Genomic DNA, 144,179 nt, shown 5'->3' with positions numbered 1-144,179 from the left:
GCAAATGGTTTTTATAGGTTTGATCATGTTATTAACTTTTGAATATGACACAATAGACTTTATTGGTGAAGCAAGTCCATCAAGCAAGTCCATCTCCACCATCCATCTCAGTTCATTCACGCAGGGGTAGTGTTCGCTGAGATACGCTGCACTGATATGAGCAACAAGGGCCAACAGCAGCCCTTACAAGCTCTTTCAAACTGATTAAATCCATTTGTATGTTTTTATTCATGCTGAGGGTTCCCAAATCTCTTTCAGATGGGACTTGACATGCTCAAAGTCCAAACTGCTTCAAACCAGTGTTATTAGAAATGGCAGGTTTTTCCCAACCGGTCACCACAATAAAGTCACAGCCTCTCTCGCTCTAAAGGCAGATGGAATCAAAGAATTTTCTGTCACACATGGGCCCACGGATAGATTTCAGCTATAGGGGCAGGGGATGTGGAAGAGAAGACAAGTGCTCTACAGCTTTAAACACCGCTCCACATTTGATCTAGTCGATAATTACACCCTCTTTCCAGTTTTTCTGCTCCAGTGCTACACAAAACCGAAAGCAATAAAACCACAGCAAATCAGAAGTTATTCGAAGTTGAATTTTCACTATGTGGGACGTGTTGCTAGACCAATGAGATTTCACAATGGGCATGATTACTCTGCTCAGAGAAACCAAGCAACCAACAAAATGCCGCAGTTGTGAAGAACATAAATGGAAATTTAAGAAAAACATGGGGAAGAAACACCAGAAATGTAAACATAAAATAGGGAGACCAGGAGGGAGGAGGACCGGAGGAGGTTCAGGGGGAGGGACGGAGGGCCAGACTAACTGAGGGGAACAGGCAGAAACATAACAAAAAACCAAAAACACAAAACAGAAGTCCATGAAGGACATAATGTGGCGCCCACCAGGGCGGAGCCGAAGACTACCACAGCCATGTGGTCGAAGCCAGAGCCCTCCAGGGCGGAGCAGAAGACCACCACGTCCTCGTGGTCGCCGCCAGAGTCCCCCAGGGCAGAGCGGATGACCACCACATCTTTGTGGTCAAGGCCAGAGTCCACAAGGGCAGAGCGGAAGACCACCACAGCCACGTGGTCGGGGCGAGGGCCCCCCAGGTCAAAGCAGAAGACCTCCACAGCCATGTGGTCAGGACGAGAGCCCCCCAAGGCGGAGCTGACCTCTGTGCGGCCGGACCAACGGGACTACGAACTCCGGTAATCCCCTGGTGTCTTTAATGGACTCCAGAAGATCGGTGACTTGACCTGACTCTGGAGGGTCAGTGGTGACTAGCCCTCACTCTGGAGGGTCAGCGGAACCTGACTCGTCTCCGGAGAGTCCACCGGAACCTGACTCGACTCCGGAGAGTCCACTGGAACCTGACTCGACTCCGGAGAGTCCACCGGAACCTGACTCGACTCCGGAGAGTCCACCGGTACCGGACTCAAATCTGGAGAGTTCGCAGGAACATGACTCGACTCTGAACTGTCTGTGAAAACCTGAGGCGCCTCAGCTTCGGGTACTGCCTCTGGAACGGCCTCGGGCACTGCCTCGGTAACAGCCTCGGGTACCGCCTCGGCATCAGGCCCCACCTCGGCCTCCGGAACAGTATCAGGCGCTGCCTCGGCCTCTGGAACAGCATTGGGCACCACCTCGGCCTCTGGAACAGCATCAGGCACGACCTCGGGCACCACCTCGGTCACGGCATCGGGCACTGCCTCGGCATCGGCCACCACCTCGGCCTCTGGATCAGCATCGGGCACCGCTTCGACCTCTGGAACAGCCTCGGTCACTGCATCGGGAACGACCTCGGGCACCGCCCGGGAACGTTCTCCAGGCTTTGAGGAACAGTAGAAGCCTGTCTCCCCGTCCTCCGCCCTCTACGATGGCGAGTCAGTGGCACCTTGACTTGCGACTCAGACGTTGAGTCGGCCATCTTGTGCTGTGGCTCTAAGCTGGCGACCATCTTGTGCTCTGGTGCTAGGCTGGCGGCCATCTTGGGCTGTGGCGCTGGACTGGCGGCCATCTTGTACTGTGGTGCTGGACCGGTGGCCAATTTGGGCATTGCCGCTGGATTAGCGGCCCTCTTGTGCTGTGGCGCTGGGCTGACAGTTATCTTGTGCTGTGGTGCTGGATTGGCGGCCATCTTGGGTTGTGGGGCTGGCTCAGCAGCTTTGACGTGAACAGTCTTGGGATCTTCTAGGATCAGTGACAGCATGGAGAAATAGTCTAAAAATGAGTCAGCGGCCATCTTGAGTGTCGGTGCTGAGCTGGTGGCCATCTGGTACTGTGGTGTGAGGCTGGCTTCCTTCCTGCCTCGTGGTGCGGGGTTGGTGGCCATGCACCGAAGCGGCGCTGGGTTGGCGGCCATCTTGTGCTGTGGCACTGGGCTGGTGGCCATTTTGCTTCGTGGTGCTGGGTTGGTGGCCATGCACCGCAGCGGTGCTGGGTTGGCGGCCAACTTGGGTTGTGGCGCTGTGCTGGCGTCCATCCTGCCTCTTGGCGCTGATCTAGCGGCCATCATGGGCAGTGGGGCCACCATGGTGGGCGTGCGCTTCTTCTCACCTCTCCGTCCGCCATGGTGAGCCGGTGGCTCTAATCCATCCCACACGAGCCCCGGGTCTAAGGGTGGTCCTGCTTGAGAGCGATACGGAGTATCCTCTCGACCACTTCCTCCTCGGCGACCTCCTCTGGTTCCCCGGAAAACCATCAGGCGAGTTCCTTCAAATCCATTCCTCTCCCGCACGTGGCTGGGGAGGAGACATAAGTCGACATACCACTGGCTCTTGCAGTGACGGAGTCCTTCTGTCACGATACATGATGCAAGAAACACGGCGAGAGAACCAATTGCGGGTAAGTCGTTTATTTAGGGATAATCCAAAGGGGTAAACAGTCCAGGCAGGGGTCAAAACCAAACATAATCCGAATCCAACATAAACAAGACACGAAGGCAAGGTAAGGCAAGAGTTGACGGACCTGAATAATACACGACATTAAACAAGGACTCCGTAACACAGACTAAGACAGACTGGGTATAAATAGACAGAAGGATAATGAGGGAACAAGAGAAGGATGGGGGGCAATCAATTACATAACAAGGAGGAAGGTGACCAAATAAGGGAACAGGAAGTGATCTGGTGACAGACACCATGAGAAAGGAGGACATCTAGTGGAACCCCAGGGAACAACAACCCAGACACTGTGACAATAACGTATTAATTCTGAAACAGCTGTTACGAAAGAGACCAAAATGTAAGTTTAAACGATTTACTGGTGGTCACCAATTACTCTCATTAGGGATGCACTAATATTAAAATTCAGGCTGATGTGGAAACCGTTATGTTATGACAGATAACCGACTTTGTTTAAATAAATTCAAAATTATAATAGTAAAAAAAATTACAAGTCATCACGTTATTATGAAAGATGGATGAAAATTGATATTCATTTTGAGATTTGCAAAAGATGACATTCAACAGTAATTAAAAATAAATAAATCAAGAATGAGAACAAAGGTAAATTAGATGTAAAAACAGGAAAATAAGCACATTTAAAAATAAAATGTCAACTTATACCAATAAAAATATATATATATTTAAATTAATAATCTAATAGCAGCTGAAGACTAATATTGTACAAATATATTGTGCTTCTCTTCCAAAAAAATGCACCATGAGGATCGGACCGAAATTTTGGTTATTCACTTTCTTGATTGCCATGGTCACTTTCAGTATGTGGAGAAAAAAAAATAAAAAAAGCTTAGAAATTTTAATTTTAAATTTTAAAACTAGAAATTTTATTATAAATAATTTCCTTTTTCCTTTTTTGTCATATATGGTGAGTAAATAATGACAGATAATTTATTTTTGGGTGAACTCAAACTCAACTCTTTCATATTTTGTTATGTTGCACCATGTTAGGACACTGAATAGTCTCACTTATGACTCTTTGAAATTGTTTGTTTTTTTCATGTGTGTATTAGTACACCTGGGAAGTAGAAGATATCCTCCCCTTTGTAAATGTGTGTGTTCCGTTCCTGTGTTAAACTATAACAGCCTCTATATATGGACGTCACAGAGCTAAAAAGTGAGACCAAACTAGTGTTTGCCTCTGTGTGGGGAGAAAGAATGCAAAGGAGGGATTCCTACCAGAAAAAGATGACAGAAGCATGAGCTATCCTCCCCTCTCCCACACGTTATCATTTCCCCCTCTCCCCGAATTCATAAATTCAGGGATGCTCACCGGGACATTAAACAGATACCCTGCCTGCCGTCTCTGACCCCAAGGCTGCCTGGACTACCACACCACTGACGTAGCCCTGCAGGTGCAGGACACACTATCACTTCGTATCTCCCTCACACACACACATACATACACAGACACACACACACACACGCACACACTGTCCTGCTTGCTTACCAACCACACTGATTCACAAATACACAGAAGGGAAGCCACTAAATCAGTGCATAAACACCAAACAGGGATGTAGGTCCCTACTGGATATCAAAAAATAAAACTTGCCACTCAGAATAAGAGTCTCCTTCTGGTTTAGTCTGTGAATGTTGCATTAAACTATAGGTTTTTTGGTGTCATTGATATATTATTGTAATTTTTAATTATGTATTTTTTTTGTAGTTTTTGCATTTCATTATATTTCAGTTAAAGTTTATTTTACGTATTTAAATAAGTAACAAAAGCATTTTTAATGGTTTTAGTTAACTATAGTAACCCTGCATTAAACTGAACATTTTGGAGTTTGCTCTTTAATAGAAAATACCTATTGACAGATTTTCTATTGACAGCAGCATTTACTAGCATTAAAGTGAAGACAAAAACAGCAATCGAGTTAAAACAGGTTAAGAAGACCTGCCCTAAGAAAGGCTTTAGCAAGTTCTGGAATTCGTTCATGCAGACAGTGTGTGGAGCTGTCTTTAACTCATTAGCTCCAACATGCCATGAAGCTGATCCAGTCTGCAGAGAGAGAGGAACAAGTGAAAATGTTTATCGACTTTGGCAAACATGCAGACACAAGAGTGACTATAGCCAGATATCCTGACAGACTGCCCTCCGAGGGTTGTTTCAATCTATTCAAAAGGTATTGTAATCCAGGATAAAAGGCAGTAACCCTTACTGTTAGTTGTCAACCTCAGGAGGTGGAAAAGTTTGGATGGATGAGGAACATTCTAAGAAGCAAAAGAGAACACCAAAACAGGTATTTTTAATATAACAGTCAGTTCAACTCAATTAGCCAAGTAAATGCACCATGCTATTCAAACAAACAAGGGAAGCATGACTGCACAATGTACCTCAATCTCAAATGGAAACCAACATACTGACTAAAAATGGAAAGGAAAGAGGAATCTCTGTAAGATTATTAGGAATGATCAAACAATGTGATACTGTGGGGTATTGGATGCAGCTGGTGGGACAAGCAGAGTGCTTTGCACAGCAGGTTCCAGTAAATCAAAACCATCTGGATATCTATCCCTGACCCATCGAACATCTCTGTACTTTAAATAGGACTCATCATAAGCAATTTTACTTCTTTTAAAAAGATAAAGGGTAATACATAAAATATCCCTCTCGTATTTATTCGTCGTTACATATTCTCCAAGGTCACACAAGATCACCATTAATCTATTCTGTTTTAGCTGTAAACATGGCAATTTGCTATCGAAAGTGGAAGATTTAGATAAAAACACTTTTATATAGATAAAATATAAATAACATGTAGGTAACGGTTTCCCTCAGAAAATTGGTATAAAAGCTCTCTAAAAGCAAGATTTCAAGTAGGCAGTTCCTTGTAAACTGATTAATTTCAGTGCTGTACTATTAACAAGTTATTTGATCTCCCACTATGAAGCTTTCAAAATAGGAAACAACATGACACACAAGCTGAGCAGGGGACATACAAAATCAGCAAACCTGCTGCCATCCAGTGGTTTATTCAGTTAACACGGTTAGTGTGCTCCATGAACTGAGCTGATTTAGCATGTATCACACACATATCATGTCAGTTTGCGTGTGTCTAACAGTACTCAAATTTAACTTTTTTGGGAGATATATGCCTCAGTTACATGAAAAAGACAATGAACAATCGGAAATTTTGAACAGAACTAACTATTAATGAGTAAAAATAATTTAAAAATCCAGATCTTCCAAAATTCACGTATGATTTTCTTTTCTTAAACCATGCAATAAAAAGGTTCAGTTTGTTATCATTTACACTACGATGGTGTACTAAGACTACATAATGTTGAAAAGAAGTCTTCTGATGACAAATCAGAATTTGTTTCCTTCTAGTCGGTGTGATCCTTTCAATAATACAACACCCTCATTTTTACAGAACAAACCCATTAAAACAGTAGCACCTGTGCTGGCCCTGATAGATATAAGAGCCAAGGGAGCCTCTGGTAGACTGTATAGATTATTGCCGTTATCTCTGGAGAAAAGGGCACAGGTTCTACAATAACAGTGGCAGTGTATGGGCTCTCCGTTTCCCATAAAGAGTCTATTGAGCACAATGCTCAGTGACATTCAGAGCCTGGTGAAAAGTGGCCCTCTTTAAGGTCATCACCTGGACTGTGTTCTCTCTGCAGGACATCTGTAGTTGGGGTATCTCGCTTTTTTTTTTTTTTTTTTTTTATCGTTTATGTCAGAAAATACAAAAAGTGCTATATGTACACTGAAATAAATTAACAGAAAGAAAGGATTGATTCTACTTTTATTCAGCAAGGACACATTCGACTGATAAAAATTGACACTTAAGACATTTCAAATGTTAAAATAAATGCTCTTTTGAACTAAGAACTTCGAAGAATACAGAAAAAAGTTTCACAGTTTCTACAAAAGTTATTTTAAATAGTTATTTTAAATTGTTATAATATTTCACACTATCAATGTTTTTTTGATAATTTTTAATCTTTTGATGATGAGCATAAGAGACAAAAAAAAACAAAAAAAAAAACTCGTACCAACCCCAAACCTTTAAACGGTAATTTAAATTGTTCAAGAATAAGAAAAAAAGAGACATTGTCTCCTTTCTATTTTTGGAGATGGATAAAGGAAGAGGAACTTGGAGATGAGATTTCATAAGTCTGAAATTTGGTGACAACATAAAGCCCCTCACTGACAGCCAAACTTGAACAAATGATGGCTGCCTGGACATGATGCCTTTCAGGAAAACAAAGTTGTCCTGGTAGGGAACATTTAAAAATGTAGGGAACATTAATTTTCTGTAATTTTCCTTCATTTAATTTCAAACCTGTATAACTTTCTTTCTTTCATGGAACACAAAAGAATATGTTTTGAATAATTTTACTTTCCATGGGATCACAATGAATGGGACTCGACATTTCAAGCTTCAAAAAAAGACCAAAAATCATCATAAAATTGGTTCACATGACGTGTACTTTACTCCAACAGATTCGTATTGATGGAAATTTGTTCTTTTTTGAGGCAGAGTTTTTTAGCTCACAAAATGGGCCAAATTTGTTCATGAATAGGATGTTGCACTCATGAACTGATCTCTAATAAATTATCCAAGGCCATTTTCAGTTAAATTTATTTCAATTACAATTCCTTTTTTATCTTTTTGTACGTAGCTCACACACATCAAATTGCTACAGAAGACTTGAAATATATATTTTTAGATATATACTGACCTATTTTTGATGCTTTAAAATGCTTTTATTAACCCTGTAAGTTCATGCATGAATGATCAGTAGATTTTTCAAAATATTTTCTTGTGTGTTCCACAGAAAAGAAGTCATACAAGTTGAAATGACATGTTGGTGGGAAATTATTTTTATAAATACACTTTTATACAATTTTGGTGAACTGATCGTGATCTCAAATGACAGAAACTAAAAGGTACAAATAAGAAAGTGTTTTTAGTGTTTAACATTTGCTCCTGTGGCTACACAGCTTTTCCATGAAGTCAGTGTGTTAGCAGCTGCTGTCAGGGGAAAAGTGGTGGCCCATAGAGACATTTTCCAATGGGGTTTTCCTCTTGATGCAGGGCCAAGTGTTAAAAAGGTAGACTCCCAACTTCACTGAACTTTTCTTCATATCCCCTGCATCTGTTGGACTGTGTTATGTCCAATGCTTCAGATAGCTGTGACGCACTCACCCACCTGTGTACCAATCACCGCTACACAAATTTGGCTAGTTCCAATAGTTATGTTTATTTATGCCTTGGCAACCAAAACCTAACACAGCTCAGTCTATGATATTCATTTTGTCTCAGGACAGGTTTATTTGGTGCTTGATCTTAATTATGGAAGTGAAGTCATAGGCTTTGAAGCTGAGCAAAACTTAAAAAGATTTAAAGTTCATGCAAACATTGTCTGACATTCAAAATGTAACTTTCAAAAACAATATATATATAAACTGCAAAATAAAAAATAAAACAGGCTATGTACATAGCAGTGCCAATGTTATTCATTTATATGGCCTATCCTCAAATGAGGATGAGAATAGAATAGAAAAGAATAGAATAGATTTTGCCATTTTATTTTATATAATATAAAACTTTGAGGATTTTATGTGATCTCACTATTTTAATGTGAATTTTTGGCATTGTTGAGTCCTTGAGTTGATATGTTGAATTGTTGAGTCAGAAAGTCAAGTCCTAGACTAGCATTTACTAACTAAGAGGAGCTAAGAGGAAAATATATTCAAACAATAATAATTTTTCATATATTTTATTTTGCTTAATGTTTTTTTAAATTCCAAACAAAGCCAGAGCAGAACTGTTTTTGAATGCAATCAAAATGTGCCAGTGATTTAATGTCCAATCATAAAGACAATCACTTGCTTAGATCTGAGTGAATCAGCCGTTTGTATAAACAAGCTGAATGACTGAATGACTTGCTCATTTAGACAGTGACTTGCCACCACATACTGGCAGTTTTAGTTTCATATTTAGAGTATTTTTTACACTCACCGGCCACTTTATTTAATTACACCTGTTCAATTGCTTGATAACATAAATTGCTTATCAGCCAAACACATGGCAGCAAATGTGGTGATATGGTTGTTGGTGCCAGATGGGCTGGTCTGAGTATTTCAAAAACTTTTGATCTACTGGGATTTTCACACACAACCATCTCTAGGGTTTACAGAGAATGGTCAGAAAAATAGAAAATATCCAGTGAGTGTCAGTTGTGTGAATGAAAATGCCTTGTTGATGTCAGAGGTCAGAGGAGAATGGGAAGACGGAGATGATAGAAAGGCAACAGTAACTCATTCATTCATTACAACCAAGGTATGCAGAATACCATCTCTGAATGCACAACACATCAAACCCTGAAGCAGATGTGCTACAACAGCAGAAGACCACACCGGGTGCCGCTCCTGTCAGCTAAGAACAGGAAACAGAGTCTACAATTTGCACAGGCTCATCAAAATTGGACAATAAAAGATTGGAAAAAACATTGTCTGATATGATGATTCTCAATTACTGCTGCAACATTCAGATGGTAGGGTCAGAATTTACCATAAAGAGCATGAAAGCATGGATCCATCCTGCCTTGTCTCGACAGTTCAGGCTGCTGGTGGTGGTGTTATGGTGTGGTGTGATATTTTCTTGGCACACTTTGGGCCCCTTAGTACCACTTGAACATCATTTAAATGCCACGGCCTACCTGAGTATTGTTGCTGACCATGTCCATCCCTTTATCATTACAGTGTATCCATCTTCTGATTTCTACTTCCAACAGGAAAATGCACCATGTCACAAAGCTCAAATAATTTTAGAGTGGTTTCTTGAACATGAAAATGAGATGCTATCATCTCAATATGAACCAAAATCCAACACAAAGAATTAAGGCAGTTTTTAAGGCAAAAGGGGGTCCAACCCGGTACTAGCACGGTGTACCTAATAAAGTGGCCACTGAGTGTATGTATGTGTCTCAATTATTAAATTAAATTGATGCTTAATTAATCTCACAGCATTATTTATGCAATTCTAATAACAGTGTAAAATGCATTTATGACACAGGGTAAATATACCTAAATGCCACTTCAGATCCAGCTTCTGAAAACAACATTATGGCCACAATGTAGCCTTAAAGTTTGTGTGTAATAAATTATTTGGTGAATAAATATGTGTCTTTCTAAAGCTAAGTTTTTGTAATGTCCAATCAATACATTTCTCATTTAATACAACAATTAGACTACTTTAAAAACAAATGGTAGGGGGTAATTAATTAATTAAATATTGTATATTTAGACTTCTTGGCAGGTGGAAGGGTTTGGTCTCTACCTCACGATTAATTCACATTACAAGAAACAGTAACAAACAGGTGTTTCAGTATATTAAGGGTAAAACTTAATGTATAGTGTTTTCACTGAACAGATTACATGTTTTGAACCATAACCTCAAATCTCTCTGATTTATTAAGTAAAACGTAACCCCATTCAACATTAATTTTACCCATGAGTGATATTTCATTGATTGTTGTTTACAACAGATTTGCCATGGGGGTCCTCATTACACACTCCAATAATAGTTTGTATCATCGGCACAACTATGTACCCCATTGCCTGCATTAGGTCATCTGTGTATGCGTGAGAAAGAGAGAGCACAAAATGTAGATTTCCTTTAATTTTAGGGCTGGGGGAGTAAAGAAAACAAAAGATAAGAAAAAAAAGGATGATAGCATTTCCTACTTTGATAGGAGACAGGACATTTTTAGGGCTGGACAACTGGGAATGTTGTCCCAGGCCTTATGAGAAAGTGGGTCTGCTAAATACATCTTTACACTGCTTTAATTATGAATTCATGCAACAGCCCGATCACTTATGCCACTGTCATGACATTGTATTACAAACACTCACTTTGACCTCCCAGAACTGGTCAGCTTCAGCAGATGTCCTGAATCACCGCTCTGATGTGAGGACTCATATCTGCGGGTCACAACGGCCGCACACACAGCAGTGCTTTATAAATACATTTACCTTTGTATATCAAATGGAATTTTTATCTAAATGCACGCTGTGAGCTTTCAGAAAGATGGATGCATAGTAACAGACTAACTGCCATCTGATGCATGCCTATCCAATTAGTCTCAACTGCAACTGTTTTAAATATCAGTCTTAACACATCATGAGTTCCACATTGATATCTGGACATAATCCATTCTCGTACAGAAATATGTTAAATCTGATTTCCTGCCTCTGCTGTAACAGCCAGTAATATGTCAGCACTAAATCCAAGCAAAGCACAGAAGTCTCCAACACTGGCTTACGCAGTAATCTCAATATTCTTTCAACACACTAGCACAGAATCATGAGTCAATCACTGAAAGAAATGAACTGATTAAAACAGGTAAAAAATAAAGTATTGGGAGCCAAACAGAGGAACAAAAGTTCCACACACTTTTCATTAGAGCAAGAGTAGTTTCAGGAAAGAGCATGCAATATGACATTATACCAGTTAAATTGTAGCTGTGTTTTCTCATGTTGGACAGATACTGTGACAAAGGCTTAGATGCAGATTTGTCATACAGAATCAGGTGTCCTGTGAGTTCTCACCTGAAAGCAAACCCATATGTAATTAACAACCAGATCGATGTTTGATGTTTTAGATCCCATACTGCAAGTGCACATTGAAGCATACTGAGACAGTGTCACCTGGCAACATCATTTAAAATCTGGAAAGTATAAATCATACTCACTCTAATAAACTGTTACTTTGACAAAAAATATACATTTTGCGATGAATGAAGTGGGTTTTGGGGTATTTATTGCTAAAATAATGTTTAGTCATGAAGATGGTTGCAGAAACAAATATTAAACATTAATAAAGAGCAGACAGAAAGCTGCCCATTTAGCTATCTAACAGTGAAATAATGGTAAATAATGTGAATGAATGCTTGTTCAAAGTTATTCAATTTACTAACAAGTAAGCAAAGCCATGTCAAATGTTGTTTCTCACAAGCACACACTTTTATGTCCGTTGCATTCTCACAAAAATGAGAGCATTTTACAAATTAAAATTTCAAAATTTTTTTTTTTTAGCACCAACACTGCAATATTCTATAAAAATATAAGAATTGTTGAATTTTATTTAATGGTGACTTTAACCCAGGGTTTACAAATGTAAATATATGTGTGAAAAGCCCTTGTGAATTTTAAACAGGAGGAAATACGCTTAAGTTGAATATTTTGTGGTGTTACGATTGTCTAATGACCTTTGACCCACACATGCAGTATTTGGTCCCATCCATTCTCAAACATATGCTTATGGCCTTGCTCTAAAGAGCATTGCTCATAAACATACTATTATGCCTGCTGCGAGTATGCCAAGTATTCCATGCTTCTGACCTGCCATTCTCACATCTCAATCAAATCAATAATAATGATATTTTACTGGAAACACATGTAACATTTAACCACACACACAGTCAAACACATTTTCACTGAGCTGTTTAGAGACAAAAGGGAACACTTAGAGCACCTGTGAAAACAGAGTATCAAAATATTGGTAGAGAGATGTGTTGTTTAAATGTGAAAAAAGAGAGATTATAATGTTAAGTATTTCCTGAATATATCTTGATGCATGACAATGTGAATATCATTCATTCATTAATAAATATATCAAAACACAGCTGTTTTTCTTGGTACATTCCCTTTTTTTTCCTTTTTAAACAAGAGAATTAATCAAAAGTTTCACAATATTTTTTTTTTTTTCAGTTTAGATGTGAGTACAAGTGAGTACAAGAAATGAGCTATATGAGTTCTTGATCATTAATTAATATTAATTCATAAACAAACACTGCAGACACACAGAGAGGAATGTCAGAAATGAATGCAATTTCTAGATCCTATTGTAAATGTGATTTTTATCTGAACAAACTTTGAATGTGAAGAAATAGCTTTATTTTTTAATCAAAGGCCAATGCAATAACACTGATTTGTTTTGCAAATAAATATTAGCAAATAAATATTAGCATAAAAGGCTGTTCATATTTAATTTGAAGGTTAATCAAATGATTTCAGGATAGAAGAGGGATTGTAAAGACAAATGAAGGAAGTGAAAAGAAAAATATATATTATAACAATAACCACTTTGACTGAAAGGATTTAAAATTGCTTTGTTTCAAAGCAGCTTCCACACATCTGACACAAATGCCTGGAAATGTATCAAAAATCCAAGTGCCACACAGAAAAGATTCACTCTGCAGTCATATCTATAATATGTTGCTCAGTCAGTGGCCAGCTGTTGTTTTATGCTCCAGCTTGGTTGTAAATCGTCACAAGATTTAGAGAGACACTTTGAAACCTGCTGGAGTGATTTACATGTATGACAGACCCAACAGGTTGAGGTACATTATCTGAGCTCTCAAGGGGGAACTGCTATCCATTAGAGGCACTGCGCAACCCACACAATATGTAGCCAAACTGGTTAGAAACAGATGCATCCAAAATCTTCAAGTGCCCTGTGTGGTTAAAAGACCATATTAGTGTCTTGCTCCTCAGGGGCCTTTAGTACTTTAGAGCATGTGTGTTTTCATGTGTGTGTGTGTGTGTGTGTGTGTGTGTGTAAAGTGAAAAGGATGTGATTTACACATGCAGGGGGTCAGAAGGATGAGGGGGTGCCTGGAGTTTGGTATAGCACCTGGCCCGTCATATCTGATCACATCAGTTTCTTCTTTCTCCCCTTGTTACTCAGAGACATTTATCAAACAAGTTCTTCATCACTACAACTAGTACTCCAAATCCTGCCTCAGTACATCCTAGGAAAAAACATTTCTCATTTAGCTGTCTGTGCCTCTATTCAAAGAATAATACTGAATTTATTGTAGGAACTAATGCGCTGAAATGGTGACTTTTTAATGAATGATTTATATTGGCTAATTTTAGTTTGTTTTGTCTTTTACAACTTTGTTAAAAACTGATTTTTTTTTTTTTTTTATAAAATAAATATATATGTGTGATATGTGTGTGTGCAATTATTGTTTAACTATATATACTATTTATGATTTTACATGCAGGCAAATACACACAAATCAGCACTCTGTAGCACTTTACAGTAAATTATAATTTGTTAATTCAAATATTGGCCCATGTTCTCAGATGTATAATATCCAAATATGCTATGACTTTAACTTTTAAAATAAAGGTTTGAATAACAAAATTAACCTTTAAATCATGCTAAACAACATTAAATCACAATTTTATTTGCTTTCTGGTTCACTACCCATTTACAGTACCACACTCTCTGTACTGGTGTGTCTATGATGGGCAGCAATTATGTCATTTCCTGCCTTCATTTTACTTGTGACAAATTCATCCACCAGATTTCATTACATTGGACATTTTAAATGGAAACAGTTGGCAGTGCTGCTTTTTGTCCAGCAGCAGGTCTCTGTTATGTGGGTGATGGGGCAAACTGGGTTAGGGTCACCCCTCAGCTGCCATTAATTAAACACAAAGATCAGAAGATGAATGACAGACTGTCACCACTGCCAGCATCTGCCTTCCAACAATTGCACAATGGGTTGGAATATCTGTTATGTAATTAAAGAGATGCCCATTACAGTATCAGAATCAGAATCAGAATCAGAATGAGCTTTATTGCCAGCTATGTTCACACATACGAGGAATTTGTTCTGCACAGTTTGAGTAAATGGGAGCATGTGATGAATATATTAGTAATGGTACAAATGGGAAATTTGAAACCTGCTCATCTTTCAAACTTTCTTTTTAAAAGTTTCCCCTATAGACTCAAATCCCTGTGATTTATGAACAGACATAGCAAAGATGATTATAAGAGAGGATTTTCAACCCTATGGTGGACCCAGAAAAAGAAGTACAAATAGGAAACTGCATAAAAGTAATTCCCAGAACTCTAATTCTAACTGGTGTTTATTGCTTGAAAAAAAAAGACCAGTGTGTCACATGAAGTTTCATTCAACCTTTTAAGACCTGAGAAAAATGTTTTAGGAAAAAGAAAAAGGTTTTTCCACGTCTTTATATTGTTTAGAGCATTTAATATAATGTAATTTAATATATATATATATATATATATATATATATATATATATATATATATATATATATATATATATAATTTATAAGTTATGCTATACCATATGCTTTTTATTTTTTTTATTTAAAGATGATTTTCAAACTATGTTATAACAGAATGATTCAATATACCATTTTTATTTTGGCAAAATGTGTTTAAAATGTGATAAATGTGTTTTTTTCATTATATACACAATTTATCTATAAACTAAATCTAATTTGCATATTAATGTGTTTTTGGGGCAACATGTAATGAAAAAATAATATTTTAATAATTGACACGATTTTCTTAATGATATGTTATATTTCATAGAATGTTGAAATATAATTTCTTACCCTATTCATGTGTTACGTCTCCCAAAATGCTTAATAAACATGTTTTTAGTCCCGGTGTCCTACATGAAGACATGTATGAAATCAACGTCCCGTTTCATAACAGAAAGTCATATTTTGATATTGAACCCCATAACATTTTCCTGATATGTTGATTTATGACACACAATTTAAAAATTAGACAGATTTCAGTGATAATTATAAAATGTTATCATATTTTAATAAGAGTGTCACTATACTTTCAGACATTTTTGATGACCAAGGAGAGGGAATGGTCATGGTGAAACATCCAGTCATTTGGTATCTCTGAAAAGCCCTGAATGTGCTCTACAGGACATCCAGACTCTGGAATGTACAGTCTCAGAGAAATTCACTAAAATACAATGTCCTAAAATGAGGCTACAAGGGTCTTAAGAGGTTAAGCCACCTGGTCGGCTGAAACAAGACAGTGGACAGGTTCCAATCTTTTGCAAATCTTCATTCTAGTTTGTAGTCAATCAGTCTGAACTTTGTTGAAAATGAATGACCTTATTAATATGATGCTGGTGTGAGGATCTGATGATACCCAAATGCCAGCGACCAGAAGAGAGACAGTCACCGTTTGATCTGTAAGAAGGTCAAGTGAAAAGCAAAACAGCTAAGAAGCCTGAACTCATATGGCAATATGATTTTTATCAGTTTCCAGCAGGTCTGGATGGTGGAGTGGGTGGAGCGGAGTAGAGCAGCGCATGTTTTATTGCCTTTTGCACTCCCTGTAAATCATTGAGATTTTGTTTTCACTTGTTAGCCTTTTCCTCTGTTAAAATGAGATTATTTATAGCTGGCACTAAACCAGCACAGGGATATTTGAAGATCGGGGATGTTGTTATAAAATATGTCTTGTTAAGGATTGTGCTTGTGTTACTGAAGCTGCTCGGTTTAGGATTTTAACTTTGTGACTTCTGGCTAAATGTGCAACACCAACAAGTGTACTTTCACTGCAAATTACCAATATTTTTTTGTAAACATCTCAAAACAAGAAAAATTTGTCATGAGTAAAATTTTATTGAATTTTAAGGATTATAGTAAGACTTCAGAGAATGTATCAAGAAATAAGATTAATATCTTACCCCATTGTCAAACATAATTTTGTTAGATATGCAGTGTTTTTAAAAAAAGATAAAACTCTTTGCCAATAAGGAAAATAAATAATTTAATTCAAGATACATTTTCATACACCATTTTGGTTTTCTTGCAAATGTATGTATTTTATTTTTTTTAATTATGAGAATTTGATGTTTTGTACTGTTGCAATAATACAAATTTATCTTTAGGAGTGAATCATCAGTAAAAAAAAAAAAAAACAATAAAAAATAGCAGGTGGCTATTGATTTTTGACCAATGTCTTTTACAAAGTTGTGATCATTCAAGTTCATTCTTGCTTAAATGTGATTTAGCTAAAAGTCGAATTTGTGCACAATTCAAAAGAAGCAATCTTCACTGAACTTTTAATAAACCCAATGCATGAACACTGTCTGTTAGGAAAAAGCAATATGTTATGTCTGGGTGATCACACGCACTAAAAAAATGTTGGGGGTCACAACTGGGAGGCAGATTCTCTATATCCTTTTCATCTTCACATGCTGGGGGTCCATAATAATAGGAGACCTTGAAAAAGCTACCAACAAACGTCCTTTCACTCACAGCATCAGCCAGTATTTCAGTGTATTTTTTTGATACTTCTTCAAATTTCAGACAGAAATATAATATGTGAATCTTGGGATAGGAAAACCCCAGAGGTATGGGAAAAAAAATGGATAGCGACCAATTTACTCGTCACTTCCATTTGGAAATCCTTCAGAAAACAGCAGACAGCTACTCTGCGCTACTCAGTTACTTGTGAAGTATTAACTAAGTTGTTTTGCCAAGTGTCCATGGCTGAATAATTACTGCCATACTCATTGGAGTGTTACATTAAACCTCTGACAAGCGAATGAACGAAAGCCAAGAGAAATGGAAAATGTATTTCCGAAGAAAGCACTTCATCATGAATATGGTAGCAGGCTACTGCTTTAATTCCATTTATTCTGGGCAGAGGCACTAATGTTGATAGTACTTTTGGCAAGACAAAACGAAAAAAAGTCACATCTTGAAGAACTCTATATGGAAACGCAACATATTGATGCACCAAACCAATTTTATGCTTTTAATACAAATGTTCCTTGTCATCAAACTTCACACTTCTCAATATCAGTGGTGGGTGAAAGAAAGAGTTATCCATCTGTTGCATAAGATTTAGATGGAAAAAAAATCATATTTGAATGTTTCAGGAACACATCATCGAGTGCCATACTGCAAAGTGGTTGGCAAAATATTGACAGGAAGTTCCTTAGAAACAATACAGGTGTTGATGCATGATGAGCAATAAGACATTATTTGGGGTATAAATGTCATGATACACTCAGTCAATGCTTAGTTTAAAGCGAGTCTAAAGATTTGTGCCTGTCAGTTTAGAAAAAAACAAAATAATGTACTGCATTCAGGTACCCAACATCCCATCCCTCACACCCCCACTCTAGTGCTGATGACCTTTGACCTTGTCTGAAAAGACTGCTGTGGGAAAAGCATTGCGCACTTGGACACAGCACAGGTCCAGATTCCAAACAGGTGGTAGTCTCTCTGCTTAGCAACATTTGTTTTGGGGCTCTTTTGATGAGGTTATATGAAATAACGGCAGGAGGGAACTGTTCCCCGCCAGGTAACCAGGGGCAGTATATGGTGGGAATGTAACCAACTATATTAGACTGGTGTAACCATGCACTGAGTGGAGTGTAATGGCATGAGTGGTTAACCATTTATTGTCTTATGTGATCCAAGAAGTGAAATCCACAGCCGTGCTGTTATCACGGAGACATCGCCCTCTTTTGGCCAAAAGCTGCAAACACCATCACAACATCCTACACTGGACATCTTACACGTCCTCAAAGATTTTAATTTCTGGGATACTGAGTGGAACAGTCAAGGGGCCCTATCTTGCACCCAGCGCAATTGACTTTGTACACCGACGCATGTGTCATTCCTATTTTGCACCCGCGCAAAGCGCGCTTTTCCCTCCACAGAAGCACGTCGCTAAACTAGTGAATGAACTTGCGCTCCCTGGGCGGTTCAGCGCAAAAAAGGAGGCGTGTTCCGGCGCAAACGATCCCTGGTGCTATTTTGCTGTTCCATTACACAATTGCGCCACTGACCAGAAAAAACCTAGTCTAAAGTCAGTGGCGCGTTGCGCGTTGTTCATTATGCTATTTTAAGGGCGCATGCTTGACCATAATGTATAGCGTGCACAACGCGCATACACTTTGCTCATGTAATCTACACAGATGCAACAGTTATTTTTGCAAATCATAAATTGTTACACTAAAAAAATATTAACACATGAGATGACGGAAATCATTGTGGTGTGACACGAAGATGTGAAAAAAATAGGCATAAAACTAGCTCACAAATTATTCAGGCTAATTATTCTCCCATCCCCATACAACACAACTTCTCTGTCTTTCACTGCTCTTACAAGAACATCAGTCTCCTCGGCTGTGAACCGCTCCTGGCGTGCGCCTGGTAAATACGCCATAATAATAGCAATCCATAATGGAACTTGCGCACCTGCTTTTAAAGGGAATGTTGGATGACGCTCTGATTGGTTTATTTCACGTTACGCCCAAACCACACCTATGAATAATGAAGCTACTTCAGACCAACCCATTTTAGATTTGCGCCGGGCGCAAGAGCCATTTATCCCGCCGGGAAAATAGCAACAGCGCCGAGACCCGCCCACAAAGTTACTTGCGCTTCGCGCTTTGACACTTGCGTTTCAGATCGTTAAAATAGGGCCCAAGAAGTTACATCAAGTTAAAATAAGCTTTTGTGCATTTAAGTGAACTCTATTGATTTTCAGATAGTTCTTCCACATATTCAGTAAAGTCAAATGAGATTATATCCAGACCCTCTGGTGACATAAGTGTTTGAGAGAGGTGAGGCATAGAGGACCTACAATAACGTATGGTATTTGAAAAAAAAAAATGTAAATAAATTCTCTAAAGAGAGAAGAGTGAATGACTATTTTTCTTTGAAGACTACACTCTTAAAAATAAAGGTGCTTCACGATGTCATAGAATAAGCTTTTTGACTAAATGGTTCCATAAAAAACCTGTCACAAAAGGTTCTGTGTGGTGAAAGAAGATTCTTCAGATTATAAAAAGATAAGACAGAGATGGTTCTTTAAAAAAAAACCTTTGACTGAATGTGTTTTTGTGGAACCAAAAATAGTTCTTCTATGGCATCGCTTGAAGAACCTTTTAGAGCACCTTTATTTTTAAGAGTGCACATAGAAAATAACTACCAAAATAAATGTTGGTAACTGCAGCTTGACTAAAAGTAATGACTTAAAGTATACAAAAATGCTGGGTTTCAACTTTCAGGCTGGCTTCTTCACTCGTAACATCAAGTTCAGCTTTACAGCGCAGCTATTTTCCAAGTGCCATCATATACTACCATCTGACATCACAGAAAGCCTTTCTTGTGCTTTAACTCTACTATATGCTTCAGAATGTCATTTTTTTTACAAAAGTGACAACTGACCATTGACAAAGGACCCTTTGATAACATTCTGACACTGGATGATTGAGGAGTCAAACTTCACTCTGGACTCCATCCTGATAAATCCATCAAAGTTTCCATCTCTAATTATGTCATCACTCATGGAAGCTGACTGAGCCAAATAATACACAGAGGTGTGCAGGCCAACTGGAATAGATGCTTCAATCCTGTAGTTGGCCCTAACACTGATTTTATCAGTCATACTCATAGTTTTGAAGACACTCAGGCTGGCATCAAGTAAACAATGACTGATAGATCCATTTACAAGGTGAAACATAGAGTCAGAGACGTTTGGATCCATATGCAGTGGTTTAATAAAGAGAATGGTCAAACAGGCAATGATCAGAGAAAAAAGCATCAGGGATGTCAGGGATATCCAGAATCAGCAACAGTAACAAGCAGAGGTCGGGGCAGGCAGCAGAGAATAAAAGTCGATATAAACAATCCAAGATCAGACACGGAGGGAACAAACACAGGGAAAATGCTTGGAAATGCCAAACAAAACTAAACAAGACTTCGTCCTGTTAGAGAGTCCAAACACAGTTTATATAGGGGAGTGGTAATGAGGAACTCCTGGTAGTGATTAACCCTAAACACGGGATTCTGGGAAATGGAGTTGGAAATGGGTCCTGAGTGAGTCCGGAGTGCCTTCTACTGAAGTTCATGGGCACTCCAGCTGACGATCGTGACACTAGGTACTTCAAAGTATCATCAACTGTACCAGTGATCATGCCCGTACCTACGTGAAAAATCTATATTTTGATGTTAGTGAAGTAAAACGAATTCCAATAAACTGAAGATTAAGATTAATCTACAAAGATGATTGCCATTATGAGAATTATCTTTGTAGATTAGCTTAATATGATTTTGACTTGAATCCCTTCAATTTTGTATGACAGGGGTATCATGGGGCAGCTGGCCATCATTTTGTACTTAGCAATGTAACTGGGAACATAACGGTGTTGTTTCCTATTAAGATAGAGCCCTCCCAGTCATAAACATTGCTGTTCATCTTGATAGACACTTCTGTTACATTTAACATAGGTAAGAAGAAGCCTAAAGCTCTGGGAATTGTAAATGATAGTAACTTGAAATTGTTCTCAGGAATATCCAGGCTTATGAGGGGAATTTTAAGTGTGTGTGAGCGTGAGGGTGGGAGCGATGTTGAGTTCAGCAGATGACATTCCTCAGAGAAGAGGAAGTGAAATGGAGAGTCTGCCTTTGTTGAACTGGTACCTCATCAAAGCATCACTGAACATAAAAAGAGAGCAAAGTTTATAGTCAATATCAATGTATATAATATACTTATAAATAAAGATTCCCGGTCTAAACTTTGAACACACATCACTGTATTCTCATTATATTACATAAAATGTTAAAATGGCTTGTCTTTTGTGACAACATGCCCCAGTAATCATCTACATATGCCCTGGGACAAAGTTCTCATGTGACACCTAGACCTAGTCTTCCCTGTATCTAATGAGGTTTTTTTTTTTTTTATAACAAAAAGTTCTTAGAATATCACTCACGATTTAAGATCTAATTTGTCTGGCAAAGATGGCATAGTGAGCACTGGTGTGCTTCTTTTGCTCCTCTCTAGGTTCACAAATGTATACTGCCTGCTGCTAATTTACCCAGCCAAATATTCACTGCCTATGGACAAAGGGTCAAATTATGAAATGTTAATTTTCAACAATGCCATTCAAAAATGTCAATAAAAATGGCAAAAGACATGTAATTTAGATGAATCTCAAACATGATTTTATGCACTTACCTCTAAACCTTTTGAAACAATCTGACAAAGTTTTACATCAGTCTTAGTGACTTTCTGTTCAAGGACATCATAAATACTTGCCTGACACTAGCTATGGTATTCTTCCATATTTGAAAAATGTTTATCAACTTCATTTAACTTAATTTAAAGGTAAATCCTTTAACACAGGGATAACACAATAATAATAAATAAAAATAAAATAAAATAATAAACACATGCCATAAAACCTGATTGACAGATCTAATCAATACATCAATTAAGGCAGAGTGGAGTATATAGGAGTCCAAGCTGATATGTTAAACACCTAAAGTAACTTTCATATAGTTTTTTATTTAAGACTGTTGTGTATATTCACAATCACTGTGACAGTGAGGTACAAAGTTACCACTTTAAAACTACAAATCAAATCAAAACAAAGTATTTTATATAAAACAAAACAAATAGCAACTTTTTATGTCACAATGCATATAATGTATTTGGTATTTGTGCACTTGCAAATAAAATGTAGTTTGCATAAAAATATTTGATGTTTTTTACCACTGATGTTTGTATTAAAACAAAAGTATATATATATATATATATATATATATATATATATATATATATATATATATATATATATATATATATATATATATATATATAAATGCAACAAGATGTAAAATGCAACAAGATGTATTTAAAATACAACAAGATGTATTTCACATCAAAACCTACAATTAAATAATCTAACCAAAAAATAAACTCCATGCCTCTCACACACTAAAATTTACAACTCAAGCTGAACTTTGTCCAAGTTCTTCAGTTGAAGTCATCAGATATGTAGCTATATGTAATGGAATAAGACAGTAGCATTATAGCATAACACTTAGTGAATACCAGTTTCAAAAAGAAAAGTGATAGGCTACTAAAACCAGTCTAAACAGATAACATCAGGTTTGTAATAATGGCTGCATATCTAGCGATTCTGTCAAAGTAATTAGCCCGCAGTGCCCCGCACCTACCTGCGCATGCGCCTAACTATTCCGGTCGAAGTTTCGTTTCGTGAACTTCGCACCTGACACATTCAGATGATTCCAATGGACAGCGTACTTTAATGCAAATAAGATGTATCGAAAACGCGTCGAATTCAAGCAGGAAAAGAAGAACAAATCTAAAACAGTTCACACTGACGACGATCAAGCAACTGAGGAAGAAATCAATGTTCAGGACGAGCCGCATATGCTGGACTCATCGAAGCGGGTGAACGAGAAAAAGAAGTCCGCCAAACAAGCGCACATCGCTTTTCTACCTGAGAAATACCAACCGCTGGTTGAGGACGATACTGACCCACCACGAGATGACCATATAAAGAAAAAACACACGACAAATATAAAAAATTAAGAAAAGTACGTGATTAACTTTGAAAGTTTCTTGTTTGTCTGATCCTGATTATTTACACGGTAAATATATTAGCTGACACATGCTGTCTGAGTAACGCAGAAACAATTATTTAATATAAACAGCTCTGACAGAAACATTATAGTGGATTTGTAAATCAACAACAAATTATTTGATAAATGTATTTTTCTATAGAATTTCACAGCTGGTTTTGGGTAGCCTATGATGTTTAATTAAAATTCTAAAATATGTAACGTAAACAGACCAATTAATTCTTATTTTATTTTATTATATATTCGCTATTTTAAACTATTTAATTGTTTTCTCAACAACTAGTTTTTATTTTATTTACTGTTCTTATTCAAGATCATGAACGTTATTACTTTACCACGGACATTTTTAATCTATTAAAATAAACTATTTTAACCATAGGTTCTCTTTAATAATAATAACCTTTAAAAACAAGCTGCTTCATCATGGGGGACTCTGCATATTGTTAATACAACTGTATTATGTTGATAGTCTTTTTCAGTTACACTTGATAGTCCACTTCAGACATTCTACTGAGTAACTTTGCAACTACATGTCAGCGAACTCAGAGTTTTAGTAGATATAAGCAGACCATCTACTAACACTCAAATGATTGGTAGTTTGCATGTAGTGCAAAGTTACTGAGAATGTCTAAAGTGGACCATAAATAAAGTGTTACCTAATATTCATTCATCTTTGTTTTTTTCCAGAATATGGGGAAAGCTCTCCGTTACAGCTGGGAGTGTCTGGTGGTTGGACTGCAGAATTTAAGCACAGCCTATTCTATGCCGCTGGGTGCCACTGCCACAATAGTGCCAGACATCCACAGAGCCAGAGCTCAAGTCTGACATGTGACTCAAGATGAGCCGGTTACATCAGAGGAGTACAGTGATTAATGTTGGAGCTCTATTTTTACTACAGCCACTACAGGAACTTTAATATCAATAGTGTGCAACAGGCGTATTTTTATTTATGTGACACTGTTGTCGAGAGAGAAATACATGGAGGAGACTAAACGTGGAGTGTTCTCCATGAGAAGACAGATGTAGGGAGTGAATAGGGATGTTGAACAGGCAGAACGAAGCGTGTTATGAAAGTACATTACCAGAAGCTATATTGTTTCTAAAAATTTAATTACTCTTTTGAATGTTAGAAATACATTTTATGTGCACACTGTAAATGTGATTAAGAAGCACAGTTCGCACTATTCTACACTGAAAAAATAGTTTCATTCATCCAAATAAAAAAAAAAAATGAGGGTAATGATTCACATCTATATTTTATAACTTGAACCAATGCAAAATAAATAACTTGCCCTAAACAATATAAGATATAGATTTAAACAAAACAAAGTTCTCATTTAAGAAAATAATTTGTATAGTTTTTATAGACATAGAAAATATTATTTTTTACTTTTATTGTTACCCAAAACATTTTTAATTGGATGAATGAAAACATTTTCAGTGTTATTTCCAAGTTAAATCTATATCAGTTTATTTATTTATTTTTCCAATTTTTTAAACTAGAAAATTAAGAAAAAAGCAAACAAATAAAGGAACATTCATGCAATTTTCTGTTTTATTTTAATTACATTCCAAATTTAATTTAAAAACGCAACATAACGATGAATGAATTTTTATCTGAAAACATTTCCCCATAAAACATGAACTAGTGTAACAAACTAACATAAAACAGTTTATCTCAGGCATCAAAACTACTGAATTTTAGGTGCTAACTCACCTTTTCCGAGGTTGAGCATTACCTGCTGATTGACACAAATTTGTCTGAGGCCTGAGATCGATCGGATCATCCATTACAAAGTGTTCTTCCAATGATTCCCACTCTAGATGGGTTAGATGTGGACTTGCTTGATCAACACTGAGAATTCTTACTGAAGTCTGTCTTGTTAGCTGCATCCAAACAGAGGAAGAAACAGATTGATGAAGACATTACTGTATCAAGCCATGCTGTTGTCAAATACTCAAGATCATATGCTGTGTTCACACTATGTTCTACTTCAAGCTGCTGTTCATGTCCTTGGACCAGTAACTGTGCGTTTCTATGGCAACACTATCGACGCCTAAATTAATCTGCAGCAGTCAGGTACAGTCACGTGATACAAGTAGAAACTCACCGAAAATTCCAAGATTACAGATGGTAATTATGAGTTCTACAAGGACTTGAATTCTTTTTCCAAGTTGGAATCTTGTAATTATGGCAAATTCAACAAGAGATGAATGCACTTACACATACCTGGTTTACTGTAAAAAATGGGTGGTGATGTGGGTGATGTCAGGCTTGTCATTGACAACTTTTCTTTGAAGATCAAACATTAAAGTTACAGTCTATATAGTGGCATCTGACTTCGGGTTGAACATTTAATAGTGCCGTGTACCTGTCGATAAAGTGATCCTCCTCAGTTCAGTTTTCAGTTAACCCATGACATACAGATGATCTGGAGTTCTGCTGTGAGGTGGCATACGTGTACATTTTAGTGCATAAAGTAATTTAAATGTATGTACATTCCTGATGTGAACAACGAAATTGATTCATTCTTGTATAACTTCCATGTTTGAACATAGAGACAGTGTTTCACAGACAGGGCTTAGCTTAAGCCAGGACTAGGCTAAATCAGGATATTTAAATACCGGTAACTTACTGGTGTGCATCTTGAGACACGACAATGGCACTGGCATATTTTAAGATGTTCCAGTACAAGATATTTTCAGTTAAGAACATCAAACAATGGTAAATTAAATTGAAAGACAAATTATTAATTGGATGAGGTACTGCTTTACATAGTTTACACTTGTTTTGTAATCATACCTATGAACAAATTGTTTTATTTAACAAGATTTAGACATTGAAATGAACAAAAAGTATCATTAAATGTGTAAATTAATGTATTCAGCCTAGTGCAAATGAATTAAAAGAATAAATAAAGACTTGAAATGCTTGCTCAATGCTAAAACAATTTCAAGTTTGAAATTAACTTTAATTTGTTCACCAATAGATGTCAGCATTGTGTAGGACAAAACAAATGACTATATGGAAAATAATGTGCACTTGCATGATATAAATAAATGTCTAATGTATATTATAATACATTAATGAATGAATAAAAAATACATTATTTAAATGTACTGATGATAAAAAACCTAATTTAAAGTTAATCATTAATAATAATAATAATAATAATAATGTGTATTTTATTTTATCCTATTTTATTTTATCAAGAGGGCTCTGTGCAGCAAGGTTGAGCTAAAAATCCAGATACACAATCAAGATAAGGATGCAGAGAACCAAATGCAGTTATTTGTAACTTTCCCACACACAATTCTCTCCCTGTTTTGTTTGATGTTTTCTGGGTTGTTCCTATTTTATTAATTCATTAGTTAATCCTCATCACCATGCCATGGATTTCCCCACAGGTTCATTTCCAGTCATTTCATCATTACCTCAGATTCAGCACTTACATAACACACCTCTTTACGTTCATGTTTCAGGTCAACACACATACTGTAGCCAACAGGCGCATTGATGGAGTGGAATGAGCGTGACAAAGTCAGTGTATATTAACTATATTCACTGCAACATACCGCATAGTGCTCTAATGTAAGTCTACGCATGGAAAGCCACCAGATAAGTTCTAGTCATTTGTAAAGTGAATTCAATATCTACACCACTGTTGTTTAACAAAGGGAGGGGTGGTAAAAGTCAGCCAACAAGATGGCCATCAGAAAGGAGGGGAGCAGCTGTTACAAAGATAAGGATGTTTAAGACTTTCTTCTTCTTTTTTTTATCAGAGGGCGTTGGACAGGGATGCATGGCTGAAATGTGATCTATGGGCCAAAGGAGATTAAAGGTTCATGGATGTATTCAGCTAGCACTCTCCTCCTTACAGGTGCTATGGTAGAACTTGACTTAATAGGTGGGCTGTGATCACTTAGTTACGAGATAAGAAAATGCTCTTGTCAGGAGACACCAGGTCATACTGCAGTACATGAAGCAAAGAAATTTACATTTTATATTTTTATCTACAGACCTAATAATAATGCAGTCATCACTTAATAATCTGAAAAAGTCATAACAAAGAAGCACAAAGATTTGACATTAACAGACATTATATTGAACTCTTTTCATCTTCTATACTCATATTCATCTGGGAGGCAACATCTTGCCACCAAGAATATATCAGCAGTAATTTGAACTTAATATTAAATGCAAACTTTTAATCACATAACCTTAATGTCATAAGATTTTTTAATTATTTGTTTAGTGTTATATTATTTATGTCCTTTTACATTACATACTAAATTTTTATGATTGTAATTTTTGTTAAGCTGAACTTAATTTTACACACTTGATAATTTAGTAAAAAAAATATAGTTAAAAAAAACACTACAAAAACATTTGAACAAATCTGTTTTTGTTCCCTAAAGCAACTTACTGACGAAGGCAGATTTGTTATAATCAATTATATTCTGATTATAATAATATTTTTCACTTTGATCTTATCAGGTTCCCATTAACATTAATTGTCAAACTAAATCAAGTCAACATCAAAGAAAAAAAGTTTTAAAAGTTTAAAAGTATTACACACAGCTTTCTGTTGTCTTTCCATTATTTATTAGACCTCCCAAAAGCTGAGTTTAGAAAGCTGAATCCAATTAAAAGACATGATGCACTGATGTTGTCAGATAAATGTGGTATTTACTTCTAGCCCACTATATTAATTTTCAGTTACTGTCAGTTTGTATCATTTAATAAATTTAAGTTTTTATCAGGGATAAAACCAAAAGTCCTGTGGTCAATGATGAGCATGCTATCTGATAAAAAATAAATTAATTAATTAAAAGACAGCTGAGAAATTATTAGAAGCAGAAGGATGCAATTATTAAAATCTGCCATTCGGTCTTTCCACAGTTTACCCTTCTACTGGTCAGCCTGGACTTACGTGGGTTAACATTCGTCATGCATTTACTGGAAGACAACAAAAGGATGCAGTGACTTCATCATCTACATATTCTGCCTTTGTCAATAAATATACTAGGTGCAAATAAAAATTCAGAAATCTTTCCGCCACTTGAAGACATTGACAGATTGTGTTTCATAAAGTCACAATCAAACAAAGACAGACTGACTCCATTCCAATAATAACATCTGACCTATGAAGAGAAAAATGGATCAGCAGCCTGGTAGAAGATGCACAGAAGGCCTAGGTAGCCTCAGATAGAAATTTGAAATACTGCATGTTCCAACTTATTGCTACAGAAAAGTCTTAAGCAGCCTGATTTGGACAACAGGATATAACTGGCAAAACTGAATATTTTAATAATTCAAAATGGAAGATTTTAATAATTAATGTTCAGAAAAACTGTTATTTCTTTGCCTTATTAAATCTATGAAACAAAAAATATATAATATTATTATATAAAGACTGTAAAAAGATTTAAATGTAAATTATTTTTTTGTAATAAACACCTTCCAGTTACTTGCGGATAAAGTAAAATATCTAATAATATGATATGATATTATATGATCTGATACGATGCATAAAGACTTTCTGCAACTGTGCTCTGCTCTTACTTCTCTCATTCATAAACTCATTCAATACATTAAAATAATGCCTTATCTTTTTTTTCCTCATCAAAAGGGCCAATCAAACCAATATCAAACTAAAAGCAGATGTAAAACAATAAATCTTTCATTTCTCTTACTGCTTCAGTTTTACATAAAGCAAATTAGATTGCTATTTATTATTTTAGATGATCCTTTTATCCAAAGTATGTTATTCTACCTAGTTGGGTTGTCTTTAATTGAGTGTGCATTTAAACCACAGAGCTTAATAATATCCAGAATACCTTGAGTTTAAACATATATTTCTGGTTTGGTAACAATTCAGATGTTGTGCAGCTACAAAAGATATTGTGTGTTTGTGTTAGATTAATCACAATTCATTCACATTGAAGATTACCATATTAACAGAGAGCCCAGGACTTAAAAATCTGTTTTCAATTTAATGCTGTGTATAAATGGAAATCTCTTGACCTGGTTCATTGATCATGGGTGGATGGTGCAGGGGCTCCTATCACGGAGGTCTCTGCTCCGGCTGGCTGAGTCACTGCTTCAGGCACCTTATTAATCAAACTACGCCTACACTATCTCCAGCCCTCTGATACATCACTCTCTACAACTGACATTTAACTATCCGACCACCAATCAAGAGCGCTGCTATTTAACCCAGCCCAATTTAACCTCGGCATTTGGGCTCTTGACTATGAGACATTTTTAATGGTATGATTATAATACAAAGTTTGAAATGTTTAAGAAGATATGGAGTTAGAAAAAGAGAAACGTTTCATTCTTGTTCCATCATTTAGTAGCATAATTAGGAAGTATGCTACCAAGCAGTTCAAAGTTAAGATTTGTATTTTTTTAAATAGTCAAGACTGCATTTATTTGATCCAAACATTAAAACGGTAATACTGTGACAATTTAAAATAACTGTTTTCTGTTTTAATTTATTATAAAATGTTATTTATTCCTGTGATGATCAAGCTGAATTTTCAGCAGCCGTTTCTATTTATTATTATCAGCGTTGAAAACAGTTGAGCTGTTTACTATTGTTGTAGAAACCTGATACATTTTGTTCAGGATTCTCTGATGAAAAGAAACATATTTTTACTATCACTTTTGATGAATTGAATACATCTTTGCTGAATAAAAGTTAAACATAAAAAAGTACTGAACACAAACATTTGTATGGTATGTATACAGCACTTTTTGTTCATACAGTAGATCATGCAGCTTAGATCCTTTGCAGCTTATAAACGTCAATTACATAGACTACGTATGAATTCAGGAATGTTAGATTATGCTCAGTGAACTGTGAGGTATGCCAGCATACATGTGTGAATTATTGCTTAATGTGTAGATAACTGGGATCTGATAATGATTCAATACTCAGTTTAGGCCAAAAAACGTGCATCTGGGTCTAGCTGAAGAATTGTTAGACAGTGTAATAAGTATCATCAGAACAACTTTGCCTGTATGATTAGAAATGTATTCTTCCTGGGTTTTTTTCCCCCTATCTAGAAATATCTGTTGACAATGCATTAGCAGTTTTGCAATTAAAGGAAGTCCATGTAGGAGTCTTTTAATTGATGAAATTGTGGGTTGTCAGCTTGATTAGCTTATCCACAAACTCATGTTGGCCAAAAATCCACATCTCCTTGTCCCACAGGAACATTTTGTTGCTCAAACATGATTAAAACTGACTTAAATGTTTCTCCTCATATTCCTAAAGATAAAGGTAATGAGAGACATTCACTCTAAAAAAAAACAAGGTACATAAGTTGTTACTGTCCCCTTAAAAAACGTACATCTTTGTACCTTATTTACCCCTAAAGGGTGCATATTGGTATCTTAAAGGTACATACTAATATCTAAAGTGTACATTATATATAAATGGTAAATAATAGCAATTTTTGAAATGGTTCAATCCCAATGACAGCTTTTTCACCATTTTTTTCAGTGTACAGTAAATTATCAAATTAATGTGGAAGCTCTGATAACTTGGTATTAGTATATTTGCAAATCATAGTTATTGTGTGTGTGTGTTTGTGTGTGTGTGTGTGTGTGTGTTAAAATCTAAACTGAAGCCTTTTTTCCTTTTAACAATTGTTTTTAAACAAGTCTGTTCAGCTCACCAAGCATTTATTTATAGTAATGTAATAGTGTAATGTAATATATGTAATACTGTGATTAAAAGTTACTTTTAAATTGTAATATATATATATATATATATATATATATATATATATATATATATATATATATATATTACAATTTAAAAGTAACTTTTCTGTTCTAATATATTAAAATGTAATTTATTCCTATGAATTTTCAGCAGTCATTACATTCAGCAGTCTTTAGTGTCACGTGATCTAATATGATTTAAGCTGATTTAATATGTTAATACGTCCAGAATAACAGCATTTATTTGCCACTTTTGATCAGTTTAATGCAACCTTGCTGAATAAATGTATTTATTAAAAAAATACAAATAATAATTCTTATTTAAAACAGTAGTGTAGTATTCACACCCTGCCAGTAATCTTCATTGGCATTTTCAGTTGTGAAGGCATAGATAATAAAGAAGACAAAAACAAAATAGCACAGTACATTATTTCATAATCAAGACAAGAGCAGTTGCAAGTGTGTGTTAAGTGCCAGCACACTACACGCTCAACTGCTTAGATAAATATGTAGCACTGGGCTGTTAAAGCTGAAGAGAAGACTTGAGAGGGTTAAATAAATACAAATATATAATATTACACACACTACACAGTCAAAAGTCAGGCTTTGTTTTTGCCCGACGTCTGAGCAGCTGCTAAGTGATGATATGGGGCAGTAAGTTACACCTGCTATAGCAGCCAAAAAGTGTGCCTGTCTTATAAACTACAGACACACTCCCCAAAAAGGAGTCATCAGGCCTGGGTGACCATGTGGAATCCTGAATTGTGCAATTTTGTTCACAGAGGTTATATTAGGATACAGAACAACAAACGATAGCTTGCCAAAACCAATAAACACATGCCAGAGCATAACAACATGATTTCATACAGACAACATGGCAATACAATAACCTCAGTTTGAGAAATAAACCATTGGTTTATATTTACTCAAGTTCTTTCTAAACATTTTCTGGCTGATTTGCTAATGTTTTACCCAGAGGAAAATCTTAATGAGCTTTGTTTAATCTTGGTTAATTCTCTTATTTGCCATGATAAGAAACATGCAGTTAATAGATGTTATACATGCACCGAGTTTGAAAGAGGAGCATCTGAGAAGTTAGCAATTAATTGAAATTTAACTACTGTTTACACTTCAGTAAGAATCCCAGCTTTGAAAGAGCATCCTCTGAGCAATAACTTCTTTCCTTTGGGTTGCTTTGAATGTGAAATACACAGAATGTCTTATATTTTTCTTCAGCTTCTTTTTCACGGCTCAGAGGTTCAGAGAGACTCAAGAATGACGAGAACCTCCCTAAATTAATGTATCTTACAAATCTTTATTTATTTGTAAGTCAGATATGGTATAAAAAAAATTTTCAATGAACATTCAGGAAATTATAAAACACCAAATATGAATTTATATTTTTTTGTAAGATTTCATAACGTGAAACGATGAGCCTGGGAAAGGGTTAGTCAAGGATCTAGTGCCAGCTACATTAGTTACATTGTGTACAGGAATCCCTATGAAACATATTATAATTAGCTACTATTAGTACATTTACACACAGTATTGTTTAAAATAATAGCAGTACAATGTGACTAACCAGAATAATCAAGGTTTTTAGTATATTTTTTATTGCTACGTGGCAAACAAGTTACCAGTAGGTTCAGTAGATTGTCAGAAAACAAACAAGACCCAGCATTCATGATATGCACGCTCTTAAGGCTGTGCAATTGGGCAATTAGTTGAAAGGGGTGTGTTCAAAAAAATAGCAGTGTCTACCTTTGACTGTACAAACTCAAAACTATTTTGTACAAACATTTTTTTTTTCTGGGATTTAGCAATCCTGTGAATCACTAAACTAATATTTAGTTGTATGACCACAGTTTTTTAAAACTGCTTGACATCTGTGTGGCATGGAGTCAACCAACTTGTGGCACCTCTCAGCTGTTATTCCACTCCATGATTCTTTAACAACATTCCACAATTCATTCACATTTCTTGGTTTTGCTTCAGAAACAGCATTTTTGATATCACCCCACAAGTTCTCAATTGGATTAAGGTCTGGAGATTGGGCTGGCCACTCCATAACATTAATTTTGTTGGTTTGGAACCAAGACTTTGCCCGTTTACTAGTGTGTTTTGGGTCATTGACTTGTTGAAACAACCATTTCAAGGGCATGTCCTCTTCAGCATAGGGCAACATGACCTCTTCAAGTATTTTAACATATGCAAACTGATCCATGATCCCTGGTATGCGATAAATAGGCCCAACACCATAGTAGGAGAAACATGCCCATATCATGATGCTTGCACCTCCATGCTTCACTGTCTTCACTGTGTACTGTGGCTTGAATTCAGAGTTTGGGGGTCGTCTCACAAACTGCCTGTGGCCCTTGGACCCAAAAAGAACAATTTTACTCTCATCAGTCCACAAAATGTTCCTCCATTTCTCTTTAGGCCAGTTGATGTGTTCTTTGGCAAATTGTAACCTCTTCTGCATATGCCTTTTTTTTAACAGAGGGACTTTGCGGGGGATTCTTGAAAATAGATTAGCTTCACAGAGACGTCTTCTAACTGTCACAGTACTTACAGGTAACTCCAGACTGTCTTTGATCATCCTGGAGGTGATCATTGGCTGAGCCTTTGCCATTCTGGTTATTCTTCTATCCATTTTGATGGTTGTCTTCCATTTTCTTCCACGTCTCTCTGGTTTTGCTCTCCATTTTAAGGCATTGGAGATCATTTTAGCTGAACAGCCTATCATTTTTTGCACCTCTTTATAGGTTTTCCCCTCTCTAATCAACTTTTTAATCAAAGTACGCTGTTCTTCTGAACAATGTCTTGAACGGCCCATTTTCCTCAGCTTTCAAATGCATGTTCAACAAGTGTTGGCTTCATCCTTAAATAGGGGCCACCTGATTCACACCTGTTTCTTCACAAAATTGATGACCTCAGTGATTGAATGCCACACTGCTATTTTTTTGAACACACCCCTTTCAACTAATTCAACTAATTGCCCAATTGCACAGCCTTAAGAGCGTGCATATCATGAATGCTGGGTCTCATTTGTTTTCTGAGAATCTACTGAACCTACTGGTAACTTGTTTGCCACGTAGCAATAAAAAAATATACAAAAAACCTTGATTATTCTGGTTAGTCACATTGTACTGCTATTATTTTGAACAATACTGTAAGGCTTTATGAATTAATTTCTTTTTAAGAGGCCACAGAAATATAACGTGCCATATTCGACATTAAAATATTTGATTGTATTTCAGTAGGTTAGTAGTAGTTTTGAGGGTGGGCATTTTAGCATTCACATTTTATAAGCGATTTTCTCATGATTCATGGTTAATTATGAATAGTGCATTGAGTTTTAGTCAAAAACTCAAAATAGTAAAATAACAGAAAGTAAATAATAACAGCTGCAAAACACTAGACATTACATTAAAAAACACCTCAATCCTTTGTAATACTGTCTGATCCAAATTTTCAATATATGTAAAATGCGTAAACTTCTAATTTTTGCCAATGAAATAAAAATTGTTTTAAAAGACCTGACTATATGAAGTAAACAGAGGGTTTCTCTGTCTAATTTGCCTTGCAGCTTGATGTTCCTTTGCTTTGATCTCAGAGCAAGAGGGATTCCCTCATGTTCAAAGCGACAGTAATTGCAGATTGGGGACAGCTGAGATCTGAGGTGTGATTGTGACAAAATAAACCCACGTTAACTTGTCCCACAGGTGGAGATATTCAAAAGCAGTGTGACACACAGCCCACTCTCTCAACACAACCACCCTCTCAGTAAAAGTAATTTAAGTTCCATAAATAAAGTGAGTTTTACCCAACTACTGTACATATTTGCATTTCTGTTTTGGCCGTAGATAAACACAGCTGTGCTGACACATTAGTCAACTGCAAGATTGTAAATGTGACATTTTTATCCAACAATTAAATAAACAAAAGGTAATGTTGAGAAACTTACATTTTAGATTTTTTTTTTCTAGTTACTGTTTTTGTTCCCCAAAAGAAATTAGTTCCAAACAAAGCCACCGCTGAATTTAATCGTGTGTATCTCCAAGCAACATAGAGTGGTTTTGTTCTTGAATGATTCAACATTTTGAAAGAATCAGTTTAACGAATGTGTCAATGATTTCATAAAGACACATTAGCTGTGCTTGAAATCACATACTTCCCTACTATACAGGTCCTTCTCCAAAAATTAGCATATTGTGATAAAGTTCCTTATTTTCCATAATGTAATGATAAAAATTAAACTTTCATATATTTTAGATTCATTGCACACCAACTGAAATATTTCAGGTCTTTTATTGTTTTAATACTGATGATTTGGGCATAAAGCTCATGAAAACCCAAAATTCCTATCTCAAAAAATTTGCATATCATGAAAAGGTTCTCTAAACAAGCTATTAACCTAATCATCTGAATCAACTAATTAACTCTAAACACCTGCAAAAGATTCCTGAGGCTTTTAAAAACTCCCAGCCTGGTTCATTACTCAAAACCGCAATCATGGGTAAGACTGCCGACCTGACTGCTGTCCAGAAGGCCATCCTTGACACCCTCAAGCGAGAGGGTAAGACACAGAAAGACATTTCTGAACGAATAGGCTGTTGTCAGAGTGCTGTATCAAGGCACCTCAGTGGGAAGTCTGTGGGAAGGAAAAAGTGTGGCAAAAAACGCTGCACAATGAGAAGAGGTGACCGGACCCTGAGGAAGATTGTGGAGAAGGACCGATTCCAGACCTTGGGGGACCTGCGGAAGCAGTGGACTGAGTCTGGAGTAGAAACATCCAGAGCCACCGTGCACAGGCGTGTGCAGGAAATGGGCTACAGAGAAGCAGCACTGGACTTTTGCTCAGTGGTCCAAAGTACTTTTTTTTTGGATAAAAGCAAATTTTGCATGTCATTGGGAAATCAAGGTGCCAGAGTCTGGAGGAAGACTGGGGAGAAGGAAATGCCAAAATGCCTGAAGTCCAGTGTCAAGTACCCACAGTCAGTGATGGTCTGGGGTGCCATGTCAGCTGCTGGTGTTGGTTCACTGTGTTTTATCAAGGGCAGGGTCAATGCAGCTAGCTATCAGGAGATTTTGGAGCACTTCATGCTTCCATCTGCTGAAAAGCTTTATGGAGATGAAGATTTCGTTTTTCAGCACGACCTGGCACCTGCTCACAGTGCCAAAACCACTGGTAAATGGTTTACTGACCATGGTATTACTGTGCTCAATTGGCCTGCCACCTCTCCTGACCTGAACCCCATAGAGAATCTGTGAACTGTGAAGAGAAAGTTGAGAGACGCAAGACCCAACACTCTGAATGAGCTTAAGGCCGCTATCGAAGCATCCTGGGCCTCCATAACACCTCAGCAGTGCCACAGGCTGATTGCCTCCATGCCACGCCGCATTGAAGCAGTCATTTCTGCAAAAGGATTCCCGACCAAGTATTGAGTGCATAACTGAACATAATTATTTGAAGGTTGACTTTTTTTGTATTAAAAACACTTTTCTTTTATTGGTCGGATTAAATATGCTAATTTTTTGAGACAGGCATTTTGGGTTTTCATGAGCTGTATGCCAAAATCATCAGTATTAAAACAATAAAAGACCTGAAATATTTCAGTTGGTGTGCAATGAATCTAAAATATATGAAAGTTTTATTTTTATCATTACATTATGGAAAATAATGAACTTTATCACAATATGCAATTTTTTTGAGTAGGACCTGTATACAGTAGTGAAAATATGTGAAAAACAGTATGTGAGACAAGTAGTATGTCCAAATTCATAGTATTGGATAAACAGTAGGCGAGAATTTGTAAACAGCCGTTATGTCCTCTTAGAGCTACTTACTTCAGTTACACACAGACAAGCAGAGATTTGAACAATGAGTGCAATGCAGCAAGCAACACATTCTGGAGGGTAAAGTATTTCATGTCTTCTCTGCGTTGTGGAATTATTTTGCCTTACATAAACTTTCAGAGCCACACCACCAGGAGCTGGTTCAAAATCTAATGAATCATTTTCAGCCTCTTCTTGGCTGCAAGGAAACTCTTCCAAGGCATAATTTCTGAGTGGTATATAGTAAAAATTCAAAGTAACTAAAGTTTTATCTTTACAGATTTATCTTTTACAGAACCTCTCATCTCATTTTAGGTCCTCAAAAGTGGGTTTCCTTGTATTATTTTGATATAGGAGACAGTGTGAGTGCACATATTTCTCTTTTGGTAAACCTATTTTGATGCTGATTACTTACACAAACAATACATCAATTTCCCTGACAGCCTCCTTTAACAGCCTTCTCATATCTTCCTCTCGTCAACATCCATTTGTTTTCAAATATTCCAACTGAGCAAAAGATGCTCATCTGTAGTCCAAAGTCTTGAAGAATGAATCAGCTTTTGGACATCACTGAGGAATTTGCTGCACAGACTGCATGAGGCTTTTCATCACAGGATTGCTTGAAGTATCTTTTCTCTGATGACTTCTAGGGAGTTGTGCACAGATGACCTTAATGTCTGCATGAAGGGGAGTCAAAAGTACTCACACAGAGTGATTTCAGCCTTCACTATTGCAGTCTTTCTCAAAAGATTTAGCTGTAGCCTAAGAGACTTATTAGTCTTGCTAAATAACCATACACATTTTTTTTTGTCTTGTGGTGTCTGCATGCTCCTGATGTCATCTTAAAATGATTTAACCCTCTCAAGCATCAGTTCACCCAAAATTGAAAATTTGCTTAAAATATACTCACCCTTAGGTCATCCAAGATGTAGATGATTTCTTCATCAGACAAGGTTTGGAGAAATTTAACATTACATCACTTGCTCTCCACACAATCTCATCTCTGACTCTCATGACTCTCATTCTGATGGCACCCATTCACTGTAGAGGATCCACTGGATAGCAAGTAATATAAGGCTTAATTTCTCCAAATCTCTTCAGATGAAAAAACAAACTTAGCTTACTCAGTTTGTATATTAAACTAGCAGAATGTAAAATGAAGTGTGAATCGAGTGTGGATTATTTTAATACTTTTATTCATTTTCCAGTATATTAATATCGTGCGGATTTAAAAAAAAAAAAGCTTATGTTTTGAAATACTTAAAACTACAGTTTGCTTTGTGTTTGTTTTGATTGAAATACAAATTACATGATTTTTCATAAAGAATTTAGAAATTTCTCAAGCTGTGATTAGTTTGGAACTTTTAAAAGTGAAACGCAGTAGCAGTACAAAAGAAAGTGTATAGTAATGGATTTCTCTTTGGAAACTCCAACCACAGCATGTGTCAAATATTTACATGAGTTCATCACATCACAAAGACATGATAATGTGTTAACTCAACAGTGACGGGGATGGAATTCAGAGATCTGGAGTCTCGCTCCAGACACCTGCAATCAAAATAATTTTGACTCCACATTCTCATGTACGTGTGATTCTTCAAGAAGTGATTTAACACCTGCCAACATTATGTTTGCATTATGTATCTTAAATAATCTCAGCTCAAAATATAAAAAAAAAGGTTACAAAAGTGTCAGAAAAATGTCTGTCTGTTAGTTATCATTACAGCTTTTGGCAAGGCAAAGAGTGTCTAATAACATTAATGGCAAATACTGTCATTGTAAATCAGTCAAAAACCTTGTAAGATGTAAAAATCCTTAGCAACAGGTTGTCACTTCCAGAGTTTTTTTTTTTTTTTTTTTTGACCTGCTTGTATAGAAATTAATAGAAAAGAAGAGTAATATTTATGTGCAATACAAACTGAAGCGTTTTTTCATCGCCATAATGTTTCTTGAATTAAATTTCCATGAATGTACACTTTATGTTTTTGTTTTTACAGAGTGTATATCGTGAGGATGTATAGCAGATAATTTACCACCCGGTCTGATGAAGGTAGGATGCACTCTTTTTGATTCATGTTTGCCAGGTGCTGTGGATGGTAAATTGCTCAGTTGCTTTACTATTTAGCCTCATAAGGCTATCCCATCAGACTGGAGCTCAGTCTCTCACTACATAAACCATCATTTATAAATGATCAAAAGGAATTCCCTCTTTTATTTAGGACGTCAAACTTAAACATCAAAGAGAAATATTAACAGATGACAAAGTAACAGTGTGATCTTTGAAAGTACTTTGAAGTAAACTGCAAAATGAATCTAAAAATCACACAGTGGTTTTGACTTATATGATAAGATGAGTAAATTAGCTAAATAAAATTAATACATTTCAGAAATGAATGTGCCATCAGATATATATTCATTTTTTTTTTTTGTATTGACAAAATGCACACAAAGACAGCTTGACAAAATGGTGTGGAGTCTCTATTATCGTAATATAATCTTAAGTAACTAAAACCAAAACGAAAAATGTGAAAATTCAGGACATTTTTTATAAATTGTCATTGTTGAGTTTTATATAAAAAGCCTCTTTTACAGTATGCCACACTTGTAGAAAGTCATTTATGTGGTATAAGCCCTCAAGCAATGGTAAATCTTTTTCCACTGTGGTGTCAAATCGAGAGCTTATGTTGTCTGAAGATTCAGTGAAATTACTCTTCAAGTAAAGTCATGTTTTACTAAGGATTTCACAAAGGACTATGAGCTTTCAGAAAAGATAGATGGGTATAAAAAATGTATTCATTTGTAATCCTATATAAACAATAACCACATACTTTTTCTTCAAACCGCTCAATCCTTCCTCCGTCACAGAGGCATTCACTCTGAAGATTGTTCCCAAGGCTCAACATAGAAAAGGTTTATTCCATCAACACCACAGTGAATCTCTATAGCTGTCGCAGTTTGCAAGACAAAGCCAATGATTAAAGTAATTTTTCACCCAAAAACTAAAATTCTTTACTCACCCTCATGTTGTTACAAACCATTTTTATTTTATTTGTTTTATCCTTGCAAAACAGAAAAGGAACTTTAAAGAATCGTAATGCAGCTCGTTTCCATTTAACAAATGCTATTAAGTTGCAAAAAATTGCTGCAAAAAATTGACAGTTTATCATTGTATGGAAATGAGATGCATTTTCCATTCTCCAAAAGAATAACAGCACGATAAAATGATAAAATGGCGAGAAAATAATGACCAAATATATATTTTGGATGCACTATTCCTTTAAGATTAAATCTGCTTACATGCATTCTGCTCTTGAATGAGTCATTTCAGAAGTGTCTCTGCTTGCTTGGTCTCTAAGGTTACAGACGACAAACCACATACACGCATCCAGAGAGGGGATAATAGTTTTGCTGGGTATATGAGACATGTTCACACATCTATTTCCCAAGACAAACACGACAAACATTTCATTTCACTGCATTCATGAGTTCAGGTTCCTCATACCATGGAATCAGATTGTTTTGAGATAAAACAAGGAAATTATAAACTATATGAAAACATACAGCAACTTACAGTAGAAAACATTTCAATTGTAGTAATATTTCACAATATTAGTTTTAATTTATTTTTGATCAAATTAATGCAGCATAAGAGATTTCACATTTAAAACATTTTAAAAAATCTTAAACAACCTCAAACCTTTGAACAGTAGAGTATAATAGGGAGAATCAATTAAATTATACAATTAACTTTAGTGCTAGAAATTACTTGACATTTAATCTACTACAGACTTGAGCAGAAAAGTTAGTGACAATCTTTAATAGCATAGCACTAGACATACATCAGTTATCTAACCAAGCTCACTGACTCAGCGGTTTTAAACTGTAAAAATCTCCCGACAAACTTTCTGCTATAAACAAGTCTCAGAACGCCTGGAAAAACTGGAATCATCAGGTATGGCTGTGTATGGACAGCTGCTTTGGCTCTCAGTCAAAACCAAACATATGATGCTGATGTGACAATGAACAAATGAGACTAATCATACAAACATAGCAAAACTGCTGTTTTGCAAAGTTGTCAATGATATCAAATATGGCAAAGAGGTCAACAGGGATTAAGGCTGTGGACAGGGAACTGGCATGAGCCAAGATTAAGGAGGATTTTAGGATCAGTGGCTGAATGTGTAGGCTGAACTGTACACTGCATATTTGGATACAGGTCGGCATGACTTGTGTTATAGCAAGCACTGAATTATGACTGATCTGAAGCACTTCATATGTTATAGTAAATGAAAGGATCACTGCAGCTAGTTCTAGTGGATGAGAGCAGGATCTGTTGACCGAAAGTGAAAGAGTCTGATGACAGATTGGTCTGCAGGGAGGCAGGGAGGAGATAAAGGCCACACGTGCAGGCTTAGTGTCACTGTTTGTGCTGTGTCAAGCATGTGCTGCATAAAATAGACCTACTTAATTCTCTTGCATATAAGATCTGGTTTAGAATGAGAATGTTTGAGCACATAATTGTAGCACAGTTGCCATTTTCATAGTATATAGTTGGATAATATTTCATTGAATGTGTGTTGCATTGCATATTCAACAAATGCTACAAAACAGCTAAATTATGCTTATAGTAACTGAGTGGGAAGGGACATTTTTGTTCACTGAATTCAGATTTTCTTCTAGATTTGTGGTTGTGTGTGGTAAAATTTTATATCTTACTGTTTATCTTACAAGACCTATAGGGGGCAATACACATACATGATTTTAAATTAAAGATTGAACTGAGTTCTTGTTTATATTGGGAATCGGGATGGGAACTATATACTGAATAATTTTGAGGTTTAGAATTGGATTATTGTTTAAACTGAACTGACAACCTGTAAATAGTCTATAATATGCTATTCAATGGCAGGTTCCCACTGTGACAAATACCATAGGCTGTTACCGGGGCAGGTTGTTTTCTTGGGTAGAATTGGTAAGACCTACCAAAGAAAAAAAAGTGATGCCTTCCCTATAAGCTCTAGGTAAATGTAAAAACGTATTCGGTTACAAATGTAACCTCAGTTCCCTGAGAAACGGGAATGAGTACTGCGTCTGCTAAGACTATATGGGGAAAACTCCTTTTTCGCCGATGACTGTAGCTTTTTCAATAATGCAGTGTAAATGCATGGCCATTGGTTCATGCAGTAAATTAAAAACTACACAATGGCCTATGGTGATGAAGCCCACCAGAGCCCACCAATATGGACGGGGCCATATGGCTACATAATTTCTGCAATAGACACACCACTAGACCAAGTCCAAGACGAGGCCATGCCTCTAGTGGAATGGGCTCTTACTCCCATGGGGCAGTGTAGGCACAAGGAGTAGTAAGCTAGCGCAAACAACAGATTTAGAGAGTATCTGCTTAGTGACTGGAAGCACTCTGGTTTGGCCACCAAAGAATATAAAGAGTTGATCCGACTGCCTGATTGAGGCGAAACACTATATATAGTTTCTCAACGCACTGACTGGGCAGAGTAGTTTTAACTCCTGGTCTTCCTCCAAGGGGGGACGTACCGATAGAGTTATAACCTGTGCTCTGAAGAGGGTGGAGATGGTATGTACAATGTGTCTGTACCTGAACCTTGGTTTTAGGATGACCTTAAAAATCCAGGCAAGCGGGGCTCACAGAAAGCACCTGCAGATCTCCCATTCACTTTACCAATGCTAACGCCAGTAGCAGAATGGTTTTAGCATCAGGGAACAAAAGTCAGTGGATTGTAGTGGCTCAAAGGGAGAGCTCCTAAGAGCCCTCAGCACCATGGACAGATCCCATGTAGGGACTGTGGCGGGGCGAGGCAGGTTAAGCCTCCTAGACCCCTTCAAGATGCGAACAACCAGGTTGTTCCTGCCCACCAACTGGTGTTGGTTCTTCCAGAGTGGGGCTACCAACAGAACCCTGTGCCATTGCTCCCTGATTCACCTGATTACCTGTGGGATCAGGGCGATCAGGGGAAATCCGTAAAAGAGGATGTTGACAGCATGTCTTGCAAAGGCTTGTTGAGCTGAGCCCATTCTAGGAGTAGCTCTACTAGAGTAAAGAGACAGCTCGAGGAGAGTCCTTCCTGGCAATTTATGTAGGGCACTACTGTTGAGGCAGTTGATGTGTAGTCGTCCTTGCTCTGTTGTCAAGTGCGTCACACACACTCCTACCAAACGAGACCAGACTGTTCGTGGCCGCAGAGGGATGTTGGTCTGGCTGGGAGAAGAGGATGGGGGAAGCCTCTCTCTGAGGAGAGAGCAAGGCACGCTGGGTTAGGGATGAGCTGTTAGGCAGCTGTGAGAAGCGGCGAGATCGGCCGAGCAGAGAGGTCTTGATCTGCTGTGAGGCATTTCAACAGTGAAGCTTCAAGTCCCTTAGTCTCAGCAAAGATTGTCGCCATCGCTGAAGAAGAAATCTGAGAATCCTATGGCGACATGTCTGCTTATATAGCCAGATGGCCCTGCCAATATTAGAGGGCTTCATTGCCATAGGCTCATGCAGCTTGGCTACCGAGCCATTGGTTAGTTTTTAATTTGTTCGCAAACCAATGGCTGTGCAGTTACACTGCGTTATTAAAAAAGATTCAGTCACTGGAGAAAAAGGAGCTTTCCCCATAGCATCTTAGCAGATGCAGTACAAGTGAAGTGTCGATAGGGAACATGTGTCATGCATGTGCTGCGTAAAGTAGGCTTACGACTTAATTCTCTTGCTTTGATTTAATTCAATAAAGTTACAAAATTTAACCACATACTTGTTGCACAATTAGCATTCTAATAATATATTCTGATAACACGTCTTTGAATGTATGATGCATATTCAAAAAGTGATAAAACATGACAACAAGCCCCAGTAACCTCGTACAGTATACACTCTAGATAAACATTAAAAAGTTTTCAAAACAATTGAGTCTGTTTTGGAATAATTACAATGTTTGGAAAGGGATTGTATGGTGGCAAAAAAAAAAAAAAAAAAAACACCTGCAAATTAAGAAAACAACTTCATCAATTTGACAACACATGCTGCAAATGTTCACAACACAACCAAATAAAGAAACACACTGCACATAAAAAAAGCACCTGCAAATAAAAAAAACCCCAGCTTCATCAATTTGACAAAACACGCTGCAAATGCAGCCAAAAATAAAGAAACGCACTGCAAATTCTCACAACACAACCAAACAAAGAAACATGCAGCAAATAAAATTATTTATTTGTTTGCATTGTGAGCATTTGCAGCACCTGCTGTCAAACTTAGGAAGATGTTTCCTTGATTTGCTGGTGCTTTTAATATCTGAATGTGTTTTCTGAAGTTGCATCGCGTTGAGCTATCTCGGCCACCATAGGATTGAGTAAAAAATGTTTGGTTTAAGAAAACTAAAAAAAAATAATAATAATACCTACGCAACAGATATGAGTCAAATCTTGTGGTTTCAAGGTCTCTGGGATATTCATTAGTTACAACAACTTGCCCCTACTTGTGTTTTTATCTTGGTTGTACCCGCTCATGTGCAGCATTTTTTCAAGTTTTGTAAGTCACTTATAACTAGGGGCAGCTTTGAAGAATGCTTTAACCACAGATGATAAAATAAGGGAGGCAGGAACATTTCATTTACAAGTACAGTATGGCTAATGGGGTGGGGGGGGAGGGGTGGGGATAGAGACTGTAGGACTGAAAGAATGATACCGGGGCTGTGAGTGATAAAGGAAAAGGAAAGTGAGCTATTAAAAATACAACAATGCATTATTTATTTGGCACAAAACAGGAGCAATTGTGGGACCATTGGTGTGATTTTACAACTTTAGGTATTTTTCCCTACATTCAGTTATCCTGTAACAATAATTTCTACTCATTTTTTAGGAGTTTTTATTGCACTGAACTCATAGCTGCACGCTGTCACTTTGAAACTTCTAGCATTTAATTAAAATATTTATGAAAAATTTTTTTTTTTTACATTTATTAATTTAGCAGATGATTTTATCCAAAGTGACTAATAAATGAGGAACATCATAAGCTATTTATCATAAAGTTAAGATTTCAAGTTTAGTGTGTTTCTTGTTCACGTTGTTGCAATTTGTAGGATTTTCTTTCTTGTTTTTTAATATATAAAATCTGTTTTTGTCAATGAGGGCCAGAAGAATACAGTATATATATATATATATATATATATATATATATATATATATATATATATATATATATATATATATATGTGTGTGTGTGTGTGTGTGTGTGTGTGTGTGTGTGTGTGTGTGTGTGTGTGTGTGTGTGTGTGTGTGTGTGTGAAAACAATAGTATAGAAAGAAAAAAGTATATATATGAATATAAAAAGGGAAACACTACTTGATTTATCTTCTTTTTTCTTCCACAGAAGAAAGAAAGTAATATAGGTTTAACTACAACAGTGTGATTAAATGATGACAGAATTTTCATTTACTTATTTTTATTTTTTTATCTCTATAATGTACCCTGTGGACATATCATAACACTCATCATCAAACTTACTTATTCACTGTGTGGCACTGTTGAGCTGTGCCTCGACACCGCATCACGTTATCCCAGATAAATCCATGCAATATGATTAATAATAGTTCCCATATAATCCCGATTATCATTAGCTATGGACATGGAAGCGCGCGGCAGAATGGTGTACAACAGCCAAAGAGGAGGGGAATGAAATATGAGTGATTTTTCTTTTCTTTTTTTTACTCAAAGGGAGTGGTATAATGTCGAGATTGAGAACGAAACCAATGTTAGTTAGAGAAGGCCTCAGTCTTCTCATAGACGCTGCTGTGGATAGTCTCCAGGATTTTCTGCCTTCCCACTCCAGCTCTTACCGTGATGGTTTCTGATTATATTTTGGGCTGAAATACAAATCTGTATCATCCTCTTTGTGGAAACTTTAAAATAAAGGAAGTCGCACGTAGTACTTCATAAGAAGGTACAAAGAGCCATTGGGACAGAGAAAACACTTCTGGTGAGAATCTTTCCACTCGTGCCAAATTGGACCACCGGAAGATGCGCGTTACGAGACAGTGATCCAACAAAATTAAAATGCATTTTTTAAGGAGTGCTCTTAACGCGTTTCTAATTAAAGACATGCCGGGGTAATCCACATGGGACAGCTCCTTACGTCTGCAACTGACACTAAAAACTCAGGAACCCATGCCGGATGATCTGAAGCAAATTTACGCACCGGAGGGGGGAAATAAATAAATAAAAAACTGCGGAGTTTCGTCAATTTCCACCCACTTCGAGTCAACACGATCAACAGATGACCACGGCTGTCTTTAAACATATAAAAGAGACTCGCTGTCCTTGTGTCATGGTGCGCTAGAGCCTGTGGAAGTACCTTTGGAGAGGCGACGCCAGCGGAGTCTATTTGATGTGCTTTGCGTTAACTTTATTAATCTTTAAACAGGCGACAAGGCTGTGAAACAAGTGTAAATTAAATCTGCATCGAAGAAAAACAGGTAATTTGTTACTTTTTCAAACAAACACTTGTTTCCAAAGGGTCTTTGCGCAGAAGCGTTCGTGCGTAAAAGTGGAGAAAACTTGGGAATCTTGCGTAGATCTGTGTGATGGTGTGATCGCTTAGAGATATCGGACAGTGCCTGAAGCTACATTTACTTGTTTTTAAGTGAATCGGAAACTTTCACGTTAATTTGTTGCAAATTACATTTTAATATTAAGAGGAGAGAAATAATAATGCGCAATATACTGTGCTTGCTTATTTTAGCTGGATGTTATTTAATTATTAGCACACCTTAAGTGTTCGTCAGGATGTAGTTGACATAAAACAATACTTGTGGGAAGTTGACATCCTGCTGTACATCACCTAAAACTAATTAAAAACAGCTTTTTGCTAATTATTTTACAATTATTATTCATGCAGCTTTTACGACCTTTTTCACAAGCATGTAACATATTGAATTAAACGCATTGGATTAAATTTTTTTAGTAAAAAATTAGAGTTCAGTTTGTAAATATATACAGTATATATATATATATATATATATATATATATATATATATATATATATATATATATATATATATATATATATATATATTAGTTGTTTTTACGTACTCCAAATAATCTGTTTAATGTAAGACTTTATAAAAACATTTTTTAAGTTAAATTAAATTATATTTGTATAAAAAATAATATAATAGAATATTATAGAATATAATATAATACAACAATTGCAAAAATGTATTTAGTGTACAGTCATATACATTTTAACCAAACAGCTTTAAATGTTTTTAGAAATTATGTTTCAACTACATATTCATGGAATATTTTACACAGATTTATATGAATCGAGTATAAGTGCCAGGGTACTAAAATGATCGTGTGTTTGCAGGGCTATACGACTGGACGCTGGGCTGAGGGGCTTTCTCTGCTCACATTTCAGCATGAGTGCAGTACGCACACCTGTCTTCATAGGTCTCCTTTTGCTGATCCTCACCACCGGCTTCTGCAGACCAAGAGACAGGGACGGCACCAGTCTGCTGGACCTCCTAAGAGACAGAGAGAGACTAGCACAGGAGCATCACAGTGAGGGAAACACACAGCATCCCCTCGAGATCGTTGAGAAGTCGGCAAAAACAAAAGACATTATTAAAGTTACAAAGGCAATTCAGCATGAACGCATTCTTGGTAAGCATCACCACATTCACTCACTGACAAAATGTTATAATGAGAACTGTTCCATACTTGTAGGAATACAGTAGTGGTTATTTGATCGGTTGTGTCTTAATAACAATTAACAACCGGAGGAATTTCTCCATTTTAACAGAGGTCTTTCCGAGAGACCTTCGACAGAAGGAGAAGTTTTTAAAACATTTAACAGGTGAGCAAGCAGGTTCTCTGTGCACTTGCTTCATTATGTTTGTGAACTGTCAGCAATTTAATATCTGTTTTTGTATATTTGAAGGGCCACTTTATTTCAGTCCCAAATGCAGTAAACACTTTTACAAACTGTACCATAATTCCAGGGACTGCACAATACCAGCCTGTAAGTGCCACCTCATTGAATACCATTAGCTATGGGAGTGTGAGAAATGTTTAATTTTAATGATTGATCTGAACTGTTTTGCCAAGTATTCAGGTGAATGACTAAGCATGCACATGTTTTGATGGTTTCACACTATGTTGACTATGATTTTCTAAGGTACATGTCTTAAATCTGTTTTGTCCTTTTCTAGATTATAAAAGATGTGCTCGGCTTCTTACAAGACTAGCAGAGACTCAGCGGTGCTCAGAGGGATAGATGCTGCAGGTGAATAGTTAATGTATACACAGATTTAATAGAAAACATGTCTGCTGTGTGATATATTACTGCTAAAATGTTTGTTGTGGAAATATTTGCCCAGAACACACACTAAGTGATCAAATGTCTGGATTTTATTTTCAAGGACACAATCATCCCACTGTTCTCGCTACTACATTCTAAAAAAAGAACTTGATAGACAGTTTCTGGTTACACACACACACTGAATTCCACGTACAGACGTATTAAACGTAACTCTACATGAGAAATATTACACCTAACTGTTTTATGACCTTTCTAATATTACGGAGTACACAGATTAGCTATTACTTCACCTGACTGGAATGAAAGGGTTTTCACGTTTTAGCTAAAAGGCTGTTCTGATGGAGTTTCTAGTGCAGATGTTCTCAGAATGTGCTCTGTGAGTTGACTGGCTGATAGAAATAGACATAAATACAAATAAAACTAAGTGGGTTAAACACTGCAATGTTCCTCTAATTGAACAAAAACACATAAGAAAAGCAAAAACAGGTCAAACTGTGGCACAAAGTACATGAATATAATCTGGTATTACATTCTCAATTGACTGCATAAAGCATGTTAACTACTTGAAGTTAAGAGCCACACTTATGTACAACGGCCCTTTTCTTTATGACACTGCTTTAGTTCTCAGCTTAACTTTAAACCCTCAGTCCTTTCACCATCTGTCTTGCACAATTTTCTCGTCCGTGCTGATTTAACTATAAACTAAACTAATCATTAAGTTAAGCATAAACTATATAATCACACAATTTATTTGAGATCTTTTTATCCTGTTTCTTGTAAAAACTAATTATAGCTTTTACCTTGATTTATAATTGCTTTGTATTCTAAAATAATAACAGTTGGTAGTATTTTTAAATAGACATTTAATTATTATTATTATTATTTTTAAGGTGTGCAGTCATAAAACCGGAGATATCTAGGAGGATAATAATACATATTTTTATTAAACAAACAAACAAATACATAACATCAGCACTTTCTAATGCCCCCTATTATTTTTCCATACATCAGTCCTCCAGCATGTATTTCTAGTATCTATTTCATATATTTTACCAGCAGGGTTTTATTAAGACATATTGTGTTGAAGTCATTTTTTTGCTCCATGTCAATCATTGTTTCCTTTTACATATTTCAACAGACCTGAAGAACTAAAGAGAACCAAGGAAAAGTGCCTTGGAGAAAAAACAGGGAAATGAAATGAGTTGTGAACAATCATATTTATCACGTGAACATAGCTATTTTTACCACGAAACAGAACTCCTCTTTTGACCTTTTCTACTCATATACTGCTTGTCAATCTTGTGAGTTGACAAAACTGATTGTAGAACTAAGTTTACTGGCAATGGTCATGGTGTAAATGAAGAAGACAATGTTTTATGGGAAATACAAACACAAAAAAGCCCTGCTGCCAAACGATAAACTCTGGGTGTCACATTCAACTGCATATATATTCTCAGTTGAGACTGCCTTCACATGTTGTGTGTCCAGTAGTTTTTGGCTGAAGAATAATTTAGATGTTGTTTTGCAGATGTTCAAAGGTGTTTACTGGCTGAACGACAACCTCAAAGTCACATTCCTCAAAGCCAGAGCTAAATCCTTTGATTGAATTATGAATTGCATGATACTTTCTTGCCTTTTTTGTCTTTACAAGACATGTCTCGTCATTGATGAATGCTACTGGTTGCAGTTTATTCTGTGAAAGAAATTAATTGCATTTTACCAATATTGAATGTCTTATATATTATGTATTTATACATTCAAGTTATTAAATATTGCTATTGTCAAATGTATAAACGCCTAAGTTAGAGTTCAGTTTGTAAATATATATATATATATATATATATATATATATATATATATATATATATATATATATATATATATATATAATATATGATCTTTAAATAAACATGTTTGTTATATAATGTGACGTATGAGGGATGTTGACATGAAGTTTAAGTTTATTTCTAATAAATGCTATTCTGTTGCTGCTTTTCATAGTTTCCCATTCCATTTTGGCTGTAAACTCATCTTTGAGAGGCATGAGACTCATTTAATGGTGTGGGAAAGTAGTACTCTGCTCTTATAGCTGAGTAATAACAGCACAGCGACAGTCTTCTCAAATAATGTCTGCAATGGCATTCTACTCAGGAACAAAAGGGAAAGAGAAAACATCTCAAATTCTTTTTTTGGTTTGTTTATCAACAACTTTTATCAGTGTCCATTAAGTAGAGGAAAATTTCACCATTATAGCTGTTTCAGAGTCCCGTCCAGTGTTTGGGGATGTCTACAGTTTGGTATTAAGTAGCAGCCCGTCAACCTGACCTATAAATTAACGTATGTCATAAGTATGCTGTCTGTAAGTGAATTTTCCCTCTATTATCTCTGGGTTACTATTCCAGAGTCCTCCTACTTAATGTGTCCAGTCATGCTAGTGACACTTGTGCACAAGCTTAAGCACAATCAAATTAATGAATGACCAAATCAAAGGAGATACAAAGAAAGATTTGCAGAGATAACCATAAAAGCAGATGATGTGTTTAATTGGGCCAAAGATCAGCTATCCATCTTTAACCCACAGAGCGGTGAGTAAATCTAAAGAACATTATAGTTCAAACATCCCATAAAATAAAGGCAGAATCACTAAATCACTAAAAAGAATTGCTGTTTTACTGAAAACATGAGTACTCATGTAACCATCTAGCATCCAAGTTCACTGCATAAACTTTCTCTTGTTACGTTCAGCCATTTTGCAAGCAATTATATCAGTCTGCTGAGGTAATACCTGTGTATCTCTTTTTTTCTTGCTAAGGAACTTCCCACTAGTTGCCTAATGCCAACACTGTGGTTTAGCTGGTCTGACTATCATTTTGGGCAGCAGCCAAGTAAGAGTAAGAGTACAAAGCAACAAATGGTACATCTATTATAACTGAAACTGACCATCAAGAGAATAATATAAAGAATATGGAATATCTGTAACTTAATAATGCAGGAAATTAAAGGCATACTGGTTATATTTGGATTCTATCATAGTCATATGGTGTTACAGTAAATAGCCACTGGTGGCAATGTAAAGTGACACGGATGGGCAGATAACAGTGATTTAAAACCAAAGATCAGGTGCAAAACTGGCCAAATCTCACCTGATTATTATAAATCAACCATTCAAAATCTGGTGACTCATACATCTATGTCAGCTTTAACCGATGCAACGATTGTGACATGAGCAACTGAGCAACAGCACTGCTTTATAATCAACAGCATTGATTTATAATCGAGCTTTATTAAAAATCGTCATCATGCTGAAATTGTTACATTTGGCTAATATTTATGATTTTCCCCAAATAAATGCATTCTAGGAATTGTGGCTTTAGCCAAATTATTTCTTTAGAAAGACATTTTGTGCTTTGCCATTTATAAAGTTGAAGGACAGTTTCTTTGAGACAGCTCTAACAGAAGCCAAAATCATTACTGAGAAGCTTAATTTTGTAAGTTGTCTGGAAAGGTGTTCGACAAAAAGCCCTTCTAGGTTCCAATGCTTGTTCCCTTTTCCAGCTCCAGTTGGTAATATGCTGGAAAAAGTTCCCGGAAATGTGACATGAAGCATTCAAAGAACTCCATAAGCTGATTACTAGACTTTTGTTGAGCACATGATCTGAGAATGTTCAAAGTAACAATGTATCCGCCAATGAAGGCTCCTCAAGATTATGTCTGTGGCATCAAGGCTGAAGGATGTAAGATCAGGAAAAGACATTTGCCCATCCTTTCCTTTACAAACAACACCCTGCCATGAACTCCGCCAAACTGTTTGGTAAAACTTGCTTTGTTAATGACGAACCTCCAAAGCTTCTACATTGGAATGTCTTTGGAGAAATCTGTGCGAAAGGTTGCATGAAACAGTTTTCAAGCTTTGTGCCAGATTCAAATGATCTTGTTACAATTAGGACTAAACAAAAATGCAAACCAATATGTTAAATACACCTCAGTTTGAAGGGTTTTACTCTACAGTAAATTCACATTTAATCATTTGCTGAATATGGATTACACTGAGTCATAAAGTGGGCCAAAGAAAATATTCTTCATAAAAAGAAAAATTAAGATTTGTGTCTCTGTGTGTTGTAATAGAAGTCTGGTTAATTAAGTTTAAAATGTTACAAAATTGTTTGACCTCTTTAAACAATAATATTTGAAATATTATTACAATTTAAAGTAACTCTTTTCGTTTCATATATCTAATTAGCATGACCATTTCAGGAATAATTATATATATTAATTATTCCTGAAATGGTCATGCTAATTAGATATATGAAATGAAAAGAGTTACTTTAAATTGTAATAATATTTCAAATATTACAGAGACACAAATCTTAATTTTTCTTTTTATGAAGAATATTTTCTTTGGCCCACTTTATGACTCAGTGTAATCCATATACAATTATGGGTATTTCAGCAAATGATTAAATGCATCCTTTAGCCTTGATGCCACATGCATCCTTCAGCCTTGATGCCATAGACATAATCTTGAGGAGCTTTCATTGGCGGATACATTGTTACTTTGAACATTCTCAGATCATGTGCTCAACAAAAGTCTAGTAATCATCCTATCCTCTCCTCTCCTCTCCTATATGATCTTCACATTATTAGGCCCTAAAACATCAAATAATGAGATCTAAGCCTATAGAGCAAATCTGTGGTAATGAAATTACAAAAATAACCCCTGAGAACCTCTTCCATTTGTTACGGTCATTGGTCATGTTCAGAACTTAGAGTCAAAATCAATTAAAAGATTTTCCAAACTTCAGTCTTTAATCCTCTAATTTAGGATTTTTACAGATTCAGAGTTCAAACAGTGGTTCTGCAGACCATTGAATGACAAAGACTTTTGGAAAGCAGTGTTGAACACATCAGACCAGTAACTGTGTTTCGATGTAGAGTGTCTGCATGAGGTCTGTTTATGTTTGTTAAATGCCAGAATGCTGTCTGCTACGCAGTGAGGATGAGACACACATTACATTTCTTACATAGCTGGGTGTGGATGACTGACAACCAAGGGGGTGGCTGTATAAAGCCCAGACGGGAGCGTGTATAAAGTGTCTTTCTCTGATGTTGTTCTGAATGTTCTATATCTGCCATTTGGAAGTCGGAACTTTGTGAGTAATAACAGGCAAAGGGTCTTAAAATTCAACTGTTTGTTGTATAAAGATTGCTTGATCATTTGAGATGGTCAGGCACATGACAACCTAGTTCTGCAAAGAGCCCACCAGAGGAATGGCTAAGTGATGTTACCTCAAGATTGCAAGAAAATGCAGTCTGTTGCATGCTTTTTCATTGAACCAATTTTATAATAACTTCAAAACAAATAAACAACAACAACAACAACAAAAAAAACCTAAATGCAATGTAACTGATATTAAAGCAAAGTCTCTTTCAAGGAAAGTCTGTTCACACTGCCACATTTTCAATGCCTCTGGGCAACTATTTCGGACATTCAAAACAAAGTCCATACTATATCTACCTGAATGGGGGAATCCTGAAATCTCAAAAACTGGTTGCCAAATTGAGATTTAAATAACACGTTTTAAACCAGGATACAAAATTTGGCATATACCTCTCCCATATATATTGTTTCTTATGATCAAATAGTTAAAAAAAAAAAGCTTATATTTCAGGCTGGTCAGCATATGCAGTCCTAAGCGCGTCTCTCATATATATAGCCAGAGAGAGAGAGAGAGAGGGAGAGAGAGAGAGAGAGAGAGAGAGAGAGAGAGAGAGAAATTATGTCGTGGACCTTTTGAGTGAAATATATTCTGAAGAATGCAAACAGCAAGAATGGCTTCTAATTTGAAAGTATTTATTGTGCTCACAGTAGATGATTCCTTATAAGGATGAAAATCACACTGACAATAATCTGTAACAGGTTCTATAAAACAAAGATAAATTACCAAAATTAACATTGCTGGAGTTTTCATTTTATTATTATTATTATTATTATTGTTTTAAACAAACATATAAATTTTTTTTCTAAGCCACATAAACATGCTGTCCATAATTTATGAAGTTTTTCGAGGAAACTCTTACCTTTGCTTAAAAATAACTTTGCGCTTTTAAGCTGTTTTAATAAGCGAGGATGTTTTATTTATTTATTTATTTTTATAAAAAGATTTATCGCTCTTAATAATACAAACTTATATAAGCATAGTGTCTATTTAAAGACCGTAATATTGCCAAAAAATTAATAAAAAAATAAATGCATTCATCACGACCGTGTGTCTGTCTGGTTCCACGCGCGCTACCTGTGACAGTCCAGAACGTGCTTCTGTGTGCACGAGAGCGCGCTAGGGGTCCTAACGTTGTCAAACGTCATTTTCTTTGCTGTGTCCCATTGTTGCCTGAATCAAAAATGCTGACAGCAACTTTGATCTCTCTTGATATAGCTTTTAAAAAAACAATGACCTATAACTGTGACACGCTACTTTGTTGACGGTATTTCTTGGGAAGTATTATTCACCAAACGACCTAAAAATACTTTTATATTTGGTTCTATTTCCTTGCGGGTCCTTTAAGAGTATAGTAAACAGGTTTGGCAGGTGTATCGGAAGTGAAACACCGTCGCTTTTAACTTCTCTTACCTGCACCAGGTGAGACTGCATAAAAGTCAACTTTAAACTTCGAGAAGTCTCCGGTCCTGGCGTATAAAGATCGTTTTTTGATAGAAGTAAGTACTAGAGAAGGTTTTTTGATGTTTCCCTGTGATGAATCGGTAACTCCCATGTGTGATCAATACGCTTCATTTCTGTCTCTGTGCTGTGCTGAAAAAATAATCAAAACTTTTTTATTTATATTTTTGAGTATTTATTCACAGTTAGTGTAAATCTATGATATGGGGCTTGACTGACCCTTACAGGAACACTGAGAATAAAACATAAAATCAGTATATCTTTCTATTAGTAATATATATTTTGGGATAATTTATGAATACAGACGTAATCACTTGACACGAGTGTTTTCTTAATTATTGCACTAAACATAAACTTTGTTTTTATGACGATTTTATTTAGGTAAGTCAAAGTAGATGACGTAAATACCTGCTACTTGACGTGCACTTGACTTCGCGTCACTGCTGTCATACGTGATAATACAGACTGCGGTCTTGATTGACAAAAGCAATTAATTCAACCCCTATGGGGAAAATAGATGTACTATCTCCAGCTTGAAACGGACAACTTGTTATGATTTGGAGTGTCCCTTCGATTTGTTGAATGTGTTTAAAGCTATAATTATAAACGAATTATCACTAAACGTTAAGTTGTACTTTTGTTGGAAACGGTTCAAGGTGTCCATCATACTTATTGCCATTTTTGGAATCTATTTACTGACATATCATTTTATAACCATACCATTTGCATTCCTCTTGACCTTTGTATCTGTTTTGACCCCTTTTATAAGAAAAACACTGATGTCAATCATTTATTTAAAAAAAGCACCGAATGAATATTCTCAAACCTTGCTGATTAAGTTGTTTGTCTGAAGTGTTAATGCAGCATCCACTGTAAATGTCAGTGACAAAAGATGTTTGCACTCTCTCTTTCTGGATCGATGCTGCATCCGTGATTGTTCATTATCTCCTCCAACTACAAATTAAGACATAATTGCACTGTACCAGGTATTTGCATTTTACATGCTTTATTTTGCTATGTTAATCAGATATTGACTAATTATTTGCGTAAGCAGTAATTATTTGTACAGTAGTAATCACAGAAATCGTATTCTCATTGTTATGTTTAATATTTATTAGTTCAACCCCCCTATTGAATGACAGCTCAGGTTTTACAGGCATGAGGAACTAGGGAGAAAACAATATCCTCCATTATTACTTGGGGACAGTAATAAGCCTGCCCCCCAAAAAGTTTTTTTGCTACGGTCCTTGTCAGATCTGCGGGGCGATTACTCAGACAACTTTCACATTGCAAAGTTGACAGTATGGATTGTTCTTCTAAACTCTTAAGAAAATTGTTCATCAGTAAGAGAGAGCTGCTTCAACTCTGCATATCCCCATCCAGATGTTCTCAGGTCGCAAATTTAAGTGCTGTTCTTGCTTTGTTACTGTCTCTGTTTGAATTCAGTTTATAATGGTACAATCTGTTTTAGTGGACTCTCATACTAGACATGAATCAGAAAAAGATCCAAGGCTCACATTATTAAGTGCCAGCTGACATTAGGGTTGGAAATAGTGCTTCAGTTGTTCTTAAAGGGTTAATTCACCAAAAAATGAAAATGAAGCCATAAATTACTCACCCTGACGTCATCCTAGGTGTATATTACTTTCTTCTTTCAGATGAATTTCAGTTGGAGATTAAAGTGATTATTATGTTTTATGTTTTGAATATAGATATTTTTCTTACAAAAATGTATCGATTCACTACAGAAGGCGTGGGAGACACTTGTTTTTAATGGATGCGCTTTTTATTAAACTTCTCATGAGTCGATGCAGATCAACTCCTGATGAGTGGCACCAAACAACTTGAATGATCAAAGACCATTTTTAAAATAATTCTGACTGGATTCGTATGAAAGAAGAAAGTCATATAAACCCAGGATGACTTCAAGGTCAGTAATTTATGGGTTAATTTAGATTTTTGGGTGAACTAACCCTTTAAGCAGTGGTGGACACAAACCATGTTTATACTTCCTCAAAATAAAACTGCTTTGAATGTATTTTGTATATATTTGTGTTAGTTGTAGGGCTAAGACAAAAAGGATGATTTTCTAACCTGAGCCCAGTGTGACATGGTTTCGGTCCAGCTGATAAAACTCTTTTGCCCTTTCAGTTGAGTTGCCCATTTTGGGGCAGTACTACATTAAATCTTGTACTGTAGATACATTTTTATGCCTTGAAAATTTTAAATATTTTTTTTTTTTCTTCTCTCTCTCTCTCTGATGGCTGTTGCAAGTTCTGTTGACTAAAAACGACTTTTGATAGACTTGAATATATCATTAATATGCCATCATTTTTCACCAAAAGTATCTTCATGAGTTCAACTAGCTATAATCTCCATCTTGTTGCATATTTTCTTTTTGTAGAGGAAAAAATGATTTTAGTAAAAACATTTAAAATACATAATATAGATACATTTTAGACGTTACATATACTTAAAAGGATATCATTAAACAAACTATTGGTTTATGGTTGAGATGGCTTATTGTCTATGTTTTGTTTCGGTTTGTTTGTTGGACACTTGATCCCTTAAAGCACCATTACCTTGTTCAGTGCATACTAATCCACTTTAAAACCACGTCATGAGATCAGGTTAGATTTATGACTCAGACAGACATTCTTTCGTGAGGTGATTTGGCAGAATAGCTGATGGATGAAATGCTCTTTGACATAAGTTGCTTACGTAGAAGTCTCTAGGTATCTCCCAGTTTGAAAGCATGTAAAGTTTTATGTACGTTGACGGTAGTTTGGGAGAGTAATTGTTCTAACGCATTACATCAAGAGCTATATGATAAATGGGAGAGGAATTCACACCGCACAGCTGTTTAAAACTAGAAATCACGGGAGTGAAAGAGAGTCATAGAGGTGTTACCAGCCACAGCCTGGCATTTACTGCTACATTGTACATTTGAATGAGAGATTATTATTACCCAACTGCACTTTGTGGAAATTGAGAAAGTTTGATGCAAGTTCTAGGCTGGGCTTCAGGTCTTACAAAGTTCAGTACTCCAATTCACTTTGAATATTTCTTTTAAAAAATCTCATGTCCCATTATGTGCAGTTCTTTTGAAGCTAGAGTAGTGTTTATGCTTCTTATAATAAATAATGGTTTGTAGGCGCTTTAAAAAACAGAACATGACCTTGGTCCTGTTTTTTACTTTGGAAATAATCTGTAGCAACTGTGAATGAGTTCTTTGTTAGTCATCTGCTTTTTCATGTGATGTCCTGATCTTGGGGTAGTTTTTATGTGAAGGCAAGAATCTGTATTACTTTTGCTCAAGACTTAGGGTTAGGAACTTGAACATACTGTAACCATATATATTAAACTGTGCCGTGTAACTCATCCTGCAGCTTCATGATAGGGATATGAATGAGCCATAATTATGGATTTGTGACCCTTTTTGAACCATAACTTTTTTAAGTTACGGTTCAAAATGGGGTTTTGCAGTGAAGCCATGGAAGAACCATTTTTTGGTACAACAAACAGTTCTTAAAAGAACAATTTACACGATTACACAATTTTCAGGTTTGTTTGTTTAAAGAACATTTTGAAAAATATTTCCAATATTTCATTTTCCAGTATAAAGAAACTTTTAATGGAACATTTAACATCCATGCTTCATTTTCTATTCATAGATTCCAATAAAGAACCATTATTTTTTAAGTTTAGTGACCCTTATGTAAAAGTAGTACTGTATGTGTAGCGGAAAAGGTTTTTGAATATTTCTGAAGTAACCTTAAGTGATTAATTTATAGTTGTTCATAATTAAATTTTTTACTATTTCAAGAATGTGTTCCTGTAGCTCAATTGGTAGAGCATTGGGGGTTCGATTCCCCGGGAACACATGATAGGTAAAAATTGATAGCCTGAATGCACTGTAAGTCGCTTTGGATAAAAGCGTCTGCTAAATGCATACATTTTAATTTAAGAATGCTAAGTTGCAACAGCTCTTGTTAACTGGTTACATTCTACCTACTTTGCAGCTATACTCATTACTTATGATTGGTTATTGAGTTGACAAAAGTCAAAGTCACTTTAAAAATGTCTTGAAAAGTGTTAGCTGGACAGAATGGCCTAATCAGTGGCAGTTCTGGTGTTACTGTATTAAAATTATTGAAGCAGGTCATAGGAGAATAGTTTTGTTGATGTGACTAGTTTTGAAAGAATTCTCTAACTGGAAAGACTGCGTTGAAAGTGACACTTTGCAAGCACCTCCCTGAGTAGACCACAGAAAGTATGCACCTGCCAAAAGCAGCTCTCATCTGTACCATAAGGGTGCTTGATCATCCCAAAATATCCAGTGATTCATCCTTGAAAAATTAGTTTGCAGAACGTGCTGCACCTGTGTCACAAAATGAAGGTGTGTGGTGGTATTTAAAAGGAATGTTTTTTTGTAGTATAAATCAATGAAGTGACAAGACACTCAGTTTTTATACAGATCTAAATACTTTAAAAATGCCATGCATAGAGTGACCTGAATTACATCCCCTTTTAGATGATCATGCTTGTAAGTTTCAAGCTTGTGTTTCATTTTTATATAAATATATATTTTTGGCATAGATCAAAAAAAGTCTTGCAGTTTGTCATATTAAAATGGAGGGCCTTTATAACAGAAGGACAGGTCATTGTGTTGGTTTCATATCTAGTTTGTCAACTTGAACAACAAGTGGTTAAATATAGCCTTTAAATCATTTTGACATTTGAAATGTATTGCAGGTTCAAAGTAACTTAGATACCACAAGAGAATTGTTTTAGCATAGTAGAATTTAAAGCATTCAGGAAGATGCAAATCATCAGACAAATTTGGTCTAATAGTCATTTGATGTTTCAGATTGTTGGAATTTGATGAAGAATGTTTCTTCTGATGTTTCTTTTACAGTGAATAACCCGATTCCTGCTAACCTAAAGTCTGAGGCCAAGAAGGCCGCCAAGATCCTCAGAGAGTTCACAGAAATCTCCAACAGAATGGGCCCTGACAAACTTATTCCAGGTAACTGTGGTCTCCACTCTCATAAAGACATAAGAATAAATTCAGTTAATTGATTTCAAATGATTCCTCTTTTGAATCTGTCTAATCGTCAGAAAAAAATGGGATAAGTACCATATTCTTACCTTTTATTTCTTCTTGGAAAACCATAAAAGCACTGAGATTCATTAAAGAGTCACTTTTGATTTAAATAATTTATGACGAATACAAAATTTTCATTTTAGGGAACTTTAATGTGTTAATTTTTTACATTTAATTATTAAATAAACAACAAATTAATTTGATTAATTGCTGCTTCTTACCCATTATGAAAATTCAATCATTTTGTCTGTCATCAGAACAATTCAAACAGCAGCAGAATTAATTGAATGCCTTACAAGATCATTTCATTTGAGGATTTTTTTTTTTAATTGATTGTTTGTAGTTGATGTATTAATTGTTATGTATTAATTGTCTACTCAGTATGGTAGGAATAATATATATGTATATTTTTTCTTATTAACACAAAAAATTGGACCCAAAAGTATTTGGACCCTTACAGTAAGTAACACTTAGAAATGTCAATGCATTTAATAAGAATATATCAAACCAAGAGGCATCTGCACACAAATGATTCTAGACCACAGCCATTTTTACAAAAACTTAACCAAGTCAGTTCCCCCAAAGTATCCATCCATGTAGTTCATCACATTAACTATGGGCATGCTCTTTATTTTTAATATGTGTCTTTTGCTTTATAATTTAAAATATTTTTTATGAAAGAGTGTTGTGCCAAAAAATAAATGCCACTTTGATACACTGATATCTCTATGCATTGACATTTTTATTTGTGTGTCAATATACTTGCTGGGGCCACAGTTTCTCATGCTTTAGGAGCGTAGACTAATCCTGGTGCAGTAATTGCACCCATGCCAGACATGTAAGGTTTATTATAGTAACGGCTGAAAGTTAGCATTTCTGTTGACTGATGTCATCTGTGTGCATGACTAGCAGTCTTTCTGTACAGTAAGTCCATTGCCAAGTATCTGTTCATGCATGTCTTCAGAAAGTGTTATGAATGCAACTCACTCAGTGACTTCACCATATCTGTGCAACCTGTGCAAAAACACAATGAACCAATCAACCCTGCCTACCTGTTTCATCTTGCAATTGCAGAATGATTTATTATCTTTTGTTCATATTTCAGCCCTTGTATTTAGGTGCAGAATAGTTGTGCATGCACAAGTCCAGTGGTAGAATGTCATATTCATTTATCTCTCTCTTTTCCACCACTGACACCAGCTCATGTCATTGCCAAGGCTGAAGGACTGGCCATCCTGTCAGTCTTCAAAGCGGGTTTCATGATCACTGCGAGGGGCGGCAGTGGGATCGTGATCGCAAGACTCTCTGATGGAAGTACGTGTGATTTATTGATGTCCTTTTTGACAGATTTATCCTCAGTGTAGAATATATGTATATTTGTTTGGTGAGATCAGGAGAGTTTGTGATTTATATTCTATATATGTTTAAAAGTTCATTCCTCATTTGTCTTCCTGTCTAAACCAAAACTATTACAGCAAAATAGACCAATTTGAGTAATGAGGGAGGTTTCATGGGATTGGAGTAATTGATTTCTGGCAGCTGCCTAAGCAACATTCAAAACTAAATAAACTAAACACTACTTAAGGTCATTTAGAGCTTAATTGACCATATATGTTATTGTTTCTTTTTTTTACACATTGAATTCGGACATTAAACAGAGCTAATAAAAATAAGTTTTTGAGGCCCTTAGCTTTTTTAGTAGTTTAATCATTATTTTTAAATGGGATGATATGGGATTCAAGGTTTGCCATTAGCCGGTTGGTAACAGGATTTTCTGTAGTACTTAAAAATCTAAACAAATTCCATAGTACGATATCCCAAACTAAAGATTTTATGTATAGTGTGACGTGATCTATTTTTCCTTTGCTGAAGGATGGTCTGCTCCTTCAGCCATTGGCATTGCTGGACTTGGTGGAGGATTTGAAATTGGCCTTGAGGTAAGTCATATGTCATAATGTAAATTATGGTATACCAGGTATATATTGGGTTAATTACACTGAACAAAATTGTTAACGCAAAACTTGTTTTTGCCTCCATTTGTCATGAGCTGAACTCAAAGATCTAAGTCTTTTTCAACGTACACAAAAGGCCTGTTTCTCTCAAATATTGTTCCCAAATCTGTCTAAATCTGTGTTAGTGAGCACTTGTTCTTTGCCGAGATAATCCATCCATCTCACAGGTGTGGCATATCAAGATGCTGATTAGACAGCATGATTATTGCACAGGTGTGCCTTAGGCTGGCCACAATAAAAGGCCACTCTAAAATTCTTATAATTCACTATAATTATTCTTCACTGTGTAAGTTATATACATCTATCCATATATCTGTATATATGGATATATGGATAGATGTATATTACATTTACATTACATTTATTCATTTAGCAGATGCTTTTATCCAAAGCGACTTACAGATGAAGAAAGTGGAAGCAATCAAAAACAACAAAAAGAGCAATGATATATAAGTGCTATAACAAGTCTCAGTTAGGTTAACACAATACACGTAGCATGGGATTTTAACTAATATAATAAATAAAAAGAAAACAGATAGAATAAAAAAAATAAAAGAATAGAGCAAGCTAGTTAGAGGTCTTTACACATACACACACACACACATACATATACAATTGCATAATAAATGAAAAGAAAATAGAATAGAATACAAAAAGATTAGAAAGGTAGTTAGATTTTTTTTAAGAATAGAATTAGAATAGTGTGTGTTAAAGTTAGAGGGTCAAATAAAGATGACCTTATACACTGTGTAAGTATATAACTTACACAGTTAAGAATAATTCATTTGCACAATATATTTCTTATTTATTGTAGTTTTTGTCCTATTGCTTATAATTAGTTTCTTGTTCTTATTTTATCACTGACTATTTATGTATTTCCAGTGAGCTTGAGTTTTTTTTTATTATTATTATTTTCTTGTATTAGTTTGATATTGACATTAGTGACAAGGATTATGAAAAATCTATGGTATCATATCTTAATTTGATTAAAAAAACCTTATTAAAAGAAAAAATATCTATATCAAGATACATATCGTTATCGTGATATAAGATTTTGGTCATATCGCCCACCCTTATTCAGAAACTTCGCACAGCCATTGAAGAGGAGTGGACCAACATTCCACAGGCCACAATCAACAACCTGATCAACTCTATGTGAAAGAGATGTGTTGCACTGCGTGAGGCAAATGGTGGTCACACCAGATACTGACTGGTTTTTAGACCCCCCCCCCACCCCATACAGTAAAGCTGCACATTTCAGAGTGGCCTTTTATTGTGGCCAGCCTAAGGGACATGTGTGCAATAATCATGCTGTCTAATCAGCATCTTGATATGCCACACCTGTGAGGTGGATGGATTATCTCGGGAAAAGAGAAGTGCTCACGAACACAGATTTAGACAGATTTGTGAACAATATTTGAGAGAAATAGGCCTTTTGTGTACATAGATAGATTAAGATCTTTTGAGTTCAGCTCATGACAAATGGGGGCCAAAACAAGTATTGCGTTTATAATTTTGTTCAGTGTATGAGGTCTTTTTGTCAATTCCTCTTTGCTTTTTTTTTTTGGTATTTCTTTGATAGTTTTTTTTTTTTTTTGATTATCGAAAGATAATGAATGATCATCTTATGACATCTAAAATGTAAGTGTTTACAAGTTTTATAGGCTTAACCCTAGGTAAGGTAAATGTAGATTTTTTTTTCATATTCCAGTCTCAAATATCTTGTGCTGAGTCAAGTGTTCAAGAACAGTTATGCAACAGGCTTATCCATGTATCAGATTAACATTCTGGACCACACTATGCTATATGCCTATGGATTACTTACTGTATGCAGACATATATGTGACCCTGGACCACAAAACCAGTCTTAAGTCGCTGGGGTATATTTTTAGCAATAGCCAAAAAAAAAACATTGTATGGGTCAAAATTGTTGATTTTTCTTTTGTCAAAAATCTTAAGATCTTAAGTAAAGATCATGTTCCATGAAGATCTTTTGTAAATTTCCTACTGTAAATATATCAAAACTATATTTTTGATTTGTAATATGCAATGCTAAGAATTCATTTATACAACTTCAAAGGCGATTTTCTCTGTATTTTGAATATTTGTTTTATTTGTATTTTTATTTAATTTTTTACACCCTCAGATTGTAAAACATGTACACATAAGGCATGTGCTTCATCAGGGTATAATTTATAAATTACTTTCTCAATGTCATGCAAAAAAAAAGTTCATGCATAGATAAGAACATCAAGACATTGAAATATTTGCCCATGTTTATCTTACATGGTGTTTTGCAAAAGCATGACAATAATAAATTGTTCATCATGACCTTTTTCCTAAATCAGAAGTCAGCCTTTTGTCTGGAGCTGTTTGTATCTCAAGTGCTGGCTTCATCATTTTCCAGTGCATAAAGTTGATCCTCCTATCTCTGGCACAGGAAATCAATTCGCTTGTGTCCAGCGAGGTCATTTGTCAACATCAGGCAGAAGTTGAACATTTTTTTTCTTGACCTTGGGTTGCAGCTCATATGAGTCATTTGTGTACTGAGCGCCTGTGCATCTTGACAGTCTTGATTAATTTCTGGAGTAGCCTTCAGGCACAGTGGTTAGCTCTGCGGTGTCTGTCTCTCAGTAAGTAGCAACACACCTGATAAGTAGCAAGGGAGTACAGGAAATATAGATTTTATCTTCAGGCATTAAAACCAGAGCATGCCTGAAACCGGTCCAAATCTTTCGACACCAACCAGCATTTAAAAATCATAAAAACTGTTGCTAAATATAGTGCTACTTTTTAATGTATTGATGGTGACAGATGGACAATAGTTGGCAGGGTGCTTATCAGAGTTATGTATAGCTATATTGTGCATGAAGGACAGACTTGACTAATAACTAACTAACAAAAAAAATGAAAAATGTAAACAAAAAAAACCTGATCTGATTTTGTAAATAGTGAGAAATTATGAAAAGGGTGGTTTCAGTTTTAATACTTGAATAAGCAGTTCAAGTCTGACAACTGGCATATAATATAATACACACACACACACACACACACACACACACACACACACACATTTTAGGCAAAATTTAAGCAAATCCTGTAAGTATAAAACCCTAATTAAATTAAATTATTATAATAATTTCATTTATATTTAGGTGAAGGAACATAAGTGATGCCCAACTTCTAATAACAATAATATATATATTTTTTTTTTAATGAAATAATTAATGAATTAAATGCAATCATATTTCTTTAAAATTAAAAATGTATTTTAAATTTAAAAGTGTAATATACATTTTTTAAATTGAAAATTTAATTTAACTTTCTAGCTTAGACTTTCTTTGAATTGACAGCCCCTGGTTAGTATTCACTTTTATTCTAATGTAAAAAAAAAAGTCATTTTTCAGTGAACCGTCATTTAAATTTCACATAAAACATGACATATGTTAACTTTTTTCATCTCCAGTCATCAGATTTTGTCATCATCCTGAATCAGAGGAGAGCTGTGGATGCTTTTAGTAAAGGGGGGAATCTTACTCTTGGAGGAAACTGCACTGTGGCTGTTGGGCCTCTTGGCAGGTAAGCAAGATAATGTAACAGTGTTGTAACAAATTCTGTTGCCAGGGGGCAGAAGAGAGGCAATAACATAGAATAAAGTTCTGGAAGCCTGGGAGCTTTGAGCAAATGTCCACTGTGTTGTAATATGAAGTGACAGTTTTATTACTAAAGTGTTTTCTTTCTTTTTTTAAAAAAAAATCTGGATGCATCTGTGTCAATTGGCTGACTTTTGGTTAAAATCAAAGTTTATGACTTAAGATAGAAAGGTTTGATTTATGTTCAGCAATTGATATTACTGTAAGAGCTGCCATGGCTATGTGGGCATGAATGAGAAAAGGATTGTGCAGTCCTTGAGCTTCATTATGTTCCATTTATTTGGAAACAGACAGTTGAAGCCCATTTCTTTGGAGAGAGTTTTTAAAGTGTTAATATACAGTAGGTAATGGAGGGCTTTAAGATATAAATGAGCTGTCTAATGTTTTTGAACTATAGTTTTGGTGCATTTATGAATGGCAATGAAGGAAAACCTTTTCGTCTTGCTGAAAGCTATATATAAAATCAACAGAATATAAAAGCCATCGACTTTATCACATTCACAAGGTACCCATTTTCTCTGATATGTTTATACAAAAAATGTATAGTTGTCAGCTGCAAGCCTAAGCTTTCACCTACAACACAGTCATTCATAATTTGACAAGCATGAGCCTGTGTGGAAAATACTGCGTGAATTATAGATAATGACAGGTGTCCATACTGTACATTAGGAGCCATTGAAAGTGCTAGTTTAAATGACAGCTGCATTGTTCTAAGGTGAATCAGTGATTTTACTCTTTATTGCTGGATTCTGCTGTGCTTGTGTGGAAAGTTCTTTTTTTTTTATTCTCACTTTAATTGTTGTTTATGGATCTTGCCGGAATAGAGCTGCAAGCAGTGTTGTCCTGAATGGTTGCCTGCTTCACTACAGTAGCTTTGAACGCTAGGACTGAAGATCCCACTTAATGTGGATGTTTGATTTGTTGGCTTAGATTAGATCGGGTTTGGGTGTGCTTTGGCAGCAATGACTGCAGGGTGTGTTTGCTCTTTTGAAATTAGTTATTTTTGGAACCGAACCTTCTTACCACCTACTATAGGACATTTTATATAAATGTCACATCTCATTATTTTAAGAAAATCAACATTTGCATCAAAATCAATGTTTTGTTCTTTTTTAGAACAAAGTTCCATTGTCCACTTAATAACTTGGACATCTTATAAACATTTTAAAGGGGTTCGTGTGGTTTATTTTAGAAATAAATAAATGTATGGAATACTGTTTCTTTGGAATAATACTTTTTACAACTGAAAATAATTTATTTGGTTCGTAAAATTATTTTATTGAAATTTAAGCTAATTTGGCCTTTCCTTTGGCTTGACCTTCACAGATTTTGAATAAATGCAGCCTTGGAGCCTTTTTTTTTTTTTTTTTTAAATAATTGAAACTATTATACAAAAAATATTGAATGTATTCCTTTAAATGAGGATTCCCAACGAATACCCGTTGTTATTGCACTGAAAAATTCATAATCAAAACAAAACATAATCGATTTCACTATGAGCTTTGTGTATTGTTTATTCCTTGCATATATACAAGTGTGACTAAGAATCTCTGGCAGGAATTTGGAGGCAGATGTGGCGTTTCGCAGTACAGCGGCTGTCTACTCGTACTGCAAATCTCGTGGTCTTTATGCTGGAGTGTCCCTTGTTGGTTCCTACCTCATCGAACGCAAAGAAGCCAACCGAAAGTAAGCATGTTACAGGTTAAAGAGTTTAAATGTTGCATTAAAGCCCTCGGGCACTGATGTTACCTCACATGCTGTTTTCATTGTTACAATTTCAGTATCTAATGTGGGCTTTACTTTTGATTAGGTTTTATGGCCAAGACATTCGTGCTTCTGCTATTCTCAATGGAGATGTGGAACCCCCGCCTGAAGCATATGATTTGTACACCATTTTGCAGGACTACACAGAGAAATACACTAGTGACTGGCAGAACAAATACATGCAAGGCTCAAGCAAGGTCACTGTATGTGTACTACTGACATCTTTGAAACCAAAGCTTACTGAGCTACAAGCTATGCTACTCATAATTTTGTAGCACTATATAAAAATTTGCCATTAAAGTTAGTAAATTCATTAACTAACAATAATGAACAATGAGCAATACATCTGTTACAGTATTTATTAATCATAGTTAACATTACAGTGGTTTAAAAACAGTTTTGCTACTTTTTTGAAAAAAACTGCAAGACATCAATGAAATGTATAACTATAAAATAATGTATAATATATTTACATTATAACTTACAGTTTAACTTCAATGGGTACATTTACAATGAATACATACAAAAATAGTTATAGAGTGGCATTTAACCAAATACTTCCCTTTTACTAAATATTTTTAAATGTGTTAAAAAGATATGAAAGGCACTCAAACCATGAATATGGTTTCTTATTTAATCTTGTCATTTACATGAACTGTGTCTAGAGTGAATTCCAAACATTTTATCAAATTTAGAAGAAATTTTGACATTGTTATGTTTTATAATTATTTTTTTCAAGCTCATGGTGTAAAGCAATGAAGGATTTAATGAAAACATTTCCAAATAGAATGGAAATATTCTGACATTTTCTGTACACCACTCATTCACATCAACAAATTAGCACAAAAATAAGTATTCCTCTCCAATTCAGTTACTCGTTTCCTCCGAAAATAAGTTGCATGCTGAAATATCACATTAATTTAAGTCACTCATCTTTTCAAGATTAGATAAAGTTACTACAACAAAGTTACTATAGCCTCATTGTACTTGATAGGATTTTAATTCACACTATTTTCCACTTAAGTCTTTTTCTCAGTCAGATTTGCAAATTGTTTGACTTATTTTGTTCATTTGAGTCTGAGATAGTGGAAACAGGAGTTCTTATAGTGGCAAACGTTAAAAGTACAAACTTTCTTCACAAGTATAAGGTTGTTTGGAATGAAGAAATTAAGAAAGTACACATAAAGAAAGCATGAGAGCTATAATCTGTTGACAAAACTATTCAGCACATTAGAAGTTGATTGTAATTTTCATTTGATGGCTGCTATAAATCAAACTACTATAAAACACTAGATGACAGTAATATAGGCTTTCCACTGTGGTCTCATGAAATCAAAATATCTCATCATAGATAAAATATAAATATTAAATATAAATATAAATATTTTATAGCAAGTATAAAATTCTTTGTGTTCTCAAGATTATAAATCCAAATGAAGCAAAATGAATAGTTACGGTGCATATAATGTTTTGAGATCTCATAGTTCTGCATGTGTAGGGTACAATATGAAATGTTCTGCATGTTTAGCTTATACTTCAATTCAGTTAATATTTAAGGTGCAAACAGAGTTAACATACTGATTTATATTTACAAAAAAGAGGTTTAATTGTTCTTTCTTGACTTAAACTAATGTAATTATGATTTTTTTAAGGCATCAGTGGTGGTATCTGTTTATAAAGTTCTCTGGGTGAGAGACAAGCCTGTTGATGTATTTCGGCGTGTCTTTGTTTTCACAGACGAGTTCAGCTCCAGTTAGACCAAGGCCTCCCTCGCAGAGAGCTGCCTCCTCTTTTTACACACCCAAGGCACAGGGTAACGTGACCCCTTCAATGCTCACACCATTCATCTTTTAGAGCAGAAATGACTGACTGAACGTGTGTTGTTGTTATATTGGAGGAAAGTTGCTAAAGATGTTTGTGTTGATAAAAAGTCATATTTTCACAGCTTCTCCAGCTGTGAAGCCAGTTCTGTATCCAAGCTTAAACAACTGGGATACCGAAAGCTCAGGTGAGTACTTTTATTTATTTATTTTTATTTTTAATATTATTATTATTATTTTAGGCATATGCAAGTCCTTAAGAAAATATCATTCAAAGGTTTCTGTCAAGAACGAAATGTTTTGTGTATTTCTGTTAACACAAGCCTCCCACACAGCTAATGAGACCATGAGAAGTCTTTAAGTATGTTTTTCCCTCCTTTAACGGAATTATGCTTTATTGTTGAAAAAGACACTTCACACCTGCGACTATGGTAATAAACTAACAGAGGAGGAATTTACTGTATGTTTTGTATCCCACCCTGCGTGTTCAAGCATATTATCAAGCCGAATATCCAAACAAAAGGGTTTATTCCTAAAATGACAATGTGGTCATGCATTTCACTTGACACTGATAAATTATAAAGTGGATTAAAACAGCTAGATTAGCAACGGCTAATTGAATAGCAGACATGCACAAGAAGAAACACCCAGTGCTGTGTGGGATCCTTTCATTATTCTGCTCAGCCTTCATAGGATGATTTGTGCTATCGTCAGTTCAACTCCACTAACAGTCTCATTTATTTTCACTAGGTTCCTAAAGGCCCACGTTTAAAGTTAAAGTAAAAGATTGGCCGTTTTCCCATCTTCCTGCACTCTGAAAGAGCCTTGATTCTCTTTGCCATGTCACAAGTCTGCTATGCAGCAAACACATTCTTTCCCACAGCGAAATGTCATAATCATCCATGCGGGGAGAGCTTTTAAAGGCCACTTGCTCTGTGTGTGTTTGTGAATTGATTCTGGACTGGTGGAGTTTGTCACATACACACCCAAGAATAAAAATATTTAGCAGCCTCCCTTTCTTTTAAATAGAAAAAACTTGGAGAGGCGTTTTTCTTGGATCTCCACAAGTCCATTTTATTGTCAGTTACAGTTTCATTTTATTGTCTTTAAAGGTGCTGTAGGGAACTTTTGTAAAAAAAAATATTTTTTACATATTTATTAAAACCTGTCATTATGTCCTGACAGTAGAATATGAGACAGATAATCTGTGAAAAAAATCAAGCTCCATCTGGCTCCTCCCAGTGGTCCTATTGCCATTTGCAGATAGTCATGCGCTCCCGGTAAAAAACAACCAATCTAGCTGCGGTCCGTAACTTTGTTTGTGTTCAAAATGTAGAAAAATGTATATAAGCAGCGAGTACACCATGAATCCATTTTCCAAACCGTGTTTTTAGCTTGTCCTGAATCACTAGGGAGCACCTATAATAAGTGTTTATATTCGGACTATTTTAGATTGCTTCGGGGATACCGCGGCGGAGTAACCCAGTACCTTTGTGATTCTTCATAGACATAAACAGAGAGAAGTAGTTCCGGCTACGATGTTCTTCCGCAAGACGCAAGCAGTTCTGTTTATTAACCGCTAAAGCGTCAAAAGTTCCCTACCGCAGCTTTAATAGATGATGGCTAGTCTTTCTAGTGTATGAAGCCTTTTAAAAGTATGTATTCCAGTCTTTTCAACAGGAAAAAGTCATTTGTTTCAGGTATTGAGCTATGCTGGTCGTGTTGAAAAGAATAGCTCGATAGAAAAGTTTATTGCAGTTTTTTTGTGGTACGTAGCCTTTTATTGTGTTTTATTTACAATGTTTTGGTTGTGACGCGGAATATTCAGATTAATAACTGAGGGCTATAACTTCAGTATACAATTGTTCCAGTCCATCGTGGCCATAGCAAGCTTGAGGGAAAACTGTTTGAATATACTTGTATGTGTTTATGATTGTGTCAGTGGTCTTCTTGCGTCATTCGTGGTCAGAAAGAAGCCCCATAAGAATATAACAGGTTTGCCTACAGAACATTGCATCTCCCTTTTAGAAGACCATGTTAAGAGGTTGTTTTAGTTTCTGTTGTCCCTGACTTGCGAACTCTGTCATACGAATGAGGATTTGGAAAAAGACTGACAGCCCAAATTATAATTAATATAAATTCTTGAATGCATGGATGCCAACTGTGCCACAAAAAATGTTTTCAATTACTTAAATGAGTGATACTTTATTCACTTGCACATTAATTCAAACAGTAATTCCTTGTCAAAGTGCACGCAAGTCGACTCATTGAAAATACAGTAGCTCAAATTAGATTGAAAACTAAATTGATATGTGCATTTTAATATCATCTGCACTTCTCGCACTCAAAACGGCAGACTGAAGCTTGCGTTATTAGAATGATTAGCTGATATCCTTCATTTCCCATGTTTACGCTTTAATTAATTTAGATGCTATTATGGTGCATTTATTCGTTATTTTTTAACTCTGTTGATTCATGTGTGTAAATGAAGTTAATTGATTGAAATGTGCGCATGCCTCAGCATGATTCAGACAGTTATAGACTGCTGTAGACAAGGTTTCATTGTTCGTGTCTCCTTCAGGTGGGAATAGGTTTCCAATTCCCCTCTCTGATGCTTAATTACCGGATTTTGTCAAATTACATGTTAATATTCTACTAGTTGATAACAGTCATTCTAAATCAAACATTGCCTGGCAACCTAAATATTATGTGTCGAGTTTCAACTGTCAACTGCATAAGAAACCAAACCATCGGCCAACAGCAATCTTTTGGCCAGAGCTGGATGTGTAAAAGAGCCTGGTGAGCTATACAGGGACTAGATATTGTTAACCAACTACTTTACATGCTTTTCAACATATATTTAATTAGCCTACAAAGAGATCTTATGCATTGCAATCCTTTAATTTGTAATATTTGCCCTGTTTGTGTGCCGCGGTGCGTCCCTGTGTTTAATAAGAAGCGTGTACGCTCTTTAAATGACAAAGAAAAAACATTGCGCCAGACTTAAAACCAGGTTTGAGTTGGTCTATGGCGTAGTCTATTTTCAGCTCCTTAAAATAGCAATGCGTCAGCAATGCGCCTGAACACACGCACAAATGAGTGCAAATGCATTTGCTAACTAAACGACTTCGTGCTGGACGGGAAAATGTGAACGGCGCCGAACTGAAACTAGCAAACACACTTGCGCTGTGCCTTGCATCGCATTGCGTCGGGTGTTTTATAGGGCCCAAAGTGTTTATACAGTGTTGCTGTTGTCCGGCTGGTTGAAATGATGAAGAAAGATAAAGTGTTTACACTAAGTGAATTACATACAAATATCTAACTTTTAAATTGTGCATGCATAGTAAAAGGATAATACAGCTACAATGAGATTTCTGTTATCATTTACTCTCCCTTATATAATTTTATAATTTCTGGTCACTTATATCCAGTGTTGACATTCATTTCACAGAAGATACAGGTTAGGAAAAAAATAATTATTATTATTATTTTTTTTTGGATAGAATTGGATTTTAACATTGGGGAAAAACACTTTAATGAAATGGTTTGGAGTAAATGACTTGTTTTGTGTTACTTGAAAGACTTCATGACTTGAAAGATGAAAGACATCATAATATGATAAAGCTGACTACAGTCTTTCGATGATGAGTCAAGGAGATACTTATCTGTATTGTTACAAGCTGCAAAACAATCTCCTTGGATGTGTGTTCACAGTGCTTGTTGTTTTACTGGCAGACATTTCTCTCTCCCCAATTATCATGATATCATTTGTGAAAAATGTGACCTGGAAAACTCTCACTCCTCACTGTTTCATTAACACTCCTTCCCCTGAAGATCATTATAACTGTAAATAATATTTAGATGGATCCCTGGCCTTAGGAAAATGTGGTTAGAGAGCCACCCTGATTTCTAAAGACTTTTTGTCTCTAAAGGGAAACTTTTTTTTGAGGTTTGGATTTGTTAAGTGTAATGGCACGTTGAGCAGCTATTGTACAGGTTTCTCTGATCCCGATTTTCCTCCGGAATGAAAAGTGAATCCAGGTTGTCTATTGTTAATCAGGTCTTTGGTATTCCACCATAACCAGGTGCCAGTGATTTATCCATGGTTACATTAATTGGATTTGGTCACTGTATACCTGATAGGGCTTAGCTAACCCTCCAATCTGAGATTTATAGCAGCGGAGAGGAGAAATAGCAGGCTCTCCTTCCTGTCATGAGCTGTCACTTTTTCAGGTATTGCGTGTGCAAGTAGAAAACCGCATAGCTCAGATGTCACCACTCTGCCAAAATACACAGCCCTTCCAGATCTGAAGAAACTCTCTGGATTGTATTGCTGTCTTGCGTGCGGCTTGTCATGTCTTGCACTTGTGGTAGCGGGAATGAACATTATGTTGAATGGATGCAGTTATTTTAGGATACAAGTCAAAAGCATTTAGTATGAAAAACGACTTGACAGAAGCTTTTGGCTAGGCCTGAGGTTTATTTGGAGTCAGGAGATTTCAGAGCAGGTGCCAACAGTGTGAAACCACATTCCACTTCTGTCTGATTCCATGCTCCTCTCTTGTATGTCTTCACTGATGAAAACCCCTTGCCAGCCATTTTGCCAGCAAATTTAATCGTATCATTCGGTGAAGCTTGGTGCCTGTTGAATGTCGCTCTGCTTATATTGATACATGAATGAAAGACTGAAACCACATCGGAAAGCTGGGATTCAAAATCTGTTTTAAAATATAGAGTTGTGTCATATATCTGCGTGAAACTGATTATAGACAAGAAAAATGTTGTCTGGGGACTTTTTGTCCATCGGTTGTTGGATCTGAATGCAAGCTTGCAGTCGATTGTAAATAAGGGATGAGGTTTATTCAGATGAATTATTGGAAAAGTCCGATATACGTAACAGAACGATTAGGTAATTACATTTTACATTTGTAGTTTTGTGTGTTTTTGCAATCCAGGTAAATTCGTAGCAGCCCACCAAATTTACATACAGTACTTCCAGCAAAGGCATAGGGGGAGCATGGGAATTTCAGAAGTGATGGGGACAGAAATGTCAATTTTTTTTTCTTTTTTTTCGTAAGAAATCAAGTACACTGTTGGACAACTGTTGTTTTTTCTTGTATTTTCCTAATGACAATTTTATGATTGGTTTATACTACAACAACTTTTTTCCTTTATCACAGATTAAGGCAGAAATATGTTATATTTTCTATAGGTTACCGTAATAAATTATGTCAATTAGCACCAAATTATTCAATATACATTATTTGTTTATTACCTGGAGATGACTTTATGAAAAAAACACATAAACCATATAATGTCGCAAATCATGTGTTTATTTTCTTCATGTTTCTTCAGTCAAATCATTTGTGCTTTTTATGCTCAGCTGCAGTCATAGATTGGATGCCTTTGTCCATTTTGGGGATTTCCTGGCACGTCATAATTTATTACTTCTATAAATCCATTTTGGACTTTCCCTCTTGCTTTGAGAATGAAACAAACACTGCAGGGACAAATCCCTTAGTTTTGATGGCTGGTTTTGTTTCGCACACATGGCTGCATGGGAAAGAAACAAAAATCATTCATCTTACCTGAGTGTACATCAGAATGAATTTTAAGCTATTTCAAGATAAGAACGTACATAGTTGCTTCCAAACTCTGGACTAGTCTATTTGTAGGACAGGTCTTTTTTTTCCTTTTCTTTTTTTTTAAGACCTCTAAAGGAAAGGGGAAACAAACTCTTAGTGTAAATCTTTCAATTCCACTAACAAAGTGTATTTATTACTGCTTGATGTGTTAAAACACATAGTCAAGAATTTCAGTAATTGAAGATTCAAATTTGCTGTTTGTTAACCTGAGCTCAATGTACTGTAGGTTTGAGAGAGAGAGCGTCAATTAACTGAGCCAAAGTTGGGCTTATCTATTTTAAGAGTACATACTGCTCTCTAGTGTTGAGATTTTGTTATTACAGTTTTATATACCATCATAGGCAAGTTTATAATTCATTTTTAATTTTAATATAATTCATTTTTATTCAGTGTTAATGTCACTCTATGTATGTGCAACATTTAAACTTTTACCCGTAATTATTTATCAAACTATCGTGCAAATAAGGAAAAGCACAAGAAATGCATCATACAATAGCTCTATTCATATTACATATTGTTCCAAAGCAGTGCGGAAATACCATTCAGGATCAATTGTAAATAAATCAAATAAATTTCAAAAGTAAAGAAGTTCCAAAGCAAATGCACACTACATGTTAATACCGATTTTAAAAAAAGTATTATTTAATTTAATTTAATTTAATTTAATACATCAATGAATGTTTTACTAAATATTTTATTATCTTTAATAATGTGCTGTCAGTGTTGTTTTAATGTCCCTGAGATACTTTATAGTTTTTATTATTATTTTGATTCATTTTAATTTTAAAGTTTTTGTATTTTTTATAGTTTTTAGTATTATTATCATTGTTTAATTTTATATATGCTGTATAGTTTTTATTAATGTTTTCAGTTTAAATTTTAGTTGTTTAAGTACAAGTTAATTAAATTAAAATGAGAAATGTTGCCTTGGCAACTAGCTGAAATAAAACGTTTTTTATATATTTTTATTAGTGGTGGGCCGTTATCGCCGTTAACGTGCTTGCGTTAACGCGAGACTCTTATCGGGCGATAAAAAAAATATCGGCGTTAATCTATTCTCAAAGTTAGGTTGGGAGCTGGGTCTATACTAAGCAAGCTATGATGACTTTGACCTTGATATTTTATATAACCGACGGGTTGAGGCCAGCCTAACGGACAGCAACACTGAACCGAGCTCTCTTCTGTGAAGTTCTCCTCAAAGTCCCTCCTGCACCGGAACGAACAAATACCAATCGCAGTTTGAAACAAACAACAAGATGTGAAAGAGCCCGATTCAGTACTCGCGGTGTTCTGGTGTTCAGGGCTCACGCATAGAAAGGCGTCTCGAGACGCTAAAAATAAGCGTTTTCAAGTGTTTTGATCGATCATCGAATTTGCTTATTTTTGCTCTAGTGCCGACAAATACATACGAAATATGTCAAAATGTCCACCTTGGAAATTATGCTCGAAAAAACAGTCAGTTATTTCTTAAGTGAAAGTAAACAGCTGAGGAAAAATGGGATGTGTATTATATTGGATGCATTCATCTTCTCTTAAAGGGACCACGCCTAATTGAGCTACTGGCTGCTGTAATGTTAATCAAGAAAATGAAAATCAGAATCAGAATCAGAAAGAGCTTTTATTGCCAAGTATGCTTACGCATACAAGGAATTTGTGTTAGTGACATAAGCTTCCAGTACACAGAGACAACAACACACAGAAAAAAAAAAAAAAAAAATAGATGTACAAATTGGCAAATAAATAAGTGTATAAACAATTGTGCAATAAATGATAATGGAATAGGATTGAGTGAGATGCAGGAATGTTCTAGGATGGAGGGTTAACAAATAAATATAAGGATATTGCACGTTTATAAGCATAAGTAGGGAACATTTAACTGTTCATGAGGTAGATTGCCTGGGGGAAGAAACTGTTCTTGTGCCTTGCTGTTCTGTTGTTTGCGGCTCTGAGGCGCCGGCCAGATGGCAAAAGTTCAAAGATGGGGTGACTTGGATGTGAGGGATCCAGAGTGATTTTCTGAGCCCTTTTCCTCACTCTGGATGTATACAGTTCTTGTAGGGTGGGCAGGGGAGCACCAATAATCCTTTCAGCAGTCCGAACAGTTTTCTGTAGTCTTCTGATGTCTGATTTTGTTGCTGAACCAAACCAGACAGTTATTGAAGTACAGAGGACAGACTCAATGTCGGCTGAGTAGAACTGTTTTAGCAGCTCCTGTGGCAGGTTAAACTTCCTCAGCTGGCGAAGGAAATACAACCTTTGCTGGGCCTTTTTAACAATGGAGTCAATGTGATTGTCCCACTTCAGGTCCTGAGAGATGGCGGTTCCCAGGAATCTGAATGACTCCACTGCAGTCACAGTGCTGTTCATGATGGTGAGTGGGGAAAGTGCAGGTGGGTTTCTCCTAAAGTCCACGATCATCTCCACTGTTTTGAGCGTGTTCAGCTCCAGGTTGTTAAGACTGCACCAGACAGCCAGCTGCTCAACCTCTTGTCTGTAAGCAGACTCATCACCGTCCTGGATGAGGCCGATGACTGTAGTGTCGTCTGCAAACTTTAGGAGCTTGACAGAGGGGTCTTTAGAGGTGCAGTCGTTGGTATACAGGGAGAAGAGCAGAGGGGAGAGAACAGATCCCTGAGGGGCACCAGTGTTGGTGGAGCAGCTGTTTGATGTGTATTTCCCCAGTCTCACTAACTGTTGCCTATCTGTCAGAAAGCTGGTGATCCACTGACAGATAGAGCTAGGAACAGAGAGCTGGGTCAGTTTGGTCTGGAGGGCTGTTGGGATGATGGTGTTGAATGCCGAACTAAAGTCCACAAATAGGATCCTCACATAAGTCCCTGTTTTGTCCAGATGTTGCAGGATGAAGTGCAATCCCATGTTGATTGCATCATCCACGGACCTGTTTGCTCGGTAAGCAAACTGGAGGGGGTCCAGTAAGGGTCCAGTGATGTCCTTCAGATAAGCCAGAACCAGTTTTTCAAACGACTTCATGACGACACACGTTAGAGCCACAGGTCTGTAGTCGTTAAGTTCTGTTATCTTGGGTTTCTTTGGGATGGGGATGATGGTGGAGCGTTTGAAGCAGGAAGGCACTTCACACAACTCCAGGGATCTGTTGAAGATCTGTGAAAAGATGGGGGCCAGCTGGTCAGCACAGATTTTCAGACAAGCTGGTGTAACACCATCTGGGCCTGGTGCTTTTCTTCTTTTGTTCTTCTTGAAGACCTGGCGCACATCATCTTCACAGATTTGAAGAGCAGGAGGTGTGGAGGGTGGGATTGCAGGATGGGATTGCAGAAATGAAAATCACTCACTGCTCTTGACAACTTTGTAGTTTTAACAGTCAAACCAAAAATTGTTCAGACACCAGATATATTTTATATATATATAGCAAAACTGTAATAATGTGAGAAATGTTGAAGGTGTCTGAATAAATGTAGCTTTGATTGTATATATTTTATTTTTTACATTGAAGACTATCCAGTGCTTTTTTACATTTAATTATTTAGTTTCTGTACCTTGACACCTACAAACTTGAAAAAACCTTAAACATTGTGTAAATAGCACAAACAAATAAAAATAAACGAACATACAAATTAGACAATTTCAAACAGGGGACCACTGGTACAACCTTCACCGGGTCCCCACTTGTGCAATGTGAAATTAGTTTACAGCTTTTTCAAGCAGTTTGTGATGCATTTTGGAAACAGGAGATGTTCATTTCTAATGCACCATCTAGCTTGATAAACCCCTTCTCAAAGACTTATTGTTTGTCAATTTGATTTGGGTAACACATATTCTGAATGCCTTCGGCAGAATTCGAATGAGCAATTTTAATCTAGATTAATCTCAGATCAAGATCACAGTGAGATTAATCTAGAATCTAGATCTAGATTCTAGATTAAAAAAATTAATCTATGCCCACCTCTAATTTTTATATATGTTCTTATAGTTTCAGTTTCAGTTTATTAGTAATAATAATATTGTGTGAAATTACCATTTGGGAATCATTCTGTATATTATTATGCTTTAAATGACCTAGAATTAAATGCTTCAATAACAAATCACTTTTTTAAAAGTCTATTTTTAATTAGTATTTTTATGCATGTATTTATATATTTTATATACATTTATAAACGTTTTACTAATTTTTTTTCGGTCTTGAAAAAAAATTACAGTTTGGGCATCATTCTGTATGTTACTAAGCTTTACATTTTCTTGATTTGTAGTTAGAATTACACTTTCAAAAATGCTCCAATAACTAAAGTGTTTCCAACCAAACGATCTCTCCTCTCTAATGTGTTCTAGATCAAGCGTCAGGTGGCACTTTAGTGGTCACAGCTGTGCATCCGTTCACCGGTCAGCAGCCTGGAGATCTGAGCTTTGTTGCAGGAGATCGTATCACTGTTATCACCAAAACCGACTCGCAGTATGACTGGTGGGAAGGAGAACTAAGAGGGCAGGTTGGGATCTTCCCAGCTAATTTTGTGTCTTATAGCTGAAAGTGCTTAAAACGGTGACAAATGATGTCTGGCATTGAAGGCTCCTGTTCTTTTGCACAGTTTGAAATGACGTTTATGATAAAGGTGTTTATATTTAGGAGCACTTGGGGTCAGTATTCCTCTTAAAAGCTGTATTAAGGGATGACAAGGGGTGTGTTTTCAACGTGACCAGCATTGGTTAAATATATTCTTCATTTCGCTTTGGCCGTTCAGTTATTGGTATGTGGGTTGACTGCTTAAGGGTTCCCATTTTATTAGTTATTAGTCCATTTTTAGTTATGCTATGGTTTAGAACCAAACTTGAATGCAATTATGCTTTTTTATGTGTACACAAAGACACTGTGGTATATGAAATGAAGTTACTCCATGTGTGAAATATGATAGCACAATGATTTGCCATCTGTAAAAACACAGTGGCACACGGCTGGTTGGTGTGCCATTTTTATTATTATCTCATAATAACACTGCACAGCTGATGCGAACAAATGTTAATACAAATTAATAATCTACATTGTTCAAAACAAGCCTTATTTATAGTTTTCTGAACTATTAACTTTTATTTATCCTTACATATGTCTTGTACTGTTGCTCGTGGGGGAAAAAAAGAAGTTTTTAAAGAAGTTTTTGAATGGTTGCTTTCATTGCTTTCATTTATTGCCGTTTGCACAAAAGAATGATTGTTTTCCCACTGGTTTTAAATGAAATTTACTGTATATCAGTTCAAATAAAGATTATTTCCTACATTTTTAACATAATTTGTCTGTATTGCTGGTTTAAGACTTGATTTTTCTTATTGTAATATAAATGAGTAATGAGTTAAAATAGATCACATTGACACTTGCTCAATCTGAATGTAATATAATGAATGGTAGTTAATGAGTTGCAACATTCCTTGCCCACAAGTTGTCATACAAACTAGTTTCTGCACTGCTGTTAAAAAATCTCTTTAAATAAGCAAGTTATAATATCCCCAAAATTTTGTGAAGGTAAAGATTGTACTTTGAAGTACAGCAAAAAGATTAGATCTTCAATTTGTCAATAAACCTAAAACAAAAATAAAAAAGCAGAAAACATAAATATGTGTTTTTGAACTGAAGAAATCCTATATATATATATATATATATATATATATATATATATATATATATATATATATATATATATATATATATATATATATATATATATATATATATAATTTTTTTTTTTTTTTTTTTTTTTTTTGCAGTAGCAGCACTGAATGATTCCAGCATTAAATGAAATCTTTTTAGATATTCCAGTATAATAATAATCCATAAGTAAAACTCCTTATTAACATAGCTAAACCCCCATTACATAGTACAACTACTTGACATATATTTTGAAAATACATTTGAAATGGTGACATCCCAATCATAGGCCCTCACTTTTAATTGATTGTCATAAAAAAGACATTAAAAGAAATAAAAATGAAATGGAAAAAGTCAATTTCTGCTTTGTTCCTCATGTTGATCATCCTGAGAGGGGGCTGCTTTCCGCTTGGTTCTTCGTGTTTTCTCCTTGGTGAAACAAGCATTCAACTCCTGTGTAGGCTTCATAGGCCAACTTATATAAAAAATAAAAATAAAATTATAGTCTATAATACATCTAATTGTACATACACTTTGTCTTAAAATATTGATTATTTGGCTGTGGCTAACCAGCATTTCTATCTTTAAACAAGTAGCTATCATTTGATTGTATGATACAGATGGCATGCTGATGAAAAGAATGCTGTCATGGCATGATGTACACAGATAAACTTTACACACTAGTTTACAACACAAGTCTGACAAATTGTCCCATTGACCTCCCTGGAATTCAAAATATTCCAAACATCCATATATTTGTTTTGCCTGATACATTTGAATATTTATTTAAATAATATATGTGATTGCATATATTGCAAGATATATTAAATCTTTATTTTTATTTTTTATATTTGTATATATATGTTTTTTTTTTTTCATTTGATGTATCTCACCGTGCATGGAGCGGGAGCTTCAGTCTGGGCTGTTTCTTACAGTCTTGTACAGTGTCTGGTAAAGGGATGCCACTGGTCTCTGGAAGAAGCAGGCACAGGGCTGCACCGATGATCGGCCCACTGCTGTAACAGATCATTGCTGGTAGAGGGATCCCTCCGTCGGGGGTCACCACAGCATTTATAATACAGGCCGCTCGGTAACAAAGACTAACCAGGCCGACACACTTCTGCCTGCATAGTGTAAAATATTGTGTTAGTGAGAAAGAGATCTAACAGAAATCTCTCTTAGACCATGATCTGTCTTGTGATAAATGGGATAAGCTCAGATTTAGAGAAAACAAAGTGTGATAATATCATATCAAGTAACTTTTCTACCAACTCAGTTTCAGTGTTGGTGTAAAATTGTGTGCAACAACTACTTATCAGTACATTCAGATTAAGTGTGGGAACATTGCATCACGCATTGTCTATTACTGTACTGTTAGCTTACATACTTAGTACTGCAACTGCACACAATGTTATGTAACAGTAAGTGTTTTATCATCTCTACAATGATCCAGCATATTTATTGTCTACCTGCACGAATGTATTCCACTGTGGATCAATAATGCGCATACATTTTAAAATATTTTTTGAAAAGTGAGTTGTGATATACTTTTTGAAATGTTAAAATTACTCCGTGTTACACTTGATTTCACACAAACAAAGATGCTTTCTAGTCATCTGACCCTGCACATTTTATGACTGACAGATCAACACGGTTGAACTCTAAGGTGTGTTTTGAACTTGGAGACTAGTTATCTAATTATCTGACTAATAATGTGTTTTATCAGGTAGGCCTGTTTGGAGACTGTGTACCGTATTACAGTTGGGAACAGCTCAATCCCATAGAGCATGGAGACACAGTAGGTGTACTGCATACACAGCTTGCCCATCAGTGCCAGGGTCATAACAAGAGCAGGCACGTCTGTTTGGAAAGAGAGAAGATTACAAACCATTAGTTGTTAGAGAGATATTCTTCAAATGAAAATACACCTATGTAACTCACATCTAAACAATATCAGACCATGATCAATCATGTGCTCAGGTACTGTATTTCAATGACTGTGTCCCTCACCGCAGAACTTGGAAACAAGGAGGGACAACATACAGGAAATTCCACTGAGGAACAGCGACCCCATGCAGAACGGCCTGCGGCCCCAACGCTTCAACAGAAATGGAAGCAGTAAAGAGGGAGCCTCTGAAAGCCCAGAGAAAAACTGAGCCAGATAGATATTTACACCGAAACTTCCCACACTGAAACAGATCCCATAATAGGTGAGAGCAGATGCAAAACTGTACAAAAAAAAAAAAAGACACATTAAAACAATATTTTTTCGGTAGGTCCATATAAGCAGCAAACTGTTTAGATAAAATATATATATATATATATATATATATATATATATATATATATATATATATATATATAAAAATTTGTTCAGATATTGCCAATAGATACAGAGGAAATAAGTGTCTCTGACTTGAGAAAACGAGCTTGTTATATATATGAAGAGTTCAGATGCAAAAGCCTCTAAGTGCCATCTGAAATTTTCATCTAAGATTAGGATTTTTATCAGGCTCCTATTTATGTTCAGTTTTTTCACTTTAATAGCCTGGAAAAGGACCTGCACATTGCCATTAAAGTTATATATATATATATATATATATATATATATGTATATATATATATATATATATATATATATATATATATATATGTATATATATATATATATATATATATATATATATATATATATATATATATATATTAAACAGACCCTCTAAGTTACATCATTCAGACAAGCTATTTACTTTGAGCTTTGAAAACTCAAGTAATACATTCCTTAAAGGGGGGGTGAAATGCTCGTTTTCACTCAATCTCCTGTTAATCTTGAGTACCTATAGAGTAGTACTGCATCCTTCACATGTGCAAATCCGGCGTCAAACTGGGCCTTGTTTGTAAAACAAGCATCTTCGAAATGCAGGGAACAAACAAAAACACTTGCACAACTCTGTCGATACTCTGTAAAAATAAACTCCATCCACTGGTCCCTTAATGTTTTTTTTTTTTGGTAATCTGTGCAGGGTTGTCTTGCCCTCACAACCAAAAACACACTCCTTTTGTGACATTTCGCGACTCTCTCGCTCTGATCAGTGAATGTCTCTACTCTGCTCTACGGGAGCGCGCGCTCTTCCAGCAGACGTGCCTTAGGACCCATATAAGGAAATTCCGCTCCATCTAACGTCACACAGAGCCATACTCGAAAAAAACTTTACGAAACTTGTGACAAACCAGAAGGAGTATTTTTGGAACAACTCACAACTTATTTTTTTAAACTTTGTCCATGTTTAGCATGGGAATCCAACTCTTTAACAGTGTAAAAAACTCAGTATGCATGAAATAGCATTTCACCCCCCCTTTAAGGTGCAACCTCCCTTTGTGTCACATACTTAATATCCTCAAAATCTATATATATATATATATATATATATATATATATATATATATATATATATATATATATATACATACATATAAAAAACTTGTTAAACTTCCCTACCCAATGTAACTCATGATAAACAGACGAAGGAGTATAGTGGGTGATGTAAAGGTAGCAAAATTAGACTCCGTTTTAGTTGAGGTCTTCTCTGAGAGTGGCTTCTGGATCTCATTGTCCACGGAATCCAGAAGCTGTTAATGAAGGAATCTACAATTTAAGTTAGCACAAAGCATGGTGAAATGGCATGTCTCTCCACTTTCCACAAACATTTGAGCAATTCTAGAGTATGATTTTGCGTCTTACAAGACCCAAGTAGTCCCTGTCCTCAGGACTTCTGCTCTGATAGCCCTCTAGTGTTTTCATCCTCTTATTTAGAAGCAGCCATCTGGGCGATTCTGGAAGAAAGCTAATTATTGCAAGAAAAATAAATAAGTAAATCAATCAATCAATAAAAAAAAAAAAAAAAACATACTTAATCATGCATTGAAAATTGTCTTTGTTCCTCTTACAAATAAAGAGGTAGAAAGAGGATCTGAGGGATGCCCAGTGCCAGATGAAACTGCATCCAACCACTGACTAAGAAAGCTATGGCAGGCAATCCCATCATTCCCAGACTGAAGATGAAGGAAAACTGGGTGGGTGGCCATATACGATATTTGGGCAGGCTCCATTCAACACCTGCGAATTCAGAAGCACTTTTAAATTAATTTATTATGATTATAAACTAATTTGTTACATTCTAAAATGAATCTTTGTTGTGTGTGTGTGTGCATATATATATATATATATATATATATATAAAATAAAAATAAATGTATGCATTTAGCAGACGCTTTTATCCAAAGCGACTTACAGTGCATTCAGACTATCAATTTTTACATATATATATATATATATATATATATATATATATATATATATATATACACACACACACACACACACCGTTTTTTTCGGACTATAAGTCGCACCTGAGTATAAGTCGCATCAGTCCAAAAATACGTCATGACGAGGAAAAAACAACATAAGTCACATATATTTAGAACCAAGCACCAAGAGAAAACATTACCGTCTACAGGGCGCTATATGCTGCTTAGTGTAGACAACAGGAGCACTGACAGTCCGGAAATATATATATATATATATATGTGTGTGTGTGTGTGTGTGTGTGTGCTCTACGTATAAGAAAACAACTGCCTTGCTACTAAAATAGTTTATTAGTTGTTTTTAGTTTTAATACAGAACAAGAAGACACGCATAATCGTAACTGTACCTAAACTGTAGGAGCAGATGTGGATGGCACAGCAGGCTGCTCCACTGATGCCGCGCGCAGTCAAGTACACGGGCACATACGGCAGAAATGCCACTACAAGAGTAGCAACTGCGTGGACCGCTGAGCAGCAGACCAGAAGGAATTTCTTCCCATACCTTTTCAGAGGATGAAGATATAGCTATTACTCTTTAGTCGCAAAAAAAAGTCTGACGTCGAAAACAGAAAAGGGGAAGTATAGGCTACAAACTTGTCAGATACAGCGCCACTGAACACCGAGCCGACCAGTAAACCGGTCATGTACGTCGCTTGCCCGTGAGCAAAACGATTCGCCTCGTGACACTCGAGGCTCTGCTGAGAAATAGAAACAGTGTGTAATGCACTGAATATGTGGTGGGCTTTAAATAGACTATATGTTGTGCAATATTTGTTACTCACAGTGAGTTCGCTGTGATTGCCCGTCCAACTTGTTGAGCTGTTGAAACTGAAAATATTAGTGTCCACTGTTTGGTTCATAGATTTGCTCGCTATATTCTCACTGCAAGGCAGAATGTGTAACGTAAAGATATCCACGAAAAATGTAAAGGCTGTGAAAAAGGTCGGCAAAGAAAGGATTAAATAGACATGTCTTTGTAATGGACCAACAAACTGACGAAATGCGCCGTCCGTCTTCATTTCGCCTGCTAGGTTTTAAGTTGTGGACTATCCCTACGTAAACTTGTGCTAAGAAGGAGCACTGATCTTTCACTGAGGTTTAAATTTTTTTACGTGTTTCTGCCATCACGTCTGGGACTTTTGAAGACGTCTTCTCTCCACCGTCAGTCTGTCTTCGTGTAAATATTGTTGGTTTGGACTCCTGGAGTTCGAGTCTGACACTGGTGACGCGAAGGAGTCAAAGCAGCCACTGTCACACTTCGCCTACTAGTTTACCAGAGGGCGAATTAGGCTACATTTTCAAAAAGTATTCTGCAGCCGAAGTTAAATAAAACAATATAATAAAAAATACTCGCTGTCCGCTTGATTCACATTTTACGTCAAAACATACATAGGCTATATGTACAATACATGGTATTTTGTTTGAAGTGTCATTGCACCACGTAATAAATGAACATACTGGGTCCAGAGGAAAACCTGACAAAATTAGGTAAAAGTAGTCTACATTATATTACATTAATTATTACATTACATTATATTTGAATATGATTTCTGTAGGTTGTTTACCTCACAAGGTGTTAAATAGTATTAGCATTCAGAGAAATTCATTGCATTACAGGAAATATAATGATTCTACAGATGAATCACAGATCAAAAGTCAACCACAAATCCTGCATTTAGTTAGCAAATCATCACCTACTTGCTAGTGAGTGGGTGCATATACTGTAAATAAATGGCTTACACTGCTGGTCAATAGTTGGGGATCAGTATAAGATTTTGAATGTGTTTTAAAGAAGTCTGTTACATTTATTTGACCAAAAATGCTGAAAAATAGTAATATTGTAAAATATTATTAAATATATTTTATATTATAAAAAATATTATTACCATTTAAAATATTTCATGCAAATTACCTTCTGCCCGTATGCAAAATCTAATAATAAATTCTTGACTCCATTTGGAGGTTGTTTGGTTTGGTCTGAGCACTTAAGTGAATGCTGGAGGAAGATCGGTCAGTGTGGAGTGTGTTTATATCTTTTATTCTTAGATTTATCTTTGATATTTGATGTCTTTGTATTGATTTGATTTGATTTGATTTGAGATCTCTGAATTGTGTAATTGGCATAATACTGTACATATTTACCTGGCTGATGATTATAAATTGTTACATTTGTACTCTGAAATTATTTTCTCATGTAGATTAAGTGAAGGCATGTTTCCACAAATCTGCATCCAGTCACATACTAGATCTCAGGTTAGATGGAGCATGGGGCACATCAGGTGAGATATCGACTTTAATTAAGTTGTTAAGCAGTTGCATTAACTAGGGGGGCTATATACTACTAGTATTTATACTAGTGAGCATGTTCGGCATACTTCATATATAGCCATAACCTCTGGTTATTGTCTTATCTTTATTCAAGTTATATTGTTAGATTAACTATTGAGAGCTAGATAAAACACAATTGAAGTATTAGCATTTCATATAGACCTTCATATAGACCTCTGATAATTGTTTGAGCTTTAACTCAAAAGTTGTTAAAGTTGTTACATGGTGACTATAGGGACTAAACAGAACCACATCATTTTAACATATCCTTGCTGACTAAAAGCATTACTTTTCTTAAAAAATAAATAAATAAATAAAATAGGAAAATAATTACTGACCACAAACTTTTGAACGGTAGTGTATATTGTTACAAATGATTCCTATTTTGAATAAATGCAGTTCTTTTAAACTTTTCATTCATTAAAGAATCCTGAAAAAAGTATCACAGGTTCCCAAAAATACGAAGCAGTAAAACTGCTTCCAATACTGATAATAAATCAGCATATTAGAATGATTTCTGAAGGACCATGTGACACTGAAGATTAATGACGTTGAAAATTCAGCTTTGATCACAGCAATAAATTCTATTTTAAAGTATTTTAAAATAGAAAACCATTATTTTAAATTACAATAATGATTCACATATATTACTGTTGTTGTTTTTTCTGTATTTCTGAACAGATAAATGCAGCCATGATGAGCAGAGACTTCTATAAAAACATTAGGCTACAAATCTTACTGATCCCAAACGTTTGAACACCAGATAATTGTATTAGCTAAAATCACAAGAAATGCTTAAAACACAAAATGTGTCACATTTATTTGTCACATTTAACAATTAAACCATTAACACAGTCCTTAAATAAGAATAAAACAGTTATTCCATTCTATTAAGAACATTTATTCCATTCCATCCTTGTACATTGCTTTCTAGTAAACGACTCATTACTGACACCAAGTGGTATCTCTACAACATTTAATTTCTCAAAACTGCAATTGGAAAACCATTAAAAAAGAAAGAAAGAAAGAAAGAAAGAAAGAAAGAAAGACAATTTCGTCTTAATCTCCGTTTTCAGTGACACGACAAGGTTACGTGTAGGCTATAATCTTAGACGAAGACCTCCGTCCTTACATCCAATTTAAAATTACTGAGTGATTTACTAATAAGACTCTGTTCATCAGCGACCGTGACTGACATTAAATGACAAACTATTCCCGCCAAATTCGCTGCAACAAGCCCACGTGAGCTGCGCCTCTGCATCAGCACGCTCCAGGTGAAGGGTGGCCGGAGCTGCGCGCGGAATGTTTGGCTTTTCCGGTGGATATTAACGGATGGAAGATGAGTGGCCCTTAGTGATGTGTCGTTCTTGAACGATTCGTTCATTTTGAACGAATCTTTAATGTGACTCGGGAAGAACGAGTCGTCTCGGGGAGTGATTCGTTCAGTCGCGCATGCGCATTATTCTATGGGTTCTGTTCTAGTCGTAGTAATTCACCTGTCAGTCAATGCAGTCTTGAGCCGGAAAGAGAATTGATTAGTTCATAGTTCGAGTCTATCGGGTTTTTGACTCGTTCCTCAATCACGTGACAGCCCAATACATTAAACCCAATGCAGCATGAGCCGGAAAGAGAATTGATTAGTTCATAGTTCGAGTCTATCGGGTTTTTGACTCGTTCCTCAATCACGTGACAGCCCAATACATTAAACCCAATGCAGCATGAGCCGGAAAGAGAATTGATTAGTTCATAGTTCGAGTCTATCGGGTTTTTGACTCGTTCCTCAATCACGTGACAGCCCAATACGTTGAACCCAATGCAATATGAGCCGGAAAGAGAATTGATTAGTTCATCTCATGAGTCTTCGGGTCGAGTCGTTCCTTAATCACGTGACAGACCCATACGCTAAAACCATAGACACTGACAGTAAAAGAATGCAGATAATTGAATAGTTCATCTTTCGGTTCTTCGGGTTTTTCGTTCTTTTGTACTGTGAGACAACATTGGCTAGAGTAATTAGTTCATTTACAACTTTCCTTACAAAATGGGTGCGTAGTACTTATTTATTATTAGTATTATTTACTCTAGCAGCCATTCTGAAATATGTAATATCCCGCTCAAAAACACTATAACTTATCTTGGTATTAAAATATCGAGAAATCGTAGAGAAACTCTGGACCTAAATATGCTCCCGGTGACTCAGACCATCAAAACCAAATTTAATTGTTGGTCTGCCAGAGATCTATCCATATATGGCAGAGTTCTGTTAAGTAAGGCAGAAGGAATGTCAAGAGCAGCTTATATTTTCTCATCTCTAGATGTTCCAAAATCCACTTGTTCCCAATTAGATAAAATTCTCTTCAAATTTATATGGAAGAATAAGCCTGACAAGGTTAAAAGGTCTGTTCTTTCAAACCCTCTGGCTGAAGGTGGTCTGAATGTACTGACATTTACTTCATTTAACCAAATTATAAAAATCAACTGGATTAAAAGATTCCTCAAGTGTCCAAACAGTATGTGGAATATTATTCCAAACAGCTTATTTGAAACTATTGGTGGTCTTAACTTTCTATTGATATGTCCTTTTTCGGTAGGAAAACTCCCTGTGAAATTAAGCAATTTTCATAAACAAACCTTGTTATGTTGGAATCTTATCTTTAAACACAATTTCTCCCCTCACAACTGTATTCTGTGGAACAATGCATATATACTACACAAAAACAAAACACTCTTTCTGAATAATTGGTTTATAAGTAATCTGTATACAGTAAACAATCTGCTAAATACAAAAAATGATTTTTATTCTTGTGAGCACTTCATGGAAAAATATGGTATTGATACATCTCAAGAAGAATTCGAAATGGTGATTAAATCTATTCCTGTTAGTATTGTTTCTTTAGCGCAGAGCATACAGACAGATACTTCTCTATCTGTAACAGTTGATTCTCCTACTATTTCTGGCATTCCACTCACAGATAAGAGATGTAACAATACTTTTATTAGAAACATACTTGATCCTGCCAGTACTCCTATATGTAAACACCGATGGACGTTACTGGACAAGAAATTATGGAACATGATCTTCCTGCTACCTCACCAGTATATTATTGTAAATAAAATCAAAGAAGTTTTATTCAAAATTGTTCACAGATATTACCCTTCAAAAGCAAACATCTGTACTTTTTTTCCAACTGTGTGTAACTTTTGTACATTCTGTGGCTGTGAAGGAGAAACCATTGAGCATGTTTTTGTTGATTGTCCCATTGTAGCTTCCTTTTGGTCCCAATTACAAAGATTTATTTCCCAAAAGATAAAAAAGAATATTTCTCTAAGTAAATTTGAAATACTTCTTATAGTCACTGAGCCAAATTTATTAGCCAATGAAAAATACGTAATTAACTTAATTATTATTTTAGCTAAATATTATCTGCACAAAATGATTTGGCAAAGAAGCAAACCCTCCTTTTACAATTTCAGAATTACAGACCTTAAAAAATATTGGAACAGCATTGAAAATTTAAAAAAAAAGAACAACAAATTAAACAAAACAATCAAATTATTTCATTATTTTAACTTTAATGCAGACCCCTAAGTGTTTTTCAATTATGTATCTATGTGTTTTTTATTTATTTATTTTATTTTTTTTTCTATTTTATTTCAGATCTTTTCCTGTCTCTTATTTTGTTCTTGTTAAGATCAGATTTATGAAGCTGTATATTGATTCAACTTGGTTTACGTTTTAAAATTGTATTTTGACAAAATGTTAATAAAAAAAAAAAAAAAAAAAAAAAAAAAAAAAAAAATATTATTTACTCTTACAGTAACGTGATGCATTTCTGGTTTCAAATTGTTGTTTTTAATTTCTGTCATGGTGGTACTTTTCCATAACACTGAATGTGGAAATAAAGAGTTGGTTATGCTTAAAATGTTGATCTTTTTTTCTGTCTGTTTGTTTGTTTTTGTTTAGTTGTGCAGTTATTAAATCAGATTGTCTGTGTAAACCATACTTTTGTAACATATGACACTTTATAAACATTAAAAACACTGTACATACTTTTGAATAGTTGTTTATTGTTTATTACAGAAAAGCTTTGTAACAAAGAGGACAACTATTCCAAAATAAATTAAAATAATAAAAATGTAAATAATTAAAAATGAAATTAAAATTAAAAGATAATAAAGCCACAGGGTCTAATAACCTTAACAAATGAACTTTAAAAGTACAATATAAAAAAAAGAAAAACTAAATATTGCACAACAAGCTATTCACAAAATAATTTTAAACCATTTGAATAAAAAATAAATGAAAATTAAGAGATACTAAAGCTATGGAGCCTTATAACAATAACAAATTACCTTTTAAAATCACAACAACAAAAATATTGCACAACAAGCTAGTCTTTTTCTAAATAAATAAAAATAAATAAGCTTTAAAATAAATAACACACTGTGGCTATATTTTTAGGACTTGCTTTAAGGCATGTTTACATTATTAAAAAAAAAACAAGCTCCCTGACCTTGGATGGGCTGAGTCTGTGAGTTCTTCTATCTGAGATAATCTGCCCAGTTTTAGAAAAAAAAAATTCAGATGGCACGGATGTGGCCACAATGCAAAGTCTTGTCTTTGTGACTTCAGAAAGGCTTGTGTAAACTGGTGAACATCTCCTCCACCAGGCCAGAGGGTCTGATGTGCGGGGTAAGAGTGGCTCTGCAAGGTTGGCCCGCATCTCCATCATAGCATCTGAGGTCTTAGAAGAGGTAGCAGAAGGCCTCAAGCTTGCTACCCTCTTGTCAAAGTCTTCCCAAAACATGGCCCTGCACTGGCAGTGTACCAGGATCTGAAACTCCTCACTCTGAGCTGGGTTAAAACTGTTAAAGCTGAAGTTATCATAACCTTAATGTCTTTAACATTTGTCTTTAACATTAATAATTCAATTCAAAATGTTATTTGCTTTTAATGTATGTCATTATGTCCTTTTTTGGGCAATCTTCTTATACATATATTACACCAATATGTCAAGTCTGCCTAGGAAAAGCAATTATTATACCAGCAAACTCAAAATTGGAGTAAAAATGAACAAACTAGTCTATAAATACTTTTTATTGTAAGCTTGGATTATTATATTATTATATAGCCTAGTGTTTATTTACCGATAGACAGTCAAGAAGACAAATTAATCAAAATTTTATTTATAACAGGGTTTTATTTATTTATAAAATAATAACAAACCACAGATCCTCAACAAACAGTAACAAAAACACGGTGACAGAAATGTCAGAAATAGCGCATGGGGCTGTCACGTGATTAAGGAACGAGTCAAACTCGACCCGAAAGACTCATGAGATGAACTAATCAATTCTCTTTCCGGCTCGAGACCGCGTTGGTTTCGCGTATGGGGCTGTCACGTGATTAAGGAACGAGTCAAACTCGACCCGAAAGACTCATGAGATGAACTAATCAATTCTCTTTCCGGCTCGAGACCGCGTTGGTTTCGCGTATGGGGCTGTCACGTGATTAAGGAACGAGTCAAACTCGACCCGAAAGACTCATGAGATGAACTAATCAATTCTCTTTCCGGCTCAAGACCGCGTTAGTTTTGCGTATGGGGCTGTCACGTGATTAAGGAATGACTTAAACCCGAGGACTTCTTGTCAGATAAGAGGTGAGATGAGCTAATCACAGACTGAAGACCCAGGTAAAGAATGAGTATTTTTTTTCTTTATCTCATAGCATTTTATTTTTGTATTGTTTGTGGTGTGATCAACGTTTGCGTAAGTACTAGATGTGTTGAGGAGGTAGCACTTAATATTTTAATAACATTTTGCTAAAATGAACGAAATGAACGAAATGACTCGAAAAAAGATTCGTTCATTTTGCTGAACGAGACTCAAAAGTCCGAGTCGGTAAAATGATCCGAACTTCCCATCACTAGTGGCCCTTCTGCTGGCATCCGCCGTCGGATCCCTAAACCGCAGGACTTGGGTAAAAGCTGTCTTCAGTCCTGCCACAGTTTTTGTGTAGGGGAACAGCCTCGTGAGGATTTCCATTTATGTTTACTGGGGGTTTGTCCTAGAGGCATGATTAGAATTATAAATAAGTTAACAAGAACAAAACAACAGGTGAAAAAAAAAAAACAAACGAAAAAAACAGGTGGGTTACCTAAAAACGTAATATATAGTTTACAAGAAGTCAGTTTTAAGCTTACAATGAGGATTAGGTGCTTCTACACCCTTGTTAATCAGCTATCATTTCCCTCTGATTTTAAGAATAAATTATGGGTAAGCTTAGGTTTAGGGGTAGGGACTGGGTTAAGTCTGTATTTTTGGAAGTTGATCCAGGATCAACAAAAGATCACGCAGACCAGAATGTAACCAGGTGGCAGTTGCATTAACAGACACTGTGTTAAGACTGTGTCATAATAACCAATTGACCAATTTAATGACCAATTTACGGGTAGATATCAATCAGGCTCACTTTTTTGATTGAAATCGGGCCAATCTATACATTTTTGTTATACTGACTTGCATGCAACTGGCCCCTGGATGAGATCCGAGCATGTGCTATCATCAATTATCATGAGACTCTTTCAGTGTCAGTGTCAAGGTAGCCACATAAAAAGTATTCATGTTAAAACAAAGTAATACTGTTTCTTTTGACAATATAACTGCTTTAAGAGATTGCTGGATTGTTCTGCACACAATTATAATGTTCATGAAAGTTCCTATGGGTGAAAACTACACCCCGATGTGAATAACAATAATAACAATAATCAACTAGGCAATTACACATGCAACAATTATATTTGCAGACAGCACTCTGTGCTCAATATGTGCCTAAAATGTTAAATAATTAGCCCAATTAGGGATAGATAAGTTATATTTCCAAAAGTACAAACATACAATAACACTTCAAAAGTAAAAAAAAAGTTCAAAAGTTATTATTATGTTATACAGTATATTCACGGAAATTAAAATAAAAAATATTAATTACGATTAGGATTTTTTTTTTTTTTGTAGTTTTGTTTGTCACAAGTACTCATATCTGTTTTGTTTTATTTTTGTAAAGATTTCATAATTTTGTCATAATATGCTACTTTTTTTGAGATGTTGGTTATTTGCAATGGTTACAGCTATTTTTCATAATGGGATTTAAGGGTCAATTTGACTCACAAATATCATAATTCGTATAAATTCTAATAACAGTAGACTATATGGAACCCAAAAAAATATTGTTCCCATTTTTAGTTCATGTTAGATTTTTTGTTTAGCTCAATTGCGATTTAAATTATATTTTGACCACTGAATTAGGGAATGTCCACGGTTTCCATTTTAAATATCTGGTCACCTTACTGTAGAGTTAAAATAATAAAGGCTTTTATGAGTTTGTGTCCCTGAGTGATGTACGTTTTTAAAGAAAAGTTATTTAAAAAAAATAACATGAGATTTAATTTGACTGTGTGTTATTGAGAACTACCTAGTTACCCTAGATGGATGAGAAGACAATATGGACCAGATGCTAACACTAAAAATGTCTAAAATAATGAGAAATAAAATGCTCAAGTCCTTTCACTTTGGCTTGACAATATTTATGTATGTATTTAAGATGCTTTATAATGTAATATAAATGTTTCATATTTAAAAACAAATATTGAAAAAGTTTTGGTCTAGGCAAATTGCACAGATTGAGCTTTCTCAAGTCATTACCAATTCCATTAAGACATCTTACCTGAAATAATAAGCTTTAGAAAAAAGTAACTGCTGATAATTGTGCTATTGAATTGAGCTGTTTTAAAGCTACTCCCTTATTTAGATTGCTAAGACATGTCTATTCTCAGTTTGTCAAGTTAAAGTTAGTACAGCAATAGTAACTTACCTGGGTCTTGTCAGGTTAAAAACTGCAAATAGGCCTATACGTATAGCCAATACAATTGTGTTTAAGCAATATTAAATCTCCCCTTGCTACTAATAGAGTAAATGTCCTCCTGTTGAAATCTATTAAACACCCCTGATTCAGTTGCTCTGCAACCATCAACATCAGTGATCGCTCTGTCTGAGGACTAAGCGTGTTTCATCCAAAGACAGATTTAAATGCGTAAGAGATCACATGTCTACTGTACATGTCTGCAGCTTATTTGCATCACTGGCCAAAAGCCCACATGTTCTGACATTTGGAGATGTGCTAAAATGCAGTTTATGTGCTGAAGTGCAATTATTGGTAATATATATTAAAATCTCACTGTTTCATACTCTGGCCATTCATTGCAATTTCACAGGTTTTATATAGTTATACAGTAGTTTATTACTGTATACAGTAGTATTAACAGCATCACAATAAATTGCTATCATCATGTGGACATTTTTGTGCTGGAGAAGAATGCACATTGTCCTATATTTGGCCATGCAAGAACTTGGCCTTGACTGTTCCCTGTAAATCTCAGCAAGGTTAATGGCAATCAGATGTGATTACTTTATTACGTCAATGGAGTGTGTCATCCTACTGTAGTCCCTGCTGTAAATATAAAGCTCTGATAAAGTAGTTCAGAAATAACATTGCAGGTATTTCCCAGAAAACAAGTGATTGTTTATAATTAATGCCATATTTTATTTCTTTCACAGAAACACTTGCATGTCATGGCCTTTTCTCTACGACCATTCTGCTGGTGTTCAGAACTATGGGAAGAAAGACATTCACGTGCATGTAGTACTAGTTAACAGACTAAACGGTACCTCCCTTTGCAAATAAGAAATATAAAAAAAATGTACAAATTGACATACTGGGCAAATGTGAGAAAGACAAAGGCAAGACATTTCTCAGCTTTTAAAGAATAAAGAGACCTAAATAGACACTTTCAGTTTCTATAAATGAAACAGACTGGTTGGTAACTGTTAAAGGCTGGATTATGTACACTGTTAAAGTATAGAGAACTATTATTATTGTCTAACTGTACACAGATAAAAAAAACATTTTTTTTTGTTTAAATTGGCTCGCATTAGCTGAATAACTTTCTGTTAAGATAAACACTTTCTAAACACTTCTTAAAATCTCCATGTCATCTCCACATTCATTGTTTAACATCTTCATCGTAACCATACAATCATGTGCCACCCTTCAAAATCATGTTTGATAGTGCCAATACTTAACTGACACCACCTCTTCCACAAATGTGATCTGGATGTGGGTTCTGTGAATTTAGAGTTGAAGTGCTCACTTTGGTTGGGTACTTCCCTTGTCACAGAGGCAGAAACACATCAGCATGGGCCATTTGAAACGAAATCCTTCAATGACCTTCTCCATTCATTCATCCCTCAACTTACCACCAAGAAGGAAATGTACTTTTCCTTATTCTCCTAACCTGCCTACAGCGAGCTGAGAACATTCGATTAATCAAAACCAGTAACCCTCTGTTAATATCACATTTTTTGAGGACACAAATGTTTTATGAAAGAAGCTTTCACTCATGGAAAAGAGCAAAACTACGGTTAGAGAATTACAGAAACTTCCATTTCTTTCACTCCCTTATTCTTTGGGGAATGCTATCGGCCAGCACAAGCATGGCCTTCCAGCCAGAGTTTAGACCCCTGCGGTCTTCATACTGTATGCACAACTATCCTTTACAAGCCATTAGGGTTGAATTGATAGCACTAAGTGCTGCCTTGAGCACAGACTGTGCTGCTGGAGGATATGGGCAGGGCAAAAGGACTCTCAGCGCTAAAGCAGCAGTCTGTAGACTCAGCCATCTCTCCCTCTTTTTCACAGATGGCAGTCATTGGCCCACTGGGAATGCGGCTACGGCTGTTGTACCGGCTGCTGGCTGCAGAAGGTGGTGTGCGTGAACGGCCCATATTTTAGGGTTGTAAGACGGGGCAAGGCTCCCTCCGTACGTGCCCACTCTTCATGTGCTCTCCTGCTGCTTGTCGGAGAGGTGCACAGTCCGTCAGATTGTGTATGCTCTGAATTAGCCTTCTTAAGAAAACGAGGGTCTGTGCATTTGAGAATCTCAGCGGCTGACATGCGGAAGCTGGACTCTGAACGGCTGCCCTTCTTGAGAAGCAAAGCTTTAAAATTGTCATTGCTTGTGGATGAGCGCCGCAGGTTGCGCTGGACGGAGCCAGTCTGACGTGGCAAGGACGTTAGGCTGGGGCAAGAGCCTGTTGGAGTGACAGGTGGGGAAGGGAGGAAGTTACGGCAGCGTTCCTCTTCAGAGTCGCCACGGCCCAGGACCTTCCTCTTTGACCTGTGAATTAACAAACAGCAGGACAGGTTCTCAGGTCAGCCTTTGGCATGGTTACTGTATGTCTTGCTGTTGATACCATGAGTGTCAAATTTCCATGTGTAGCATTTTTCATGTATAAAAAACTGGAAGAGCGACTGTCATTTGTTATAGGACTGTATAATGATACCTCTCTCTGCTTATTTAGAAGGGATTCAACATTATAATGAATTTTAGGTTTGAAGATTATCAGTTTTGAATGTTATCAGATACCAGTTTACTATGCACAGAAAATTAGTTTTGCATAGCTTGACAAATGTGGATTTAAACAGTTTTAGGGGGTGAGACTATAGATTTTATTCCAATGGCAGATAAAGGGAGTACTTGGGAGACCTGTTTGAAAACAGTCATTTTCACAATTCAGATGATAGAACGTGTGCATTTAATGTTTAAAGATTAAAAAGAAAGATACTACTGTTTAGTAGATACTACTACTTTATTGCATTATGATAAATATTTTTTGTATTCTGTTATACCCCTAGGAAATAAATTTGCATTCAAATACTTCCACATCTATCGCTACGATTCCTTAAGATTCAGGACATCATTTTTCCTAAGGCTGTTTAATCTGAGAACTTGGATATGTACTCATTCTGTGCATTAACTTTTGATTGACACAAATTAATAATGAAAAAAACTTCAAAGAACATTGCATAAAATAAAATGTGCTTTTTATTTCTGTCCTAAAACACTATGACAGTCATACCAGGATACTCTTCCCAGCTCTGTTTGCTTACTTTCAGGTTGGTTGAAATACACATTCCATTTAACTTTTAACCTAACAAAAGGTGTGACACCACAATACAAACACTGTGAAGCAGAGTTTGGGGATTAGAGAGGGCAAAAAAGGGGATAATCCATTCTTACTGGAGCTACTGGATTATGAGTGTAATCTGACCCTAGCCAAACTACAGGGAAACAACACCAGCCAACGACTTGATTACTTGCCAGTCCAATCCACACCTGTAATTGGATGTTCATGTTCTGTCTACGTAGACTGCTCCAGATGACACGTTCAGACAAATGATTCAACACAAATACATGAATACATGACACAACTTTAATAACATTAAAATTGAATGTTAAAAAAATTCCAGCTCTTCATAAAAATCGGTATAATAAAGGTTGTTCAGGCTATCCAAAATACCAAGCTCATAGATATTATAAGTTAATAATATTTCAATAAAAAGAGATACTAAAAGGCATTCTATAGAACTTTGATTCACCACCCAAACAATTTAATTTAAAAAAGTGTTTGTATAAAATAAAAAAGATCTAAATTAATTAATTATTTCTTAAAATATATATTGTATTATTAAATGTATTATAAAAGTATTATTATTAATTTCCTATTGATTCTGATGAGAGAATGAATAGCTTCACAGACTGATTCATCTGTTGTCGTCAGGGTTGTGCACCATTAAATATTAGTTTGCATTTAAAGAAGTATTACATTTTAATTAAAATGTAATAATTTAATTGAAATTTTGTCTAATATGAGAAAAAAAAAAAAATAGTTAAGTCCTCTTCCTGTAATTATTAGCCAGTTCTGAAATTCAGAATTTTGCTCAACCCTGTTTATTAGACAAAAACAAAGTTCTTTTTTGAGGATCTGTTCATTAATCTTCTTGAAATGAATTGGGACAACAGAACAAGTGAGGATTATATTCTGATACTTCCTGAATAAACTATGGCTGGTGTTTATACAGGTTTAATGCAAATGTATAAAACTTTCCTTCATTCTAAGTAGTCCAAGAAAAACATAACGAACATTAAGCTTATATATATATATATATATATATATATATATATATATATATATATATATATATATATATATATATATATATATATATAGATAGATATAGATATAGATATATATATATAGATAGATATAGATATATATATATATATATATATATATATATATATATATATATATATATATATATATATATATATATAGATAGATACGCACATAAGGTAAATTATCCATTGTGATCATACATACATGTCTTTTTAAGCAAAGCCTACAGACGTTTTTAATGATTATATTTATCAAAATAACTTTTCTACTTATCCATAATTCAGGCTTTACTGACTAAATAAATGAAAACATCACATTACCTATGAATGGCAGCAAAAAGGTCCTCTGTAGTACGTGGACGAACAGGCGTCACCATCTCCTCCACAGCCTCTCCGTTAGTGTTAACGCTAGATGCGCTTTCAGTGCTCGAGTCAAACACAGCACCTACAACCCACACATAGACATTCAGCTTACCTCTCAAAGTGAGAAGAAACAATGGAGACTGAGCCTACACTGACTGAAAATCAGAAAGGAGCAAAACCAATGTGGCAACAGACATTTTCTGCTTTTAAATTATTCACACTCCTTTGGTAGTCCTGCTGTTGTGCAATAACTGCACTTTAGTGAGCACTGCAGAGGCTTGAGAATATTATAGTCTAAACCCGCTAACCATCACACACTCAAGGGCACTCATTCAACTTTCTTAGCTCATTCAAGGGTAACTAGTTATGTAACAGATAAAAGATTCATAAAGTTGTAGTCAATCCTGCAGCATGTAAAACAGGACCTGTGTCGATGGTAATGAAGAACATCCACAGTAACTTTACTCACAAGGGGGGATTATTAGGAGGATTGGAGATGTGTTAATAGAAGTATATTAAACCAATTTACTTTTTTGGGAGGAAGAAAGTGATAATTATCATTGAGGCTATGAAATGCAGAGTGCTTTTTGATCCATAACATAATAAAAAAAAATATTATCTTGTAATTAATTCAAACAAAAAATGCAGCTTTGCAGATGGATGTAAAGCTGATGGTAAATTCAAAATGCATGATCAAACAACACAATCATTTGTTCTGCACACTAGAGTGATCTTCCACACACACTTTCACTCTTTTGGGCAAGTAATAAAAAGTCCCTTACCATTTTCCTCATGTTCATCCTCTTTAAAGCTGATGGATCCTGAGCTGCTGCTTGAACCATCATCTGATGTACATTTATCATCACAGAGTCCAAAGTCTTTATCACTCAGGCCGAGGTCATGCTCATTAAGAACGAGCTCTTGCAGACTGCTTGATGACAACTCACTGCTGAGAGATACTCTGCTTTTGACCACAGGGGTTGAAGAGTCTGAGTCACTCTCCTCCTCCACCTCAGAGTCTAAAGAAATTGCTTGCAAATTAACTGTGTTTGTTGTGCCATTCAGTTGGCCTGACTCAAGTGTCTTTTCTGCATCATGAACCTGTTGAAGCTGAGGTAGGTGCATAATGGGTGGTATAATAAGGGAAAGATTGGGTTTCTTTGGTGATAAAGGAGGCTTGTGTTTCAGCTGACAACTTTGAGGAGAAGCTGAGGAGTGTGTGCATTGCAGAAGCTCTTGGGAAGATAAAACTGGAGATGTCTCAGAAAGGTGCACTGAAACATTCTGCCCAGTATTTCTGATATGTTCATCTGGGCCAGGAGGTAAAGAACCAGTTGGTACCTCAGGGAAATCTTTTATACATTTGTTCACTAAATATTCATGTTCAGATGTATTCATAACATTTTTGGACTGAATAACACAAATTGCAGTCACAGTTTGCTCTGTAGTCTCGCTTTCCAGTGACTTTCCTGAGTTTGTTTCAGAATGCTTGTGTGCTTGGTCTTCAAAATCATCAAAACTGACTGCTGTAAAAATATCTTCTATTTGCTTGAGCTTCACAGGTTGTAGCTGCACCATCTGAAGAGCTTTGGCAGTAATTATTGGTCTCTGAGTCTTTTCTTGCTCTCCAGTGTGGCTGATGTTTAGTGCTTTTTCAATTTCCACAGCCTCTTTAGGTGTAAGACATTTCTCTGTGTTCAAAATGGCTGCTGTTTGAAGACTCATCTCAGGTAACGGTGGAGGAGGTGGAGGAGATAGAATGAACAGTGAAGGTTTGGGAGGAAGTAGTGAAGGAGGTGGAGGACTATTCGTACCTTCATTTCTTGACAGAGATTCAAAAACCTTTGGTGGGGAAGGGGGGAAATCAATACAGTCACACTTTTCAGATGTTGTGGATGAATCTGAAAGTGAATTATGTCTTTCTTCCAAGTCAGGTAGAAGAGGAAGAAATGGGGTTGAGTCTACTGTAGCTGCTGTTGGAGAGCAGGAAGCAGGCCTGGTTGATTCACATGATGTAATGGTCATGTCAGGTAGAGGTGGAGGTAGTGGTATGTTTCTGGTGGAATCTGAGGTGTTAGAGGACAAGGATGTAGAGGAGGACGACACAGAGGACCGCAGGGAGGACTTTCTTTCGGGCACTTTGGGTTTTGGCCTCCCTGCAGGAGATTTTGCTCTTATTAAAGATGTAACTGGGGTGCCTGTAGTTGGAGTGTTGGACTGACTTGAATAACCACTTGATGGTGACGTCAGACGATGAACCTTGTCAGGTGATGAGGGCAGTTTTGACTCAATCCCACTACTGTTGCCGGGGGACGATAGAAATCCGATGTTGTAGGATGCATTGTCCATGATTACTTGATTTTCCTCAGCACTTGCAGATCTTGTGATGTGGGAGGAGAGACCCTGGTCAGACTGTGGACCTTGGTAATCCATGTAGGAGTCCCACGACTCTGCATAGTCTGAGCGCTGACTGCTGCAATCACTGTGTGTGGGTGTGACCGGACAAACAGAAGCTGGTGCAGACATCCCACTGCTTGCTGCACTTGTGGAGCTCTGGCTTCTGGGTCGGAGTAACCAAGGGTCTTCAAACCCACTGCAGGATGCCTGTTCAGAGCAAGTTGCACTATGAGTTTTCAGGTTAAGCTCTAAGGACTGCTGGAGGCTGCAGATCAACTGCTCACTAAGGACTGAGCCATTTTGGTAAGACTTCCTCTGAGGTTTGCGCCTTAAGGAATCAGTCCTGGCTGGAGGGAGTGGGGGCTTCTTGGCTTTCCGCAGGGAAATGCTTCGAGTCAGGGAGCGGTTGCTGTGAAGACTTGCATGATCCCCTTGACTGTGGTGGTCCTTGCATTCATACAAACTGTGCTTTGCATCTACTGCTTTATTGATGGAGCCATGACTATGTGACTTTAAACCAGAGTCCAGGCGCATGGAGGTGTAGTAACCTTCGGTGTCAACAGAGAACAATGAGCTTGAGTCTGTCTTGCTGGGAGAATGTTCCTCACTGTGGTATTTATGGCTGACAGGTGAGGAGCAACTTGAGGTGACACTGTCCTTCGGAGATAATTCACATGTCCACTGGTCAGTGGTTAGAGTGCTGCAGCTTTGTTTGCTGCTCTCTGAGAAGTTGGAATCCCTGCGGACACAATTATGACTGCCGCAGTTTCTGCAATCAAGTGTGCTGCACTGTGACTCAGTCTCTGTATGGATCCCTGAACAGAGGGAGGTTGTGGATTCATAACAAGAGGAGACAGCCGACAACGAGGCATCAGCAGTATTAAGCAACTGGGCTGAAGAATGAGTTGATTGCATCTGGTTATCCTCTGTCCTTCTGTGTCCGTAAGAAATAGAATTCTGTAGTGCACCACTGAGACTGAACAAGCTTGGGCTATTATTTTGGTCAGAGCCTTTGTAATTTGGATTTTCAGCAAGCTTGGGACTGTTTAATGTACTGCTTCTGGAATCGGACAGCATATGCAGTGATGATGAGGAACCATGCTGAATGTCAAACTGGTAGGACAAGGAGCTTGTAGAGCCAGAACTCATCCTGTAGGGGGCGCTGTTGTACTGTGGTTCACAGTGTTGATGCGGGATGTGAGAACCTTGTCGTGGCAAACTGTGAAAGCTCTGACCACTGTCATTAAGCTGAGTGTAGCTAATTCCATTACAGTCACTCATGGTGGAAATGCTGCTTGAAGAGGAGACGCTGGTCATTTGGGAAGCAGTTCCATGGCCTTTTTGTGCTCTGATTCTACGTACTGAGGGAGGAACAATCTTTACCTCTTCTGTTTGGCAGCTGGAGTCACGGGTGTCTGAGCGTCTCAGGGTGGAGTTTACAGTTCCCACTCGACTGAGGGTGGAGTAGTGATCTGCCACACACATTGAGTCAATTCTGTCATCTTGTACTTTAATTGCTGTAAAATAAATAAGAAATTATAATTATAGATATAAGGTGTTTGTTTGCACTTGATTGTCTTTCTCAATGATTTAATGTATATACTTTTTAAAAAACGACTGTAGTTAAAATATAGTAAATAAATATACGGAATATAGTATAATATAAAAATAATCAGTAATTCAGCATAATTAGTAATTCAGCAATTTTATCTATATTTTGCATTAACATGGCAGTCAACATGGACTACACCAACACCTAGTGACATAAATACAATATCATGCTGAAAAAGAAAACTTTTTTAATTACCAATGCCATTGCACAAATGCTATATTAGCAGTCAGATCAATGCATTTCCACCAACAAAAATGTCCAATAATGGGTCATGGCAGTCCCAAGGAGGTGACACTCAATATAAAATAGACTAATGATATGACTGGACAGGTTTATGGTGTGGGGACATACAGTATATTTATTTTATTAAAGTACTCGTATATAACGTTTTATTACTGAATGCTAAAAAATTACTGAGTGCACCTTTAAAATGTTTGAGAGGGGTGCAAAGTACTATGTATGACTGCAACAATGAATATGAATCATACCTAGTTCAGTTTGGATGCTATCGAGAACTCCTGTTATTGTCTTTCTTCTTTGCACCCTCTTGGGTCTTCGTATTATGGTATCAGTGTTTGCTGCAGAGCGACGGAGACTGGCCTGACGGTCAAAGTTCTCACCTAAAGATGTCAAAATAATAAAAAAACGTTGCTTATTAATGGCGTGCCTCGTTCTAAGTCTGGCCACAAGACCACACTGCAGTTAGGGATGCACGTAATATCACCAAACAAAATGCATGATATCTATAAATACAGACAGATTTCTTTTAATGTATTAGTTTTGTCCATATTGGATATATATATATATATATATATATATATATATATATATATATATATATATATATATATATATTGAAGTATATATATATATATATCCAATATGATATATATATATAAAGGTATATATTAAGTACCTGTAATGTCGATGGGAATGATAGCAGTGGCCACCGACTGGGCCTGTAGTCTCATCTTCTCCTCAGGAGTGGGCAAAGGTAGACAACTGGTCCAGCTTCTCTGGATGTCCGGGTCATGTTCCAGCAGAGGGGTCTGAGGCGGCATCGAGTACACAAGCTTCTCCTCTTCATTAGATGACTCTGAAGCCTGGACACAACACAAACAGACTGATTTAATGAGGTCGGGCTTTGGTGAATGATAGCCTGGCCAATGCCCAGTGAAAGGCATTGTCTGATATTTCGTCATTTCTACTGATAATTCACTTAAGTGCTTCCATAAGCCAAGTAAAAAAATACTCTTGGAGTGCATTTCCATCCAGTAACATCGGGTGAAGGAAATATTTCTCTGAGCAATAAGCCCAGGGGAGCCCTGAATAGAGGAGAGCTACTCTCTAAATTATTAATGATAATTTGAGATCAGTGTTACAGTCAGTGTATTCAACCATAATGTGTCTCGATTCTCTTTTATTTTTTTTAATATTTTACTTTTTTGGCAAAAAGACAAATTTGATTCTTTTGTTCTGCTTTGCATACTCAGTTTTTTTTAATTTGCAAGATTGCTTGAGGGAAATCCACAATCTAATTATGTATCAATGTCTAATTTGTGTAATCTACAATACTCAGTGTCCTGACCTGTCACTAGTAGGTTTTCTATGAAGATGCTATAAGGACGTTAGGATTTAAAACCACCCTTCACAAAGCACAGCGCTACCACTGACTAGAAACTACAGCAAGAGCTGTACCTTTCTTTTCCAAGATCTCAAATGACAGCAGAGAGAGAGGCAAGACTGTGATAGGCAGTCTAGGACTTTAAACCGCTTGGTGAGAGGAAAGAAAAATTGAAAATAAAAGAACAAAACAACATCAAGTGAAGTGAGACATTACCTTTATTGAGGATTACAGAATGTGAAACAAATATTTTCTAGTTCTACTGATTTATAATAGTGCTGGACTTCACTGCTAGCATGCATATAGCCACTAGTGGGCAGTGCAAAACAAGTGACCCAAATCATGTGTTCATTTCAAGTATTTAGGAAAAATAGCCTTTGTCCAGTTTCATGAATATATAAGCATTTAATAGATTTTATTATAATACAATATAATAGTTCATCAACAGGATTTGGGTTATAATGTAGTGAAATTGATTATACATTGCATGACATACTGCATAGCCAAACAAAATAAAAGTTTTTCTTTCTTTTTTTTCTAGCAACAGCATGTATTATATGAATGTAAATATAAATATTGTGTTAGGTTTACCTTCTTTTTCTTCTCTGTCTTCTCCTCATCCAGGTGCACATTTTCACAAAGGCTGGTTGCAGAGAATGCAGGGCTTTGGGAGTAGCACTGGGAACTGTGGATTCCATCTCTCCTGAGCTTGTCGCACTCTGGAGAGGTAAACATAACCATCCAATCAAATAACAATTTGGGGTGTTAATGAGTATGTAAAGACTATTAAACACAGATCACAGGCCTATAGCAAGTATTTAAACATCAATTCATGGTTCAATGTTGTGCACAGGCAGTCCAAAGAAATACTTATTCCCTTCAGGCAGAAATCACCCTGTGGAAAACTACATGAAGCAATAAAAACCAAAGGTAAAAAAAAAAAACAATACTCTTAGAAAAACACATGTTCTATAAGTGGAAGGACTGATCAACAGAATTTAATGAAATTTAATGAGGAATGAAATGCATAACTGTTTTTGAGAACGAATGAGAATGATCCTGATAAGCACACTGCAGAGAAGAGATTTCACATAAAGTCTAATGACTCTTGTATCACACTCAGCAAATTACTGAACAACTGCAGAGCCACAGTGTCCTTTTGCCCTCAGTGTAGAGAGGGCAATTACAGAATGAAAGACAGTGGTCTTATCCTCTGGGAATGAAAGAATGATAGATAGTAAGAGTGATACATAGATAGATTTCTGTCACTAATACCTGCAGACAAATAAAAGAGTAGTGTCTATTTTTACTGTAGTTCAACCTGAAAATGTCAGAGCTGACTGTTGGGTTATGGATGGCCTGCAGAGAGGGGGTCTCCACCTCCACCTAATGCCAGTGACATATCTATTTCTTTCAGCTGATCACCTCCTCTGGCACCTTCACAATGAATGCCTGCTGAGAAACACTATTAGCTATTCTCTCTCTCCCTTTCTCTCTCTCTCTCTCTTTTTCTCGTTTGTCTTTTTGCAGAGCTCAATGTAATCACGTGATTGTTCTGCAGTAACTCATGATAAGACTTTGCACCTTATCCAGCGTAGCTTGCAGTTTGCACAAAATGCACAATATCTCAGCTGTTTACTGTCTTATAATCTATAAAATGTAAGCAAAGCAAAGCTTCAGTCCTACATCCGCTTTCTGTGTTTTCACTTAAGTAGGCCTAGTGAGAAAAACGGATAATTTTTTTATGGCAAACAAATCCCATTTCAGTCAACTACATGCTGTAAATAAATATGAATCCAATGTAAAACTGTCTGCTAAACATAAGAATCTGAGTTAAAGATATTAATAATGCACAGAGGATGTTAATAACCTTATATGTATACTCCATATGGCAATAACCAGGTGAATAGACAGTTCAGTAACGCAAACCTGCAATGTCAGCAAGCCTGCAAACAACACATATATGCTAGTAGAAACAGCTTGGCCTGCATTCTTAATGTGTATTCATATATATGTCTTACACATATGCTGGACAGAGGCAAGAAGCTAATTTAGATCAGGTGAATTTTAAAGCACAGCGAATCATCACTAAAACCAGAAATAAGCTTTGTGTTTCTCATGCTGCATATAATCAGAAGCACTTTATTGCAGAATATAAGAGTGTTGGTGTATTTAAGGAGGCTTATAATCATACTTCACAGCATGCTAATCAGTAAAAACTCTACTGGTGTCAATAATTATAATTAGCTATGCATTTTGAGCTGTGATTAGCGAGTAGAGGCTAATACAGGTTAATATGTTAGTAGCTAAAAGAGTGAAGGGTAGACAAAGAGTGAGACCGAGAGCATGTGTGAGGGATTTAATCCTTAAGAGGACTTTTCACTTTACCTCTTTCTGAAAGCAGCTTCGTCACCCATCCAAGAAGGGGTTAACGGAATAATTCAGGCAAAAATGTAAGTTCTGCAATCATTTATACACCTTTAAGTCATTACAAAGCGGTATGACTTTCCTCTGTTGTATGAACATCTAGCAAAACATCTCATTTTGTGTTAATCAAAGGAAGAATCATTGAAAGGAAGAATGTTTTACAGATTTGTAATGGCATGAGGGTGAAGGTATCAATGAATGATTAGTAACTGATTGTTGCAAGGTTACCAATCAGTTATCAAAATCTATATTGTCAATAAAAATTGATTGTTGTACAGCTGCAGTGACTGCAGTCGACTCTTAATTGCCACATTGTGATTCATAGAGTGAGAGGAAAAACATTCAAAAGATGTGATGTGGGCAGTCAATGAATGCAAATTAGATTAAATATATATACATATATATATAATTCACAATTTTAACAAATCGACAGAAAACAGCCATGACCCTGCCAAAGCTCACTGGGAAAAAGGGGAGAACAGACATTTGGTGTGCCACCTGCTCCCCCACTTGAGTCAAAACATCTCCCAAGCACACACTGGTATATTAGCATTCCAGAGCACCTCTGAGGACTAGTTATTAATGCAATAGAAAGGTCAAATGGAGAATTAAGGGGAGTCATCAAAGTAAAATGTATCTGGTTTCCATATACAGAGGAAAGTGATGTTGTTCACTGGTATAGGATAATATACCCAAGTGCAGCAGAAGGTCAAATGACAAGGACATATGCCATTAGGGTCTACTGAAGCTGGTTGGGGAAGGTTTTTTTAAATCCCTGTGGGGAGTGTATTGATACAAGGTAACATGAACCAAAAAACAGGCAAAGACACAAAACCAGGAAGATTCAGAAGCAGAGAGTGTAAAGTCGACAGAAAACATAATTCATGATCCATTTTACTTCCATTATGACAAATATTTTCAAGGGGAACTAATGGACATAGACCTGCTCATGAGCATGGTGGTACTTCATGGAATCCTTTGGTAATTGGTTCATATTTTTAACTAATATTTAAAACATCTCTCAAAAAGTGTGTCTAATTTTTTGGAGGACATGCTTTTGTTTTAAAGTATAATAAAGACAGTTTGTGGTCTGCGGTCCTGTGCAAGAAGTCAGATTGCATTTGAAAGTGAAAAATGACCATTTCCCGCCGACCCTCATTTTTAAAAAGGCTTTTTAGCCTGTACTTGGATGCTGAGAATCATGTTCAGCCCTTGAAATCAGATCAGTGTATCCTTACTGCTTCTTTTTCAAATGTATTGTTACTAGTATCAAAACCTCTATTAAATTAACATTAACTGGCAATAAGTTGGCTTTCAGAAGATGTTTGATGTTTCATTACAGTAGTCTAAAACAGTGAACAGTGTACAACAGTGTATATTTTGTATATCTTTATTAACACACTTGATTCAGATAATCAGCTCATCAGAACTTTTTTTTCACTTGCAGACATGTTTTTTTTTTGGAGATCACAGATGAAAGCCCAAAATCTGAGAACAATCTGTTCTCCTTCATGTGAGTGACATTCACATTGTGTGTATTATCAAGTGTCTGTGTGAAGCACCAATGCATTGGGTATGCCTGGGAAATATTTAGCAGGCTAAATATCTGGACCTGTCTGCAAGTGTTGCATTGTGAAAAGTGTTTTGGTTGGAGATGACATCGGTGACAACCTAAAGCTACAGCCAGTTAGATACAGGACAATGCGTTTATGCATGTATCTTGTGTATCCGTTTTGTAAAAGAGACAGAATTGTCTGGGATTCTTCCTAGTGAAATACTGCGTAGTGTATAACCCCCAGTCATTGATCCATCATGTAATGTGCAATCCACAGCAACTTTATGATACCCAAACAGCCTTGATCTGACAACCATGTAGTATATGAGTGGCATAAAAGAGACATACAAGATGTGCAGTGCTATGGGTCTGCAGGACCAGGATTACAAAACACTTTTGTAATTTGGTGGAATTGAAGCAGGGTTATAACATTTGCATCCCAGGCAGTATACTGTCAAAAATACTCTGCTTCATTACAGGGTAAAATGGTTGTGCAAGGGAACTTTCTGCACAGTGGTAATGTTATCTTCATTATAATGCTCAGTGGGTCTGTAACAGAGAAATCACATATTCTTCTGCAAGGCATTTTGTATTTGCTGATTATATGAAGCAATTATGCTGAATCTTCTAATCTTCTAATGAATCTCTGCTTGTACTGTTGAGATTATAATTGTGTTTTGCATTTTTTTTTTTTAAGTGAAAAAGTAGTGTTGTTCTTGTCTCTGACCTCTGAGGACTGTTTTCAGGTTGACTTTGGCCTGACGGTGAAGGTCCTCGACGCAGGCTGGTCTGGATCCTGGGAGGAAGACATTCTCCTGTTGGTGCCAGGGGGCTGTGTAGTGCACCGACCACTTGCTCTCCTCATCTAAACTGGACACCGCTATAAGAAACAAGGACACATTACATTTCCACATGTTTAAAGGAAGAAGGTCAGTGGTTTCTGTAAACGTGCATTGCAGCTGCTTAGGTTTAGACTGATGAAAATTGTATATATGCCAAATTAAAGTGCACTAAACTTTTGTGTTACCCTACCCAGCTTTGACTAGAAATGAGCTTCCATTTATTGTCCAGGTTGGTTTATTCTCATTAGACTATGGGCAGGAAGTTCTTTGTAGGGAAGGTGCAATAGTTGACCATGAAAATGTTGGTTCATTATATGTGACCAGAAATGTGCGTCCTTTCAATGTAAAAACCTGAGTAACACTGTCTTTTAGGTCTATTTAGGGGTGCATGTACCGTACAGGTACCTTTGTGATAATATTGATATTTGATATTTAGATTTACATATAAATTACCTTTGACATCATTTAACACTCAAATTAACCTTCAAGAAATACTAATACATTAGTATTCAGCCTTCATATTTTCATTTATAATTTTGCCTAAGTTCAATTAATTACCATTTAATTATTTTGTTTCTTTTTTGTGTCTTTATTTTCTTATATACTATACATAAAACAGTACAATTATATTATATTACTACAGTTGTAATACAACAAATTAGTTACTGTCTTATTGGTATTAGTCAAAATTGTAAGATAAGTTTTAGTTTTAATCAACTCAATCCAGATGTCAGTATGAGGAGATATAATTCAGACAGAAAGAACAGATGAAAAAATGTACGAGGGGCTGGACCAATCTAACACTTCTGCACCACTGCGTCCAAAGACACTGAAGACATACTTGTCTCTGGCTGGTGCCTTGACAACCCACATTAAACAATCGATTATACCAAGGCCCTCTGGGTAAGATTAACCAGGTCAGTCTTATCAATGCGTTTTTTCCATACAAAATGTATGTCAGTGATTAGAGTTTCCTCGAGTGCAAGAGTTCATAAGAGAGTACTAGGTCATGAGCTCAAAACACATGACGGTAGGATTCACTAGTCTACCAAAACATCAATGGCTCTGTTGTAAAATATCCTAAGGCTTCAAAATTTAAATGTGTAAACAAGTGCAGTACAGATGTAATCTAAACTTAGATGTGCATTTACAACCTGTATCAATATTGAGTTTTTATAGTCATTAACTGTGTATAATAATCTACCATCATCTCATACCAAACCAATAATTCATTTCAAAAGTAAAAAATAATAATATTGATATATTTGTATAATTATTACATATAATTAAAATATTCATAATATATAATTTAAATGATAAATATCTTATTAATATAGAAATTAATGAATTTACACACGCGCGCACACACACACACACACATGTGCATATATACATATAATCTGAATCATTTGGTTAACACTTAAGGAAAGATATTTAAAAAATGAACGAAACAGTGCATCTGAGCATTACACCACCAATAAAATGCACTTAAACTTGCAGAACAAGGTCACTATAAGGAGATCAGTGCCATGCTATAAAAGGAAACTCACAAACAAATGTAGCACAGTGCTCCGGATCAGATGCATGCAACCCACAGCAGCAGTGATGAATAACCCCACACCCCAAACTACTTCAGTCTACTTGACCTTGAGCTACACAAGCAATAAGATAAACCTGAACGGGCACATTACATGATGAGAGGAGCTTACCCTTCTTTTTGAAGTACTTAATGACAGATTTAAGAGTGGTCGCGATGAACACCATTGTGATGGGTGATCGATCCTCTGAGAGATGTGCGCGTAAGGATGTATTAGTCTACCATCGGAGAAAGTGAGTGTGAGAAAGAGAAAGGAGGGAACACCAGCCACTAACCATACAACACTCTCTCTCTTTACTCATTTTACGCTGACTGGCACAGCATTCAACACTCCCCCTCCTCTTCTATCTCTCTCTCACTTTCTCTCTTACTCTCTCTCACACACATTAGCCCACCCCAGAGGATATTCAGTTGCTGTTTGAGTTGTTCTCTCACTCTCTCTCTGCATCCACCTTCCTCTCTCATCAATTGTGTGTCTCTCCTCCCCTCATGTCTCAAGCTATAGAGCATGTCTCTCTGTCGCATTGCATAGGTTTAAGTCTCTCTCACCTTTCCTTTACAGCTGTGGAGGTATAACCAACTTGGATCTGTGCCATTGACTATGGATCACTGACAATCAGCCTATTGTGTTTCTCTACACCGCTGCAGCCCTGCCACTCCTCCTTTCACTCTTTCTTTTTCTTTTGAGCTGGGGGGCCCAGGACGAGTTTGAAAAGGATCTTAGAACATTCAGCAGAGATTAAGGTGGTGGTCACCCACCAGGCTCCTATTTAGGGGCTCACTGCTGCAGTATTTCATTAGTGTCGAAGCAAGTGTTATTTTTCTTCCTCGCTCTCCTTTTCCCCCCCCCCCCCTTTCTAATAAACTGTGAATGGCCATTCAGCATTTTAAGGTTACACATAAGGTTGGTCAGAAGTGAATTTAAACCTTCAAGCTGAGTTTCTTGAGAAAAGGACATTTAAATCTGATATTTACCAAGCCTGGAGTGCCAGTCAGTAGTGCTGTAAATGACAGCCCTCTGTTCATCAACGCACACTCACCTGACACACAGATGGCAATGATGCATTGACACTGATCCAACGTGGTTACCATCATATAGAGCGTGACGACCACTTAGTAGCACAGCAAATGTCGGTCCCTGATTTTATGCACTTTGAATAAGAACTGGATACAAAAATTTGAAGTATGCTGTAATAGTTTGTTAGAGCGATTTTACAGCAGTAGTAAAAATTTTAATTGCCCCTTCTCCACTTAAAAACAGATTTGGTAGACCCACTTGTCAAATTCTAATTTAATGATAGCTTTCCCAAATCGACCATTTAGATTTGGGGTGAATTTAAGTAAATATTGTGCAAGATGTATTTCTAAATTGCAGCTTTATGTACTTTTCATCTGTAACATTGGAACAAATTTAATGAATCTGGTTCCACTAAAAAAATTCTAGTTCTTGCAAACGGTGTGTTTAAAAGTCACAATGAAACATCTGAGTCAAACAGATTATTGAGAAAAAAACATCACATTTTTGTATACGTCACCAGGTCTGTTTCACCTGAAGATCGAAGAATGTTTTTTTGTTTTTTTTACTTTAATTTTCATGCTAATTTTAAAATGACCCTTCACTGTCTTTTAGGTGCAATTACATATTATTTAAAAAAAATATATATTATATATATACATATAAAAACTGACATCTCTGTTCCTTACACTTGTTGTAGCTACTGCTTCTTGAGCTGCTTTGTTTGTCTTTTTCCTGGTTGATGTTGTGTATTCCGTTGGCTTACCCTGGCTCAGCTAAAGGGCACACTAATAAGGAGATTGGGGTACAGCCCCCTAAAATGCAAAAAAACTTTCTGCCTGACTGAACCTATTGTATTTAGAGGTTTCCAGCACCACCAGTCCTGAAACACACATACTGTATATAAACAGAAAGAAGCTCTAGCACTCCTCCCCATGTCCCAGACAAATCATTAACTGAAGAAGACAAACTTATCCATGTAAAACAGCTGGAGGGTCAACATAAATGCCTATTAAACACTAGCCTGAAGAGATGAACAACAGCTAAATTAATAATCTTCACATAATACAGTATTGTTTTTCACTCACTTTTATACCCAAAGAACATATGGCAAATTGCATTTCTATAGAAGAAACATCTCTTAATGACTTGCACCGCTATACAAACCATAGTTCAGTTGGGATTTTAATGCTGATTCAATAGAGATGAATAGAACTATAATGAGACAGATTGGGGATTGTGAACAAAACTCCAGCAGTGTGTGGACTCCCTCAAAGACATTCAGCCATCGTGTGCCATTGTGTGAAAATGCCAGACAAACAGAAAAACGTAGTATACCATAAAAGACAGGAAGGAAAAGGAAGAAAGCACTTGAACTTTAATGAGGAATGGGTTCATAGACAGGGTTTGCTGCTCTGTATGTATAATGTATAAGGTATTAAAAACTAGCTCAAATGTGCAAGTGCATCATGCACTTTTTGTGTCTTTGTTTCTGGAGGGGAAATCTGTGGCAGTTCTGGCTTCCAGTTGATGTCCAAATGAAAGATAAGACAACTAAAAAACTTTTTTTTTCTCTTTATCCCTCATTTAATAGAAAGTTAGATTTTCATCCAATATACACTGGTTAGATGTTTCATAAAAATAAATATGTAAAATAAATAATTTATCATTTTTAGACATTGGTCCATCCCTACTTAAAATACATTTGCTGCATTTAACTTTTGCATTCTTTGCACTGAAGATCAGCAGAGCAAAATTCTCAGTATTTTTTTTTCTAAGTCACAAAGGATTTATTATTATTAACTATTAAATCTCCAATCAGAATCTTCCATCTTAATGTTTGTTCCATTTCCTCTGATTGAACAGTCTTAACAAATGCAAATAAATATTCAATGCAATCACTCTCATATTCATGTATTCGTAAGAGATATTAGTAGATGAAAAGGTTATACTGTTCTATGTCACCTTTAATCAAACAGCCATCACACCCCACAGCAAAAACATGGATGATTAGAGAGAATCCAAAAAAAGAGTCCCCTAGCAACAGTAGAGGAAAGAGAGGGTACTTCAGTGAGTGAGTGAGTCACGTGAGCCCACACCTGCACAACAGACTTTATCATTCGTCCTGCATGCTGTGTTTCACACAATGGACCCACTCAGTCCAGTGTCTGCAGTCACCGGGTTAACAGCCTTTGCCCTCATATCGCTGGTGAAAACAAACATGATTTACAAGTATAAATCAGAGGAGCTGTCAATATGTACTGATCACAATGTGAAATGCTGCTTACACAATGTATCGTAATCCAGATACTTCCTGAAACAGGTTTTATGAATCAGCTATGTCATCTAGTATCACATTATACAACGTACAGATGGACATTATATATAAAAAAAAATATACCATAATTCCCACTTGCTATAAGCAAATGACAGACAAGCGAACATTAATGATACTTTACCTGAAGCTTGTGGTTTATTGAGATGTGTGATTACTATATATATAAACATTCTTAAATCAAGATTACTTGAGAAGCAAAATGATTTAAGATATAAAGTTTTTTTATTTTTTATTAAGTTAATTGTTGCCTGTGGGGTCTGAAAAGTAATCTTGTTTTCCCTTTGAATTAAGTTTATTTTTCCGACCTCAGTAAAAGATTTATTTTCGAGCATATTATATTTGATAGATTTTTCAGGAAACCCAACTTGACATCTTAAGTCATTTTGATTCTATAGTAAATGTATCTTAATTTAGGAATGTTTAAACAAGATAAAATTTAAAGTAAGCAATTTTCAGGCAACAGACTTGCAATCACCCAGAGCACCCTAATAACTGCATAGGATTGCTCTGAAAACCTTTTTTTTTAAAGGCTTTTACAGTACATTTAAACTTACTGTTTTTCCTGTAAACTAGCTGATAACACACAGTCTCTCTTAAGTTATTGATTTATTACTGAATGGGTGACTATTTGCTAATTACACATAGCAATAAAATCACAACATTAAAAAGACTGTATGTTAAAACAGAGCTTGCATTGACATAAAATAAACATGGATATGCAAGAGAATCTGAGTCTGTATGAGGCTCAAGCTCTTTCTCAACAAAAGCCCATGTGCCTGACTCTTACATGACCTGGTTATGGTTACTAGGGTAGCTGTGTGTGAATTTGGTTAAAACAAATCCATCAAGGGTTTGCGAGGGCTCTACATCTTGGCTCAATTCTAAATCAACGATACCCACACACAATATGCCTGAGTGAGGCATTTTCAAAGGCACTTGAGGTGTTAATGCTTCTTAGTTTCTATTGAAAGCAATATGTGAACTGACTTACACTACAAGATTCAGACATTTGCTGCGTTGATCAAAGACGATATTATGTCATCGACTGAAGCAAAGAGGCTTTCTGTGGTCATTTGATAGCAAGAAGGTCAGCGTCACCTCGGCCCCTGCAGAGCCACAGATTCAGTTGTAGCTGTAAGCCAGTGAGGTCAGGACATTAGCTCAGAATGTGAAGAAAGATCTTGTGTCAGCACAAAACAGACCAGACTAATAAATGCGTAACTACAACATGCACTTAATATCAGATACCTAATCGGATAGAGATTTTTTGCATTAAATTGATCAAAAGTTGAAAGCAAACATTGTAAATGCCGTATAATTTTATTTTTCAAATATTATTAATATTATTATCATTATTAATACTATTTCAAATAAACACTGCTCTTTTGAACTTTCTTTTTGAAAAAGAATCCTGAAATAAAGTGTTTTCCACAAAGATCAGGGCCAGACATATATTTAAATAGATATTATATATTTAAATATAATTGTGAGAATTGCACAATATTTTAATGAGTTTTTAATCAAATAAATGCTGCCTTGGTTAGAATAAGAGTTTCTTTCAAAAACATAAAACCCCCAAAAAATCTTATACCAACATTTGCACATTTTTCTAAACACAAACATAACTTAAGCAACTTGATTTTATTTACATGCATTTATGATTTCTTGAAAGATATCTGACTTCACTCACGTTTCAACTTTACTTTGGTATATTAGCAATATACGATAAAGTTTGTATGTGTCCCAACCAGGACACATAAAGATAGACAGGAATATTAATCATTTAAGATAGACATTGATTCTTCTTTCTCTGATTCACAAATAGTGTGGTGAACAATATCTCTCCCTTGGACTAGAGAACAGTAAGGAGAAACAAACCTTCAGATTTCTAAGTGTGGAGTATTAAAATATCAGATGAGTCCCACCCAGACACAGGCCTGATAAATAATACAGCAGCCAGCCACTCTACTGTGTCTGCTCAAACATATGTGGCATATTGATCTGTAACATGTCTGACCCAGCATCAGCTCCAAAGTGTGCCATTATCTGTGTCAGAAAACTGGGCCAGTTCCAGCACAATGAGAAATACGATCCCCTACAGCACATCAGCAGAGACTCCTGAGCCCATATTGGGATTTGGGATTGTATTTTTAAAACCTGGCATAAAGAAAACTCTCTTCTGTTCTCATCTTATTGAGTACTGAATATGGTGGTGTACATATTTGTTTTACAATACTGCTGTATGTATTGCATACATTTGTTAGAGTTTTGTAGTGGACGCTTTTTAAGTGCCATGTTGGTAAGTCAAGTGTTGTAGATACCATGTGTGCAGACATGAAAGACAAGCGTTTTGGGACTTATTCCCAGACTGATCAACATTTTGATATCAGATGTTTTGCTTTTGAATTAATTTAATAGAAATTATACACACTTCTCAATTAGACTTCAAACAACCTATTTGTTTAGCTTAACACCCTCAGTTTCCATTTACTTTGTTGTAAGAGCAGAGGAAAACAATAGTATGAACAAACTGCAAAACTTCTCCATTTGTGTTCCACAGAAGAGAGGCGAGGGCGGGTAAATGCTTTATTTTGGGGTAAACTGAGGTCCCAGTCCTCTCAGATTCCTTTAGAAAAAATAATTATTATCATTCAAACTAAAAATAAATAATGAAACTGTGAATTGTAGCAGAATCTGCAATGTAAAATAATAGTGACATCTTGTGGCACTACATAGTATCTCAGCCTTTCATAAACTGACACTGGAGAGGGGAAGGGAGGGTCTCTTGGGAACTTGATGATGATGACAAAAAAAAAAATTAACACTAGGAAGTGCAGGTCTGTGCCCCGTTGTAGTGACATTCATTGAGAAAGAGGTGTGTGTTTATGAGTGAGATGTGTGTATACTTCCTTGAGCAGCTGTTTGTAGCACAAAGCCTGTTTGAAAGTAATTACACTAATTAGACCGCATTAGAAGTGTTTATCTCACCGTATGGACTGTAGGCCAACTTACTACTGTCCAACACTTCTGAAGAGCAGCTGAATGACTGCCTCAAACACAATCACAAAGCATTATTGTAATATTAATATTGATTGATTTTATAATGAATATTTACAGTCATATTTGGTATAATTTTTCTTTTCTTTTTGCTTTACTGGCAGTAGCATTTGAACGGTGTGAATGCCACAAGTTTGTGTAAAACCTAAAGATCATGTTCTCCAGCACGATTTGAGAATCAAAAATTACCCAAAGAGAATCAAGAACTGAATTTTGATGAGAGTGGACTGTAGGTCACATACGGTTTTTCGGAGACATCTGTCTGCACATCTGATGTAAGTGAAGGGAGCAGCTTGTCTGGTGGCTGGGATGAGATTTTAAAACAGCCCTAAGAAATCAGTTATATGTCGTCTGCCAAGAACCTTGAGGATTAGTCAACATAGTAAGGCCTAAACTAAAACTCTGCCCTAAACAAGCCTGTGCTAAGACTATGACTGCATATGAAAAATGATTAATATTACATGCAACATGTATACAAAGAGTATTAAGTTCTGGATTGGTCTTAAAAGTAACTTCAGATGCAGTGGGTTTAATCTGAGCAAATCGGCCCACTGGAAAATCAGATTTGTTTATGACAACATATTACGACATAAATTAAAATTTTTATAGTTTGTGAAATCACAAAAGCACACCAATTAATACAATTAAAACTGAAGATATAAAAGCAAATGAAAAATATTAGTAAGTACTATAATAGTATATAAATAACAGTCCTAAAATAAATGGCCTGATTCATGAACAAATCATTATTTTGAGTCAGATTGCTTGGATTTTTCTGTTGTATCGGCAAGCTTTAAAGTTTTTAGTTCTTATTCCTTGTAATCATCTGGAAAACAAGGGTCAGTATGTTACTCAACATATTTCCTTTTGTATTCCACAGAAGAAAGTCATACAGATTTAGAATGACATCAGAGTAAGTAAATGATGACAAATTTGCAGTTTACGGTGAAATATCCTTTAAAGACAGATAAAACCTAAACTGAAGGAACATCTCTTTGAATAATCCTCTATTCTCTTATGGAGCAGATTCTCTAGAAATCTCTCTTTAATTCAATAACACTTGCAGCTATTGTGTATCTCAGCACTAGACTTGTCGTGGCCTGCCACGTTCCAGACTTCAAACAGCATCCTTCAAACTGGGCAACACATTAAACTATACTTTAATCATTGCTCTTCAACTTTCGCCACCATAAACTTGTCAAAACCAATCAGAGTTTCAAAAGATCTATAGCTCTGAATTTTAACACCTGCTAATACTGCTAGCCATTCTTTGTTATGCCAACAGAAATTATAAAGTGAGATAATTCATCTTTGAGCACCAGCTTTTGCACTTAAGCTACATACAAGAGCAAACTAGATTTGAAGCGCTACCTTTCCAGTCGTGGCAGGACGGACTGAAGGTGTAGTTGGGCTGGCCCTGCAGTGGGACGCCCTTTCGAGCTGGTGGTCCCGCCCAGGGTTTGGGTGCCCATAGTGCATTTTGCTGCTGGTGAATTTTGGAGGTGAGAAGTCTGCGGCGAAGGCTGCCCTCCGTCTTAGGCTGGAGGTTCAGTTTGCGAGTATAAAGTGGAAGAAGTTCATCTTCGTCCTCATAGTAGGTCCTATTCCAGCATTTCCCAGCTGGTTCAGTAGAGAGGCAGTCCACGTATGCAATCATCCTGTGCTTGACAGAAGTCTCTCAGCTTAAGTCCAGTTTAGGACGTTCAACCACAGGTTCCCACATCCACCCTTTTCCTTTTAATCTCCACAGAGCCAGGAGAACTAGGCGTACAGAGAAACCTCCACAAGTCACTAATCATGCTGGAGTTGGACAACATTCCGCAGAAAGATCAGAAGGATCAAACACGAATCAGTGAAAACACATCTTTTGTTGTCCTCTCACTACCAACCTTAAGCTTTAGACGGAGAGAATGTGCAAGTTAACTTGCTTGTATAATCTGTAAACCAGGATTATCCTTTTATATCCAAGTGCTGCTGAAGGCAGGCTTTGCACTACAGATGGTCACCTGGGAAAACAATGCTGAACTAATTACAATTTTCTTTTCTTTTTACCTAAATGCTTAAAAAGTAGAGGGAGAAAAAGAAGAAGAATTGTATTTTTGTACTTTTCCCTTTGACCTCTACTGGAACTATAAATAATGTTTAAAGTGGCACAATATTTTACACACATTTATTTTTATTTAATTGATAGTCTATAATAAATAAAACCAAAATGGTCCATATCTTCTTGAAACCCACTTGAGTCACTTTCATAGCTGTTTGTTGCCATAGGATAAGTAGGACATGAGAATCAGAGAGGCATGCAGCGAGGGAGAGAAATATGATAAGAGCAACAGATAGTTGGACAGAAAGAGCATTGTAAAGTTATCTCTAGCAAATATTACTGTAGGAGTCAAGAAAATGAGTTGAGCCCCTGGATGGGTGACATAAATCTGGGACTGGAAAGATATCCTTCACCCAGCACTTTCTGTTTGCATAGACAAGCTGGATGTAATATAACTGTCCATTTCATTGTGATCAGGTCTGATTAAACTCCAATCCGGGGTCTAATCCAAACCCTTGAGCTCAATTCTTTGGATGACCGCCAAAGGCAGGAACTGGACCAGATGAGAATTCCAGCAAGCAGAAGCTGTCCTGCCAAGAGCTTAAACTTACATACAAGCACCCTGGCCCAAAGACAGCTTTTCACAGAAATACTATCACATCTGCATAAATCTAGGCTTATCATTTAACGTGCCTGGCAGCGAATGTTGAATATATGTCCGTTCTGTGTGCTGTGTAACATTTTATTGTAGTTTACCCAGTGATGTGGCCACTTTGAGAGTTTATAATGGAGCAGAAAAGTCAGAGTTTTCTAAGTCTCTTTCCCAGAAACATCTTTTGTTGCAAGCAGTGAAGTATGTGTTCGTGTGGTCATTGCTCACATGGTCTGCAAAGCATCTGGATTCACTTAATTAAATGAACAGTTAGGCATTTGTGAAGATGCGGTGCAAATTTGTTAAACTAAGAGATGTAGCCCTTTTTGTGACAGAAGAAATTCGAAACGGCATGTTTATATTTTCTTTATTTAGTTTTTAGAGTTCTTTATGAATAAAAGCGAGAATGAGAAAGCCAAACAAAATTCTAAACTTAACAGAATGCCACTTTCTTCCAAAGTTTCTTTTTCATCCTACAGAAGAAATTAAACTTAGATTAGTTCCTCCAACGAATCACACAAACCATTGGTTCTGAAAAGAGATTGTGTGCCTCCACTAGGTTCAAGTTCCTGGTTGCTTGGGCGCACAGACTTCTGGGGGGTTCAACAAAGGTCAAGCTGGTCTCGTAAAAATATGTACCTCTGTGCACGTTTTTACGTACCTTACACGTACGTAAATGTCCAATGAGTGGTGCTAAAACACTGGTTCAATTTGTGAACCCTGGCACGTTTTTATGACGTTGAAATAGCTACGTATTGCAAACCCTAAACCTACCCGATAGTGTTAACAAATGCAAAACCAATATAAAAAACGATTTTGCGGATGCAACCGTGCCATTTTAACTTCCTTATATGCAGATTTTAACTGCTTTGTCAAATCGTGGTTACACGGGATACAAACCGGAGCTCCTCGCCTCACAACTACGTCTCCATACTCTATGAGATACCGAACAAACTGAACGCTTATGAAAACAGATAGGTATGAAGCTGAATATGTGCGATGCTAATGTTCAAAAGCATCAGTTTTCAAATCTCCCAGCATATTAATATTGTTTTGAAGTCAGAAAACATGAAATTGTGTGAAAATTATGCTTTATTAATCAAAATTAAATCCTCTAGTGTTCATTTATTGGAGACCTCCAGTCCAGTCTCCAGTCATTGCCAGTCATTTAATATCCTGTACATTATTAATATCAACCATAACATGATAAATATTATCAGCTTATCCTATAGGCAAGAATTAAAAAAAAATGGAACATGCCTAATCTCAAATCAGGTTTTACACTATTTGAGGAGTTCATTTCAGCTTAAAAGCTGCTGTCATTACAGAAAAAGGAGTGTGTGCACAAATGTACATATTTCAGATACCACTTTACTTGTATATATAGATATCTGTGCACATCCATGTCCAGTATGGATTATTGGAATGCCAGCTTAAAGCTGTTAATGACATTCCCTTCAGTATTCCAGCATTTAGACCACCAGTGTTCCCAGCTCGACTGCAATATACTTATACAAAGATTACTGTTAGTAAATTTGAGGACTGTGAAATATTTGATGTGAACTTTAATTTTGTAACTACTACACAGTAGTGCTGCTGGTACACCATATACTTATTTTAAGCAATGAATAACTGAGTTCAAAAGACATTTGTACAGTGGAAAACCACAGTCCATTAAACTCATTTTACAGATGCTCTGTATCATACACTCCTAAGAAGAAGCATCTTGGAGAAGGAAAGCATTTTCAGCTTTAGGGGCTGCTTTTGACTACATTTCCAAATCCTCCCTTCTGTCAGTCTCAATGTTTTGTCCTTCATTCTTTATACAGTGTCTTAAATAATGCAATAACATCCTGAGACTTTGATTCAGCAATAAAATAATCAACTATTGTAGATTCCATCATGAAATCATCCGTTATGGCATTTTTTTTTATTAAAAATGATCTTTCTTTGCCTATTATCTCAACCCTGAAAATATGTGCAGAGCAAACTGTGATGGACTCCACCAATGCTACATGGCTCAGAATTCCACTAATGTGGAAGGAAGGGTCGGCTCTGCACACGCCTAGCGACTAAGACCCTCATGTGGGGCTGACATATCTGGAATGGCCATGATTCTTCAGGCTCCAAGCCAATCCTGGCTAATGTCCATGATTCATATCTGTCATAGGAACCATGAATGCCTCGTGTGAAATGGGAAAAAGTGCATAATGAGATATTCAAGCTTGCATTAGATTCAATTCCAGGTGTTTTAACAATTAAGCCTGGATAATCACTCCGAGATTTGGAAAAATGATCATCCTGACAGCTGAGACGCCTTTTGTAAGATGCCATCTCCTGCATCTTCAATCCAAAGCAAGCAAAAACAAGGAAAAATCATTCTACTTTAACAGATATGATGAGATGATTGGTCCTATGGGTAGGACTGCAAAAAGAGCGAGACAATAATTGGATTACATCCAATCAGCTGCTGTGGCTCTTTTGGAAAACAGTAAAATGGAGAAAGGGAGGCGGGTACCTTTATCTAGGTCAAGGAAGCTTAATTTATTTAAAAAAAAAAAATCTTACACCGAAGAGAACTTTCAGGCTTTTAAAGTAAATTACACTCCACAAAATACCAGTCCCTCCCTCCACTTCTCTTTCAAGTCACAGAAAGATGTTGATTTGATTCAAGACCTGAGGAGCAGCTGATCAACAGAATGCACTTTTAACTCCTCATCAGGGAGCCGCTAAACCGTCTCTCCATCATGTGACACTTTTAGAGAAGCCTGTGGGCTGTGGGTCACTGTATGCAATTGCACTCAGTGATTACACCTCTGACAACAGGAGTCAGTCCATAAAGCAACTTTACTGGTGTGCAGTGTGTTGGTGTACAGTTAGCTTAAAAAGGAAAATCCACAAGCATTTTTGAGGGAAGAGGAGGAGCGCTGCTGGTGTTGATTTGAGTGATACGAATGCATTTTGACTTTAAAACACAAGCCTGTTTCAACCTGCACAGAGCTGACGGCATCCAAGTTCATATAGTGCTGCTGCAAAGGACAGATTTTTGTAAACAATTCTGTTCATAAAACAATGAATTACGCTTTAGGCCAGTTTTCACGCAGTTTGGTAGAACTGATCCGTTACATATCTATATCAATATTAGTTCTGTAAGATAATACTGTGGGACAAAAACTATATTTAACCAAACTAGCCAGCAAAAATAATTGTTTTAATAAAAACAAGTTTTATGAAGTTAAGTAGGGAGATTTGGGCTAGTTGTCACAGTTCATCTATCCAAAAGAAACACACTCATACAGTACATATATACACACATAACATTGAAAAACAAAATAGCTTCTATATGTATTCATCATAGATTGATAATGCACCCCAAAAAAAAAAATAAAGTCTGTCGTCATTTACTCATGTTGTTCCAAACCTCTAGAACTTTTTTCTTTACATTGAAGTATATCCTTTCCACCATTTTTCATATGATAAATGTAAAAGAGAATTGCGATGGTCAAGCTCCAAATTGACAAAAAGCACCATGAAAACACTTCTGTAATACTTGAAGCTTGCAAGTTTAAGTCCTCATTCATTATAACTACACATTCTTCTAAATGTATTTTCCACATACCGGTTTGTAAAGCCAAGAATGAGTAAATGATGACTAATTTATATTGCTGACTGAACTATGTCTTTAAACTAAGCACAATGCATTTTATATGCTATTTAAAGAGTAAATGAGGAACACAATGCCAGCACGGAGCCAAAACAACAAAGAATGACAAATCTGCAACACTTGCAGCTCAAACTTAAAAGAGAATTTTGCCATGTAATCACAGCTCGGTACAGTTCACATAAACGACAGATCAGATAAAAGTGTCCTCCTTCTTTATAAACAACCACGCTCTTATCACCTCAAAACTCTGACACTGTCACCGTAACTTTTCTGACAGACACCCCCCGCTCCTGCCTCCCGGCAGCCTGCGAGCCGCTCTTCCTAGCAAGAAAACAAAGGAACCGGAGGAGAGAGCAGTGCTTTGAAACTGAGCAGAACAGCTGAGCCCAATCTCCTCCCTTTGTCTTCTATCAGGGAACTTTTACACACTGAAACTGCAATAACTTGTGTACGTCTCCTAGCTGTTCTTTGTCTTTTTTTCCTCCAGTTTTGAAGGTCTGACACTTACCTCTCAGACAGAACATGGTCTCCTGCCTTTTCCACTGTGTGTTGGTATTTTCTGGGAAGTGTGTCAAGAGTTTTGCAGCACACTGTCCACACACAGCACAACGTCCCAGAGAGAACAGCTGCCTCCCTCCCGTCCCGTCCCTCCCGAGCACAAACACTCACACAGGTTCATAGGCACTATCTCTAACACCCTCCCTCACTTTCACCCACGTACACACACACAAGACACGGTGGCAATCTGCCAGCTCATGCACCCTGGGAAAATGTTATCCAACCCCATAGTCCAACCATTCCATAGGACTGACACTGCAGGACAAAGGACCGAGAGGTGGAGAGATTGTGTGAGAGAGAGACTGACTGAGTCAGGGAGACCCCCTCCTTCTCTCTGTCTCTCTCTCTCTTCATCCCCAAATACAGCACTGCAGAGCATTGATTGTTCTTAACTTAGCTGTCAGCAGTTCAGCCGTTGCTGGCTTTTGACACACATGAAGTTAAATATAGCTAAATCTCTTCAACTCAGTTGTTTGTTACAGAAATAAAAGGTCACTGTCCTAGGGTCATCGGCCACTAATGCTTAGTTTAATTGCCAAAACACTCACAACATGCTTTGTGTGCTGCATTTTGACCATGTAATGTGCAGTTAATCTGACAACACCTGGGTGCAAATAGGATGCCTTTGGCTTATGAAATCAAACTGTTACCTTTGGACCACTTACAAGGAAATCCCTGACTATCACAAGGTAAATTAAATCATGTTGCTGGGAACTTAGTTTTAAATTCTGCTGGAGTTGTATTAAATCTGTGTGATAGACCTAATAAACATGGTTAAGTGAGACTACAATTTTTTTTTATTATAATAGGATAGGATTAATTTGTCAATTAATCAATAAAACGTTTAAAAATAGATACAATGTCTAGGTCATCCCAAAATCAAAAGAAGAAATTATGCTTTGCATAATTATTTTCATGACAATTAAGCATATTTTACCCAGATTCTCATCACCGTAATTTGTCTAAACTGTCATTACCATAATGCCACATAAAAAATATTTTATATATATTTTAAAAAATTATATTAATTGTGCAAAACTGTCAGGAAAATCTCATCAATCCTATGACAGGCTTCTTTCTCATAAAGTGAAACACTTTCTATCTATTTTAATTTAGTGTAAAATACTGGCTACATATTCTTAAAGTTCACCCATTAACAGACAAAGATAATTATTATGATATGATTAATATACATTTAATCAAAACATACACTATTTTTTTACATTTTGGGGCCAGAAAGATATTTTTAAGAAATTATTACTTTTATTTAGAAAGGATTCATTAAAGATCAAAGTGACACTAAGGACATCTGTAATGTTACAAAATATTTATATTTCAAATAAATGCCGTGCTTCTGAACTTTCTATTATAAGAATCCTGAATAAAATGTATTATGGTTTCCATAAAATATTAAGCAGCACAACTGTTTTCAGTGTAAATGTTTCTTGAGCACAAAATCAGCATATAAGTTGATTTCTGAAGGATCATGCGACATAGTAATTGTTAATGAAAATTCAGCTTTGGCATCACAGGAATAAATTAAATTTTCAAATATATTAACATAGAGAACAGTTATTTTAATGTGTAATAATATTTCACAATATTACTGTTTTTGATTGATTAAATAAATGCAGTCTTGTGGAGCCTTTCTTTCAAAAACCTCTACTGAACTTTTGAACACTAGCAAAGTAAAAATGTGAGAAAGTAACATTCTTGCATGAACACTGACAATGCCCAAACCTGACACTTTCCCTCAAAGCCCTGAGTGGAGGAAAATTTCAAAATGCCCCTTCTAGTCATGATGAAACTCTCAACAAAACTGAAACCTCTGATGTTCTCAACTATTTCACAAGAGATATTAAGGAATGACCACAAACAGCTCATTAGACAGACTGAAAACCGAGTGTCCTCTGCTTACCTCTGTGATGGAGAGGTGCATAAACCCACTCATCATAGTCATCTTCAGTATCCAGCTGCTCTCTGTGGCAGGAGAAAAGGCGTGCTTGCTGCTCGGACAGAGTGGAAAGACCCAGAGCACCGAGGGTTCGCGGTACAGGGTGACTTTTGCCATCTGCCAACTCCCCCCTGTACCTCAGAAAGCTCCTCTCTCCCCACATCTCCAACAACCAGCAGCAACAAAAGCCTGACTTGAACCAAAGAGTCAGGCACGTCTCCAAATGCCCCACATTTACTTACAAAATGCAAAACAGCAGCTTAAATCCCTCTAACATGGAGGGAGGATTTATAAGCACGCTTGCAAAGACCAAGGGCGGGTCCTTCTAGAATATCCATGGTTCAAAATATAATGTTGAAATTGTCCTCATACACTGCACTACGAGCAGTGCTGGTCGTCAACATGCCATTAAGCTCCTACAAATACAGTTTTCTTTGTTTGTCTAAATGAGTTTGACTCCAAACAAGCAAAGTGCACTCTCAGGAAGTTCTGAAAAAAAACTTTGGACAGAAAGTGAGGAACTTCCTCTGCTCCCCAGCTGTGACACGTCGGTGTTTTGGCGTGAGCAAGTGTGTGTGTGTGTGTGTAAGCGTGCACACCAGCTTGGCTGTGTCTGCTTCAGCACAATTTCTGCATGCTCATTCTTCTGGTGGAGCAAAATAAAATCCATGTATCATGCCGCTCAATAAATAAGGTGATTTAAAGTAATCGACTCGAAAGGGTTAAACTGAACAGCTCCTGGCTAAACCACAAGATTCTCAAACTCCTCCTGTATAATCGTCATAATGCAACACTGTAGCGTGGTCCACACACAACCTATAAATAGTTAAAGCAGATTAATCGCTTTAGAGTGTCTCACAGGTGACCAGGGAAAGGCTCTAAGACCTGAGACATAGTGGGCCCTATTTTAACGATCTGAAACGCAAGTGTCAAAGAGCGAAGCGCAAGTAACTTTGTGGGCGGGTCTCGGCGCTATAGCTATTTTCCCGGCGGGATAAATGGCTCTTGTGCCCGGTGCAAATCTAAAATGGGTTGGTCTGAAGTAGCTTCATTATTCATAGGTGTGGTTTGGGCGTAACGTGAAATAAACCAATCAGAGCGTCGTCCAACATTCCCTTTAAAAGCAGGTGCGCAAGTTCCATTATGGATTGCTATTATTATGGTGTATTTACCAGGCGCACGCCAGGAGCGGTTCACAGCCGAGGAGACTGATGTTCATGTAAGAGCAGTGAAAGACAGAGAAGTTGTGTTGTATGGGGATGGGAGAAACCCACCCAAAATAGCGTCGGTTAAACAGGCGTGGGAGGAAATAGCCACAATTTGTCAGATGTCCTTATATACACATATGTCTTGCCACTATTTGGCCAACAGGTCTGATCCTTAATTACTAAAATTAGCCTGAATAATTTGTAAGCTAGATTTATGCCTATTTTTCACATCTTCGTGGCACACCACAGTGATTTCCGTCATCTCACGTGTTAATATTTTTTAGTGTAACAATTTATGATTTGCAAAAATAACTGTTGCATCTGTGTAGATTACATGAGCAAAGTGTATGCGCGTTGTGCACGCTATACATTATGGTCAAGCATGCGCCCTTAAAATAGCATAATGAACAACGCGCAACGCGCCACTAACTTTAGACTAGGTTTTTTCTGGTCAGTGGCGCAATTGTTTAATGGAACAGCAAAATAGCACCAGGGATTGTTTGCGCCGGAACACGCCTCCTTTTTTGCGCTGAACCACCCAGGGAGCGCAAGTTCATTCACTAGTTTTGCGACATGCTTCTGTGGAGAGAAAAGCGCGCTTTGCGCGGGTGCAAAATAGGAATGACAGATGCGTCGGTGTACAAAGTCAGTTGCGCTGGGTGCAAGATAGGGCCCAGTGTGTCGGTTATTTTAATGAATTTGGCATGCTTATTTATCTGTGATGAATACAAACTGACAGTACAGAAACAAGTAATGTGGATGTATCCACTCTAAAACCACTGAAAAATCAGAGCAGACATGTAATGTTAGTTGTTTAGTGACTTTGATCTGCTGCACTAATAGTAAGTACTGTTTTCCGAAAAGAAACACTATATTTTAAATCTCACATCTCTTTCTTAGTTCAAGACTGTCTTGGGATATAAATAAATATTTGTGTTACTCATACAGTTCGTAAATTTCCAGAGTTCCAGACTGTGACTGTAATGGTTGCTAATGAGATAAAAATGTGACAGTTTACAGTTGTTATGGGTGGTGGTGCTGTACGGAGTACATGATTATGGAAAACACAGGTGAACAGAATGAACTTATCAAGGGAGCATGGAAAATTAGGTCAAGAAACAAAACAGGAACAGAGAAAAAAAACTAAAAGTCTATGATTGTTACGGTTCTCCCCCTCCCGGAAGGTTCGTCTTCGCGCTTAAAGTCCAACTGAGGAGGAGGGTGGAGGCTCTGGAGGAGGATGTGGAGCAGGAAAAAAGGCAGGGACTGGGAGAAGGTGATGGGATGAACCATGGTAAAAAGACAGAGGGAGGAACTTTGAGCAGGAGGAGCTAGGTGTTGGTCCAGTGGCCAGCCAGTCTGAGGGCCCAAGGTGGAGTTGAGGGAGGAGATATGGAGAAGGCCTTGCCAACACACTGGGGACAAGTGATGGAGACGGAGCCAATACATTTGAAGACCCAGGTGGAGCAGATCAGACGGAGACCCAAGGCAACACCTGAGGTCCAGAGGGCTAAGGCAGAGCTGATGGCTCAGTCAACCGAGGCAGAGACAGGAAGACATTTTCACAGGGACCTGGAGTGACTGAGGACAAGGCAGGACTGGAGGGAAGGAGGAGCCTGACACAGCCAGAGGTACAGAAGTGGAGTCCCAAGGCAATAGATTATCGATGACTGATCAAGGCAGAGCCGGAGGGACGAGGGAGCACAGTGGAGCCAGTGGGATGACGGGCCACAATGGAGACGAGGGGACTAGGAGCCATAGTGGAGCCAATGGGTCAGAGGACCAAGGTGGATTCCAGAACGTAACCAGCAGAGACTCAGGAGATGTACTGTATAACTTGGGGAATTACCTTCCCTACCCAGTCAATTAAGTCCTCTTTAAAATGGTCCATTAGTTCCTCATAATATAATCCAGTGACCAGTTGCAGTTCACGGTCACCCTTGCTCAGGCTGATGTGGTAAAATACACAGAGTAAGCTGTCAAGGTAATGAGTCAGGCACGTGTGTGTTCCTGTGTGTGGTCTTCCAGCAGATGGTCACCCTGCTCCAGGCATAGCAAAAAATAAACTGTATCAGTCCTGCATTCTGTTCCGGTGATGGTGCTGTAAGGAGCACATGACGATAAAGAACTAAAAATTACAATCTTTTAATAAATCCACAAAAGAAACACTTGAGAAACACAAGCAGGACAAAGGAACTTAAACAGGGCTTAAATGAACAGAGACAAACACAGGTGAAGAGAATGAACTAATCAAGTGAGCATGGGAAACTACAGTAGGTCAAGAAACAAAACAAGAACAGGGAAAAACAAACTAAAAGTCTATGACCGTTACAAAAGTCTAGTCAGGAAAACACTGTACGTCCATATGCTCTTTCATCAGGTATTATCTCAAGGCATTAGTAAATTTAAATTACTTTAAAATTGGTGTATATGTATTTTACATGCAAGAACCGCTGCTGTGCAGATTCATGAATTTGAATGAAATTGCAATGGATTTGTTCAGGGGTTAGCACTCAATAAATCATACAGAGCCATTACTGACTCTTTGTTGTATTCACAAACCAAGTGAAATTTATATAGCACAGATCAGCTAGTTAGCAATCAGCTAGGTAGATCAAATAAATGAATTTGAATGAGTCTTTTTTTCCTTGTGGGTGAAAATTTTGGTACATTCCGACCACTGACCTATATCAGCAGCACCAAATAATGTCTAATAATAGTGAGAACGTGTGCCAGTTGGCACAATCAGCTTGCCCATAGTCAAATGTGTCCCAAAAGCTTTGAAATCAAGCAGCAATCCAAATGTTCTAGATTGCTTTACATGGCATTAATCTGGAAGCTACACAATGACCCTTATTAAACTCTCTCTGATGGCACAAAACAGTTCCAAGGTCTTATGTTTTTGTACACTACAATTCAGCAGAAATGCATATAATTTCACACTGGCTTTAAAATTGATGATTTAAATTTAAATGAAAATATGTTAACTGTATTTATATTAATTCAATACCACTTTTCATGTGCTCTTGGAATGCTTAGATGAATATTTAAAGTCAAGTTGCTGTCTAGTTAATGTCTAGTTTCTGCCGCTTATGGGTGTTACAGAAATGTCAGAATAATAACTTACTTTTGGCACTATTAGGATATTTTCTGTTTATGTCTGAACATTAGTGTACAGTAGCAAACATATTTCAGCCACATGAGGGTGCTATGAATCCAAACATTCCCTTTAACTCTTTGAGATACGCCTAAAAGGAAAATACTGTAGTGAAGCCAGCTACATAATTTGTTAGTGTCAATCAAGCACTAACTCAAGACATCATTACGTTCTGAACAGGCAGCTGTTCCTCATATTCTGGGATGAAATTCAAGTCTATAAAAACATCAGATAAGGCATGATAAATAAAGAGAGGGAAACATAAACTATCAAGCCAGAGCTGTAACAGATACCTGATACAGAAGCTTATCTGACACGCTTGGCTACCTTCCTGTTTACACAAGATTTTCATTCCTGCACAGTGTTTTTGTGCCATTTTGCTCCACATTTCCTTGAGGGACAGTTTCAGTGTCCAGCTAAATACATAAGCATGACTTTATCACTCTTAAGTATGCAATTTAAGATATTTTAATTTTAATTAAAAAATGTTTTTCAATAACGGAATTTATTATAAGAATGCATTTTATTTTTAGGCTATAATTTGAGTTTATTTTATTGACAAAAATTTTTTCCTTTTGAAAGTTTCAATATAAATGAAATGTAATAAAGCTTGTGGTTTTCAGTAACTATTGGAATCTCTACAAGGAGCATGTGCTCAGAACTGCAGAGTTGAAATGAAATGGAAATGCAGTCTATTCCAGACAGACCATAACTGCGGTCATGAGTTGGTCGACTCCACCCAAATAAACCAATGAATTCAAATCTCTCCTTCTCTGCACACACACATTCCAAAAATGAGGAGAAAAAAGGCACTTTCCCCACTAAAGTCCAATTAAACAACCCCAGGATCAGATGTTTTCAATTAGGATTAAATTGTAAAAAGGGAGCAGCAACAGCAGTGGAGTCGCTTATTTCAACCGCCCAGTCACATGGCCTTGGCAAACTAATAAGTCCTTAAAACCACATTAAGGGCACTTGTTGAACCATAACCAATGACCTTAACTGACACATTTACCCCCTTGCCCCGACTTTCACCTGCCATCTACCTCTGTTTTGTTTTTCTGGGTTGATTCTGTTTGTTTTTGCCCAAAAATGCATTGGGGCCTTAGATTTGTATTAGAAGTGTTGCTTAGTTTTGTTCTCAAGTGTCAGTCATTGCTCTTTGTGGAAACAGACCAAAACCAGAGCAGTTTCTGTTTATAAATAATTATTATTAGATAGTATAAGACCTTTCACAATTTTCCGTCTGCATTTATGATTGATTGCATCCAGCTCAGCATTAAGAAGACATTAAGACATTAACTTGCTGGAAAGTGATATAAGTTGCTTCTGCCCTACTTAAAAGCCATTAAATAATATTTAAATGGACTGAGTTGATATGCTTTATATGGATCTTGCAAAACGGCTTGATTAAATGATAAACAAAGACCATGCCAATGAGTAAACAACATTATTAATGCACTTGAAGTCATTTTGAAGAGATCTATTTACTTTGCAACTCAGACAAGTGACTCCATAGAGGGCAAGCAAAACAAGACCAGATATATTTTTGATCAAGAACACATTATATCATTTTCATGCAACAGGTCTACAATAGGCTGAATAGGCGTAATTTCAAGTTCAAGACTTCACAGATTTCACACTTCACAGATTTTCTGCAGCCAGTGGTTATAAGGTTCCTTTCAAGCTAGAGCCAGGGAGACTTCACAAAGAGGAATCATTTACAAAACCAGGAGGAAATCGTGAAGTCTGTCACTGTCCTATCTCAGTCATCATCCCTCTGATATCTTCAATTATGATATCTGTGTTATTCCAGTGTCACATCTGTCACCACAGACTTCACATTTGTTCACCATCTGTATCAGCATCCATCTCGACCACAGCATAGTATAATAAAGTGGAATTTTAGAGTAATATTTTAAATAAATACAGAAATAAAGTCTCAACTGTGAGATATGAAATCGCAATAAAAGTTTTTAAACACTAAGGGAGAATCGTGCTATACACATATGAAATGGAGATTCTCAACCGAATCAAAAGCCAAAATGGGTTCATGCTGTAAACTTTGAGGAGGAGACCAATATCTACCTTTTATAGGCAAAATTATAGAAAAGGTAGTTTTTTTAATCAGCTAAACAAATACTTAAACTCAAATGGATACCTGGACAATTTTCAGTCTGGTTTCTGACCACATCACAGCACAGAGACAGCACTCATTAAGATAATAAATGATATCGCGTAAATTCTGACTCTGGCAAAATATCAGTGCTGGTTTTGCTAGATCTCAGTGCTACGTTTGACACTGTAGATCATAACATACTACTACAGGGACTGGAAAACTGGGTCTGGCTTTCTGGGATGGTACTCAAATGGTTCAGGTCATACATAGAAGGGAGAGGCTATTATGTGAGTATGAGAGAGCATAAGTCTAAGTGGACATCCATGACATACGGAGTCCCACAAGGATCAATTCTTGCACCGCTCTTGTTTAGCCTCTATATGCTCCCACTAAGTCAAATAATGAGAAAGAACCAAATTCACAGCTATGCTGATGATACCCAGATTTACCTAGCCTTATCTTCAAATGACTACAGCCCTATTGACTCCCTCTGCCAATGCATTGATGAAACTAAAAGTTTGATGTGCCAGAACTCTCTTCAGTTAAACAAGGAAAAAAACTGAAGCTTTGCTTCCAGTCGAGACTTGGAGAAACTTGTTCATGCCTTTATCACCAGCAGGGTGGACTATTGTTATGGGCTCCTCACCGGCCTTCCCAAAAAGACCATTAGACAGCTGCAGCTCATCCTGAACGCTGCTGCCAGGATTCTGACTAGAACCAGAAAATCTGAGCATATCACACCAGTCCTCAGGTCCTTACACTGGCTTCCAGTTACATTTAGGATTGATTTCAAAGTACTTTTTTTACTCGTTTATAAACCACTCAATGACCTAGGACCGAAATACATTGCAGATATGCTCAGTGAATATAAACCTAACAGAGCACTCAGATCATTAGTATCGAGTCAGTTAGAAATACCAAGGGTTCACAAAAAACAAGGGGAGTCCACCTTTAGTTACTATGCCACCCGCAGGTGGAATCAGCTTCCAGAAGAGATCAGATTTGCTAAAACATTAGTCACATTTAAATCTATACTCAAAACTAATCTTTTTAGCTGTGCATTTATTGAATGAGCACTGTTTGATGTCCGAACCGATTGCACTGTATTTGATGTATTCACTGTATTTTATGTAAATCATATTCTATTTTTAACTGTTTTAAATTCATTTTAAATAAACTTGCCTTGCCTTGCCTTTCAAAAATACTTTCGACCACCCATTGTGGTGGTGCAAACACTGATTGTAAATATACAGTTTACTGGCCTTCAGATTATTACAGCTTTTTGTGAGGAATGAAACTTATCTGTATACAAACAAGAAAAAAAAAGTTATTTAAAAATGTTTTGCTACTGTGAGCACATTTGATAAGACTAGCATACAGTGTGTGTTGTGTCTATGCCTGTGTGTGTTTATGCAAATGGGTGTATGGGTTGAAAACAATAACCTCGGATAGACTGCACCGTGACGGAGGGAGATTCTTTGGTTCCAGACTTCCAGGTGTGAATCTGCTGGCTGACTGAGAGATTTAGGAATGTGCAAGATCACAAGAAAAATCATATTTCTCCTTCAACCCGAATAAGCATCCCACGCTAACCTACTTCTCCCCATCCCCATGAGATTTTTTAATTAGTCTGAAGTGAAGGGCAAACTGAAGGGGATCTGCACAAAAGACACCCACATGCTGAAGAAAAACGGTTTACAGAAACCTTTTTCTGGAAAAAATAAATGACTAGAATTCAGTTTTAATGCCTACAGTTATGCAAAACGTCTGGAATTCCCAAAACACAATGAGCAATTTTGTGATTAAACAACATTTGTTGGACAAAAACATCTTAAACTATCCTAAGGTGGTTTGCTGGTCTTAGCTCCCAGTCCGGTCAGGATGGTTTAAGAGGGATTGGAAACCAGTTTGACAAACAGCTCAGCCAACTTGGTCAGACTGCAATACCTGTTTAAACCAGCTAAGACAAGCAAACCAGCTTCGGTGGCCTTTCAGCTAAGAAATAAAAGGAAAAAACATTTCAGTGCAACTTGTATAACATTTTAAAACTGACATTCCTTGCAAATGTTATCCTGAGCAACTCATGCAAAATGGCCTCGACACAAAGTTGGACCGAGGCCATAAACACAGGGCAAATTATTTGGAACAGTAGAGACTTTTGAACTGAAATTGGGACTGACGCCCAGGATGACTCAATAAAATAATAAAATAAATGAAAAAAAAACAAACCTTCAGGCCCTGACCTCTGTGAGTCACACTGACGTGAACCCATAAGAGTCCTTGAATAAGGATTAAATAAACTCAATAACAAAAGTGCTTCAATCTCAGAGACATCCAAGCTGGATGTAGATTCAGGGCCCCTTTGTCCAAGTACAAGACACCTATTGTTGAGGCAGAGCCGGCACAGGGCAGAGCAGCCGGTTAAAAACACTGAATGCACAGTAAAGTTTCAGCATAATAAGAAAAGGTCTGTTGCATCATTAGATTCTGACAAGGTATACTCAAATAAACTTTTATATCAGAGAAAGTCCAATCAAAACTTCAGTCACATTATTGCACTACTCTGTAATTCATCAATACCATTATTACCCGCCATTGTAGTTCTTTGTTCTAGGTGAGAAGCACCTGCCATTCCTTTTGTTCAATCAAATTAGATTCTTTGAGAAAATTGTTGAGATAAAATCTCACTTGAAATGGTCTACTCACTAGAGCCTTTCACAGCAAGAATGCTTTTAGTCCAGCTCCTGAATCCTGTTATTGAAAATCAGACTTCTCAAAATCATCATAAGAGAGGCTTCCTAATATGGCAAGAATAAACATACCCATCATTTCACAGATACATTTAATAAAGACAAATCTAAATCCTGCACAAGTGCAAAAACATACAACAGTTTAAATATTAGAAATATTGCACATGACAAATTAGCCAAAATTTGTTTAGAAGTATAACAAAAGCTTTTTTGTTTGTTGACCAGAACAGCACTGTCAGGCTCCAAAAACCAAGATTTCCTTATGTTTAGAAGGATTTATTCCTAAACAACTTTAATGCCAAAATAATGTATTTAAGCACCTTGATAAAGTTATATTTAATATTTATTATGATTATGATTATTATTAAAAACTGTCATGTATAGAATTCTGGTATATTGGTCTGTAATTAAGAAAATTGAGGAAAAACATTAATTCTAAAGGCCATCATATCTTTCACAATATCTCATACAAGCACTATCTGCTGCACAAATTATTGCTTTGAAGCAGAGAGACTAAAAAGTTTTCTGTCAGCTCTTCTGTCAGAAGATGCAATTTCTGGGTTGCATCAATATCTTATGTTTATTTGAGTAAGCCATCATGTCATCCCATCAATGATCAGAGGTAACACTGTATAGTGCTGTTACTTTGCATAAATATATGTAATTAGAAGAAGACTGCATTTCCATTACCCTTTAAACTGCGCAAATTGAAATTGCAAATCACAAATATGTCCATTGGGATCACGCCAACTTCACAAAAACTTTTTACGCTTGCATGAGGTGTCTTCAGGCAATTTGCAAAAGGTATATTTCACAAAACTGCAATGGAAACCTTTTTTTTTCACACTTACAGCTGTACCTTAATTGGTCATGAGCTGGTTTAAGCTGGTTGAGCAACTAGCCCCTGCTTAGGACCAGCTTAAACCAGCTCAAATAAGCTGCCATGCTTCAAAACATACCTAACCAACATATGCAGGTAAGCTTTCCCATATGAGACAGACAGCAGAGTGATCACGAGTTGTATTTCAGTCATGAGCAGGAAAAAAAAAAACACTCAACAGAGCTAAATAAACCGCAAAATTACATGGAAAAGTTTTTCTCCTTGTCTTACAAAAATTATAATAATTAGCATTTATTTATTTGCATAGTAAAATGGTAATGATAAAGATCAAATCATTTCATAATCTAAGAGTGCAGTTAAATAGTTTGCAGAAACTTCAGCCTTGAACTTCAAACTTACACATTAACTTGAAGCTTGTAAATAAAATACAATATATATATATATATATATATATATATATATATATATATATATATATATATATATATATATAAAATCCTGATACAACTATGGGCTATTTGCTGGATAAATATCCAGTATTTTGGTCAGACCACTTTGAAATAAGCATTCAACCTTCTGCAGGCCAGATTTCATATCTTAGCTTGCAACAGTTTATATTTCCTTCAGTATGGATTGATGCCAGATTTTCATTGATTTGAATAGATTCATTCACCAGGGTTACAGCTCTCTGCTCTTATTTAATTGTTGCCTAGCTGAGCAGAAAATAAAAATACAACAGGTCAATATCTGTTTGCAGATAAAGAGTAGGAAAAAGGAAAAGCAACTTGAAAAGAATATGAGCACACAAAGAATGGGAAAAAAAGACATTTCCCCAATTATAGTGAAGGAAATATATCACAAATAGACAAAGAAAGAGGGTGTGCATCCATCTGGCTATGTTAAAAACACAGTGTCATTGAAAGACTTTAAAAGGCTGGACCAACATCTGGTTTCGACATGCTTTCCCCCTGCAGACAAACTATGAGGAATGGGCTGGAGTTGCTCTCTGAGGGAAGGAGGGAGGAGTAGGAATATAACAGCTGGATTCCATACAGTCAAACAATGTCTGTATGGTTTATATATTGTTAGAACAAACAAAATATGGAGAGCTGATGTGTTGAAAAAGTCCTGTTTGTGCAAAATGTCAAATTCCTTTCTGGATTATCACAAACCCATTCACCCTGGTCTGAACACAAATCAGTATAACAGATACTGATACATGTATTTACTCTTTAATTAAAATGAAACAACTTCTTCCTTGGAACAACTTTCTTTTTTGATGGACATTGAGGGAGACATTCAGAATAATGGTCAATCAATATTGTTATTTATTTATTTTTCCTTAATTGATTCTTAAACTTCTATGTTTTGTATTTTGTTGCATCCTTGCCTTTAACCATAGATTTTTCAAGATTTAACTAATTTCCAGTAAAAAAAAGTCTCAGACTACTTTTTAAGTATAAAAGTATATATAAAATAAAGCAATGGGTGGAAACCTAATTTATTTATAGTAAAAAAAACAAACAAAAAAAAACAATAAAATACCAATCTATGTAAAAAAAAAAAAACATATTTGCATGTATATCCAATACAAATCAATTATTAAATAAAGGTGCATCTCAGTAAATGGAAAAGTTAATTTATTTCAGTAATTCAACTCAAATTGTGAAACTCATGTATTAAATAAATTCAATGCACATAGACTGAAGTAGTTTAAGTCTTTAGTTCTTTTAATTGTGATAATTTTTGGCTCACATTTAACAAAAACCCACCAATTCACTCAACAAATAAGAATATGGTGACATGCCAATCAGCTAATCAACTCAAAACACCTGCAAAGGTTTCCTGAGCCTTCAAAATGGTCTCTTAGTTTGGTTCACTAGGCTACACGATCATGAGGAAGACTGCTGATCTGACAGTTGTCCAGAAGACAATCATTGACACACTTCACAAGGAGGGTCAACCACAAACATTCATTGCCAAAGAAGCTGGCTGTTCACAGAGTGCTGTATCCAAGCATGTTAACTGAAAGTTGAGTGGAAAGAAAAAGTGTGGAAGAAAAAGATGCACAATCAACCGAGAGAACTGCAGCCTTATGAGGATTATCAAGCAAAATCGATTCAAGAATTTGAGTGAACTTCACAAGGAATAGACTGAGGCTGGGTTCAAGGCATCAAGAGCCACACACACACAGACGTGTCAAGGAATTTGGCTACAGTTGTCATATTCCTCTTGTTAAGCCACTCCTGAACCACAGACAACATCAAAGGCGTCTTACCTGGGCTAAGGAGAAGAAGAACTCGACTGTTGCCCAGTGGTCCAAAGTCCTCTTTCCAGATGAGAGCAAGTTTTGTATTTCATTTGGAAACCAAGGTCCTGGAGTCTGGAGAATGGGTAAAGAACCTCATAGCCCAAGTTGCTTGAAGTCCAGTCTGTGATGATTTGGGGTGGAATGTCATCTGCTGGTGTTGGTCCATTGTGTTTTTTGAAAACTGAAGTCACTGCACCCGTTTAACAAGAAATGTTGGAGCACTTCTTGCTTCCTTCCACTTACCAGCTTATTGAAGATGTTTATTTCATTTTCCAGCAGGATTTGGCACCTGCCCACACCGCCAAAAGCACCAAAAGTTGGTTAAATGACCATGGTGTGGGTGTGCTTGTCTGACAAGGCAAACTCACTACTCTGATCATTTGACTTTTATTTCCTTGGTGTCCAGTGTCTGTAGATTCCATTCCATAGCATGCAGCAGACAAAGAATCATTCTCTTTCTTGTTCTAAGTACCTTTTTAATATATTGTCCAGGGCTGAACGTCTGAAGCACACATGTATTCACTTATGCTCTGCTTCCTGCACTCCACTCACCTTACTCTGGGCTTAGTTCTGGAGGTAGAGCCAGTGAAAACACCCATTGTTTTCTTTGGAGGTGAAAGCATCGCAGGGAATCGCTGAACAGAAAGTGCAACATAACGACCATGAAGATACAGAGAAATATATGCATGCAGAGAAAAAGGAATAAAGAGGATTCACTTCTGCCATCTGGAACAAATCCTGATTACATTCCAAAATAATTTATCATGATTAAAAACTCTGCATTTAATGGTGAAAGAAAACCCAGAAGACCTCAACAAATGGTGTGCCAACCATTATTACTGCATGGCACGGTAGTTTGTCCCAAAAACCTCTATTTATTTATGTCCTAATTGGAGCTGCAGTTCACAAACATAGAGTGAAAAGTGGCGGATGACCACAGGTGCAATGAGAGTCTAATAGGAATTCCACATCCAGACAAAGCCAAGCATCCAAAGGAATTTGGAATGAATGATCTGGAATCATGCGCTGCTGTAGGAACATTATAGGAACATTTATTCCTATAATTAACTAGCTCATATTTTATCTTATTAGTACTTATTTTAATTAAGTGTTCAGTAAATACTAGTAATTATTACACTATGTAGCAACTATATTCAATCAGTCACTATAGGCTACTAACAGGTAACTATTCCATTGCTATCAGTAATTAATTGCTCAGTTTTGCCACTGAATTCTATGGCTAAATTGTTTTCACTCAGAAACTGCCAGTAAAATGCACAACTAATCACAAAGAATGTAACATGAAATTTGGAAGCAGAAAGACTGAAATATGTTTTTTTTTTGTTTTGTTTTGTAAAATGTACTTCAATAATTTTTTATTTCTTAGTTACAAATATAATTAGCTATTCCACAGAATCGATTCCAGTCGCATTCTGAATAAGAATGCCTCCTAGTACTGTACTGTTCATCTAATCGATGCATAGTGATCTAAAATCACTTTTTGGGTTACTTACTAATTTAAAAGTAAGTAGGCCTACTATAACATACAAGAATAAATGCTTGTTTTTAGAAATATGCTTGCCACATTGTGGTTGAATCCATGAAGGTAAAGAACTCACGGCTTGTGGTCCTCTTGTGGTTGAGATGTCGCACAGTGTCCTGCAGTGAATCCAGCCTGTGCTGCAGGACAGAAGCTTTACTGACGAGCAGCGCTGATTCAGTCTGGATCTCCGCAAACATGCTGCTGGCGAGCCGCGACAGATCGGACATCTGACGGAGGATGTTGATCAAAGTTTGACAATTCACAGCATCCATGGAAGGAAAAACATCACCATTAACTTCCAGTCGTTCTCTGTTAATTCTGCCCAGGCTCCGGGGCTCCACTATTCTCTTATGAAACGGCATTTTTATATATGTTTGTTATATTGCAATTAGTCCACTTGTTTTTTTAGAAGTGTGAAGTGTTGTTGTCCATTCAGGTGTCTTAACCTGTTCTGCAAACATCCTGACATCCCGCCTCATTATTCAAAGGATCATGCCCTTGTTCTTCTGGTAGAGCGCTTTCTTAAACTTTGTTCTGGAGGCTCGGTTATCAGGACAAACTCAAACCCCGGAATCTGGAGCAGGCTAATATCAGGATCTGGAGTATGAGCAGGACTGAGGATCTCGCGCCAGCTTCAGATGCATAACTTATGCATAACACTGGGAGTACTTTAAGAAGTTAATCTGCAATTGCTTTTTCCCATCGTAGTTATAATTTTTTTATGCATGAGTTTTTTTTTTTTTTTTTTTTTTTTTTTTTTTTTATGAAATCAGGATAGAGTAGACGAATCTCTGACATTTGCCCAAATTGATGATGCTCCAAGAGACAAGTTAGCCATATGTGCATACTTTTACCTTCACAGAGATAATTAAGTCATAGATATGTCACTTCACAGGAAGCACACTAAAATGTTACAGTAAACTTTTTCACTGGGAAACCTAGTTGGAAATGTATAATATTATGCTGGTAAAGTGCGCCCTCATGTGGCATTTGATTTTAAAAATATATTTAATTTTTGAAAATTTGCTTTGCTTTGCTTTGGTTTTTCTTTTCTCAAGTTCATTAAAACTTGGTTTTCCAGAGATTTATATATTTAATATCACTGTAGGGTGCATTTTGGTGTCCTGAACATAAATAACTCACTTGCCATGATAACTCAAAATACAAATGACTATGAAAGGTGTGTTATATTAGGCTAAGTTTTTTTTTTATTAATAACACAAGCATTACTTGGCTCTTTAGATACATTTTCAATATTTTCTTTAGTTTTGTATGAGAGGATGTATGTTGTTTTGCTATGTCCCAGGCACTGCTCATTAAATTTGAATGAGAGTCAAAAAAAAAAAAAAAAAAAGAATGTTTATCTATTAATATCTTGTTAAATAAGATATTACTCAAATTGAGTGTATTGATCATTTTGTAATAAAAACTATATTTTTATTTAATAAAAAAGAAGAGTTTGTCCATGTCCCTTGAATGGCTGTCCACCCTGTCGTATTGCGGAATCTGTCCCTTTAAGAAGAGGCCATCACCATTATTGACATCATTAAATTTTTTATATCTTCAGTGGTGGTAATTTCAACTGCTGAGGTGAGTAACAGCTGACTTTTCAACTGAGAAATTTTCTTCATTTAAGTTTGCTTACTTGTTTTGCCAAAGCTTAACATGTCACCCTGTCGCCATAAAATATACAGGAAGTGATTAAAATACAATATTAATAAAGAGTTTATTCTTTTGTATAGATAGATAGATAGATAGATAGATAGATAGATAGATAGATAGTAACTCGCATAGATTGAGTGTGATACTGTGCAGATAGTGAGGGGGCAGCAGCACTGCACTGAAACACACTCCCATCAGCCCCTCCCATCAGCTCTTAAAGGCTCACGCACGTCCGTCGTCAGCCATGTTGTTTGTCTGACAGCGCCGTACAGCAACAGGTTGTCAAAGATTCTCAATAAAACACTGCAGAAATCTTTAAAGAAACCCCGAAAGCCGACTGTCATCACGTTAATTCAGACGACAATGGAAAAGGATATGTTTTCCTCCCAGGAGATTTCGCAAAGTCAATAATGCTGTGGTGTAATGTGAGTACCTCCTGTGATACTGCTCAAATGTCTGCTCATTTTAATGTTATATGCTTTAATTACACTTTATAGTTAGTTCGAACATAGTTACAGAACTTATCATGTACATGCTGTTTATGCTACATTTAATGTCGAACATTTTCCGGGGGTTTTTTTTTTCTTTTTTTTTTCTTTTTAGTAGTAGTTGTGTGATGAGTTGGAAAAAGTGTCCAGTTTCAGACTCTTTAATGTCCACCAGAGCTTCATATTACAAATATTAGAACTCATTGTGAGCCATATGTGTCATTTAATGTTAAAGACCCGATTCAAAGTGCTTTCAAACATACTTTCTTCACACGAACCTGCCAGACGGGTAGCAAACTCGTCTGTCTGCCTTTCACCCTCAGATATGAAGCGCCCTAAGTAAGTGCTCAATGTCACGTTAATGTGAGATTTATTCGCTTTTGTATTAGTTTTTATAATGCTACAGAGATTCATACGTGAATGAATAATTGCCCTAACATAATTTAATAGATGATGATGATGATGATGATTATGATGGCTGTGTTTCAAAATGTAATGCCTTGCACCTACATAGTCAGCATTTTTGGCCATCAGGGCCCATGATCTTTTCACTGGTTTCCTATTGGTTTGCCCTCTTTTTTTTTGTTATATAAAACATATTGATCAGTTTGAGGCCTTTCTAAGAAAAAAAATGGTTTAATAACATTCTGTAACTCTACTCCCTAATATTGTAAAAGTTGTGCTTTCGAATGAAGGCTCTTTTAGATTTAATATAAATGTAGTTGATTCCTTTTCAGTCTTTAAGGAAGTCCTTGCAGACTCTGGGTCAGTGAATGAGATTGATTTATTAAACCATAATGCCATTTGTCCTCTATTCTCAGGTGAATGGTCACAGACGTACTCCATTGACCACATAATGTGTGCTTATGTAACAAACTGCCAATTCATATGGCATGTTAGAAATGGATTGTGCAACATAGATAGTTGTTCAAGATCTTATGCATCATGGGTATTGTTCATGCTTATCTTTGGTGCTGTACTGAACATTATATACTACTGATTGTAGACTGTAACAATAAGCTAAAGGTATCTAGCTCACTAGCATAGATGAAGATTTGTTGAAACGGTGACATCTAATAATGTTGATAGCTTCAGAAGTTTGCATTGTATGACATTTGAACCGTTAATGAAAACAAAACATTTTTTTTTTATTCTGGCACATAAAATGTGTTTCTAAAACAGTGATCTTTTTGATAACTGAAATATATGAAATATATATATATATA

At 36.3% G+C, this 144,179-nt stretch overlaps 6 protein-coding genes across 10 annotated transcripts in view; 4 read left to right on the top strand and 2 right to left on the bottom strand.

Moving 5' to 3' along the window:
- The first annotated feature begins 22,725 nt into the window (after positions 1–22,725).
- On the top strand, positions 22,726–25,594 carry LOC113075937 (uncharacterized protein C1orf115 homolog). The gene is given in 3 exon segments (XM_026248587.1): positions 22,726–23,129; positions 23,132–23,158; positions 23,891–25,594. Coding segments are annotated over 3 exon segments (417 nt in total). The 5' UTR covers positions 22,726–22,877; the 3' UTR covers positions 24,029–25,594.
- A 19,862-nt stretch (positions 25,595–45,456) lies between these two features.
- Positions 45,457–49,911, top strand: LOC113075939 (ALK and LTK ligand 2-like). 2 transcript variants are annotated; one of them, XM_026248591.1, is made up of 6 exons: positions 45,457–45,775; positions 47,166–47,461; positions 47,601–47,654; positions 47,739–47,819; positions 48,010–48,083; positions 49,258–49,911. In XM_026248591.1, exons 2-5 carry the CDS (start codon positions 47,218–47,220, stop codon positions 48,072–48,074), a joined length of 444 nt encoding a protein of 147 aa, XP_026104376.1. In that variant the 5' UTR covers positions 45,457–45,775; positions 47,166–47,217; the 3' UTR covers positions 48,075–48,083; positions 49,258–49,911. The 2 variants fall into 2 exon arrangements, with proteins under 2 accessions (XP_026104376.1, XP_026104374.1); XM_026248589.1 differs by having other exon boundaries at positions 45,457–46,271.
- Positions 49,912–54,518: 4,607 nt separating this feature from the next.
- sh3yl1 (SH3 and SYLF domain containing 1) lies at positions 54,519–80,042 on the top strand. 2 transcript variants are annotated; one of them, XM_026248586.1, is made up of 10 exons: positions 54,519–54,834; positions 59,715–59,825; positions 61,104–61,217; positions 61,776–61,840; positions 65,382–65,494; positions 67,126–67,254; positions 67,379–67,529; positions 69,070–69,145; positions 69,278–69,340; positions 79,106–80,042. In XM_026248586.1, coding segments are annotated over exons 1-10 (1,017 nt in total). In that variant the 5' UTR covers positions 54,519–54,833; the 3' UTR covers positions 79,300–80,042. The 2 variants fall into 2 exon arrangements, with proteins under 2 accessions (XP_026104371.1, XP_026104370.1); XM_026248585.1 differs by having other exon boundaries at positions 54,520–54,834; positions 67,379–67,535.
- A 686-nt stretch (positions 80,043–80,728) lies between these two features.
- LOC113075934 (solute carrier family 22 member 8-like) lies at positions 80,729–86,102 on the bottom strand. Of its 2 annotated transcripts, none has more exons than XM_026248583.1 (10): positions 85,556–86,102; positions 85,368–85,471; positions 85,121–85,275; positions 84,357–84,525; positions 84,151–84,253; positions 83,908–84,038; positions 82,419–82,636; positions 82,160–82,268; positions 81,302–81,532; positions 80,729–80,883 (listed from the first exon to the last, which is right to left on the bottom strand). In XM_026248583.1, exons 1-10 carry the CDS (start codon positions 85,790–85,792, stop codon positions 80,763–80,765), a joined length of 1,578 nt encoding a protein of 525 aa, XP_026104368.1. In that variant the 5' UTR covers positions 85,793–86,102; the 3' UTR covers positions 80,729–80,762. The 2 variants fall into 2 exon arrangements, with proteins under 2 accessions (XP_026104368.1, XP_026104369.1); XM_026248584.1 differs by having other exon boundaries at positions 85,368–85,468; positions 85,556–86,101.
- Positions 86,103–95,678: 9,576 nt separating this feature from the next.
- Positions 95,679–119,918, bottom strand: LOC113075933 (NHS-like protein 1). The gene is given in 10 exon segments (XM_026248582.1): positions 95,679–96,938; positions 96,940–97,333; positions 99,497–99,620; positions 100,321–103,452; positions 104,036–104,167; positions 104,464–104,650; positions 105,246–105,320; positions 105,763–105,890; positions 109,881–110,033; positions 119,374–119,918. Coding segments are annotated over 10 exon segments (4,809 nt in total). The 5' UTR covers positions 119,660–119,918; the 3' UTR covers positions 95,679–96,740.
- Positions 119,919–142,676: 22,758 nt separating this feature from the next.
- LOC113075932 (intersectin-2) overlaps positions 142,677–144,179 on the top strand; it is a 34,949-nt gene continuing 33,446 nt past the window's right edge. For both annotated transcript variants that reach the window (XM_026248581.1, XM_026248580.1), the window contains exon 1: positions 142,677–142,890. The gene's annotated coding sequence lies outside the window, so the exon portion shown is untranslated. The remainder of the gene's footprint in view (positions 142,891–144,179) is intronic.

Source organism: Carassius auratus, unplaced genomic scaffold (genome assembly GCF_003368295.1).
Source record: "Carassius auratus strain Wakin unplaced genomic scaffold, ASM336829v1 scaf_tig00018063, whole genome shotgun sequence".
NCBI lineage: Eukaryota > Metazoa > Chordata > Actinopteri > Cypriniformes > Cyprinidae > Carassius > Carassius auratus.
The sequence above is the reverse complement of the archived record's forward strand: the minus strand, read 5'-3'. Positions and strand labels throughout refer to the sequence as shown.

Excerpts from the sequence above, each read along its gene's own strand:
- LOC113075939 (XM_026248591.1), top strand. The coding sequence starts at position 47,218 with ATGAGTGCAGTACGCACACCTGTCTTCATAGGTCTCCTTTTGCTGATC. Across the intron at positions 47,655-47,738 it reads GTTTTTAAAACATTTAACAG|GGCCACTTTATTTCAGTCCC; the intron begins GTGAGCAAGCAG and ends GTATATTTGAAG. Across the intron at positions 47,820-48,009 it reads GGACTGCACAATACCAGCCT|ATTATAAAAGATGTGCTCGG; the intron begins GTAAGTGCCACC and ends GTCCTTTTCTAG.
- sh3yl1 (XM_026248585.1), top strand. Across the intron at positions 67,255-67,378 it reads CGCAAAGAAGCCAACCGAAA|GTTTTATGGCCAAGACATTC; the intron begins GTAAGCATGTTA and ends ACTTTTGATTAG. Across the intron at positions 69,146-69,277 it reads TTACACACCCAAGGCACAGG|CTTCTCCAGCTGTGAAGCCA; the intron begins GTAACGTGACCC and ends ATATTTTCACAG.
- LOC113075934 (XM_026248583.1), bottom strand. The coding sequence starts at position 85,792 with ATGAAGACGGACGGCGCATTTCGTCAGTTTGTTGGTCCATTACAAAGA. Across the intron at positions 85,276-85,367 it reads AGTGGCGCTGTATCTGACAA|GTATGGGAAGAAATTCCTTC; the intron begins GTTTGTAGCCTA and ends TCCTCTGAAAAG. Across the intron at positions 82,637-83,907 it reads TTTATCATGAGTTACATTGG|TTTTGCATCTGCTCTCACCT; the intron begins GTAGGGAAGTTT and ends TTTTTTGTACAG.